The sequence below is a fragment of the Phocoena sinus genome, chromosome 6, assembly GCF_008692025.1.
Source record: "Phocoena sinus isolate mPhoSin1 chromosome 6, mPhoSin1.pri, whole genome shotgun sequence".
Classification (NCBI taxonomy): domain Eukaryota; kingdom Metazoa; phylum Chordata; class Mammalia; order Artiodactyla; family Phocoenidae; genus Phocoena; species Phocoena sinus.
In genome coordinates, this window is record NC_045768.1 from 88,626,360 (window position 1) to 88,770,538 (window position 144,179).

Below are 144,179 nucleotides of genomic sequence, written 5' to 3' on the forward strand. Positions count from 1 at the left end.
CCTTTGTGGAAAAGCAATTTCCAGGGGACTGGACACTCAGAAAACGCTTGGGTCTGAGGCACGTAAACAGTGCACAGGCCTGAGGCTTCCAAAATTTCAGGAATGGTGTCATCAGATAAAAAGTAATGCCTTGAGAGTGTAAGGAACTCCCACCTACCCATCACATCAAGGCTGAATCTCCTTTCAGCCTAATTTATTATTTTGCTTTATTATCAGCTATAATATTGCTTTAAGCTTTTTTAAGGAACACAGACTTTTATTTTGATTTTTAATAATAGTAGTAAAATAATGGTTGGTTATTACTTATTGCTCATTTACTCTGTGCCAGGCGTTGTTTTAAGCGTCTGACTTATTGATAGATTAACTCAGAAAATGCCTCCAAAAAGGATTATAGGTAATTACCATCATTATGCACTCCTCACAAATGAGGAAACTAAGAGACATAAAGGAGAACTGACTTGCCCAAGGTCGTACAGCCATACGGGAGGGACAAGGGAATAAATACACAAGTATTGATAGTAAAGCCAATGAGCTATGTGGCAAATTCAGAATCTGGGTCTCATAATATGCTGGGGATCCAAAATTCACTTTTATATATATATAAATTATATATAATTTAAAAAATCACCTATATTGATGTGTAATTTATATAAGTATATGCATTTCTGATACCTTTTGATGAGTTTTGAAAATTTATACACCTTTGTAAACACCACCACAATCTGTATAGAACTTTCCATCATACTAAAACATTCCCTTGTTCCCCTACCCACTTAATTTTCACCCCCACCCACTAAATTAGATGATTTTCCTAGAATTTTGTATAAATAGAATCATACAGCTCTACTTTCTTGTGCCTGGCTTCTTTTGCCCAGCCTAATTTTATTATTAATGTTGTTATATGCATTAGTAGTTCCTTTTCATTGCTGAGTGATATTCCATTGTCAGGCAACATCACTGTTTATACATTTATCTGCTGAAGGACATTTTGGTTCTTTCTAATTTGGGGCTATTATGAATAACGATTCTATGAACATTTTTATACAATTCTTTTTTAAAAATTTATTTTTTGATTTTGTTTTTGTATAATTATTTAAGTTTTCCTGGGGGTAAATACCTAGAATTGAAATTGTTGGTTTTAGGTAAGGTGTCATTACCTTTAAAAAGAACTATCAAATGGATTTTTAATGATATCACATTATAGTTTTAATTTGCACTTCCCTGATGACTAAAGCTTTGTATATCTTTTCTAGTACTTACTGGCTATCTATATATCTTCTATTATGAAATGCTTGTTTTAATCTTACCCTTTTTTTCCTCATTTAAACTAAGTTGTTTGTATTATTATTGCATTATGAACATTCTTTACATATTGTGGACGCAAGTCCTTTGACAGACATATCTATTAGAGACATTTTCTCCCAATGTGTGATTTTCTTTTTTGTTTTCATAATAAAATCTTGAAAAGCAGACACTTTAAATTTTAATAAACTCCAATTTATCTTTTTTGCTTTTATGTCTCACACAATTCTTTGCATTACATATTAAAAATCTCTGTGTGCTTCAAATTAGTTTCCATGTTTCCCAACAGAAATTTTGTACTATTAGCTATATTGTTTAGGTTTATAATTTATTTTGAATAAACTTTAATTATGGTATAAACATCAAGGTGCATTTAAAATATACGATTATCCAATTATTTTATCATCATTTTTGAAAAAAGTCACCTTTTTCACATCAAATTACCCTGGAACATATGTCAAAAATTAACTAACAACTTTCAGTTACATTTCAGATCATTAGAGAGCAGGAAAAAGCACTGCTCCTATTCCTAAACAAGAAGACATATGGGAAGAGTTTAAATTTAACAACTTTTCTTGAATACATCAGATATCTGAGATTGCAGGGCAAAAAACTAGCCCAAAGTCTGGAGAGCTAGGTGGCTGCAGAGAGAAACAAGAACCCAAGCAGTTGCTTAACTGAGAAAGAGAATGCCAAACACCATATAAAATGATTGTAAAAAAGCTAAACAACATGCAAGATCAGATAGGTTATTTCAGCAGAGAGAGATAAACTATAGTAAAATTTAAATGCTGGATATAAAAAACACATACAATAAATGAAGAATGCCTTCAAAGGGATTATCAGTATACTTGATACCACTGAGGAAGGACTCAGTGACATTGAAAAGAGAGATAGAATATATACACACACTTTTATATATATTTGTAGAATATATACACACTTTTATATATATTTGTATCTGTGTATGCTTCTATACAGTATTTGTATTAGTGACCCAGAGATGATACAGAAGTACACAGAAAACATGGTTTGACTTTGTTGAAAAAAGACAGCTTAGTAACAATGGCCTTTCCTATATGTGCATGTCAGGAGGTAGCAGGAGAAAAGGAATGAGGTATAGGATTCTGAATTTTCAGATACTTCCTGTAAAAGGTTTACTTGTTATGAATATACATGTGGCAAATCATAGCTGATATCAGAATAGTTACTAAGTAAGGGGTACATAATTCTATTACAGTGCAGTTGACTTCCAATATACATACAAAACAAACATCTAAGTGGCATGCACACTCACATGGACACACAGAGAACTCAGAAAATATTCACATACATTCAACACTGTGCAGTTTATGCAATTTCTTTCTTATTTTTAAAAATCTTATTCTAGTGAATATCTATGAACCAATATTGTTATATTTCATTAACTGTCTTAATATTACATATGAAATAGTTTTTATATAACATAAAGGCTATTATTTACCTTTCTCAAATTGATAAATTTTTCCCTTATTACAAACTCTGAGAGATATTAAACTTTGATGACTCACTGAAAGCTTTCACACATTCACAGCTCGATTATCAGATATTTAATGAGATATCATTTTTTGGGTAAAGGATTACCTATATATGTTGTAATGTTAAATATCTTCCCTTGATACTTACCTGACCAAGGAGGAAGAGTTGTGGGTAAAAACTATGGTCATTCAGGATGTTGTCAGGGGGTTTTCCTGCGTGATATTTCTGATACACTACACTGAGTTCACATGTCCACAGAAATCACATTCATAGGCTTTGTTAACTGAGGGTTGGTGAGTAAATATCAGTATTAAGTATACCCAAACTGTAGAAGCCCAGCAGAGAACAAGTTTATTTCATCACAGCAAAATGTCTGTGTACATGCAGAAGAAAATTTCATTCAACAGTCACTCTTTGGCCCTGTTTCTTTCTACTTTGTACTCTTTCATCTTCTGTGCATGAGCCCCTTTGGTTTTGCTGGTGATAATCTCCACTCCATTCTGACAAGGGACAGGAGAAAACATTAAGAATTTGAGAGGTGTATTTAGTAAGACCTGTCATTGACTTCTACATTTCACTATCCAGAGGTTAAAAATATGATCTCATTTGGATGACAGTGTAGTTAAGAAATTTAGACTAGGTGTGGCATGAGAAAAAAGGAAATGGTCATTGGTAAACAATTAATAGTCATTATATGTCATATAGTTATTACCCTGTGTTAGTCAAACTGAGGTGTGACTTACAGTAGGATTCCCCACATCCATTACCCTGATTTCTTGTCTGTTCTCATATACTGTGAGGTCTCTATGTATTTTCTGCTTTACTGAGAAAGCTGGCTTTTGGCTAAAGGTTATCTCACATTTATTACATTCTCAATTTTCTCACTGTTTGATTTCTCTGATGATGAATGAATTTTGCTTTCTCTGATGATGAATGAATTTTGATTGCTGGAACAAAGTTTTGAAATTTTCATTACATTCCCAGGGTTCTCCTGCAGTGTGAGTTTTCCAAGGATTGAATGCACAGAGTATTTCTTGTATTCATTATCTTTACAGAGTTTCTTTGCTGAATTGAATTCTCTGATCTACAATGAGGACTGCACTCAAGATGAGACTGCCTGTGTAAAATATATTCCAAGAATTTCTCTCTTGTGTAAGTTCTCTGATGTTTAGTGAAAGCTGGTATCTTGCAGAGGAACTTCCAAGTGTTCATTATATTCATAGGGGTTCTCTCCTACATGTTTTATTTTGTATTGCGAGACTTGATTTCCAGCTCAGAGCTTTTCCATATTCATTACATTTATATGTTTAGTTCTCTGTGTGGGCTTTCTGATGTTCTCTAAGGCTTGATTTCTGGCTGAAAGTTTTCCCACATTTATCACATTTATAGGGTTTCTCCCCAGTGTGAGTTCTCTGATGTACTCTGAGGTTTGACTTCTGGCTGAAAGCTTCTCCACAGTGATTACAATTATAGGGTTTCTCTCCTGTGTGAGTTCTCTGATGTTTTCTTAGGACTGACTTCTCACTGAAAGCTTTGGCACATTCACTACATTCATAGGGTTTCTCCCCTGTGTGAGTTCTCTGATGTCCTCTGAGATTTGATTTCTGCCTGAAAGTTTTTCCACACTCATCACATTTATAGGGTTTCTCCCCAGTGTGAGTTCTGTGATGTACTCTGAGGTTTGATTTCTGGCTAAAAGCTTCCCCACAATGATTACATGTATAGGGTTTCTCCCCTGTGTGAATTCTATGATGTCCTCTGAGTTGTGATTTCTGACCGAATGCTTTCCCACATTGATTACATTTATAGGGCTTCTCCCCTGTATGAGTTCTATGATGTTTTCTTAGACCTGACTTCAGTTTGAAAGCTTTCCCACATTCATCACATTTATATGGTCTTTCTCCTGTGTGAGTTCTCCGATGATTCCTTAGGCCTGACATATGGCTGAAAGATTTTCCACATTCATTACATTCAAAGGGTTTCTCCCCCGTGTGAGTTCTCTGATGTACTATGAGGATTGATTTATAGTTGAAAGATTTCCCACATTCATTACATTCAAAAGGTTTCTCTCCTGTGTGAATTCTCTGATGTATTCTTAGGCCTGACTTTGCACTGAAAGCTTTCTCACATCCATCACATTTATAGGGTTTTTCTCCTGTGTGAGTTCTCTGATGTTTTCTTAGGCGTGACTTCTCACTGAAAGCTTTCCCACATTCATGACATTCATAGGGTTTCTCCTCTGTGTGACTTTTCTGAGGCTGAATCAGGCATGAAGTCATAGTGCAGGATTTTCCACATTCATTACACTCATAGGGTTTCACTGTTATTTGAGTTCTCTTATGTACATTGAAAGTTGACTGGTAAGCCAATGATTCTGTACATGTGCTATAGTCAGAGGACTGGTCTATTGTGTGAATTCTCTGATGCACTTGGAGGGTTGAATTATGGCTGAAATTCTTTCCACATTCAAAGGGTTTCACCCCTATATGAATTTTTTGCTGTTCTCTAATGTGTAATTTTTGGCTGAAAGATTTCCCTTCTGTGTCAGTTCTTTGAGTGATCCTACTGAAATTATTTCTGTTTTTATCAATAGTATATTCATATTTATTAAACTCATAGTGACTCTTCTCCTCTGGATGATTGCTCTGAGAGATTATCAAGGTTGATTTATCATATTGGTTTTCCCCAAATTTACTGAATTTATAAGATTTCACTTTTGGGTGGGTATCCTTAGATGTAACAAGGGCAGTCTTTTCAAGAAAATCCTTTCCACATTCATTATATTCAAAAGTTTGCTGTAAAGTCTGAATTGTCTGATGCTGAATAACTTTTTCTTTATGTCCAAAGGCTTTCACACTTTTACTATAAACAAAAGATTTCTCTCCAGTATTAGTTCTGTGATCCTTAATACTGAGGAGCCAATTCTCACATACATTAAGCTCATAAGCCTTCTTTCTTGAATACTGACAGTGTGGGGTCAATGAGCTAAGAAGCAAGTAAGTAGACCCTGTAGTGTCAAATTTACAAGGCATTGTTTCTGCAGGGAAAATGTTTATGTCCAGAGTACACAGTTTTCTTGAAATTTCTTGCTCTGTAGTCAATGATTTGTTGACAAATAAAACTTGCCTCAAATGTTTGCCTTGGTTTTCTAGGCTCTCCTGTAAGAGTTCATCAGGTTGGGATTCTTCTAAAAGTGAGAAAATTAAAAATATTTAATGATATTTAACACACTTATTATGGAGTGAAATTTATATACATATCCCCCATTATGTATTTAACTCCTTGGTGTCTGGTTCAGTTTCCCAAAAATAAAGTAATTTCAAGTGTATATTCTCTCTTATTTTGTTGTTAAAAAAACTTTTTCTAGTGGAAAGACAGAGAGGAATCTAGAAATGAAATTACATCTATATTTGGTATCTTAAAGTATAATTTTCAAAACCAGGTAGAGAAGAGGATATAAAGGAAAGGAACAATTAAAAAAGAAGAATAGGGCTTCCCTGGTGGCGCAGTGGTTGAGAGTCTGCCTGCCGATGCAGGGGACACGGGTTCGTGCCCCGGTCCGGGAAGATCCCACATGCCGTGGAGTGGCTGGGCCCCTGAGCCATGGCCATTGAGCCTGCGCGTCCGGAGCCTGTGCTCCGCAACGGGAGAGGCCACAACAGTGAGAGGCCCGCGTACCACCAAAAAAAAAGAAAAAGAAGAATATATTTGAGAGAGTTGAATCCTGGGAACAGATGAAACAAAGACTGAAATGAATTCAACAAGGATTTTGCACTAATTAGATAACAAAAAGTATCAATGGAGAATTGCTTTCAGTGGCTTTATTGAGATAGAGTTTACATTAGGGAAGAACACCAGAGACTACATTCACAAACACAGATTACATTGATAACCATTAGTCTATATGATTCCAACTGGAGCTCCATTTTTCCATTCTACACATCAACACTAAAATAAATTTATCATGGGGAATTCCCTGGCAGTCCAGTGATTAGGACTCAGCGATTTCACTGCCATGGGCCCAGGTTCAATCCCTGGTCGGGGAACTAAGATCCTGCAAGCCACATAGTGTGGCCAAAAAAAAATTATAATGGCACAAATTTTCTCATGTTGAAAGAAATAATCAGAAACAGAAACATAAATTTATTGGTGGAAGTGAAAAAACTGATGAGAGTTAAAGTAATTTTTCCACCTATATTGGAGTCACCTCTCTTTCCTGGTTCTGGTGCCTTGGTATTATATTAGGGTTGTTCAATAGTGAGTCCCTCTTAATCATCAAATCTTTTAACTTTCCTCTTTTCAATTTGTTTACTCATTTCCCCCAAACCAGTCGTGCCCTGTCCAATTCTTAATTCTATTTTCCATCTATTTCTCCACATATCTAGTTTTTATTCATTGTAAGAATCTTAAGGATCGTGTTTCAAACTGGCCCTAGAAACCCTAAAAGTATCCTTTATATTTATTTACCATAAATTTCCTGTGCATATTTGATTGCTATTGTCCTCCTGATACCCACGCTTCATGCAAAAATGTCTGTGACTCACAATTTTTAAAGTAAATAACCATCACTGAAATCAGAAGGCATCATAAAACTGATGGCAAATCCATAGTTAAATGAGCAGCATCTTCTCTCTTGGCTGTACCTAAAATAATGGCTCACCATTTAATCAATAGCATCTTACATAATATAAAATATGTTTATGCAGCTTTGCTCACCTTTCCAAAATACAACCCTCACTGTGATATACTTTGCATCTCTCTGTAATATAAATTTAGTGGTCCATAAAAAGCTCCATGCATAGGAATTAGACAGTTCTTTTACTAATATAAGAGTTCAGATCCAGCAACACCTACATTAGATGATTCAAAAGTCCCAGAAATTTGACTTGGGCATTTACATTTGTGGATTGTGTTTTCTGAGTGAATCAGTATGAAATGCCTCTCTCCACTTGACTTTGGAATCAGCCTACAATGTTATTAAAAAATATTTATCATGTGACAAATACCCAGAAAGGAAGAGTGAAACAGAGACCATTCTTTTTGGGACATTATAATCCAGGTGAGGAAAGGAGCTCATTCAGTAATTATATGCTACCTGGCACAGAATCTCATTTTCTTTTGACACATCCATCAAATGGGCTGAGTTTACAAAAGTAAGAGAAAAAGTATAGGCTAAAGTATTCCAAGATTATATTATAGAAGTAGGAATCTGAGCCCAAACTTGAAATGAGTAATAGTGCTTTCTTCTCTTTTTCTAGCTGAGGTTAGCTATTTTATTTGCTTTTGTTCCAAGAACCACCTTTTGGCTTTATAACGTTTTATAACTATACTGTTTTATCTTTATTACATTTCTTGCTTTGCTTAGTTTTCTTTTAAAACTTTATTGCTTTTAAAAATAAGTATATGAGGCTAAAATTGTTTCCTCTAAGAACCATTTCATCTATAGTGCAAAGAGTCTAATAAACATGTTTTTCATTAAAAAGTAATTTCTGGATATTGTACAGTTTTAACTTACTCTTTTATAAAATAGGTTTTTAAAGATATATATTCATTATTAATTTTAAGATAGAGGGATTTAAAATTTTCTCATATTGTTTGCAATTTATAGTGTTATTTGACAATAATATCTTTACTTTGTAGAATTTGCCTAAAATACTTTTACATTTTGTCAATGTTCCAAGGTCATTTAAAAGGAGGTTTATTCTTTGTTTTCAGAATACTTATGTAGTGTGTTTGCATAGCTTTGTTTTCAGAACATAATAGATTCATTTTATAAAATATGCTATTTATAATGTCTAGACCAGAGGTTGGTAAACTTTTTCTGTAAGAGGCCAGAGAGTAAATATTTTAGGCTTTGCTGGTTATTCACTCTCTATTGCAATAATTCAACTCTGCCTTGTAGTTTGAATATGTAAACAAATGGATATTGCTGTGTTCCAATAAATGTTTCTTTACCAAAACAAGCAGTAGGCAGGATTTGACCTGTGGGCCATAGTTTGCCAAGCACTATTCTAGAGTCCACGGGCTATGGAATGAAATCAGAGACGCATATTAAGGTTGACTATATCTAATGTGTTCCTATTTCTCCTTATAACTCTTGCAGTTTTTTGTTTTATGAATCCTGATGAATAACTTAATTGGTGTACTAATATTTTAAACTTTTATGTATCCTTTAAAAATTATCTTCTTTAGCATTATCAAAATGTCCTTTTTCTCACCTGTTTTTGACCTGAATTGAATTTTGAGATAAATAAACACTGAGTTGTTTTTATGTTTATAGTCTTAACAACTCATGACTGTATTTTCAAATTTTCTAAATTATTTTCTAGGTGTATCTCTGATACAGTATGATAGCATTTTCTCTTAATAGGTATATTAAAATCCATTTACATTGGTAGTTTATACGTCAGATATGTTTGTCTTACTCTATGTGTGTTTGCATAGCTTTTGTGCAGAAAATGTTTAACACAGCAGGCCTGAGACTGCTACCCTTAGAAAGGCCTGTTTACAAGATTAGCCCTTAGCTGGCATCTGGGAACTTAGATTTTGAGATGGTTCCCAAGATTCCCAGAACTGCTAAGAGGGACTCAATGAGCCTAAACTGTTTGTACAAACAATATATTTATGCTGAACACCTAGTTTCCATCTGAAAGCCTACAATTTTGATACATGCTAGACAGAGGGTGCTTACATGAGCAGCCCCCAGTGAAAACTCTGGGCACCTCATCTCAAATGAACTTTCCAGGTACATATTTCACATGTGTTGTCACACCTAGTTTTCTCTCAACTTTGCCCCATGCACCTTTTCTCTTTGTTGATTTTGATTTGTATGATTTCACTGTATAAATCTTAGTTATGAGTATGCCTATATGCTGAGTCCTCCAAGGTGAGTTAATGAACCTGATGATGATCCTGGGGACCCTTGATTTACAGCTTTATAAGAAACTTTTCTAGTAACAGATCTGTTTTTGCTCTGTCAAATGTAAACAATAAGGAAGGTTGCAGTTTGCTCTAGTTTTTATGCTTTCTAATTATACTATGCAATCATCTACTTATTTTGATTGTATATAGTAATTTATTATTATATAATGATAAAATTTATTTCTCTCTTCTGATCTGTTTTCTCCCAATTTTAGTTGTTTTATTAACTTTTCTTTGTTTTTATCTTTTTATTGTTAAATATACAACCATTACTTAATTTTTCAGCTTCAAAGGGTACACTTAGCTCCCATTTTTTAAAGATGAGAATATCAACATACTTACATTACATTCCTTTCTTTAGTTGTCTCCCTTCTACTTTTTAATAGATCTATTATTTCTAATGTTTCAAATGTGAAGGCCTCTAATGGGAGAGTGCTGAAAAACATTTCAAACTGCTCACTTCTAATCTAGTTTTCTTGGATGCCTTCTGCCAGTATACAATAACTCACCTGGGGAACTTCTGTTTACAAATTCTTTCTCTAATAACCACGGATCTTCTCCTTGTTCCAACATGAAAATCAGTTCTGGTTTTGTAAAGCAGTACCCTGTAAAAGGGAAATACTTTAGCACTTGAGTTAGCTGCATAGGTTTTACTGTTTCTGAATGTGAAGAAAGGTATAGCTTCAGAAGTGGTACATTGAGGGTGCTTGCTAGAATTTTTTTGGGGGGGCAGAAATGACAGCAAAAAACATTTTCTTACACTCATAACGGATCCCACTTCTTAAACCCTTAAGTCACAAGCCTAAATAACATTAAGTTCTAAAATAGTCAATGTCTGTGCTTCAAATGAGATTTCGTAAGGACCAATTTCATACCTGACCATAATGGAGTAAAAGGAACTGATTTACCCTTCATATCAGACATCTTAAAAAAACCATACAAACTATATGGGATGGGTTTTAGACTTTGGAAAACAGGCAGTACAGACAGGGATACTTGAGAATAGAGAAACAAATGAGGTGAGCCCTGTGCTTATCACAGCTTATTGCTTGGAGAGTTTTCAACTCATAATGCAAAAAGAGATCACCAAAACAGAGCCTAGCTGATTCAGTAAGTTAAGGCAACAGAAGTGGATTTTAAGGAAGTCATGAAAACTAGGATTTGTAAAATAAAATACAAGAAAAGAAAGATACAGTGTATTTCTCTATCTGATATGCAGAAGGATCTCCTGAATACTTGGAAGTGTAAGGAAAACACCTGAGGTTGGGGGGAAGACCAGTGAAAAAAGAGTAGCCTGAAGTATTACCAAAGCACACAGAGAGGTAGGAACTTCTGTTTCTGTTAGCCAGGGTAGAAAAACTTCCTAATCCATGGCCAATTGGGTAGAATAACCAGAAGGGTATTTATTGACTTGGTAGAGGAGCCAAATTAGTCCAAGAGTAAAGTGAGCTCTGAATCCAATATAACAAAGCTTAAAGCAAACCTTGAAAGGATCAAATTAATTCCAAGTAATTTAACTACCTCCTAGAAAAGGCCCCAAAAGATTTAAAATAATACAACAAAACTAGCACCTAACAATATAAAATCCACAACATTTAGCCTTCAATAAAAAATTACTAGGTATGAATAAAAGGGATATATGACTGTACTCAAGGAGAAAAATCAATCAGTAAGCCACAGAGTAAGAAATGACACATATAAAATTAATAATCAAGGCCATTAAAACAGTAAATATACTCCATGATGAGAATAGAAAGGGAATTTATTAAAAAAAGAAGTTCCTAACTGAAATTCTAAATATGAAAAATATCTGAAATGAGAAAACAAACCAACCAAACAACAAACAAAAGAACACTGGATAGGATTAATAATAGTATATATACCACATAAGGAAGACTAAATGACCTAAGGTAGATAGATAACTTTAAAGTATAGAAATAAAAACTATGAAAGAAGAAACCCACAGTGAATAAAAGACTGGAAAATAATAAACAGAGTTATCTCTGTGACCTGTGGGATAAAGTTATGTAACATGTATAATTAGCATTTCAGAAGGAAAAATGGAGGATGGAAAAAATAAGGGGCAAAGGTTCAATTTTTGAAGAAGTGTATAAACCGATGGATCCAAGAAGCTAAATGAATGCCAAGGAGAATAAACATGAAGAAAACCACACCAAGATACATTAAAATTAAATTGCTAAAACCAGTGATAAAGAGAAAATGTTCACTAGATAGTGAAAGACATAATATGTACAGAGAAAAGAAAAGAATGAATGTCTACTTCTTGTCAGAAATTATACAAGCCAGGAGACTATGAAGTGACAATTTTAAAGTACTGAAAGCAAAAAAGTCAACCTAGAATTTTATGCTTGGCAAATATGTCATTTTCAAACAAACAAAAATTGAAAGAATTTATCACCAACTGACATGTGTTACAGGAAAGTTAATTCTCTAAAAGAAATTCTTCAGACAGAAGAAAAATGCTATCAGGTGGAAATTTGGATTAATACATAGAAAAAAGGGCACCATAATCTGGAAACAAGAGGATAAAAATAAACTTGTCTCATTTTCAGAACTCTCTTAAAAAATAATAAATTGTGTTTTAAAGCAATAATGTACTGTAGGAAATGGGAACTAGCGAGAGTTGGGAATGTTAGGGATTTTAAAACTTATGTAGATCAGGCCTGCAGAGCTGCTGAGGAATTTGTCAATATTTACTATGAGACAATGGACAAAAGAAGATGGGCACTAACCAGGCTCTATCTGGACAAGGCCACTTTAATATGTAATGGAAATGTTACAGGACTGGAAGCCCTAATTTTTTTGAGATACTGCCTTCTAGTGAGTTCCAGGTCAATATGTTAGATTGCCAGCCAGTTCATGAGCAAGCTACTCAGGCCCAGACTACAGTTCTTGTTGTGACCAGTGGAACTGTGAAGTTTGATGGAAACGAACACTACTTCAACCAGAACTTCCTGCTGACTGCTTAGTCTTCTAACAATACCGTGTGGAAGACTGCAAGTGACTGCTTCCATTTTCAAGACTGGGCTAGTAGTCAAAGGGGGCAAAAGTCCATTCACTTTTGGTCCATTAGTTCCAGCAACAGAAATTTATGTGAATTAATTAATTTCATTGTAGAAGCACTAAAAACTAGTATGTGCTGAAACTAAATTTCTTTAATATTTTTTTTATTCCTAGCAGCACCTTTTCTAGCAGCTGCCAGTTTGAATTGTTGCCCTTAAGAGCTTTAATGCTAGTTTTCTACATGCCTTATATAAGTTTCACTAATGACATTCTTACAGTAATATTAAAGCTATGATCTCTGTACTAACACACTCACTGTGAGCCCGGCATATCGCAAAAATGAAATCCTTTTATTGTACTGTCTATGGGATATCAGCACAATGTAGCCTCTCTGGGAGGATGTGGAAGTTTTTTTTTTATTTAGTTAATTTTGTAGGACAACATGTACCTATTTTTGGTAAACAGTGGTAATGCAGTTTTAATATAAGGCTTTTTCAATCAGTTCAATGAACACATTACTAATTTAGGTTTACATAACTACTCTGACGTACTAGAATCTCACATAGAGATGTTCAATAGTCTTTTTATGTTAAGAAATGCGGGTTCTTTAAATGTCGGCTTGTTTTCCTATGAAGTGAATTGATCTACTAGAGAGGTGTAAAATGTTCTGGATTGATACCTGAGTGCTGAATACACTCAGTGGCTTAAAAGCAAACTTCTTAAAAACATTTTTCTTGGCAGCTCCAGGTCTGTAACTTTAGGTAGTGAATGGTAGGTAGTAGGACTAATAGCTCTAATGGGAGAATGTGGAGTGAGAACTGTAGAGATCAGAGGTTGGCCAAAAGTAAGGCAGGGTATCAAATGGTATACTTTTGGTACTTGTTTTCTACCTCCTAAAAATGTAGCCTAATTTTAGGATTTAAGCCATTAAGGTAATAAGTATCCTTACCAAATGGTCATGAATGTCACTTTTGTTCTAAGAATTATTTTTAAAGGTTTTTCCAATTCACCTCATGCTTATCACCAATAAATGTCTCAATTTATTCAAGAACTTATGGGGGTAAAGTGTCAGCAATAAGCTTGATCCTGCAGCAGGGTCTGACGGGAAAGTTGGAAACAAAGCCATCACTCTCTCTTTGGGGCCCTTCTAAGTCTTCCACATGAACTTCAGACCAAAAGTCTCGTATGTACTACCCACCCCCAAAGTGAGTGATTTGTTCCCTGTGTTTACACTGTCAACTGCACAATCTTTTTACTAAAGTTAAAATCATCTCATCATTTCTTCTTCCATATGGCATTGAGCAAATAAATCTGTTATAAAACATGTTTCTGTTATGTGGCTAACACTTTGTCTTTTTAGAGAAAATAAAGAACAGCAGATCTTCATAAGCCCACATACTTCAAAAGAACCAACTGATTGATTTTACATCTCAACATCTAAAGAAAAATAAATCTAGCTTTGTTTTCGGTTAAACTTTAAGTGTCTTTCCATTTCTGAATTTACTGTTTTCATGTTTTTACACTAGATGTGCCAGCTTTGTTTCTACAATGCAGCTCAAAGTTAATGTTTCTTGCCACTTAATTTGAAAATCAGTGATTCATTTACCCTTGTCCCAAACTACACATTACATTTCTGATATATTACCAAAATAGAATTAAGTAGGAGAAGGGGATGGAACTGATTTTAGACCACACCTTCTTGTAGTACTGACTAAAATGTACACGTTATATTCTACACAAAGTGAGTTTATTCTAATTTTAGATTGGCTTTTTAAAACCACAGCTTTAGCAGCAACAATCAGATTGCCAAACACTGCCCTTTCCTTTAAGGAGAACAGTCTCAGGTAAAAGCTGCATATAACTAGCAATAACGGAATTGAGTGGTTGTATACTGTTCATGAATTGAATGTTTTACGACTTGTATATGAATTGCTTTTTCCAAATTTGGAAAAATTTCAGCCATGTTTTAGAAAATTTTTTTAGCCTTTCCTTTTCTGACTCTAAAGACACAAATGTTAAGAGATTTTGTTGTAGACCCATAGTTCCCTGATGTTCTGTTCATCTGTATTCTGTTTTTCCTCTGTAATGACTGAGCCATTTCTATTGTTCCCTTATAAAGTTCAGTGATGTTTTTCCCCTCTTTCCTCTCCATTCTGCTGTGCATATGCACTGAGGTGTTTTTTTTTGTTTTAAATAAATGTTTTATTTTAGAATAGCTTTAAATTCACAGAAAAGTTGAAAAGAGAGAAAGGAGAATTCCTGTATAACCTGCACCCAATTTACCCTACTGTTAACATCTTACATTACTAGCAGATTTGTCATACCTATTAATATTGATACATTATTAAATAGAATCTATACTTTATTCAGATTTCCTTGTTTTTTTTTAACCTAATCATTTTTTTTTCCTGTTCCACAATTCCATCCAGGATACCACATTATATTTAGTTATCATGCCTCTTTAGCCTCCTCTAGACTGTAAGTGATAATCTTTTTTGGTAATCTTGACAGTTTAGAAGACACTGTAAAAAGGTCCTTCAGTTTGGGTTTGTCTGATCTTTTTCTTACAGTTAAAAATGGGGTTGTATTTTTGGGAGAAAGACCACAGTGGTAAAATGACTGTCATTCTTACCCCACCTTATCAAGGGTACATGCTATCAATATGACTTATCCTTGATGAGAACCTGGTTGAGGTAGTGTGTGCCAGGATTCTCCAATGTAAAGTTACTCCCCACCCCCACCCATACCCCCATGCATACTGTACTCTTCATTTTTTTTAATTTTTTAATTTTTGGCCGTGCGGCATGCAGGATCTTAGTTCCCCGACCAGGGACTGAACTCATGTCCCCTGCGGTGGAATTGCGGAGTCTTAACGACTGGATCGCCAGGTAAGTCCCCATATTGTACTCTTTAGAAGGAAGTCACTAGACACAGCCCACTAAACGGGTGGGGAATTGCTCCACCTCCTTGAATGTGGAGCAATTACATAAATTATTAGTAATTCTGTGACAGAGATGTTTCTGTTCTCTCCCATTTATTTATTTATTTAATCACATATCAGTATGGACTCATAAGTAATTTATACTTTGTGTTATAAACCAACACTATATTATTTTACTGCTCAAATTGTTGCAGCTTTGGCTATTGGGAGCTCTTTCAGTTTGGCTCCTATGTTCTTTGACATACCCCCATCATTCTGTTTTTGAGTATTTTCTTAAGTTCCTACATACTTATCTTCTATGTTCCATGCCCCCAGAACCAGCCACTTCTCCATAGTTGCTTCCTTTTGTTGGAGAATTACACTAGAAATTACTTATAGATCTATTTCATTTTCTATTTCTTTATAATTTTGTTTTGGAAAACAATGGGTTTCTAGGAACCTGACCATTTCATCTATGTTGTCCAATCTGCTGGCATATAATTACTCATAGTATTTCCATAATTATTTTATTTCTGTGGAATTGGTAATACTGCCTTACTTTCATTTCTGATTTTAGTTAATTTGAGCCTTCTTTTTTTCTTATTCAATCTAGCTAAGGTTTGTGCATTTCATTACCTTGTCAAAGAATCAACTTTTGGTTTCATTGATTTTCTCTACTGTTTTTCTATTATTTATCTCTTTTCTAATCTATATTATCTTCTTCCTTCTGCTGGCTTTAGGTTTAATTTGCTCTTCTGTCTCTCAGTTCCTTAAGGTGTAAAGTTAGGTTATAGATTTGGGATCTCTTTTTCTTGTTCCGTATATGTGTTTACAGCTACAAATTCCCACCTTAAGTGTTACTTTCACCATATCCCATGAGTTTTGGTATACTGTGTTAACATTTTTACTCTCTCAAGGTATTTTCTAATTTCCCATATGATTTCTTCTTTGACTCATTGGTTTTTAAGAGCATCTTATTTTCTATATATTTATGACATTTCATTTTCTATTAATGATTTCTTGGTTTCATTAATTTTGATTGGAACAGATACTACATATGATTTCAATCTTTTTTTTTTTTTTTTTGCGGTATGTGGGCCTCTCACTGTTGTGGCCTCTCCCGTTGCAGAGCACAGGCTCTGGACGCGCAGGCTCAGCGGCCATGGCTCACGGGCCCAGCCGCTCCGCGGCATGTGGGATCTTCCCGGACCGGGGCACGAACCCGTGTCCCCTGCATCGGCAGGCGGACTCTCAACCACTGCGCCACCAGGGAAGTCCGATTTCCATCTTTTAAAATGTGTTAAAACTTGTTTTGCGGTCTATTCTAGAGAATGATTCATGTGCACATAAGAAAAAAATGTGTAGTCTACTGAACTTGGGTGGAGGCTTCTATATATCTGTTAGGTTCAGTTGGTTTATGACGTTGCTCAAGTCCTTTACTTAATTTTCATCTGGTTGTTTATTCCACCATTGAAAGTGGAATATTGAAGTGCTTACTACTGTAGAATTGTATGCTTTTCTCTTCGATTCTGTCAATGTTTGCTTCATATATTTTGAGACTCTGATGTTTGGTACATATATGCTTATACATTCTTTTTGGTGGATTGACCCTTTTACCAATATATAATGTCCTTTTCTGTCTCTTGTAACCATTTCTGACTTAAAGTCTACTTTGTCTGATAATAGTATAGCCTCCCTTACTGTCTTTTGGTTACTATTTGCATAGAATAACTTTTCCCATCTTTCATTTTCAACCTAAATGTGTTTTTAGATCTAAATTAAGTCTCTTATAAGACAGAATAGAGTTGGATCAATTTTTTAAAAATTCATTCTGGCAATCTCTATCTTTTGATAGAATTAATCCATTTACACTTAAAGTACTTATGACAAGGAATGACTTACTTCATCTACTTGGCTACTGGCTTCTGTTATGTATTATAGTTTTTTTGGCCTCATTTCCTCCATTACTGGCACCATTTGTGTTTAGTTGATTTTTTCGTCCTGATATATTTTGATTTCCATCTCATTTCTGTTTATATATATTCTGTAGATATTTTTATCATGGTGGTTATGTATATAGCTATAACAATTTAATTTAAATTGATGTCAATTTAATTTCAATCATAAAAAAACTCTAGCGCTCTATCCTCTACCTTTATGTTACTGATCTCTCAAATTAAACCTGTATACATTGTGAGCCCAATAACAGATTTATAATTATTTTTATGTATTTGTTAAATTTTGAAGAAAAAAATGTGTTGCTATATACCAAAGTTAAAATAATACTGGCTTATATATTAGTCCATGCCTTTGCCTTTACTGGAGATGCTAGATGCTAGTCACCATCTAGTATCCTTTCATTTCAAAGAAATGAAATGAACTCCCTTTAACATTTCTTATAGGGCAGCTCCGGTAGTAATGAACTATCTCTGACTTTGTTTATCTTAGAATTTCTTAATTTTCCCCTCAATTTTAAAGGACCATCTAATGGATATAGAATTCTCATTTGACATTTCATTTCTTTCAGCACTTTACATATATTATCCCACTGCCTTCTGGTCTCCAAAGTTTCTGGGGAGAAATAGGGTGATAATTGTATTCAGGGTCCCTTGTAAGTGATGAGTCACTTCTCTCATTGCTTTCAAGATTTTCTGTATGTACTGTGACAGAGTATGTGCCTCAGTTTTGGTCTTTTGGGGCTTACACTTGCAGTTCATTGAGCTTGTTGGATTTGTAGATTCATGTATTTCATCAAGTTTGGAGTTTTTAGCCATAAGTTTTTCAAATAACTTTCTGTTCCTTTTTCTCTCTTCTCTTTTGGGACTCATATTATGTATTCATTGTCCCTCTTGAAGGTATCCCACAAATCTTTTGGTCTGTTCACTTTTCCTCATTCTTTTTCCTTTGTGATTCTCAGATTAGGTAATTTTGACTATCCTATCTTCTAGTTCTTTTTTCTGTCTTTTTGTCTCTTGTTGAAGTCCTATAGTGAATTTTTCATTTCAGATATTATACTTCTCAACTGCAAAATTTGTTTGGTTCCTTTTAATTTTTCCATCTTTTTGTTGTTCTAGTTTTATATTGTTTTCTTGATGTCCTTTAGTTCTTTTCCATGTTTTCTCTTAGCTCTTTGGTCATATATATGTATTTTTTTGCGGTACGCAGGCCTCTCACTGTTGTGGCCTCTCCTGTCGTGGAGTACAGGCTCTGGACGTGCAGGCCCAGCAGCCACGGCCCACGGGCCCAGCTGCTCCGCGGCACGTGGGATCCTCCCGGACTGGGGCACGAACCTGCACCCCCTGCATCGGCAGGCGGACTCTCAACCACTGTGCCACCAGGGAAGCCCTCTTTGGTCATATTTAAGACAGTTATCTTAAACTGTTTGTCCAGCAAGTTTAATGTCTGGGTCCCTCAAGGGTGGTTTTGCCTGTCAAAGAATTTTGTTCCCTTCAGTGAGCCATGTTTTCCTGTTTCTTTGTATACCTTGTGATATTCTGTTGAAAATTGGGCATTAGATTATTATAATGTGGCAATTCTGGAAATCAGATTCTCCTCTTCCCCAGGGTTTGCTGATTTTATTTTTTTAACTGTTGGGCGCTGTAGTAGTTATCTGTCCTGAGACTTTTCCAACCTATTTTTTTGTAAAGTCAATTGCTTGTAGTGTGTGATCACTGAACTCTCCATTCCTTTAGTTCATGCTCAACTAATATTTTGACAGATTTCCTTGTTAGGAGCTAAAACAAAACTGCCAGAAACAAACAACCCAAAACTGAGAACCACCTCTCCCTGTCTTTGCAAACTGGATCTATTTTGTGGCACTCCTTAACCACTTACCTAGGTTTGCTTTATGCAAAATATATGCCTGAGGGGGAAGCTTAAGGTCTTCTCGAGTCTTTTCTGCCACTTTTCCTGCCTGTACTCTGTATTATGTGAAATAGATGAACACCTTGCATCAGTTCTTTAGGTATACCCCCCTGACAGGCCAGAACAGACATATACGATAATTTGCAAATAAGGTATGTTCTGCTCCCTCTGGTTTGAGGGAGGACCTGGGAACTGTGAAGCCACCTGCTCAAGACCAAGACCACCATTGCACTGGACAGTGTGAAGGGCAAGAATTAGTAAAAACACTAAAAAATTTTCTACCATTTTGTAGATGACTTTTTCTTGATTGTGTATTTGTTTAGTTGCTGTAAACCTTCATTTTTCAGAGTTCTGACAAAATTGTTTAAAAAATTGTTTCTATGGGGGAATGAAAGCTTGGAGTTTTCTAGTTCACCATTTTGCTGACATCATTCTCTCTTACTATTAAATTTTAAGGGCTCTTTGGATAATTCTGGGTACAAGTCCTGAGTACAAGTGTTTGATTAGCAAATTTTCTTCCAGTCTGTGGCTTGTGTTTTCATTCTCTTAACAGTGTCTTTTAGAGCACAATTTAAAAATTATAATGAAATCCAACATATCAATTTTTTTACTTTCATAAATCTTCTTTTGGTGTTGTATGTAAAAAGATATCAAGAACCCCAGCTCACAGATTTTCTCCTCTGTTTTTGGCTTCTAGATGCTTTTGTTCTGCATTTTACATTTATGTCTATGATCCATTTTAAGTTTATTTTTGGGTAAGATATGAGGCCTGAATTTGAGGTTGTTGTTTTTTTATAACATATGGACATTCAATTGTTCTGGTACTATTTGATGAAAGGCTATCCATTCTCCATTAAATTGCCTTTGCACTTTTTGTCAAAATTCACTTGATTTTATGTGTGTGTATCTATTTGAGCTCTTCATTCTGTTCCACTGAATAACAAGAGTATTCTTTCACCAATATCACATACCTTGAAACTGGGAAATGTCATTCTAACTTTGTTCTTTTTCAGATTTATTTTGGCTATTGTTGATCCCTTGATTTTCCATATAAATCTTAGAATCAGTTTATTGATAAAAACTTCCTGGAATCATGATTGAGACTGCCTTGAATCTATAGATCAAGTTTGAGAAAACTGGTATCTTAAGTTGTCCAATCCATAAATACAAAACAGCTCTCCATTATTTAGATGTTCTTTGATTTCTTTCATCAGTGTCTTGTAGTTTTCTGCAAACACATCCTATATTTTGTCAATTTATCCTTAAGTACTTCCTCTTGTTTTCAGTGCAATTTTATTGTTTTTGTTTTTAAACAAGTTTCAATTGTTCATTTCTAATATACAGGAGAGCAATAACTTTTGCAAAAAGGCCATGGATCCTGTAAAATTGCTACATTCGCTTATTATTTCCAGGAATGTTTTGGTATATCTTAGGGAGGTTTCTATATAGAAAATGTCAGGTGTCAATAAAGACAGTTTTATTTCTTCCTTTTCAATCTGTATACTTTCCTCCCCCTTTTCTTACCTTACTGTACTACAGTCAGGAGTTCTAGTAAGAGTGGTGAGAAATTAACCCCTGCCTTATTCCCTAACTCAGAGGGCAGGTGTTCTGACTCCCACAACAAGTATGTTGCTAGCGTCAGATCCTTCATACATACCCTTTCTTAGGTCATACTCTCATATTGCTCATGTTTTGAGAGTGGTTCTTTTTTTCCCCATTATTGGTGTCTTAGTATGTTCAGGTTGCTATATCAAGATTGCCATAGACTGGGTGGTCTATAAACAACAAACACGTATTTCTCATAGTTCTGGAGGCTGGGAACTCCAAGTTCAAGGTGTCAGTAGATTCACTATGTGATGTGGGCCCATTTCCTCGCTCACAGATGGCTGTCTTCCTGAGGTATCCATATGATAGAAACGGTGAGTGAGCTCTCTGGGGTTCTTTTTATAAAGGCACTAGTCCCATTCATGACGGCTCTGCCCTCATGACCAAATAACCTCCCAGAGGCCCCACCTCCAAATACCATCACTTTGGAGGTTAGGATTTCAACATGATTTTGGGGGGATACAAACATACAAATGCATTGTAAATTTAGTAAAATAAAAAAAAAATATCCCATTGATATGATCGTACAGTATTTCTTACTGTCTTTTACTGTAACTCTTATTTATTGGTTTATAAACATAGAACCAGTCTTGCATTTCTGGAATGAAACCCATTTAGATATATCACCCATTTATATATTGTTGGATTTGGTTTCCTAATATTTATGAAAGATTTTTAGATCTAAGTTCATGAGAAATATTAGTCTATAGTTTTCTTTTAGTTTTCTCATTGCATATTAGAATTCTAGGCTCATGAAATGGTGGGGAATTGTTCCCTGCTCTTTACCTTCCTTGAAGAGTTTGTATAGAATTGGTGTTATTTCTTAAAAGTTTGGTAGAATGCACTGGTGAAATCATCTAGGTCTGGTGTTTTCTTTTTTAGATGGTTTTAAACTCCAAGTTAAATTTCTTTTATAGATATAGAACTACTCAGGTTAGTTATTTTGTCACAAGTACATTTGGAAGTTTGTGTTTCAAGGAATTGGTCTATTTTGTCCAAATAGTCAACTTTATGGGCACAGAATTGTTTGTAGTATTATACTTTTAGTGACTAAGGGATCAGCAGTGCTGACTTCTCTTTCATAACTGGTATTGGTAACTTGTGTCTTTTCTCTGTTAGCCTAGGTAGAGATTAATCAATTTATTGATTTTTCAAAGAACTTATCTTGTTTTAATTTTCTCCATTCTTTTCCTATTTTCAATTTCACTAATTTATGCTCTAATTGTTATTGTTTCCTTTTTCTGCTTGCTTTAAGTTTAATTTCCTTTTTCTAGTTTCCTAAGGTGGATACTTTGGTTACTGATTTTACATCTTCTTTCCTATTATGTGCACTTAGTGCTATAAACTAACTTCTGAGTATTGCTTTAGTTGCAACTCATTTCATTTTAAATGAAAAATTATTTTTCATTTAAAAAAATTCTCAAAATTTCTCTTGTGATTTCTTATTTGATCCATGCATCATTTAGAAACGTGTTGGCTAATTTCCAAATATTTTGGAGTACTCCAGCTATCTTTCTGTACGTGATTTCTTATCTACTTCTGGTGTAGTCTGAGAACATATTTTTAATTTCTATACTTTTAACTTTGTTAAAGTGTGCTTTTTGATCTATTTTGGTTAACATTTCATGTATACTTGTGAATTAAGTGTATTCTCTTGTAGTTGGAATAGTCTGTGTGTGTGTGTGTGTGTGTGTGTTTATGTATCAGTAGATCCAAATTGGTTGATACTGCTGTTCAGGTCATCTATATCCTTACTAATTTTATGCCTTCTTGATCTACCAATACTGACAGAGCAGAGTTTAAGGCTCCAACTCTAATAGTGGATTTGCCTATTTCTCTTTCCAGTTCTATCAGTTTTTTCCCCCTGTATTTTGAATTTGTTGTCAGGTACATAAATGTTTAGGACTGTTATGTCTTCTTTAGAGAATTGACCTCAGTATGCAATGTTTCTCTATCTTTGGTAATCTTCCATGTTTTGAAGTATACTTTGTCTGAAATTAGTATACTTACTTCAATTTTCTTTTGGTTGGTGTTAGCATGGCATATTTTTCTATTTCTCTTTACTTTTAAGCTATCTGAGTCTTTGTGTTTAGATTACCCTCTTGTAGCCATTCATTTTATATGAATCCATTTTATTTCTCCTCTTAGTGTATCATTTACATTTCTTTTAAAATCTTTTTAGTGGTTGCCTAGTGTTTACAGTATACATTTTAAAGTAATCTACATCCACCTTACAATAACACTATAACAATGCCACTTCACATGTAGTGCATGCACCTTATAACAGTGTATTCCCTATGGTCTTTGCCATCCCTTGTGCTACTGCTGTCATTAACTTATCCATATGCTATAATCACCTAATACCTTGTTACTGTTGTTTTCAATTGCATCCTGAACATTCTAAGCATTGTTATGTGACTAGATCTTCTTTATCTTCTGTTATAGCAGGCTTCCTCTGACACTGTGGCAGCTGGAGAGGGAAATACTGTTTCTCACTGCCACGTGAGTTTTGAAGCCTAGGTTCTCCACTTGGCCTCTCTGGACACCATGGGGTAGGGACTGGACCCACTTTTTGCTGCTAGTCAGTGCTGAAAGTCTTGGTTCCCCATCAGGCCTTCTCTGCCATCACCCTATTAGGAAGGTGGAGTGGTACCTTGTTACAGCAGAATGGGGGACGTCAGTCTTTACTAATGGAGGTGGGCTTCACTTTTTTCCATGGTGTTTTAGCCGAGGTAGGGCAGTTTTTTAAAATTTTCTGTCTTTCTATGCTGCTCCTTTCCTTTTCCCTGTCTAGAGGAAACAGCCTTTACTTGGGCTTTTTTTGCCTGTGCCCATTGGTGTTTCTGGGTTGCTTGTTTTATACAGCACCCAAGCTCAAATATGTTAGACAAAAATAAAACTGAGGAAACTGTTTTTTCTTGGGTTCTGAGATTACTAGCCAGTCTGTGTCCTTCTCTCCACTGTCCAAAGTCTTATGTTTGTTTTATATATAATGTCTAGGGTTTTAGTTGTATTTAAGGGGAGGAACAGGGTATGTCTAATCAATCATATCTGAAACTATCAGTCCCCAGAATTTTAATACTTTAAAACTGCTTTTAAATTTTTGTGTGACTTTTAAATATGTAAAATATTTATGTAGTTCAAAAATCCACACTGTATAAAAAGATATATTCAGAGGCTCATATCCATTCCTGTCCCCTCCATTCATTCCCTTCCTTCCCATTTTTATTACTTTCTGATTTTCTTCCAGTATTTCATTTTTGCAAATATAAGCAATTACATATATTCCTGTTTTTCTTACTCAAAAGATAACTTTTAATACACACTGTTCTGCTTCTCTCTTTTTGACTTAATATATACTGAATATTACTCCTTACCTGTTTAAAAACTCTTCCTATACTATGGTTGCTTAACATTCATTTGTGGGTAGATGTAACCCAAGTTTAAGTCAACTAGTCAATGATGAACATTTGTGTTGTTGATGTTTTATCAACTATGCTATGATGAATCACCTTGTGTATGTTATCATATTATATCTGTGCAGGTATAGCTTTAAGATAGATTCCTGGGGATGAGATTGCTGGGTAAAATCTAATACCCCTGGAATTTTTTTAGTGCCAAAAATGTACACTTATTAAAGGCAGATCTGATTGTGTTACTATTTTATTTAAAACCTTTAATGGCTACCCATTGCTTAAAAACTTCAGAATATGGCATCATTATATTCTCTTGGTCCTCTTCCACATCTTATACCATATGTCTATATCTATTTTTATATAAAAATTTATTTATTTTTGGCTGTGTTGGGTCTTTGTTGCTGCTTGCGGGCTTTCTCTAGTTGTGGTGAGCAGGGGCTACTCTTTGTTGTGGTGTGCAGGCTTCTCATTTCAGTGGCTTCTCTTGTTGCAGAGCACAGGCCCTAGGCGTGCAGGCTTCAGGAGTTGTGGATCACGAGCTCTAGAGGGCAGTCTCAGTAGTTGTGGTGCATGGGCTTAGTTGCTCCATGGCATGTGGGATCTTCCCGGACCAGGGCTCAAACCCGTGTCCCCTGCATTGGCAGGTGGATTCTTAACCACTGCGCCACCAGGGAAGCCCCCATATGTCTTCTTGCTTTCTTCATTCCAGCCTCACTAATCTATTTTTAGGACCCTGTGCTCACTATCTTCTCTTCTACCAAGAATCTTGATGCCTGTTCTCTGCTTGGAATACTTACATTTTTTATTTCACTTCTTCCTACACTTTCCTTAGAGCTTTCCTCAAGCATCACTTTATCGTAACATTTCTTTTTGAGTTTGAAAAACTTTATAAAATAGTAAATAGTCCAGTGAACACCTCTCCTGATATATCCTTCATCCAGTATCAACAAATATCACACCTTTTTATTTATTTTTATTTTTTTAGTTTTAGGCTGTGCTGTGCAGCATGCAGGATCCTAGTTCCCCAACCAGATATCTAACCCATGCCCCCTGCATTGGAGGCATGGAGTCTTAACCACTGGACTGCCAGGGAAGTTTCATATCACACCTTTTTTATGGAAAGATTTCACTGCACTCCCTAAAGTCAAGCACCGCTATTAGAGAAACTGCATTGCATATTTTTGCTTCCTGATGCCTATCAAATTTACAAAGTTACATTTGGTTATATAATTTAAGTTTCCCTCTCAAAATGCTGAGCTCCCTGAAAGCAGAGATGGACTGCATTTTGTTCACAATTACTTTTCTAGTGCTGAAGGAGAAATCTATAGCACTAAATGATTACATTAGAAAACAGGAAACGTCCAAAACAGTCTCACATTAAGAAACTACAAAAGAGCACAACAAACCCAACTTAAGCAGAAGGAAAAAATAAAATGCAGAAATCAATGAAGTTAAAAACAGAAAAATGACAGAGAAAAATCAATGATAGAAGAAGTTGGTTGAAAAGAGCGATGAAACTGACAAATTTTATTTGAGAGAGAACAAATTATCAATATGATGAATAAAACAGGAATATAAATACAGATCTTACAGACATTAAAATGAAAACAAGAGAGTAGTATGAGCAACTCTGCACTTATAAATCTGACAAGTTAAATAAAATGGGCTAATTGCTAGAAAGAAAAGCAAAAATACCATAGTTCATCCAATAGAGACAATTTAAAGAGTCTTATAACTATTAAGGAAACTGAATTTGTAAGTTAAAGCATCCAGAAAGGATATCTCCAGGCCCAGGTGCTTTTGCTAGAGAATTCTACCAAACATTCAAAGAAGAATAAACAAAACTACACAATCTCTTCCAGAAAATACAACAGGAGGAAACATTTTCCAACTAATTTAATGAGGCCGGCATTATCCTGATATAAATCCTAGACAAAAACAGTATAGAACTGTAGACCAATGTTTCTCATGAATAAAAATGAAAAACTACTTTAAAAATATTAGCAGATATAATTGAGCAATAAATAAAAAGAATTATATGACATGACCAAGTAAGGTTTATTCCAAGTATGCAAGGCTGGTTTACTATTTGAAAATCAGCCAGTGTAGTCTACCATGTTAATGGCGTAAATGAGAAAAACCACATAATCACAGTAGATACAACAAAAGTATTTGACAAAATTCAATACCCATTCATGAAAAATACTCTCTTAAAACTAGGAAGAGAGGAAACCTTCCTCAAGTTGATAAAGAATATCTGTAGAAAATCTGCTAACATCACTTGGTGAAAGACAGAATGCTTTTCCTCTGAGGTTGGAAACAAGGCAAATGTGTCTGCTCTCATCACTCCTAAGAAAGTTCATCAAGGTCTCAGCATAAAAGAACAACATATAAAAATGTTTCTATAAACTAGCAAATGATAAGGAGACAGAAATTTAAAATACAGTAACATTTACAATTACTCAAAATAAAATATTGGGGTATAAATCTAACAAAACGTGTATAGGACTTTTATGCTGAACACTAAAAAACACAGATGAAAAAAATCAAAGATATAAATAAATATATTAGGAACTTTGAATGGCAACACAGCAAAGATGGTAGCTTACAAAATTGATAATTTATATATTTTTAATATAATTCGTATCAAAAACCAAGCAAGCATTTAAAAAACGTAATGACATTATTCCAAAATTTATATGTGAAGGCAAAGTAACTAGAATAGCCAAAACAATACTGAAAAATAAGTATAACATGGGAAGCAGTACTCTACCTGATTTAGAGAACCCAGAAAAAGATCCACCCAAGGACACCAAAATGATTTTTTGACAAAGTTGAAAAAGAAACTCAATGAAAGAAAGATAATGGTACATGAACAAATGGATAGGTTAATAAATGATTTCAACTTAGGGACTTCCCTGGTGGTCTAGTGGCTAAGACTCCATGCTCCCAATGCAGGGGGCCTGGGTTCGATCCCTGCTCAGGGAACTAGATCCCACATGCCGCAACTAAGAGTTCGCATGCCGCAACTAAAGATCCCATATGCTGCAACAAAGATCCCACACACGGCAATGAAGATACCCAGTACAGCCAAATAAATAAATAATATTTTAAAAAATGATCTCCACTTAAACTTCACTCCGTATAAAAAATTAACTCAAAATGTACCACAGATTTAAATATAATGTAAAATGATGTAATTTTTACAATTTGGAGAAAACCACTGGACCAAGGACTTGGTGAAGTGTTCTTAGGTACACACGCACATACAAAATCCAGATAAATTGGACTTTGTCAAAATTTAAAATTTAGGCTCTGCAGAAGACCTTATGAAGAGGATGAAAAAACAAGTTACCCCTTTGCAGCCTTTACCACCAAGTACCCCAAGAGATCTCACTGTTGCAACAGACACTTGCAAGTTTTTTCACTGAGAACACCTACGGTCTTTGCTTATGGTTATCTTAGCTGATGGGGCTGCCTGGAGCCCATGCTGCTACAATGCTCTAGAGCAGGAGATTCTATTGTGCTCCCTTTGGGGCTGGAGCCACTACAATCTCCCACCCCTCCCTGGCAACACCATGCACATGCTTGAGCTCTGGACTCTAGTGTTGCCACTGTGTGTGCCTGTACTCTGACACCAAAAGGGATCCCCTTTGCTGAGACATCCCTCTGCAAGAAAAAAGGAGAGCAAGAGGAATCAAGCAAACTTTGCCAGCAAGAACCCTAGCAGTCCTTGCCCTTGCTGCAGATAACTGCAGCATTTACTGTCAAAGACCCCCATAGTCTTTGCGAATGCTGACCTCAGTTGATAGAGCTGCCTGAAGTCCACAACTGGCACCCAACCCAGCTGCCCCCTTCATATCATCCACAGGTGAAGGTCTTTCCCTACTGAATCTAGTCTGTAAAGTCTGGAAGAGGTAACTATTCCTTCACCAGCAAAAACATCAATGCAAAGTTACAAGGAACGTGAGAAATAAAGGAAACATGACACCACCAAAGGAAAACAATGTATTTCCAGTAGCAAACTCCAAAGATATGGAAATCTACAAAATGTCTGACAAAGAATTAAAAATGTTTTAAAGAAGATCAGCAAGCTAGAAGAGAACACAGATAGACAACTCAATGAAATCAGGAAAACATTACATGAACAAAATGAGAAGTTAAACAAAGATATAGAAATCATAAAAAAATAAAAAAGTGTATTTAAAGAAATTATGGCTATTTCTAGAAACATACAACCTACCAAGACTGAATCAGGAAGAAATAAAATCTGAACAGAACAATAATGAGCAAAGAGATTGAATCAGTAATCAAAAACCTCCCAACACAGACAATCCCAGGACCAGGTGGCTTCACTTGACAAATTCTACCAAATATTAAAGAAGAATTAATACCAATTCTTTTCAAACTTTTCCAAAAAATTGAGGAAAAGGGAATACTTTCAAACTCATTCTATGAGGCCAGCATTACCCTGATACCAAAGCCAGAGATGGACACCAGAAGAAAACTATACACCAGTATCCCTGACAAATATAGATGCAAAAATTCTCAAGAAAATATTAGTAAACCAAATTCAAGAACACATAAGAAAGATAATACACCATTATCAAGTGGGATTTATACCTGAGATACAAGGATGGTTCAACATATGCAAATTAATAAATGTAATATATCACATTAATAAAATGAAAGATAAAAATCACAGGATCATCTCAATAGATGCTGAAAAAGAATCTGGCAAAATACCACATCTTGTCATAATAACAACCCTTGGCAGATTGGGTAAAGAAGGAACATACCTCAGCATAACAAAGGCCATATACAACAAACTGAAAAGCTTTTTGTCTAATATCAGGAGCAATATAAGGATGCCCACTCTCACCACTATTATTCAATATAGTATTGGAAGTTCTAGCTACAGCAATTAAGCAAGACAAAGAAAATAAAGGCATCCAAATCAGGAAGGAAGAAGCAAATCTTTCGCTATTTGCAGATGATATAATTCTACATTTAGAAAATCTCGAAGACTCAACCAAAAAACTGTTGGAACTAATCAACAATTTCAGTAAAGTTTCAGTGTACAAAATCAACATACATAAATCAGTTGTATTTCTCTACACTAAGAATGAATGAAACATCTGAAAAAAGAAATAAAACTATTCTATTCACCATAGCACCAAAAACAATAAAACACGTAGGAATAAATTTAACCAAAGGAAGTAAAAAATCTCTACAATGAAAACTACGAGATTTTTTTGACAGAAATCGAAGAAGACACAAACAAATGGATCTGAGTTCATGGATCATAAGAGAACAGACTTGTGGTTGCCAAGGGGGAGGAGAGGACAGGGAGGGACGGATTGGGAGTTTGGGATTAGTAGAAGCAAACTATTATATATAGAATGTATAAACAACAAGGTCCTACTGTATAGCACAGGGAATCAATATCCCTATGATAAATTATAATGGAAAAGAATATGAAAAAGACTGTATATATATGTATAACTGAACCACTTTGCTGTACAGCAGAAATTAACACAACATTGTAAATCGCCTATACTTCAATAAAATAAATTTTAAAAAAGAATATTGTTAAAATGTCCATACCACCCAAAGCCATCTACAGATTCAATGCAATCCCCATCATAATGCCAAAGGCATTCTTCCCAGAAATAGAAAAAACTCCTAAAATCTGTATTGACTGGCAAACGGCCCTGAATAGCCATAGCAATCTTGAGGAAAAAGAACAAAGCTGGAGGTATCACACTTCCTGATTTCAAACTATACTAAAAAGCTATGGTAGTAAAGACAGTATGGTACTGGCACAAAAACTGACAGGCCAATGGAACAGAATAGAGATTCCAGAATTAAACCCCTGCTTATATGGTCAACTAATATTTGACAAGGTAGCCAAGACCACCCAATGGGAAAAAGATAGTCTCTTCAATAAATGGTGCTAGGAAAACTGGAGAAACACATGCAAAGCAATAAAACTGAAGCCCTGACTTACACCGCTCACAAAAATTAACTTGAAATGGATCAAACATTTAAACATGAGACCTGATACTATAATACTCCTAAAAGAAAACACAAGGAAGGGCTTCCCTGGTAGTGCAGTGGTTAAGAATCTGCCTGCCAATGCAGGGGACACGGGTTCGAGCCCTGGTCTGGGAAGATCCCACATGTCGTGGAGCAACTAAGCCCATGTGCCACAACTCCTGAGCCTGCGCTTTAGAGCCCGCACTCCACAACTACTGAACCCTGTGCACCACAACTACTGAAGCCCGTGCGCCTAGAGCCCATGCTCTGCAACAAGAGAAGCCACTGCAATGAGAAGCCTGAGCACTGCAACAAAGAGTAGCCCCTGCTTGCTGCAACTAGAGAAAGCCTGCATGCGGCTACAAAGATGCAATGCAGCCAAAAATAAATAAAATAAAATTTTAAAAAGAAAAAGAAAACACAAGGAAGAAGATCCTTGACAATGGCCCTGGCAATACTTTTTTTAATAGGACACCAAAACCACAAACAACAAAATGTAAAAATCAACAAATGGGACTACATTAAACTTAAAAGCTTTTGAACAGCAAAAGAAACAATTAACAAAATGAAAAGACAACATACAGAATGGAAGAAAGATTTTGTAAAACATATATCTGATAATATCCAAAATATATGAAGAACTCATACAACTCAATAACAAAAGAACAACCCAATTAAAAAATGGGCAGAATATCTGAATAGATATTTTTCTAAATAAGACATATAGATGGCCAACAGATGCATGAAAAGATGCTCTATGTCATAAATCATGAAGGAAATGCAAATCAAAACCACAATGAGGTATCACATCACACCTGTTAGAACAGCTATTATCAAAAGACAAGAAATAACAATTGCTGGTGAGGATGTGGAGAAAAAGGAACACTTGGTGCACTGTTGGTGGGAATATAAATTGGTACAGCCATTGTGGAAAAGAGTATGGAAGCTCCTCAAAAAATTAAAAAATAGAACTACCATATGATACAGCAATTCCACTTCTGGGCATTTATATCAAGGAAACAAAAACACTAACTCAAAAAGATATGTGTACCCCCATGTTCATTGCTGCATTATTTACAGTAATCAAGATATGGAAGCAACCTAAATGCCCACTGATAGATGAATGGATAAAGAAAATGTGGTACACATATACAATAGAATATTCGGCCATGAGAAAGGAGGACATCCTGCCATTTGATTTAAGACAACATGGATGGACCTTTAGCACATTATGCATTATGCTAAGTAAGATAAGTCAAACAGAGAAAGGCAAATACTGTATGATGTTACCTATATGTGGAATTTTTAAATGCCGAACTTATAAAAACAGAAAATAATATCATAGCTTCCAGGCGATGGCGGGGTAGGGGACAGGACAGATGTTGTTTAAGGGTACAAACTTGCAACGAGTAGTAAATAAGCCCTAGAGATATAATGCACAGCACAGTAAAAAGAGGAAACAATGTTGTATTATAATGAACAAATTTGCTAAGAGACTATAACTTAATTACTCCAACTACAAAAAAGGATAATTATATAGTGTGATAGAGGTGTTAATTATCATTACAATGGCAAACATATTACCATATATAAATGTATCAAATTAACAAGTTAAATACCTTAAATTTATACAATGTTATATGTCAAATATATTTCAATAAAAAAGTAAAAAGAATAAAAAAGGAATTATGGCTAAAAAGTTCTCAAATCTTGGGAGGGAAATGGACATCCAGATTCATGAAACTCAAGGGCCCCAAATAAGATTAACATAAAGTACATTGAGACTCATCATCAAATTGTCAAAAGTCATGGACAATGAGAATTTTGAAAGCAGCAAGAGAAAAGTGACTCATCACATAGAAGGGAACTCCCATAAGACTGTTAGTAGATTTCTCAGCACAAACCTTGCAGGCTGGGACAGAGTGGGGTGTTACATTCAAAACACTAAAAGAAAAAACCTGCTAAACTAGAATACTACACTTGGCAAAAGTATCCTTTACAAATGAAGAAAAATAAAGTCTCCTCCAGACAAAGAAAAACCAATGGAGTTTGTAACCATTAGACCAGCCTTATAAGAAATGCTTAATTAAGGGAGTTCTTCAAAATGAAATGAAAATACATTAAAGAGCAACATTAAAGTCTTACTGATGAAGGCAAATGAATACAGAATAATGTAGCACTGTAATAGTTAAATTACTTTTAATGATAATATAAAAATTAAAAAATAAAAATTAGATAAAGATTATATAATAGGTCCATAATATGAAAAAGAAGCAAACTCTGACAAGAACATAAAGTGTGGAGTTTTTGTGTGCAGCTGACATTATCAACTTAACATAGACGGTTATAACTACAAAATATTTTTGCAAAAGTCAAGCTAACTAAAAACAAAGAAAAAAACCTACAATAGATACACAAAAGATACTGTGAAAAAGAATCAAAGCAAATCAACAAAAATTATTAAATAATAAAGGAAGACAGCAAGACAGGAAGAGAGGGACAAAACAATTACAAGAGACACAGAAAACAATGAACAATATGGCAACAGTAAGTCCTCACTTACTAATAATGACTATAAATATAAATATATTAAATGCTAAAATCAAAGACAAAGATTACCTGAATGGATAAAAAACAACTTTCAGAGATGTGCAATCTACAAGAGACTCATTTTAAATTTAAAGACAAATATAGGCTGAAAGTGAAGGATGGAAAAGGCTATTCCACAGAAATGGTAACGAAAAGAAAAGAAAGAACAAGTCCTTCCCACCAGGAAACTTGCACAAGCCTCTTAGATAGCCTCATCCACCAGAGGTCAGACAGCAGAAGCAAGAGGAACTACAATCCTGCAGCCTGTGGAACAAAAACCACATTCACAGAAAGACAGACAAGATGAAAAGGCAGAGGGCTATGTACCAGATGAAGGAACAAGATAAAAACCCAGAAAAACAACTAAATGAAGTGGAGATAGGCAACATTCCAGAAAAAGGATTCAGAATAATGATAGTGAAGATGAGCCAGGACCTTGGAAAAAGAATGGAGGCAAAGATCGAGAAGATGCAAGAAATGTTTAACAAAGACCTAGAAGAATTAAAGAACAAACAAACAGAGATGAGCAACACAGTAACTGAAATGAAAACTACACTAGAAGGAATCAATAGCAGAATAACTGAGGCAGAAGAATGAATAAGTGACCTGGAAGACAGAATGGTGGAATTCACTACTGAGGAACAGAATAAAGAAAAAAAAAATGAAGAGAAATGAAGACAGCCTAAGAGACCTCTGGGACAACATTAAATGCAACAACATTTGCATTATAGGGGTCCCAGAAGGAGAAGAGAGAGAGAAGGGACCCAAGAAAATATTTGAAGAGATTATAGTCAAAAAACTTCCCTAACATGGGAAAGGAAATAGCTACCCAAGTCCAGGAAGGGCAGAGAGTCCCATACAGGATAAACCCAAGGAGAAACGCGTCAAGACACATAGTAATCAAACTGGCAAAAATTAAAGACAAAGAAAAATTAATGAAAGCAGCAAGGGAAAAACGACAAATGACATACAAGGGAACTCCCATAAGGTTAACAGCTGATTTCTCAGCAGAAATTCTACAAGCCAGAAGGGAGTGGTATGATATACTTAAAGTGATGAAAGGGAAGAAACTACAACCAAGATTACTCTACCTGGCAAGGATCTCTTTCAGATTCGATGGAGAAATCAAAAGCTTTACAGAGAAGCAAAAGCTAAGAGAATTCAGCACCACCAAACCAGCTCTACAATAAATGCTAAAGCAACTTCTCTAAGTGGGAAAGACAAGAGAAGAAAAGGACCTACAAAAAGAAACCCAAAACAATTAAGAAAATGGTTATAGGAACATACATATCAATAATTACCTTAAACGTGAACGGATTAAATGCTCCAACCAAAAGACACAGGCTTGCTGAATGGACACAAAAACAAGAACTGGGCTTCCCTGGTGGTGCAGTGGTTGAGTCCTCCTGCCGATGCAGGGGACACGGGTCCATACTCCAGTCTGGGAGGATCCCACATGCTGCGGAGCGGCTAGGCCCATGAGCCATGGCCGCTGAGCCTGCGTGTCCGGAGCCTGTGCTCCGCAACTGGAGAGGCCACAACAGTGAGAGGCCCGCGTACCACAAAAACAAAAAACAAAAAAAAGACCCATTTATATGCTGTCTACAAGAGACCCATTTCAGACCTAGGGACACATACAGACTGAAAGAGAGGGGATGGAAAAAGATACTCCATGCAAATGGAAATCAAAAGAAAGCTGGAGTGAAAATACTCATAACAGATAAAATAGACTTTAAAATAAAGAATGTTATAAGAGACAAGGAAGGACACTACATAATGATCAAGGGATCAATCCAAGAAGAAGATATAACAATTATAAATATATATACACCCAACATGGGAGCACCTCAATACATAAGTCAACTGCTAACAGCTATAAAAGAGGAAATCGACAGTAACACAATAATAGTGGGGGACTTTAACACCTCACTTACACCAATGGACAGATCATCCAAAATGAGAATAAATAAGGAAACAGAAGCTTTAAATGACACAATAGACCAGACAGATTTAATTGATATTTATAGGACATTCCATCCAAAAACAGCAGATTACACTTTCTTCTCAAGTGCGCATGGAACATTCTCCAGGATAGATCACATCTTGGGTCACAAATCAAGCCACGGTAAATTTAAGAAAATTGAAATCACATAAAGTATCTTTTCTAACCACAACGCTGAGATTAGAAATGAATTACAGGGAAAAAAACATAAAAAACACAAACACATGGAGGCTAAACAATATGTTACTAAATAACCAAGAGATCACTGAAGAAATCAAAGAGAAATCAAAAAATACCTAGAGACAAATGACAATGAAAACACAACGATCCAAAACCTATGGGATGCAGCCAAAGTTCTAAGGGGGAAGTTTATAGCTATACAAGCCTACCTCAAGAAACAAGAAAAATCTCAAATAAACAATCTAACCTTACACCTAAAGGAACTAGAGAAAGAAGAACAAACAAAACCCAAAGTTAGCAGAAGGAAAGAAATCATAAAGATTAGAGCAGAAATAAATGAAATAGAAAGAAAGAAAACAATAGCAAAGATCAATAAAGCTAAAAGCTGGTTCTTTGAGAAGATAAACAAAACTGATAAACCATTAGCCAGACTTATCAAGAAAAAGAGGGAGAGGACTCAAATCAATAAAATTAGAAATGAAAAAGGATAAGTTACAACAGACACCACAGAAATACAAAGCATCCTAAGAGACTACTACAAGCAACTCTATGCCAATAAAATGGACAACCTGGAAGAAATGGACAAATTCTTAGAAAGGTATAACCTTCCAAGACTGAACCAGGAAGAAATAGAAAATATTAACAGACCAATCACAAGTAATGAAATTGAAACTGTGATGAAAAATCTTCCAACACACAAAAGACGGCTTCACAGGTGAATTCTATCAAACATTTAGAGAAGAGCTAATACCTATCCTCAAACTTTTCCCAAAAACTGCAGAGGAAGGAACACTCCCAAACTCATTCTATGAGGGCACCATCACTCTGATACCAAAACCAGACAAAGATACTACAAAAGAAGAAAATTACAGACCAATATCACTGATCAATATAGATGCAAAAATCCTCAACAAAATACTAGCAAACAGAATCCAACAACACATTAAAAAAAAAAAAAAGAAAGAAGTGGCTATACCTACAGCAGACAAAACAGACTGTCTCTAGAGACAAAGGAAATCATCACATGATAAAAAGGTAAATTCCACAGAAGGTATAACTATTATAAACATATGCACACCCACTCTAGAGTGTGCGTGTGTGTGTGTGTCTGTGTGTATATATATATATATATAGAACATCACCCAACAGAAAAATACACATTCTTTCAAGCACACGTGGGTCATTCTGCAAGATAGATGTTAGGTCGCAAAACAAGTCTTAACAAATTTAAGAAGACTGAAATCATTCTAAGTATCTTTTCTGAACTAGAAATCAACGACAGCAAGAAAATAAGAAAATTTACAAATATGTGGAAACTAAATAACATACTCTTGCACAAATATTGGGTCAAAAAGGAAATGAAGAGGGAATTTTAAAAGTATCTTAAGAAAAACAAAAACATGCTAAAACGTATGAGATGCAGCAAAAGCAGTATAAGAAGTTTATAGTGATAGACATCTACATTAAAAAAGCATATCAAAGAAACACTTAACTTTAAATCTCAAGGAAGTAGAAAAAAGAACTAAGCCCAAAGTTAGTGGGAAGAAGAAAATAATAAAGATTAGATTAGAAATAGAGAACAGAACAATATAAACTAAGAGTTGTTTTCCTGAAAAGCTAAACAGAATCAACAAACCCTTAGGCTAGACTAAGGGTAAAAAAGAGAAATTCAAATAAACAAAATAAAAAATGAAAAGAGGAGATATTACAACAGATGCCTCAGAAATAAAAAGGATCATATAGGACTATTATGAACAACTATGCCAACAGATTTTTTTAAACATCTTTATTGTAGTATAATTGCTTTACAATGGTGTGTTAGTTTCTGCTTTATAACAAAGTAAATCATTTATACATATACATATATCTCCATATCTCTTCCTTCTTGCGTTTCCCTCCCTCCCACCCTCCCTATCCCACCCCTCTACATGGTTCCCACCCCTCTACATGGTCACAAAGCACCAAGCTGATCTCCCTGTGCTATGCGGCTGCTTCCCACTAGCTAACTATTTTACACTTGGTAGTGTATATATGTTCATGCCACTCTCTCACTTTGTCCCAGCTTACCCTTACCCCTCCCCGTATCCTCAAGTCCATTCTCTAGTATGTCTGCATTTTTATTCCTGTCTTGCCCCTAGGCCAACAAATTAGATAACTGAGGTGAAATGGATAAATGCCTAGAAACATACAACCTGTCAAAACTGAATCATGAAGAAATAGAAAGCCTGAACAGACCTATAAAAATATAAGAAGACTTAATCAGTAATCAAAACGCTCCTGAGAAAGAAAAGTCCAGAGCCAGATGGCTTCATGGTAGAATTCTACCAAACACTCAAGGAATTAATACCAATCCTTCTTAAACTCTTTTAAAAAATGGAACAGCCCAAGGACCTACTGTATAGCACAGGGAACTCTACTCAATATTCTGTAATAACCTATCTGGGTAAAGAATCTTAAAAAGAATGAATATATGTATATGTATAACTGAATCACTTTGCTGTAAACCTGAAACTAACACAACATTGTAAATCAACTATAGTCCAATAATTTTTTTTAAAAAAAGGAACAGGGAACATTTCCAAACTCATTTTATGAGGTCAGCGTCACCCTGATTCTAAAACCAGAGAAAGACATGGCAAGAAAACTATACACCAATATCCCTAATGAATAGAGATTCAAAAATGCTCAACAAGAGACTAGCAAACTAAATTTAACAGCACATTTAAAAGAACTTAAACCACAAACAAGTGGGATTTATCCTTGGGACACAAGGATGGTTAACTATATGCAAATCAATCCATGTGTTTCATCACATTAAATAAATGAAAGAAAAAAGATCTCAAAAGCTGTAGAAAAAGCATTTGGCAAAGTTCAACACCCATTCACGATTAAAATTCTCAACAAAATAGGTATAGAAGACAATTTCCTCAACCTAGTAAAGGCTACATATGAAAAGCCCACAGCCAGTGGGGGAAAACTAAAAGTTTGCCTCTAAGATCCAGTACAAGGCAAGAATGCCCACTCTCACTTGTATTCAACATAGCATTAGAACTCCTACCTAGGGCAATTAGACAAGAAAAAGAAATAAAAGACATCTAAATAAAAAAATAAGAGGTAAAACTATCTCTGTTTACAGATGACAAAATTCTATATGTAGAAAACCCAAAAGACTCAACTGAAAAAAACATTAGACCTAATAAATAAATTTTGGAAAGTTAGAGGATACAAAAATCAACCTACAAAACTCAGTTGTGTTTCTATACCAACAATGAATTATCCAAAAAGGAAATTAAAAAATACTTGGGAATTATCTTAACCAAAGAGGTCAGAGACTTGTACACTGAATATTATAAAATGTTGAAGAAGGAAATTAAAAAAGATAAATGGAAAGACACCCCATGTTTATAAATTAAAGAAATAAATACTGTTAAAATGTCCATATGATGCAAAGTAGTCTATAGATTCAATGCAATCCCTATCAAAATTTCAGTGGCATTCTTTATAGAAATAGAGAAAACTATTCTAAAATTCATATGGAACACAAAAGACCCTGGATAGCCAAAGCATTGTTTTTTCTTTTTAATTTTTTTTTGAATTTTTATTTTTTTATACAGCAGGTTCTTATTAGTCATCAGTTTTATCCACATCAGTGTATACATGTCAATCCCAATTGCCCAATTCATCACACCACCACCCAACCCCCCGCCACTTTCCTCCCTTGGTGTCCATACATTTGTTCTACATCTACATCTGTGTCTCAATTTCTGCCCTGCAAACCGGTTCATCTGTACCATTTTTCTAGGTTCCACATATATGCGTTAATATATGATATTTGTTTTACTCTTTCTGACTTACTTCACTCTGTATGACAGTATCTAGATGCATCCATGTCTATATGTACCACCATGTATATATGTACCACATCTTCTTTATCCATTTGTCTGTCAATGGGCATTTAGGCTGCTTCCATGACCTGGCTATTGTAAATAGAGCTGCAATGAACATTGGGGTGCATGTGTCTTTTTGAATTACGGTTTTCTCTGGGTATATGCCCAGTAGTGGGATTGCTGGATCATATGGTAATTCTATTTTGAGTTTTTTAAGAAACCTCCATACTGTTCTCCATAGTGGCTGTATCAATTTATATTCCCACCAACAGTGCAAGAGGGTTCCCTTTTCTCCACACCCTCTCCAGAATTTGTTGTTTGTAGATTTTCTGATGATGCCCCTTTTAACTGGTGGGAGGTGATACCTCATTGTAGTTTTGATTTGCATTTCTCTAATAATTAGTGATGTTGAGCAGCTTTTCATGTGCTTCTTGGCCATCCGTATGTCTTCTTTGGAGAAATGCCTATTTAGGTCTTCTGCCCATTTTTGGGTTGGGTTGTTTGTTTTTTTAATATTGAGCTGCATGAGCTGTTTATATATTTTGGAGATTAATCCTTTGTCCGTTGATTCGTTTGCAAATATTTTCTCTCATTCTGAGGGTTGTCTTTTGGTCTTGTTTATGGTTTCCTTTGCTGTGCAAAAGCTTTGAAGTTTCATTAGGTTCCATTTGTTTATTTTTTTTTTTATTTCCATTACTCTAGGAGGTGGATCAAAAAAGATCTTGCTGTGATTTATGTCAAAGTGTGTTCTTCCTATGTTTTCCTCTAAGAGTTTTATAGTGTCCCGTCTTACATTTAGGTCTCTAATTCATTTTGAGTTTATTTTTGTGTATGGTGTTAGGGAGTGTTCTAATTTCATTCTTTTACATGTAGCTGTTCAGTTTTCCCAGCACCACTTATTGAAGAGACTGTCTTTTCTTCATTGTATATCCTTGCCTCCTTTGTCATAGATTAGTTGACCACAGGTGCATGGGTTTATCTCTGGGCTTTCTATCTTGTTCCATTGATCTATGTTTCTGTTGTTGTGCCAGTACCATGTTGTTTTGATTACTGTAGCTATGTAGTGTAGTCTGAAGTCAGGGAGTCTGATTCCTCCAGCTCTGTTTTTTTCCCTCAAGACTGCTTAGCCAAAGCAATCTTAAGAAAGAAGAACAATCCTGGAGGCACCACACTGCCTTACTTCAGTATATATACTATAAGGCTACAGTAATGACAACACTATGGCACTGGCATAAAGACAGACTTACAGACCAATGGAACAGTACAGAGAGCCCAGAAACATATCCAAACATCTACAGGCAACTGGTCTTCAACAACAGTGCTAGGAACACAAAATGGGGGAACAGTCTCTTCAATAAATTGTGCTGGGAAAACTGGACATCCACATGTAGAAGTCTAATCTGGACTCTTGTCTAACACTGTACATAAAAATCAACTCAAAATGGATTAAAGACATAAATGGAAGACCTAAAATCATAAAACTCCTAGAAGAAAACATAGGTAAAAAGCTCCTTGACGTCAGTCTTGGCAATGGTTTATATGACAACAAAAGCACAGACAATAAAGGCAAAAATAGACAAGTGAGACTGCATCAAACAAAAGCTTCTGGACAGAGAAGGAAATAATTAGCAGAATGAAAAAGGAAACTCAAAGAATGGGTGAAAATATTTGCAAATCATAATAATAATTATAATGAGTAAATATTCAAAATATATAAGGAAGTCATACAACTCAATAGCAAAAAAGCAAATAAAAATGGGCAAAGGACCTGAGTTGACATTTCTCAAAAGAAGCCATACAAATGGCTAACAGGAATATGAAAGTGTGTTCAACGTCACTAATCATCAGGAAAATGCAAATCAAAACCACAATGAGGTATCATCTCACAGCTGTTAGAGAATGGTGATTATCAAAAAGACAAAAGGTAAGTGTTGCTGTGGATGTGGAGAAAACAGAACCCTTGTACACTGTTGGTGGGAGTTTAAATTGGTACAGCCATTATGCAAAACAATAGAGTTTCTTCAAAAAACTAAAAACAGAACTACCTTATGAGCCAGCAATTCCACTTCTGGGTATATATCCAAAGTCAGTGAAATCAGGATCTTGAAGAGATATTTGCACTCTGTTTTTACGGCAGCATTATTCAAAATACCCAAGATTTGGAAACAATCTAAAAATGTCTATTGGCAGATGAATGATTAAAGAAGATGTGGTATATCGACACACAATAGAATATTATTCAGCCACATAAGGAAGGAAATCCTGACATTTGCCCCAACATGAATAAAACTAGAGGACGCTATGCTAAGTGAAATAAGCCAGAAACAGGAAGACAAATACTGCATGATCTCAGTGGAATTCAAAACAGTCAAACTCATAGAAACAGAGAGTAGAATGTTGGTTTAAACGGGTTGGCGAGCTAGGGAACGGGAAGATGTTGGTCAAGGGGTACAAAGGTCAATTAACCAGAGATGAATAAGCTATGGAGATCTCATATACAAATGTGACTGTAGTTAACAATACTATACTGTATACTTGAAATTTGCTGAGAGAGTTGATCCTAAGTGTACTCACAAGCCCCACCCCCCACCTCCAAAAAAAGGGAGCTATGTCAAATGATGGGTATGTTAATTAGTTTGACTGTGGTCATTATTTCACAATGTATACATATATTAAAAAAAGTCTTACACCTTAGATATATACAATCTTTATTTGTCATTATACCTCAATAAAGGTAGAAAAAAATATGCAAAAGCCACGAACGCTTACTATTTAAGAATATATAGATGGCATATGAACACATGAAAAAATATTTAACATCACTAGCCATTAAGGAAATGCAAGTTAAAACCAAGATGAGATATTACTATACCCCTATTACAACCATTAATACAAAAAATAGTAACAAGTACAAGGAAGGATAAAAAGTATCAATAACTGGATTTCTCACAAACTGTAGGTGGAAATGCAAAATGGTACAGCCATTCTGGGCAGTTTCTGTTTTTTTTATATTACGGTATAGCTGATTTACAGATTATGTAAGTTTCAGGTGTACAACACAGTGATTCACAATTTTTAAAGGTTACACTCCATTTATAGTTATTATAAAATATTGGCTATATTCCCTGTGTTGTACAATATATCCTTGTAGCTTATTTTATACATAGTAGTTTGTACCTCTTAATCCCCTACCCCTGTCTTACCCCTCTCCCCACTGGTAACCACTAGTTTGTTCCCTCTGTTGAGTCTGTTTCTTTTTTGTTATCTTCACTAGTTTGTCTTATTTTTTAGATTCCACATGTAAGTGATATCATACAGTATTTGTCTTTCTCTGTCTGACTTATTTCACTAAGCATAATACTCTCCAAGTCCATCTATGTTGTTGCAAATAGAAAAATTTCATTCTTTTTTTATGGCTGAGTAAATATTCCATTGTGTATCTATACCACATCTTTATCCATTCATTTGTTCATGGACACTTAGGTAGCTTCCATATCTTGGCTGTTGTAAATAATGCTGCTGTGAACATTGGGGTGCATGTATCTTTTTGAATTAAAGTGTTTTGATTTCCTTTGGATATATACCCAGGAGTGGAACTGCTGGATCATATAGTAGTTCTATCTTTAGCTTTTAGAGGAGCCTCCATACTGTTTTCTAGTATGCAGCTGCACCAATTTACATTCCCACCAATAGCATACAAAGGTCCCCTTTTCTCCATATGCTTGCCAACATTTGTTATTCGTGGTCTTTTTGATAACAGAGTTTGACAGTCTCTTAAAGAACAAAACACATACTTACCATACAGCTCCAATCACACTCCTGGGCATTTATCCCAGAGAAATAATAATTCATTTTACACAAAAATCTGAACATGAATGTTCATAGCATCTTTATTTATAATAGCCAAAAATTAACAACCAAAATGTCCTTTAATAGATGAATGACTAAACAAATTATAATACATTCATTTATAGACTGGAATACCATTGTAGTAAAACAAGAAATAAACTATCTACACACTACAACTTGGGCAGATCTCAGTCTCAATATATCAAATACTGTATGATTCCATTTATATAATATTCTGGAAATTACAAAATTATAGAGATGAAGAACAGATTAATATTTGGCAGAGATTAGGCATAGTGTGGGAGAGGGGATGGATATGAAAATAAAGAGGTAGCATGAGAGAAATCCTTGTGGTGATGGAGTAGTTAGTTCTGTATCTGGATTGTGGTGGTGGTTACATGAATCTCCACATATGATAAAATGGCACAGCACACCAAAATCACAACTAACTGCTGAATAACCATTGATAAAAAAGACTGGAATCTACAAGAAAAAGATATTCTACATCCAAAGACAAAGAAGAAACCTTGAAACGGTAGCAGGGGCACACTCACTATATAATTGAATGCCATGTCACCCAGGTGGGTGACCCACAAACGAGAATAATTATATAGCAGAAGTTCTCCCACAGGAGTGAGAGCTCTGAGCCCCATTCCAGGCTCCCCAGCCTAGGGGTCCGGCATCGGGAGGAGGAGCCCACAGAGCATTTGGCTATGAAGGCCAGTAGGGCTTGACTGCAAGAGCACAATAGGATTGGGGGAAACAGAGACTCCACTCTTGGAGGGCACACACAAGGTCCTGTGCACACCAGGTCCCAAGGCAAAAGTAGTGACTCCATAGGAGCCTGGGCCAGACATATCTGCTGGTCTTGGAGGGTCTCTTAGGGAGGCTGTGGCTCTCTCTGGGGTCATAAAAGCTGGTGGCAGACATAGCAGAGACGTACATGAACTCTGGCTGGAGGCAGACATTTTGGGTCCTTAGCATCAAGACCTGGCTCTTCCCAACAGCCTGTAAGCTCCAGTGCTGGGATGCCTCAGGCCAAACAACCAACAAGGGGGGAATAAGCCCCATCCATCAGCAGATAGGCTGCCTAAAAACTTCTTGAGCCCACAGCCCTTGACATGGTCCTGCCCACCAGAGGGCCAAGACCCAGCTCCACTCATCAGTGGGCAGGCACCAGATGCTCCTGCCAGGAAGCCCACACAATGTTCTAGACAAACCTCACCTTCCAGGGAGCAGATACCAGAAGCAAGGAAATTATGATCGTGCAGCCTACAGAACTGAGTCCAAAAACACAGGTCAGAACCTACCCTGGGATGAGCTGGTCCCAGCCTTTGGGTGATGGGAGGGGAGTATACTGCTGGGACACATAGGACATCCCCTACAGAGGCCCACTTAACCAAGGTCGAAAACGTAACTAAGCTACTACATTCATAAAGATACAAGTATTAATTTAAACAAAATGAGATGGCAAAGGAATATTTCCCAGATGAAGGAACAAGATAAAATCCCAGAAGAACAACTAAGTGAAGTGGAGATAGCCAATTTACCTGTGTAAGAGTTCAGAATACTGATCATAAAGATGATCCCAGAAGGTAGGAAAAGAATGGACACACAGAGTGAGACGTTATAAGAAATTTTTAGCAAACAGAAAATATAAAGAACCACCAAAGAGAGTCGAATAACATAATAACTGAAATAAAAAATACACAATTAGGAATTAATAGAATAAATGAGGTAGAAGAATGAATCAGTGAGCTAGAAGACAGAGTGGTGGAAATCACTGCTGCAGAACACAAAAAGGAAAAAAGGATGAAAAACAATGAGTTTAAGAGATCTCTGGGACAACGTCAAACACACTGGCATTCACATTATAGGGGTCCAAGATGGAGAAGAGGGAAAGGAAGGGACTAAGAAAATACTTGAAGAGATAATAGGTGAAAACTTCCCTAACATGGGAAAGGAAACAATCACCCATATCCAAGAAGCACAGAGTCCCATACAAGATAAACCCAAGGAGGAAAATGCCAAAACACACAGTAATTAAACTGACAGAAATTAAAGACAAAGAGAAAATATTAAAAACAACAAGGGAAAAGCAACAAATAACATACAAGGGAATCCCCATAAGACTAGCAGCTGATTTTTCAGCAGAAACTCTGCAGGCCAAAAGGGACTAGAATGATGTATTTAAAGTGCTGAAAGGGAAAAACCCATAACCAAGAATACTCTACCCAGCAAGTATCTCGTTCAGATTTGATGGAGAAATCAAAAGCTTTACAGACAAATGAAAGCTAAGAGAATTTAACAGCACCAAACCAGCTTTATAACAAATGCTAAGGAACTCCTCTAGGCAGAAAAGGCCACAACTGGAAACAAGAAAATTACAAAATGGGAAAGCAAACATACAGTAAGGTAGGAAATCATCCACGGCACAATTATGATATCAAAACCAGCAATCGTGAGAGAGAGTAGAAGTGCAGGATATTTGAAATGCACTTGAAATTAAGAGATCAGCAACTTAAATCAATCATGTATATAGATATATAGACTGCTGTATAAAAACATCACGGTAACTGCAAATGAAAAATCTATAATAGATGTACACATGAGAAAGAAAGAGGAATCCAAGACACAAGAGAGAAAAGAAAAGACGAAAGGAAGAAGAAAGACCTATAAAAACAAATCCAAAATAATTATCAAAATGGCAATAAGAATGTACATATCAATAATTACCTTAAATGTAAACAGATTAAGTGCTCTGACCAAAAGACATAGGCTGGCTTAATAGATACAAAAACAAGACCCATACGTATATTGTCTAAAAGAGACCAACTTCAGATCTTGAAACACATACAGACTGAAAGTGAGGGGATGGAAACAGGTATTCCATGCAAATGGAAATCAAAAGAAAACTGGAATAGCAATACTCATATCTGACAAAATAGACATCGGCTTCCCCGATGGCGCAGTGGTTGAGAGTCTGCCTGCCGATGCAGGGGACACAGGTTCGTGCCCTGGTCCAGGAAGATCCTACATGCCGCAGAGCAGCTGGGCCCGTGAGCCATGGCCGCTGAGCCTGCGCGTCCGGAGCCTGTGTTCCGCAATGGGAGAGACCACAACAGTGAGAGGCCCACGTACCGCAAAAAAAAAAAAAAAAAAATTAAATTAAATAAAGACTGTTACAGGAGACAAAGAAGGACACCACATAATGATCAAGGGATCAATCCAAGAAGATATAACAAGTGTAAATATACATGCACCCAACACAGAAGCACCTCAATATATAATGCAAACATTAACAGCCATAAAAGGAGAAATCGACTGTAACACAATAATAGTGGGGGACTTTAACACCCCACTTACATCAATGGACAGATCATCCAGACAAAAAATCAATAAGCAAACACAGGCCTTAAATGACACATTAGACCTGATGGACTTAATTGATATTTTTAGAGTATTCCATAAGAAAGTAGAAAAATACATACTTTTTTTAAGTGCACATGGAACATTCTCCAGGATAGATCACATGTTGGGCCACAAAGCAAGCCTCAGTAAAGTTAAGAAAACTGAAAACACATCAAGCATTTTTTCTGACCACAATGCTATGAGATTTGAAATCAACCACAAGAAAAAAAACTGCAAAAAACACAAAAACATGGAGGTTAAATAATATGCTACTAAACAACCAACGGATCACCAAAGAAATCAAAGAGGAAATCGAAAAATACCCAGAGACAAATGAAAATGCAAACATGACAATCCAAAACCCATGGCATGTAGCAAAAGCAGTTCCAAGAGGAAGTTTATAGCAATACAAGCTTACCTCAGGAAAGAAGAAAAATCTCAAATAAACAGCCTAACCTTATATCTAAAACAACTGGAAAAAGAAGAACAAACAAAACCCAAAGTTACTAGAAGGAAAGAAATCATAAAGATCAGAGCAGAAATAAATGAAAGAGAAACTAAGAAAACAATAGAAAAGATGAATGAAACTAAAAGCTGGTTCTTTGGAAAGATAAACAAAACTGAAAAACCTTCACCCAGACTTATCAAGAAAAAAGAGGAGGGCCAAAATCAATAAAATTAGAAATGAAAAAGGAGAATTTACAACTGACACCACAGAAATACAAAGGACCATAAGAGTCTACTACAGGCCAACAACATGGACAATAAAATATACCAATAAAATGGACAACCTAGAAGAAATGGATAAATTCTTTAAAGAGTACAATCTCCCAAGACTGAACCAGGGGGAAATAGAAAATATGAACAGACCAAAATATGAACAAACAACTACTGAAATTGAATCTGGATTTAAAAAGTCCAGGACCAGATGGCTTCACAGGTGAATTCTATCAAACATTTAGAGAAGAGTTAACACCTATCTTTCTGAAACTATTCCAAAGAATTGCAGAGGGAGGAACATTTCCGAACTCATTCTATGAGGCCACCACCACACTGATACCAAACACCAAACAAAGGCACCTCAACAAAAGAAAATTACAAGCCAATATCATTGATCAACATAGATGCAAAAATTCTCAACATAGTCTAGCAAACCAAATCCAACAATACATTAAAAGAATCATACATAATGATCAAGTGGGCTTTATCCCAGGGATGCAAGGACTTTCAATATCCATAAATCAATCAGTGTGATACACCACATCAACAAACTGAAGAATAAAAAACATATGATCATCACGATAGATGCATAAAGAGCTTCTGATAAAATTCAACATCCATTTATGATAAAAACTCTCCAGAAAGTAGGCATAGAGGGAACCTACCTCAACATAATAAAGGCCATATATGACAAGCCCAGAGCTAATGTCATACTCAATGGTGAAAATCTGAAAGCATTTCCTCTAAGGTCAGCAACAAGACAAGGATGTCCACTCTCACCACTTTTATTCAACATAGTTTTGGAAGTCCTAGCCACAGCAATCAGAGAAGAAAATGAAATAAAAGGAATCCAAATCAGATAAGAAGAAGTAAAATTGTCACTGTTTCCAGATGACATGATACTATCCATAGAAAATCCTAAAGATGCTACCAGAAAATTACTAGAGCTCATCAATGAATTCAGTATAGTTGCAGGATACAAAATTAATACACAGAAACCCATTGCCTTTCCATACACTAACAAGGAAAGATCAGAAGAAATTAAGGAAACTATTCCATTTATCACTGCATCAAAATGAATAAAGTACCTAGGAATAAACCTACCTCAGGAGGCAAAAGACATGTACTCTGATAACTCTAAGATGCTGAGGAAAGAAACTGAAGATGACATAAACAGATGGAAAGATATACCATGTTCTTGGACTGGAAGAATTAATATTTTCAAAATGATGATACTACTCAATGCATTTTCCACAGAACTAGAACAAAAAAACATTTTAATTTGTATGGAAACACAAAAGACCCCGAATCTTGAGAAAGCAATCTTGAGAAAGAAAAACAGAGCTGAGGAAATCAGGCTCCCTGACTTTAGACTATACTACAAAGCTACAGTCATCAAAACAGTATGGTACTGGCCCAAAACAGACATACAGATTAATGGAACAGGATAGAAAGCCCAGAAATAAACCCACACACTTATGGTCAACTAATCTATGACAAAGGAGGCAAGAATATACAATGGAGACAGTCCCTTTAACAAGTGGTGCTGGGAAAACTGGACAGCTACATGTAAAATAATGAAATTAGAACATTCTCTAACACCATATACAAAAACAAAATGAATTAAAGATCCAAATATAAGACAAGATACTATAAAAATACTAGAGGAAAACACAGGCAGAACACTCTTTGACATAAACCACAGCAATATTTTTCTGGATCTGTCTCCTACAGTAATGGAAATAAAAACAAAAATAAACAAGTGGGACCTAACTAAACTTAAGAGCTTTTGCACAGCATAGGAAACCATGAACAAAATGAAAAGGCAACCTACAGACTGGGAGAAAATATTTGCAAATGATGCTACTGACAAGGGATTGATTTCCAAAATATACATACAGCTCATACAATTCAATAAAAAAAACCCAAACAACCTAATCCAAAAATGGGCAGAAGACCTAAATAGACATTTCTCCAAAGAAGATATACAGACTGCCAACAAACACATGAAAGAATGCTCAACATCACTACTCATTAGAGAAATGCAAATCAAAGCTACAATGAGATATCATCTCACACCAGTCAGAATGGTCATCATCAAAAAATCTAGAAATAAATGCTGGAGAGGGTGTGGAGAAAAGGGAACACTCTTGCACTGCTGGTGGGAATGTGAACTGGTTCAGCCACTATAGAGAACAGTATGGAGGTTCCTTAAAAAACTACAAGTAGAACTACCATATGACCCAGCAATCCCACTACTGGGCATATACCCTGAGAAAACCATAATTCAAAAAGAGTCATGTACCAAAATGTTCATTTCAGCTCTATTAACAATAGCCCGGAGATGGAAACAACCTAAGTGCCCATCATCGGATGAATGGATAAAGATGTGGCACATATATACAATGGAATATTACTCAGCCATAAAAAGAAACAAAATTGAACTATTTGTAATGAGGTGGATAGACCTAGAGTCTGTCATACAGAGTGAAGTAAGTCAGAAAGAGAAAGACAAATACTGTATGCTAACACATATATATGGAATTTAAGAAAAAAAAATGTCATGAAGAACCTAGGGGTAAGACAGGAATAAAGACACAGACCTACTGGAGAATGGACTTGAGGATATGGGGAGGGGGAAGGGTGAGCTGTGACAGGGCAAGAGAGAGGCATGGACATATATACACTAACAAACGTAAGGTAGATAGCTAGTGGGAAGCAGCCGCATGGCACAGGGATATCAGCTCGGTGCTTTGTGACCACCTGGAGGGGTGGGATAGGGAGGGTGGGAGGGAGGGAGACTCAAGAGGGAAGAGATATGGGAACATATGTATATGTATAACTGATTCACTTTGTTATAAAGCAGAAACTAACACACCATTGTAAAGCAATTATACCCCAATAAAGATGTTAAAAAAAAAAAAAAGGCAAGCCAGAGCTAGAAAATACAACATTTGCAAAACATATATCTGATAAAGATCTAAACTCCTTCAACTCAACAATAAGACACAAACCAAAAAACTATACAAAAAAATGGGCAAAAGATTTCATGAGACACTTCATTAAAGGAGATTATGAATGGTTAGAAAGCACATGAAAAGAAGTTCAACATTGTTAATTACCAGAGAAATGCAAATTAAAATCCAATAAGATGCAACTAGAAATGTTGGTAATCAAAGAGCAATGATAACTCTCAGACATTGCTTATAGGCATGAAAAACAGTAGACCAAACTTGGGAACATTTGGCACTTTCTGAATAAGTTACATATAAACTTACAGAAGACCCAGTAAGCCCACTCGTAGGTATTTACACAAGAAATGAAAAGATATTGACACAAAGACTTATATGTGAATATTCATAGAAGCTTTTTCATAACAGCCCCAAACTGGAAAAACACCCATGTGTCTATGAACTGAAAGGATAACAAACTGCAGTATATGCACACAAAGGAATTCTACTAAGGATAAAAAGAATAAACCTGTGATACACACACACACACACACACACACACGAGTCTCAAAAGCATCATGCTAAATGAAAGAAGCCAGACAAAACACAGTATATACTTTACGAATTCATTTATATAAAATTCAAAAAAAGGAAAAGCTATTGAAATAGAAAACAGATCAGTGATTGCTTGGGGTCTGAGAAGTAGGAATGAAAGGAGGGGACTCACTGCAAAGGGGTACAAGGAATTTTGGGGGTATGATGAAAATATTCCAAATCATGATTTTGATGATGGTAATCTACTGTATAATCTTTTAAAACCTATTGACTTGTACATTGAAAAGTGCTAAATTTTCCATTTAATATTCGTCAACAAAAGTGATTAACATTTAAAAAGAGAAAAAACTGAATTTGCATTCCTGAGGAAGTCACATGGTAAGGTCTGCTCACCCACTGAGACGAGGTGGCTGTAGTTCTCCAACATCACATCTCTGTACAGGGTCCTCTGAGCAGAGTCCATCTGCCACCACTCCTCCTGGGTGAACTCCACAGTCACGTCCTTGAATGACACTGATGCCTGTTAACAACATATTTCTAATCAATCTGAGGGTTCAGAATTGGGACATGGAAAATACTTTTGAAAACTAACTCCTACTATGTTTACTGTTTATTTAATTTTTATTTTTTAGTGGACTATAGTTGATTTACAATGCTGTATTAGTTTCAGGTGTACAGCAAAGTGATTCAGTTATGCATATACATATATCTATTCTTTTTCAAATTCCTTTCCCATTTATGTTATTACAGAATATTGAGCAGAGTTCCCTGTGCTACACAGTAGGTTCTTGTTGGTTATCTATTTTAAATATACTAGTGTGTATATGTCAATCCTAAACTCCCAATTTATCCCTCCCCCCCACCTTTCCATCCATGTTGCTGCAAATGGCATTATTTCATTCTTTTTAATGGCTGAATAGTATTCCAGTGTGTGTGTGTGTGTGTGTGTGTATATATATATATATATATATATATATATATATATATATACCACATCTTCTTTATCAGTTCATTTGTTGATGGACATTTAGGTTGCTTCCTTGCCTTGGCTATTGTAAACAGTGCTGCAATGAACACTGGGGTGCATGTATACTTTCGAACCATGGTTTTCTCCAGATATATTTTTACTGTTTAGAGTTTAAAACAAAATGCTATAAAAGATGACTAACTCTGCCTTTGCTCTATAGCAGGGTATCTTCAATTTGGCACTACTGACACTCTGGACCAGATAATGCTATTTTTGTGGAAGACTGCCCTGTGTATTTTAGGATATTTACCAGTATCCCTGTTTTCTACTGATTAGATATCAATAGCATTCCCAATCATGACAATCAAAAATATCTCCAAATACTTCCAAATGTCTCCTGGGAAGCAAAATCACCCCTAGTTAGGAACCACCGTTCTATATGAATAGTGGACAATATCTTCAGCGACAAAACAAAATACCCAGTTTAAGAGATGACCTATACTAAGGCAAAGCAACAGCGATAAAGAATGGGAAATTAATACACAGAGATGCTGCACAAGCAAGTGGGTAGATGCTGATGCCATACAGAGACTGGAAAAATAAGTAAGAATCAGAGGCTGGGTCACAGGGAGCAGATGTTGTTCAACTGCACTCAAAACACCCGTGGAACATATGGAATTATTTATTTCATCGTTGGCTGCAAGATTCTGGAACGGAGAAGGGAAATCTAAAATGAAAATAAGGATCTAGAAGACAGTCATTAAGATGGTAACTTAAGTCATCAAGGAAAAAGGGCTGGTTCAGAAAGGACGCAGAAACTTTAGGAAAGAAAAGGAGCAAGTAGAAAATTCAAGGGAATAGCAAAATTTAAAAGGCAGGTAGAAAGATAGGCCAGGAAGGCTGAGAAAGAATTTCTAAGTGGTAGAAAGAGAAAACAGAAAGATTAGAGTACCAGAAATTAAGAGACGAGAGAATTACAAGCAAAAATTATTTCTCTAGTTCAAGGGAATAAACTGAACACACACATTTACATCCCCTGCCTCCAAAAACACATTCAGGTAAAATAAAAAGCTTTTATAGCTATAAAAGTATGACAAAAGAGGAATTCAGAGAAACGTCCCAGCACAAGGCCTGAATTTTGAACAAATTCTGGAAGATAGAGGGTAAGGTAGTATTGATAAAAAAAATAGAACAATATTGCCCACAATCTAATATAAATGTAGAAGTGGGTAAAAGGAACAGGGCACTGGTGAAAGCCCAGAAAGACGTCCAAGCTTAAACTGAAGAAACTGTGTAGTAGGAGAAATGATAAACAGAGTCAATTTCCTATTTGAATACAGGTGACATCATTTAAATGAGTGAGAAATGGCTAGATACAAATGTCATCGGAATAACTAGATGGCCATCTGGGAAAAGACTGATCTATATCTCACACCACAGAGCAGGATAAAATTAAAATGTATTCGAGATTTAACTGTAAAAAATAAAATCATACTCTAAAAGACTATACAGAGCAATTCTTTTATAAGGTCAGAGTGGGAAATGCCCAACTATGACTAAAAATCCAGGAAGCATAAAAGAAAAAACTGCTAAACTTGACAACATAAAAATCAAATGCCTTCGAAAGACCCTGAATAGCCAAAGCAATTTTGAGAAAGAAGAACTGAGCTGGAGGTATCATGCTCTCTGACTTCAAACTATACTACAAAACTACAGTCGTCAAAACACTATGATACTGGCACAAAAACAGACATACAGATTAATGGAACAGGATAGAAAGCCCAGAAATAAACCCACACACCTATGGTCAACTAATCTATGACAAAGGAGGCAAGAATATACAAGGGAGAAAAGACAGTCTCTTTAACAAGTGGTGCTGGGAAAATTCGACAGCTACATGTAAAATAATGAAATTAGAACATTCTCTAACACCATACACAAAAATAAAATGATTTAAGATCTAAATGTAAGACCAAATACTATAAAACTCCTAGAGGAAAACACAGGCAGAACACTCTTTGACATAAATCACAGCAATATTTTTCTGGATCTGTCTCCTACAGTAATGGAAATAAAAACAAAAATAAATAAATGGGACCTAACTAAACTTAAGAGCTTTCGCACAGCATAGGAAACCATGAACAAAATGAAAAGACAACCTACAGACTGGGAGAAAATATTTGCAAATGATGCTACTGACAAGGGATTAATTTCCAAAATATATAAACAGCTCAAACCAAACAACCTAATCAAAAAATGGGCAGAAGACCTAAACAGACATTTCTCCAAAGAAGACATACAGATGGCTAACAGGCATATGAAAAGGTGCTCAATATCACTAATTATTATAGAAATGCAAATCAAAACTACAATGAGGTATCACCTCACACCAGTCAGAATAGCTATCATCAAAATATCTACAAATCACAAATGCTGGAGAGGGTGTGGAGAAAAGGGAACCCTTCTACACTGTTGGTGGGAATGTAAATTGGTGCAGCCACTATGGAGAACAGTATGGAGGTTCCTTAAAAAACTAAAAATAGAGCTACCATATGATCTTGCAATCCCAATCCTGGGCATATATCTGGAGAAAACCATACTTCGAAAAGATACATGCACCCCAATGTTCATTGCAGCATTTTACAATAGCCAAGACATGGAAGCAACCTAAATTTCCATCAACCAATGAATGGACAAAGATGTGGTGTGTATATATCTACATATATCTATATATATGCAATGGAATATTACTCAGCCACAAAAAAGAATGAAATCATGCCATTTGCAGTGACATGGATGGACCTAGGGATAATCATAAGAAGAAGAAAGACAAATATTATATAATATCACTTATATGTGTAATCTAAAAAGATGATACAAATGAACTTACTTACAGAAGAGATATAAACTCAAAGACGTAAAAAACATCTTATGGTTATCAAATGGCAAAGGGGGGGAGGGATAAATTAGGAATTTGGGATTAACGTATACATACCACAATATATAAAACAGATAACCAACAAGGACCTACTGTATAGCACAGGGAGCTATACTCAATATCTTGTAATAACCTATAACGGAAAAGAATCTGATAAAGAATATATATACCATATATATATGTATATGTATATATATATATACACATTTGTATAACTGAATCACTTTGCTGTATACCTGAAACTAACACAACATTGTAAATCAACTATATTTCAATACATTTTTTTAAATGCCAAAAATGTTCACCACAGTTAAAAACAAAAAACAAATGCTTTTATGGCAAAAATTTAAAAAACATGAGCAAGGCAAAAATATGAAAAACTAGGAAAATTGTGCAATTTATATCACTGAAAAATGGCTATAAAGATATATTGGATATATTAATTAAAATCAGCACATCAACAGGAAAACAGTAAGAAATAAACAGTTCAATAAAAAATATAGATGAATTACAAACAAAAAAGATGTTCCACCTCACTCATGAGAAGAGGAAAGCTTGTAAAACTAAACTTGAGTTATCATTTTTAATCACATTAGTAAAAATTCAAAAAGTTTGATGGCACACTCTATTTGTAAGGTTGTGGAGAAGAAACACACACTCCTAGACTGTTGGCTCTACCTTAAATTACCTTCAGAATCTGACCACTTGAAAGCAACTAATACCCTTAAATGATCATCATTTATTGCTAGGATTATAGAAATAGCCTCCTATATTGTTCCTGCTTTCACTACTACCCCACTAAGGTTTATCTTCAAAATGTAGAGTTATTCTTTTAAACTGTAAGTGAAACTATCCTTTTGATTCAAAAGAATAAAAATGAAAACCCTCAAAACCCCACATTGCGAGAGATAATGTGTTAATGTATTGGAAGACATTTTGATCAAGATGTTAATTCTCCCCAAATTGATCGATATTACAGATTCTATAGTCAGTGCAGTCAAAATCAAAATCTCAGCAGGCTTTCCTGAGATAGACAAGCCAATTTTCAAAACTTTCTATAGAGAAGCAAAGTACCTAGAATCTCCAAAACACTCCTAAAAAAGAACCAAGTTGGAAGACACATATTATCTGATTTCAAGAGTTACTATAAAGAGACATTCATCAAGGTAACGTGGTATTAGCAAAAGGATTAAGGTCATCAGATGTTAACAGAGTCCACATAGGTATAGAGAATAGACTTGTGGTTGCCAAGGGGGAGGAGGGGTGAGGGGCGGAAGGATTGGGAGTTTGAGATTAGCAGATGCAAGCTTTATATATAGGATGGATAAATAACAAGGTCCTACTGTATAGCACAGGGTACTATATTCAATATCCTGTGATAAACCATAATGAAAATACAAAAAAGAATGTATATATATGTTTACCTGTGTCACTTTGCTGTACAGCAGAAATTAACACAACATTGTAAATCAACTATACTTCAATAAAATTTTTTAAAAAATAAAAAAAAGAAGTGAACAGAATCCAGAAACAGACCCAAACATAGGTTGCTAGTTGATTTCCCTCAGAGATGCCAATGCAATTCAATGGAGAAAGGATACTCTTGTCAACAAATGGTGCTGACAGGTGGGTATGCAAAGGTAGAAAGCGCAAACATGGCAAGTGCACGTTCCTCTACTCCCAATTCCTCTACTCTATTCTGCCAGCACAGAATACTAAGACCCTCAGACACAGAAATTCTTAGTTTTAGATTGGGCCAACGAGAACATACTTTGTCCTTTTCTGATTGGCAAGCTTTATACTGAAATAAAATTTTAAAGTTGATCAAAAAAGGAAATTATTGATATAACATAGATTTTGAAATCCTAAGAGAATACTATCAACAAGCTCATGAAAATACATTTAAAAACATAAATAGGGACTTCACTGGTGGTCTAGTGGGTAAGACTCTGTGCTCCCAATGCAGGGGGCCCAGGTTCAATCCCTGGTTGGGGAACTAGATCCGATCCCGTATGCATGCTGCAACTAAGACTCTGCGTGCCACAACTAAGAGTCCGCATACCACAACTAAAGATCCTGCATGCCACAACAAAGATCCAGTGTGTCACAACTAAGACCCTTCAGAGCCAAAATTTAAAAATAAAAATGAACAATTTTCTATGAAAACGTAATGAGGAAAGTTACACTAAAAAAAACCATACAAATCCATCATAGACTTATGACCAATAAATTAATCAAAATCTTCATGCAAAAAGTCTTCATAAGGCCCTAATTTATAGGTGAGTTTAACAAAATCTACATGTAACACAATTTTCTCATCTAAATTATTATTAAAGAAAAGGAGCAGGAAAATGTCCCATTTCCTTTTATGAGACTATGACCATGATACCATAATTGGACACAGAAACAAGAAAGCATAGTCTAATCCAAGTTGTGGATACAAAAATAAAAATCCTAAATACAGTATTAGCAAAAAGTCCTAGGAAGATATGTAAGAAGCAACTTACCACACTTATTAGCAATTAGGGTCTACACAGGGATTTAAGTTAACATTAGAAAATCCATTATACTGTTTACAGTATTTATAGATTAAAGGAAATAAGCTATAGCTTTGCTCCAATAGATACACAAAATGTAATCAATGTAATTTAATGCACATTCATGACTAATGTGAAATCTTAACAAACAGATACCTGGATGCAACCTTCTTACCCTGACAAAGGTAACCTATCAAAAGCTGACAGCAAACATCACAATTAATAGTAAAATAGTGTATATTATCCCTCAAGATTGACTTGATCTATTTTTATTTCTTTTTCCATTTAATGCATGGATGCTTCTTAACCTTATAAATCCACAAAAATGCAAAATGGGGAAAGAATAAAGAGCTCACCTGAGGTATGTTCATTTTCTGCTCTTGGGAGAGTAGAGAACTGTGGTTCAGCTGAGGGGACAGAAAGATGGGTGTCATGAGACATAACCTGTCTTATAGCTCCTAGATTCACTCCCCAAGATCTCAGCACCCCAGTTGGGGATCATCTTCCTTATAGGCATAGGGCCCTCTCAGCCTTGAAAAGGCACTACAGTGATCACATACAGGTGGCACCACCTGTCTTTGTGTGACTCTGAGATGACCATGAGGATTAAATCTGCAGTTTTTAACTGAGTGAATGTAAACTTTATTCAATCATTTTAAAAATAATGCATGTGTCCTAACACAAGTAAATAAAAACAACAGAAGATTAGCTGAATTAAATACACCAAAGGATAAGACACTATACTTTCATTAAAATTAACGTAGCAGAACAATACTCAGTATGCACCATTTATCTATTTTTCTTATTAATATTATTTACCCGCTGGTATATACAATCTACAGAAAGCCTAATAAAAGAAATGGGATGCCTTAAGGCAGGAAATTTTAATTGTTTCAGCCGTGATATATTTGTCAAAAGGCCCTTTTGGTGACCTACCTGTGAGAGGGCGAAGTGCACTGTTTTCCTGATTCTGTCACAAACTGGGTTTCCCTGGACAAGTCACTGAACTTTTCAGGCCCGATGTCTTTAAAGATTTCAAGAGAGTTAGAAATAGATGACCTTGGAAAACCCTTCACATATCATCATTCTGGGATCCTGTGAGGTCAGCATATCACTAGTGTCACATGTGGTGATAGACACACGTGACAGCAACACAGCATCTTTGGGGGGGGGCATTTAAGGGGAGTGGAGACAGCATTTCCTCCCTCTGCCTGGTTATCCCTTACCCCCAGACCTCACCCTCACAAGCTCTCCAGCAAAATGGCCTTTCCTGAATAGCCTGCCCCTGGACCAATTCAGCTCACCTTGCTCTCCTCAAGGCTGGCCCAAACCCCCCACTGTCACATAGTCTGGTGGCTTCTGGAGATGGATGGGGTCATCACCAAGACTGGCTCATTCTGAGCAGGGAGATTAAGAACAGCTTCTGATCTTGCAAATCTAGGATCTGCTCCTTTCTGGGCTCTTCTGTCTCTGCTCTGAGGCTCTGGAACAAGGTCTAAGGTCATAGGGGTGCTCTCTTCCAGGTAAGACTCCTGTTAACAGAGACTCCCTGTTAACAGAGACTCCCTGCTTCCTACTTTACAAGGGTCACTTTGTTTCCAGGTAACTGAGTCGTGGATCCAAGAAACAATTCATTTTAGGAGCAAAAACCTAATTCTTGGAATTCATTATAATACCAGACTTAAAAGACAGACAGCCTGACAATGCAGAAGGGGCCAGGGACCTCTGTCTGCCCCAAGTGACCTGAAGAGACACTAGAAATCCCAGAATACATTTTGACACATGGTAGGATTCCATCTACATTCACTTTCCCTTATACTTCTGGGAACCAGTGACAGGCCTCTTTGCTAAGTGCTGTGAAGGCTACAATGTCGGTATTAGGTAGGTGTGATATTTAGACAAAGCCTGAGGCTGTAAGTAAAGCACACCTGCCCTTGAATCTAAACTCCCTCACTACTAGCTTGTGACCTGACCACACCGTTCCACCAACCTGAGCCTCGGTTTTTGTTAAAGTGGTAGTGAGAAAACATAAAGCCGTCCAATGAAAAGAATAAAGTGTCTTCCAACTATAATAGCAGTTGTCACTTACTCAGTGCTCAGTATCTGGCACTAGTCTAAATGCTTTACAAGTGATGACTTAGATCTAAGTTTCAAAACAACGCCATGAAACAGTCATCATTAGTATCATTTTCATATGAAATACCTCTTACCCAGGTTCCTTCTGTAACCCTGCTTACAGGTGACAGACCTGTAATTTACCGGGCCCTTCTGCTCCAGAGCTGGGGCTCTCATCGCAGACCCCTGGCCACCGTCAGCACTATAAATTCACTTTGCCCCCTGCCGCCGACATGGGCTTTTTTTCCCCGAGCACACGGTCCCCACACACCCAGGCCTACACTGAGCACCTGCTCTTAACCGGACCAGCCCGACCTGTACCCCGGGAGCCCGAGGGCCGGGGTCACCCCCTACCGGCCTCCCCCAGGCTGAGGGCCCGCCCGGGCGCATACACCGGCGTTGGTGGGAGGGAGTCCCAAAGATTTTCCGCTTCCATCCCTAGGCACAAATGCACCCCTCTCAGCTGGTGCCCCCGCACTCTCACCCCAGGTGCGTACCCTTCACTTTCCGAGCCGACTCCCAGCTTCCCAAACCTCTTCCCTGGAGTCTAGAGAAGACGAAAGAGGAGGCGGGGATACAGCCGCACACGCGCAGAAGCAGCCCAGAATCCCCTTCCCAGAGTGCCGCGCGGTAAAACAGAAGGATTCAAGACTACATTTCCCATAGACCTCCGCGTCCACTGCTGCGGTCACTCTTTAGGCGTTTACGCATTTTAGAAAGCTGAAGGGAGATGTCTTACAAGTGTCCTGCCCAGCCTCTCAAGGATCCTGAAAAGAACGGGTTAAATATCAACTTAAATGCCAGATGCAAAGGGTGGTCCTCTATTGGCTCCCAATTGAACCAGCAGTTTTTTCATAAGTCATTTGGAGACAGTTGGGGAAACTTGAATATGGATTGGATATTGAAAATGTTAAAATTACCATTACGTAGGTAAAGTATGAAAAAATTTTGAGTTACGTAAGAAAATTGGTTTTGTAAAAAAAAAAAAGGCAGGACGACTGAGGTATTTAGTATTGAAATTAAATAGCTGTAAAATTATAATTTTGTAATTTTTCAACTTGGGACCTCTACACTGTTTCTATACAGCCAACAGACCCATTAACACCTAAGCCCCGTGCTGGCACCCCTGGAGCCCAGTGTGGAGGTTCTACTGGAGGTCAAGGCAGTGCTGCAGGTATAGATGTATTGATATATAAGGAAGCTGTTAGTTTTTATGACTCAACATTGTTTTCAGATGAATTCTATTATTGTTTCAACAAATTTTGTTAATTAAATTACGTTGATCTTGGATTTCTGTGCACATAACAAGTTTGCCTGCTTTTTGCTGACATACGTAATTCTTTGTCATTCTTTAATGAATTACAAATAACAGCACAAAAATGCTGGTCAAACTGTATTAAATCAATATTACATTAAATCAATCATAATAGACTTTAACATAAATTTCACTAACGGAAAGAAAGTGGTCACTACATATGTTCATGGAACAAATATTTATTGAAAACTTGCTGTGCGATAGACATCATTCTAGACGCTGGGATAACAACATCAGATAAAAGATATTAAATTCCCTATCCCCATGGAGTTTATGATCAGGGTTGTTGTCAGGGTCACCTCAAAAAACACGTGTCAATTGTCAAGAAACAAAAGGACACTTGAGTTTAATAAACGGGGGCTCCAAAAACATGGGTAGGGTTGGTGAAGCATCCTGTAACTGATGATGGTAGGGACCCATTATCACTGTCAGGCTTATAGTGAGGGTAAGTAATATTACCAGAGCCTGGCAGAAAAGGCTACACTTATGAGAGCTGTGGCCTTAGGAAGAGAAACATTGTAATGGCCATTACATGGCTCTGCACAGCAAGCCAAAATTATAAATACACAAACCTCACTTGTTTTCTTCACTCTAATGTCCTATCCTCTCTTAAGCATTTGTAAGCCCTATTCAGTACCTATTCCTAGAACTTCATCCACATCTGTCTCCTCCAGACATCTTATTCCAGTCTTATTCTTGTCTAGCCCCCCTCTACCCGTCAACTCATTGAGCTTTGGACATGAATCAGTATAAATCTAACCTCAGGACACAGCTCTTCTTCACAAAGTGAACTACTAAATATACCTCCTTAAAATTTGCCCCTGGGCAGATTTCTTATCACTACACATTTGAGAATCACTCCTAAGTGAGACTGTAATTGCAGTAGCCATAACTTCCAATGATGCTACCATACATTGTAGATCCAGTTTGAAGGAGATTCAACTGGTAGATGGCACAGGTCTCCCTTAGGGACTTTTGGGGAATGATTAATTGTATATACTTGTGTTATATACTTGTGTATATACTTGTGCTAACTTACGAGAAATTTTGTCAAAAGGACCCAGTCTCTCCTTTACTTGAAGCCTCCTGTCTATAAAGTAGGATATATCAAGGACTGAGAAAGAGGATCTGAATCCCTCTTATGATGACTTGTGTGTTCTGCCCACGAGACACAGAATTTCATATAGGTATATATGTCAAGAAGTATCTTTGTAGGGTGCCCATCTATTCTATTTCACAGACTTCATTATTGAAGAGCCACCACCACAGATGTATTCAGGTTACCACAAAAGATGGCTGCACGTCAAAAAAAACTTAGAGAGTTTTAAAAAGTATTTATCAGGATCTCGTTAGAGAAATACATATTTCATTGGTATGAAATGCAGCATGGGCTGCTCCTGAGTCCATCGTGGGTATACGCATATTGATAAATTTGCCCCTATCTAAACATAATTCATCTCTCCTGGTTTAATACCCTAAGGATCCACCCAAATATATGCGACCAAGTTTCTGCTTGTACTACTGAGCAAGATCATTTTTTAAAAATTGAAGTATAGTTGATTTACAATATTATATTAGTTTCAGGTATACAACATAGTGATTCGATATTTTTATAGATTACACTCCATTTAAAGTTATAAAATATTGGCTATATTCCCTGTGCTATACATTACAACTTTGTATCTTATTTATTTTATACCTAGTAGTTTGTACGTCTTAATCCCCTTCTCCTACATTGCCCCTCTGCTACACCTCTCCCATTAGTAACCACTAGTTAGTTCTCTGTAAGTCTGTTTTTGTTTTGTTATATTCATTCATTTACTTTTTTAGATTCCACGTATAAGTGAAAACACACAGTATTTGTTTTTCTCTGTATGACTTATTTCACTAAGCATAATACCCTCCAGGTCCATTCATGTTGTTGCAAATGGCAAAATTTCATTCTTTTTTATGGCTGAGTAGTATTCCATTGTATATATACCACATCTTCTTTATCCATTTATCTGTTGGTGGACACTTAGGTTGCTTCCATATCTTGGCTATTGTAAATAACGCTGCTATGAACATGGGGGTGCACATATCTTTTCAAATTAGTGTTTTTATTTTTTTTCAGACACATATCCAGGAGCAGAATTGTTGGATCATATAGTAGCTCTGTTTTTATTTTTTTGAGGAACAGCCATACTGTTTTCCATAGTTACTGTACCAATTTACATTCTCATCAACAGTGTATGAGGGTTCCCTTATCTCCATATCCTTGCCAACATTTATTATATGTTATCTTTTTGATGATAGTTATTTGGACAGGTGTGAGGTACTATGGTGATTGATTTGCATTTATTAGTGATGCTGAGCATCTTTTCATGTGCCTGTTGGCCATCTGTGTCTTCTTTGGAAAAATGTCTATTCAGGTCTTCTGCCCATTTTAAAATAGGGCTTTTCTTTTTATGTTGAGTTGTATGAACTCTATATTAACCCTTTATTAGAAATATAATTTGCAAATACCTTCTCTCATTCAGTAGGTTGCCTTTTTGTTTTGTTGATGGTTTCTTTGTTCAAAAGCCTTTAAGTTTGATTAGGTCCCATTTTTGCTTTTGTTTCCTTTGCTTTAGGAGACAGATCAAAATATATATATATATTGCTAAGACTTATCTTAAAGAGTATACTGCTGTTGTTTTCTTCTAGGATTGTTATGATTTCCAGTCCTATGTTTAGGTCTTTAATCAATTTTGGGTTTATTTTTGTATATGGTGTGAGAAAATGTTCTAATTTCAATATTTACATGTAGCTGTCCAGTTCTCCCAGCACCACTTATTGAAGAGACTGTCTTTTCCCCATTGTATATTTTTGCCTCCTTTGTCATAGAATAATTGACCATAGTGCATGCGTTTATTTCTGAACACTCCATTTTGTTGCATTGATCTATGTGTCTGTTTTGTGCCAGTACTGTACTGTTTTGATTACTGTAGCTTGGCAGTAAAGTCTGAAGTCAGGGAGCATTATTTTAGGATTATTTGTTCTACTTCTATGAAAAATTTCATGGATATTTTATCTGTAGATTGTTTTAGGTAGTATGGACATTTTAACAATATTAATTCTTCTAATCCACAAATATTGGATATCTTTCCATTTATTTGCTTCCTATTCAGTTTCCTTCATTAATGTCTTATAGTTTCCAGAGTTAGGTCTTTGACCTCCTTGGTTAAGTTTATGCCTAAGATATATTATTCATTTTGATGAAATTGTTAATAGGAATGCTTTTTTGCTTTCTCTTCCTGATAGTTCAATATTAGCGTACAGAAAGCAACAGATTTCTGTACATTGATCTTGTATCCTGCAACTTTTCTAAATTTATTTATTAGTTCTAGTAGTTTTTTTGGTAGAAACTTCAGGGCTTTCTAAATATAGTATCATGTCATCTGCAAATAGTGATAGTTTTCTTCCCTTCTAATTTGAATACCTTTTATTACCTTTTCTTGCCTGATTGCTGTGGCTAGGACTTCCAACACTATGTTAAATAGAAGTGTTGAGTGGGCATTCCTTCTTATTCCTGATTTTAGAAGAAAAGTTTTCAGTTTTTCACCACTGAGTATTATGCTAGCTGTGAGCTTGTCATAGATGGCCTTTATTATGTTGAGATATGTTCCCTCTATACCAATTTGTTTAGAGTTTATCATGAATGAGTGTTGAATTTCATCAAATGCTTTTTCTCCATCTATTGAGATGACCATGCGATTTAGATCCTTTTTTTTTAATATAGTGTATCACATTGGTTGATCTGCACATATTGAACCATCTTTGTATCCCTGGAATAAATTCCTCTTGATCATGGTGTATGATCCTTTTAATGTATTGTCGAATTTGGTTTGCTAATATTTCATTTTGCATCTATGTTCATCAATGATATTGACCTGTAATTTTCTTTTTTGTCTGGTTTTGGTGTCAGAGTAATTGTGGCCTCATAGAATGAGTTTGGGAATGTTCCTTCCTCTACAACTTTTTTTTTTGTGTGTGTGGTACGCAGGCCTCTCACTGTTGTGGCCTCTCCCATTGTGGAGCACAGGCTCCGGACGCACAGGCTCAGTGGCCATGGCTCATGGGTCCAGCCGCTCCTCGGCATGTGGGATCTTCCTGGACTGGGGCACGAACCCGTGTCCCCTGCATCGGCAGGTGGACTCTCAACCACTGCACCACCAGGGAAGCCCCCTCTTCAACTTTTTGGAATAGTTTGAGAAGGATAGGTATTCACTCTTATTTTTATGTTTGGTAGAAGTCCCCTGTGAAGCTGTTCTGTCCTGGAATTTTGTTTTTTTGGGGAGTTTTTCGATTACTGATTTAATTTCAATACTAGCAATCAGTCTGATCAGATTATCTATTTCTTCCTGATTCAGTCTTGGAAGATTGTATGTTTCTACGAATTTATCCATTTCTTCCAGGTTGTCCAATTTATTGGCATATAACTGTTTGTAGTATTCTTAGGATTTTTTTTTTGTATTTTTGTGATATTGGTTTCATTTCTTATTTTGTTTATTTGGGTCCTCTCATTTTCTTAATGAGATTGGATAAAGGCTTATCTATTTTTTTAGCTTTTTAAAAAACCAAAAAACAACACTTGGCTTCATTGATCTTTTCTGTTGTTGTTGTTATTTTTTTGTCTCTGTTTTATTTATTTCTGCTATGATCATTATTATTTCCTTCCTTCTCCTGACTTTGGGCTTTTTTCTTCTTTTTCTAATTTGTTTAGATGGTAGCTTAGGTTGTTTATTTGATATTTTTCTTATTTCTTGAGGTAAGCCTGTATTGCTATAAACTTCCCTCTTAGAACTGCTTCTGGAAAGTTGCATTTAATTTTCATTTGTCTCAAGATATTTTCTGACTTGCTCTTTGTTTGTTGACCCATTGGTTTTTTAATAGCATGTTGTCTAATCTCCATGTGTTTGTGTTTTTTCCACTTTTCATCCTGTAACTGATTTCTAGTTTCATACCGTTGTAGTCAGAAATGATGTTTGGTAAAATTTCTATCTTCTTTAATTTGTTGAGACTTGTTTTGTGGCCTATCATGGGATCTATCCTGGAGAATGTTCCACATGCATTTGAAAATATTGTGTATTATGTTTTTATTGGGGATTGAATGTCCTGTAGATATCTATTAATTCCAACTGGTCTAATATGTCATTTAAGGCCAATGTTTCTGTATTGAATTTCTGTCTGTATGATCTTTTCAGTGATGTAAGTTGGTGTTAAATTCCCCTACTATTATTGTATTATTGTAAATTTCTCCCTTTTATGTCTGTTAATATTTGCTTTATATATTTAGGTGTTCCTATATTAGGTGCACATATGTTTACAAATATTATAACTTCTTCTTGTATTGATCCCTGTATCATTAAATAATGCCTTTCTGGGCTTCCCTGGTGGTGCTGTGGTTGGGAATCTGCCTGCCAATGCAGAGGACACGGGTTTGATCCCTGGCCCGGGAAGATTCCACATGCCGCCGAGCAACTAAGCCCGGGTGCCACAACTACTAAGCCTGCGCTCTAGAGCCCGTGTGTCACAACAACTGAAGCCCAGATGCCTAGAGCCCATGCTCTGCAACAAGAGAAGCCACGACAATGAGAAGCCCGCGCACCACTCGCTGCAACTAGAGAAAGCCCGCATACAGCAAAGAAGACCCAACACAGCCAAAAATAAAAACAAATAAATAAATAAATTTATTTAAAATATAATGCTCTTCTTTGTCTTTTGTAATAGACTTTTTTTTAAAGTCTACTTTATCTTATATGTGTATTGCTACTCCTGCTTTCTTGTCATTTCTATTTGCATGAGATAGCTTTTCCCATCCCCTCACTTCCAATCTTTGTGTATCTTTAGCTCTGAAGTGAGTCTCTTAGATGGATTTTGGTTTTTTCATCCAATCAGCTACCATATGTATTTTGATTGCAGCATTTAGTATTGAGAAAGATCTTGAGTTCCTTTTGTGTGTGTTTTTTTTTTCTGGATTAGACCTTGCAATTTTCCCTCCAAGCATAGTTGGTTTTTAAATTCCCACTATGCGCCTGGAGTCAGTAAGGGAGGTTGTACAGGCAGACCCTGAGGAGAGTGTGCACTCCCCTAGAAGAGGGATGAGTTATATTAGGATCACTCCTTAGTATTAGGTGAGAAAGAAATGAGAGCGCCACTGTTAGAAGTCAGTTAATCACTTCTTTTTCATATTTGCTAATAAACAGTAACTTTTAGTCAACCTTAGAGGCCTTAAAACTTCAGAGAGCATTTCAGGTACAACAATCCTGAACTGCCTCACAAGCTTCAAGTGTCTAATTTGCCAGGTAAGGTGTACAGAGCAGAGAATATCTGCTCTGACCAACTAGTAGCAGATGCTTGGCCATATCCTTCTCCTCTGATAATAACATTAGGCTTCCTGGATGCTTGGTAAATCTGCCTAAGTGAATATCTTCACCTTGATCTTGACCTCACATTGAGTCCATCCTAGTAGGGTTTGGGGGAGAAGGTGTATTTATTTGGCATCCATCCTCCTATGCGTAGAATTTTATAAAAGATTCAGAAGTATAATGTCCCTCTTGAAGATATTCTTGTATTCAAGCCTTATCAGAATGAATACTTAAAATAATTTCCATCTATTGAGAGCCCAAATATATTGGATCACTTTTGAAACTGTTCAGTCACTTCCATCTAGGAATTGTCCCCCTCCATTTTGGTCACTATAGGTTAGCTTTGTATTTTCTAGTGTTTCATGCAGAAGGAATCATATGGTGCATATTCTTCTGTATGTCTTTTTTTTTCCACTCAGGATAATGATTTTGAGATTTATCTAATAGTTGTGTACCAGCAATGTAGAAACTGTCTCACATGGGGAGAAACAACTGCTTATGAGATCAAGGTGTACTCATCATGCTCAATGTATTCAGGCTATATCTGAATCCAAAGACATGTACTCATTCCAATTTCAAGGTCCCTAGACTTTTGCACTAAATGTATCAAGTTTCATCTAATATGCTTCCTCAAATTGTGACTCCAATTGTTATTGTTATTTTTTGAAGAATAATGGCCCAAACTTCCTAACTGATGAAAAATGTTAATTTACTCATCCAAGAAGCTTAATGAATCCTAAGTAGGATAAATACACAGAGTTGTGTACCCAAACACACTGTAGTCAAAATGTTGAAAGCCACACACAAAGAGAAAAATCTTAAAAGTAGAAAGAGAAAAACAACTTAATACATACTGGAGAGCATCACTATAAATAAAAGCCTAGCTTATCACCAGAGAAAATGGACTCAAGAAGGCAGTGGAATAACATATTCAAAATACTGAAAGAAAAACTGCTAATGAAGAATTTTTTATCCAGCAAAACTATCCACCAGTTATAAAGGTGAAATAAGGACATTTCTGAATTTTAAAAGGCTAGGAGAATTCCTTGCTATCAGAACTGATTTATGAGAAATACTAAAGTAAATTCTTTGGGCTAGAAGAAAATGACATTAGACACTAGCACAAATCAACTGGAAGAAATGAAAAGTACCAGGAGTAATAAATATCTAGATTAAGAATAAAAGAATTTATAAATATATTTTCTCATTTCTTCTATTAAATTCTTTAAAATGCATAAGATTGTATAAATAAATAATTATAACACTGTATTGTTGGTTTGTAAGGCATATAGATGTAATATATATTAAAACAATTACTCAAGAAAAGAAAAGAATAGAGTTACATTGTAGAAAACATTCTATGTTTCATGGGAATTCAGTTAATATTAATTTCAAATAGACTGCAATAAGTTAAGATGTATATTGGAATACGAAGTTCAGACACTAGGAAAATAATTCAAAAATGTAGTAAAAATCAATAAAAGAATTAAAATAATTTACTAAAATATTTTACACAAGTCATTAAAGGGAGAACAGAAGAACAAAGAAGACTGAAAACAGAAAACAAATAGCAAAATGGCAAATGTAACTCTGACCCTATCAATAACTGCACTAAATGTAAATAGTCTAAACAACTCAATTAGAAAACAGAGATTGACAAAATGGATAATACAGCAAGATCCAACTATAAACAAGCTACAAAAGACATATCTTAGATTTAAAGACACATATTCATTGAAAGTAGAAGGATGGGAAAGATATGTTATGCAAGTAGTAACCTGCTGACGTGGTTGTATTAATACTAGACAAGGTAGATTTTAAAACAAGAAATATTACTAGAGATAAAGAGGGACAAATCCAAATGATAAAATGTCAATAATATTATAAATGCATACAAATATAATAACAGAACTTCAAAGTACATGAAGCAATATCTGATAGAAATGAAAGGAGAAATAGACAATACAACAATAATAGTTGGGAATTTCAATTTCCTAATGTCCAAAAATAATAGAAAAAAAATGAAACAAAATCAGCAAGGTTACAGAAGAAAGATCTGAAAAACACTATCAACCAAAGTAATTTAAGTGACATATATAAAATGCTCCATTCAATAAATACAGAATACACATTCTTTTCAACAGCACATGGAACATTCTCTAGGATAGACCGTGTATTCAGCCATAAACAAATATCAATAAATTAAACAGGAATGAAATAATATAAATATGTTCTCCAACCACAGTGGAATGTGAAATATCAAGAACAGAGTATATCTGGGATATCCACAAATATTTGGAAATTAAATGACACATGTCTGAATAACACATAAGTCAAAAAATAAATTGGAAGGAAAATTAGAAAGTATTTTGAAGTAAATGAAAAATTTAAATAGTATATCAAACTGTATAGGATGTGCCTAAAGCAGTTCTTAGAAAGAAATTTATACTGTTAAACACCTGTAGTGGAAGAGAAGTCTCACATCAATAACTTAGGTTTCAACCTCAAGACACTAAAAAAGAAGAAACCATGCAAAAGAAAGGAAATAATAAAGGTTAGAACACATACCAACAAAATACAAAACACAAAAATTAATAAAACCAGAATTTTGTCAATCTGGCTCTTTAAAAGATCAACAAAATTGACAATCCTTTAGCTAGCATTCCAAGCAAGAATTTACCAAAACAAGAAATGTAGATACAGAAATTAAAGGAGTATGAGAGAATATTATGAACAACTTTATGTCACAAATTAGACGTTTTATAAGGTACAAATTCTTAGATCCAAATTTCCAAAACTGACTCAAAAAGAAATAGAAAATCTCAATACATCTATAACAAATAATAAAATTAAATTAGTAATTAAAATCCTTTCAGGAAATAAAAGCCCAGATTCAGATGACTCAACTGGTGAATTCCACTGAATATTAAAGGAAGAAATAATCTAAATCCCTCACCATCTATTCCAGAAAATGTAGAAAAGAGAGAGCATGTCTCACATCATTCTATTAGGCCAGTTTCATCTTGATATCAAAGGCAAATGAAGACATCACATGCAAAGAAAAGACTGATATCCCTCACGAATATAGATGAAAAAATCCTTAACAATATATTATTAAGCCAGAGTAATGTCACCAAGATGTTGGAGTAGGAGACTTCAGCCTCCATCCCCCAACAAAGATCAACAATTAGACATCTCTCCATGAACAAAAAGAGTGCTGGAGTCCACTTAAGAAACTTCAGCAACACAGTGGAACAAAGCAATTGAAAATAACTGCATAAAAAGGGAAAGAAGAACAGCTTCATTTTGCCTACATCACCCTGTCTTCCAAGCTGGCACTGCTCAGTGCCAAGAGAAAACTCCCCAGCTAGAAACCATTCTCCTTGAAGGAAAAGGGAGAGTGGAGTGAGTGACCAGCTTCCCAGCCTTTCAGGACACACAAAAAGCACTTGATTCAGTTTTACCTTCCCAGAGACTGGCAAAGCTGAGATGTACAGAGATGGCTAGGAGCAAGGAAGAAAAGTAGAGTTTACTAATATCAACATATATTGAAAGCAACCTCAGTTCTTTGACCTCAGCAGCTTCTATCACAGAAGAAACAGCCACTTCAAACCCCCCAGATTTTACTGATTTTTGCCTCATGGGTATTCACTTTAGTAGATGCCAGCCACCTGAGTCCCTCCCTGATCCCCATCCCCATTTCCACTGGAACCTGGGACCCATGCTGGCAACCAGTCCAGGCCTCTGCAGCTGCGTGAGTATGAAGTGTCAGTATAGACCCTGGTGGCTGACCCCTACCACTTCAGTCTTTGTACTTGCACACCACTGGTCTCCATTGCTGTGTGTGTACCCATAGGAAGATCTTACAGCCAAGGAAGTATGCTCCAATAGCCAAGGGCCCCACAGCTACTTGTGGGCCTGGACCCAGCCCTGTCTCCTGTCACTGGCCTACACCATTGGGCTCTTCTGCAGCTAGCCACTTCAGCTGTGCATCTGCATGCCCCTAGTCTGACCCCTGACCCTGGCCTCCACTGTCATGTGTATGCCTGTGAGGAGACTGCGCAGCCACAGGAGTACATGCCAGAGCCCCTGTAGCTTCTTGTGGGCCTGCATCTGTCCCTCTCTTCTATAATTGACCTGCGCCACTTGGCTCACCTGAAGTTAACCTCTTGAACTGTATATTTGTATGCCCTTGGCCTGACTCCCAACACCGGCCTCCACTGCCATGCACCTGTAGTGAGAACCAGCAGCCATGGTGGTGTATGCCAACAGACACGGCCTCCAGAGCTTCCAGGGTGCCTGCAGTTGGCCTTGACCCTTACCCTGGCCCCCACTACTATAAGTGTGTTTGTAACTGGCTCTCACACTATGCAGGCACCCACAGCTACCCCTGCAGCTGAGCATGTATACACCACTGGCTCTGGCTACCACCACTGCCTGCCCTGGTCCCTAGATGCTGGAACTGGAGGTGCCTCTGAGGACCCTGATAGCCTTTGAAGCCTCTGTGGACTCCCTGCAGTGCTCACCAAGGATCACACAGTTGTTGATCATGCCAAGGACTCAGTGGCCTGAAAAATAGGTCAGCACGCCCTGCCAAAACTGGAACCACCACATGCCCTTGCACTTGGCACTCTGCACCACTAGATCCAGGATCACTACAAGTTCCAGCATATCCCCACCCCTAGGTAAAGGTCTTTTCTTACCAAAGTCAGTCCATAAAGTCAGGAAGAAGTGACTGTTTATTCAAATGCACAGATACATACACAAGCCTAGACGGATCATGAAGAATGAGGGAAACACAACTCCACCAAAAGAACACAGTAAACTTCCATTAACTGACCCCAAAGAAATGGAGATACAGGAATTGCTTGACAAAGGATTCAAAATAATTCTTTTAAAGATACTCAGAGCTACAAGAGAACATAGAAAGGAGATTTTTAAAAATCATGGAAACATTACTAGAACAAAAAGATGTTCAACAAAGAGAGAGAAACATAAAAAAGAACAAAACAGAAATTTTGGAACTGAGGAATACAATGTCTGAACTGAAGAAATCAATAGAAAGCTTCAACAGCAGACTGGAGTAAGTAGAAGAAGAAATTAGTCAGCTTGAAGACAGATCAATTGAAATTATCCAATCAGAGGAGCAAAACAAAAAAAGAATAAAAAGGAATGAAGAAAGCCTACAAGATTTATGAGACACAGAGAAGCAATCTACACATCATTGGAGTCCCAGAAAGAAAAGAGAGGGAGAAAAGGGTAAAAACCTTTTCTAAAGAAAAATGGCTATAAAATAAAATAAAATAAACAAGCAAAAGGAATAATAGCTGAGAACTTCCCAAACCTTGGGGAGAGAGTTGGACATCTTAGTTCATGGAGTTAATAAGTCATCTCAAATTTTCTATCAAAAATGAACTTCTCTAAAATATATTATAATTAAACAGTCTAGAATCAAAGACAAGGAGAGAATTTTGAAAGCAGCAAAGAAAAAAAAATCTCTGTCATACAAGATAACCCCCATAAGGCTATCAGCGAATTTCTCAGCAGATACCTGGTAGGCAAGGAGAGAGTGAGATGATATACTCAAAGAGCTGAAAGAAAAAAAAAAAACGCCAACCAAGAATACTTTACCCAGAAAAGTTGTCCTTCAGGAATAAAGAAATAAAGAGAAACGGAGGGAGTTCATCACAACTAGAACTGCCTTACAAGAAATGGTGGAAGCAGTTCTCCAAGCTGAAACAAAAGGTTAACTACTAACATAAAAACATATGAAAAATACATAATACACTAGTAAATGTGAGTATACAGTCATATTCAGAATACACTAATACTGTAATATGGCAGTGTTAACTACTTAACACTAATATAAAGAGTAAAGGAATAAAAATATTAAAAATAGCTAAAGCTACAAAAATTTGTTAATGTATACACAATATAAAAAGATATAAATTGTGACATTAAAAACATAAAATGTAAAAGGGGAGGGGAATAAAAGGGTAGACTTTTTGTATGTGATCAAAATTAAGTTGCTAACAGCTAAAAATAAGCTGTTTATCTAGAAGATGTATCAAGTAAGCAACAGAATATCCACAAAACCAAAATCTATAGTAGGTACACACAAGATAAAGAGAAAGGAATCAAGTGTACCTCTATGAAATATCAATTCACAAATGAAGAGAACAAGAGAGGAAGAAAGGAACTTTAAAACAGCCAGAAAACAATAAACAGATGGCAAGAATAAGTCCTTACCTATAAATAATTGCTTTAAATGTAAATGGGTTAAATTCTAAATATAAAGGCATAGAGTAGATGAAAGATAAAAAAATTAGATCCAATTATATACTTCCTACAAGAGACTCACTTTGACTTCATGACACACACAGGCTCAAGTGAAGACATAGGAAAAGATTCCATGCAAATGCAAACTTAAAAGAGCTGTACTTTTGTCAGACAAAATAGACTTTTGTCAAAAACTGTCACAAGATATAAAGAAGGTCATTTTATAATTTTAAAGAGGTCACTTTATCAAGAGGATATAATAATTATAAATATGATGCATGCATAATTGGAGCACCTATTTTAAGCAAATACTAACAGATATAAAGGGAGTAATAGACAGCAATACAATAATAGTAGGAGACTACATTACCCCACTTTCCATAATGGATAGATCACACAGAAAGAAAATAAATAAGCACACATTTGACTTGGACTACATCTTAGACCAAATGAACCTAACAGACATATAGAGAACAGTCCATCTAACAGCAATGGAATGAATACATATCCTTTTCAAGCACACATAAAACATTCTCCAAAAGAGATTATATATTAGGTCACAAAACAAATCTCAGCAAATTTATAAAGATTGAAATCATACCAAGTATTTTTTTCTGACCACAATTGTATGAAACTAGAAATCAATAACATGAAGAAAACTGGAAATTTCAAAAATATATGGAAATCAAATGACACACTCTTGAAAAACCAGTGGGTCAAAGATGAAATCAAGGCAAATCAAAAAACATCTTGAGACAAATGAAAATGGAAACAGGTATATCAAAACTTATGGGATGCAGCAAAAGCAGCTTAAGAGGAAAGTTTATAGTGATAAATGACTACACTAAAAACCAAAATGTCTCAAATAAGTCAACTAACTTTACACCTCAAGGAACTATAAAAATACTAACTATATCCCAAATTAGCAGATGGAAGAAGATAACAAAGATCAGAGCAGATATAAATAAAATAGAGAATAAAAAAATCAATAGAAAAGATCAATAAAACTGAGTTCGGTTTTTTAAAAGATGAACAGTATTGCCAACAAACTGGACAACCTACAAGAAATGAAAAAATTCCTCAAAACATAAAACCTACCATATCCACATCACGAAGAAATAGAAAATCTGAACAGACCAGTAATGAGTAAGGAGATTGATTCAGCAACCTAAAACCACCAAACAAAGAAAAGCCCAGGACCACATGGCTTCCCCATTGAATTCTACCAAACATTTAAATAATTAATGCCAATACTTCTCAAACTCTTCCAGAAAAATTGAAAAAGAGGGAACAGTCCCAAACTTGTTTTATGAGGCCAGTGTTACCCTGATACCAAAGCCACATAAGGATAATGCAAGAAAAGAAAACTGTAGCCCAATATTCCTGATGAATATTGATGCAAAAATTCTCAACAAAATACTGGCAGACTGAATTCAACAGCACATTAAAAGGATCCTACACCATGATCAAGTGTCATTTACTTCTGGAATGCAAAGATGGTTCAATATATGCAAATTGATAAATTAATAGAATAAAAGACAAAAATCATATAGTGATCTCAATAAATGCAGAAAACACATTTGATAAAATTCAATATCCTTTCATGACAAAAACTTTCAACAAATTGGGTAAAGAAGAATCAAACCTCAACATAATAAAGGCCAAGCCCACAGCTAACATTATACTCAATAGTAAAAGGTTGAAAGCTTTCTCTCTAATATCAGGAACAAAACAAGGGTGCCCACTATCACCACTCCTATTCAACATAGTAATAGAAGTCCTAACAAGAGCAATTAAGCAAGACAAAGAAATAAAAGTCATCCAAATCAGAAACGTAGAAGTAAAATCGGCTCTGTTTGCTGATGACATGGTCTTGTATATAGAAAATCCTAAAGACTCCACCAAAAAATTGTTAGAATAAATGAATTAAATAAAGATACAGTATACAAATCAGCATACAAAATGAGTTGCATTTCTATATGCTAATAATGAACTATCTGAAAAAGAAATTTTAAAAATTCTGTTTACAATAGTATCGAAAATAACAAAACACTTAGGAATCAATTAATCCAAGGAAATAAATGATCTAGTATGAAAACTATAAGAAATGAAAAATTGAAGACACAAATAAATGTAGTGACATCCTGTGTTCATGGATAAGCAGAGTTAATATTGTTAAAATTGTCCATATAACCCAAAGCCACCTATAGATGGCCTTACCAAATTCCAGTGGTATTTTCCACAGAAATAGAAAAAAACAATCCTACAATTTGTATAGAACCACAAAATTCCTCAAGTAGCCAAGAAATCTTGAGAAAGAACAAAGCTGGAGGTATCACATTCCCTGATTTCAAACTCTATGACAAAGCTATAGTAATTGGTACAGTATGGTACTGGCATAAAAGCAGACACATAGATCAATGGAGAACTGAGAACCCAGAAATAAACCCACGTGTATGTGGTTAACTAATCTTTGACAAGGGATCCATGAATAAGTGGGGGAAAGGATAGTCTCTTTGATAAATGGTGCTGGGAAAACTGGATATTCACATGCAAGTGAGTGAAACTGGGTCCCTCTTTTATACCACTCACAAATATTAACACAAAATGGATTAAGCATTTAAATGTAGGGCCTAGAACCATGAAAATCCTACAGGAAAACATTGGGGAAAGCACCTTGTCATCAGTGTTGGTTGCGATTTTTTGTGTATGACACCAAAAGCATAAGCGACAAAAGCAAAAATCAAGTGGGACTACCTCAAACTAGAAAACTTCCGCTCAAAGAAAGAAACTACCAACAGAGTAAAAAGGCAACGTATGGAGTGGGGAAAAATAGTTGCAAACCATGTATCTGGTTACTATTCAAAATATATAAGGAACTCATACAACCCAATAGCAAAAAACCAATCTGATTGAAAAATGGGCAAAGGACTGGAACAGATATTTTTCCAAAGAAGACATACAACTAGACAACAAGTACATGAAAAGGTGCTCAATATCATTTATTATCAGGGAAATGAAAATCAAAACTACAGTTAAATATCACCTCACACCTGTTAGACCAGCCATTATCAAAAAGGAATAGATAACAAATGCTGGCAAGGATGTGGAGAAAAGGGAATGCTGGTGCACTGTTGGGAATATAAATTGGTGCAGCCACTATGGAAAACAGTACAGAAATTCCTCAAAAAATTAAAAATAGAAATAACATATAATCCAATAACCCTATTACTGTGTATATATCCAAAGGAGATGAAATCACTATCTCAAAGAGATATCTTCCCTCCCATGCTCATTGAAGCATCATTCAAAAAAGTCAACACATGGAAACAACCTAAGTGTCTATCAACAGATGAATGGATTAAAGTGAGAGAGTGGCATGGACATATATACACTACCAAATGTAAAATAGATAGCTAGTGGGAAGCAGCCGCATAGCACAGGGAGATCAGCTTGGTGCTTTGTGACCACCTAGAGGGGTGGGGTAGGGAGAGTGGGAGGGAGGTGCAAAAGGGAGATATGGGGATATATGTATATGTATAGCTGATTCACTTTGTTATAAAGCAGAAACTAACACACCATTGTAAAGCAATTACACTCCAATAAAGATGTTAAAAAAATTGTATAAAATTCTATACAAATTCTGTATAAAATAGAATATTATTCAGTCATAAAAAGAAGGAAATCCTGCCATTTGTGACAACGTGGGTTGTCCTTGTGGGCATTATGCCAAGTATAATGTCATACATGAAAGATAAATGCTGTATGATCCACTTATATGTGGAAGTTAAAAACACTGAACTCACAGAAACAGAAAGTAGAACGATGTTTGCCAGGTACAGAGAGTTGGGGGAAATGGGAAGGTGCTGGTCAAAGGGTACAAACTTTCAGTTATGAGACGAATAAGTTCCAGAGATCTAACGTGCACATGGTGACTATAGTTAACAATACTGTATCGTGTATTTGAAAGCTGCTATGAGAGAAGAGCATTAATATTCTCACCACCACCACTACAACAACAATAACAACAATGACAACATGGTAATCATTTGAGGTGAAATGTATTAACTCACCTTATTATGGTGAACATTTGTAATACATACATTTATCAAGTCACCACACTGTACACGCTAAACTTACACATTGTCGTATGTCAATTAGATCTCAATAAAGCTGAAAAAATTAAATCTTCCAATTTTTGTTAAATATCTTGAATGTAAAATTTGAAAATAAATAAAAATGTGTAAAATGTTCACAACTTTTCTGTAGTTTGAAATTAATCAAAATAAAACATTAGCCCCAAAAAGTAAGTAAATAGATAATATTAGCAAACCAATTCCAGCAACCTATGGAAATTATTATATAATATAAACAAATGAGAATTAGCCCCCAAATGCAACTTTTGTTAATCATCGGAAAATCAACTTGTATAATGTTTTATATTCATAGAAGAAAGTATAAATATCATAACATCATCTCAGTAGATGCAGGGAAAAGCATTTGATAAAATGCAACACCAAATCATGATAAAAACTCTTAAAAAACTAAAGGACATCTATGGAAAATCCACAGCTAACATCATACTTAATGATAAAAGACTTGATGCTTTCCCCTAAGAGAGGAGGCAAGGCAAGAATGTTTGCTCTCACCACTTCTATTCATCTTTGTACTGAAGTTTCTAGGCAGTACATAAGTCAGTAAAAAGAAACTGAAGGCATCCTTATTGGTAAGGAAGCAGTGCTACTATCTGTCACAGATGGACATAATCTTATATGTAGTAAATCTCAAGGAACACACACACACACACACACACACACACACTAGACCTAATAAACAAGTTTACAGAGGTCACAGGATGTAGGATCAATATCCAAAATCAACTACATTTCAACACACTGGCAAAGAAAAATCAGAAAATGGACTAAGAAAATAATTCCATTAATAATAGTATCTAAAAAATATTTAGGAATAAATTTAACCAATAGTGTAAGACTTGTACACTTAAAAATACAAAAAACTGCTAAGAGAAGTTAAAGCAAAACTAAATAAATATAGAGACATTTCATGTGCATGAATTGGAATCTCAATATTGTCAAGATAGAAATTTTGCCAAGTTGATCTATAAATGCAAAGCAATCTCTATCAAAATAACAGTAGGATTTTTTTTTTGGTAAAAATTGACAAGCTAATCTTAAACTATAGATGAAACACAAAGAACTTTGAATAGACAGGATAATTTTATAAAAGAACAAAGTTGAGTAACTTACCTCTCCAATTTCCAAACTTACTATGAAGCCATAGTCATCACTATCATGCTGTATTGGCACAAGGATAGGCATGTAGATCAATGGAATACAAATAAACTTTTCATTTATGGTCAAATAATTGTTGACTAAGGTGCCAAGACTGTTCAATGGGATAAATATAGTATTTTCAGAAATTGGTGCAGGGACAATGGACTATCCACATGCAACCTTCTTGCATCTCCCCTGCACCCCAAAAAACTCCAAACCAACCAAAACCCTTATATCATAACCAAAAAGCAATACAAAATGGATCATAGACCTAAATATAGAAGCTAAACCTACAAGCTTTTTTAGAAGAAAACATAGGAGAAAATTTTCATGACCTTGGGCTAGGCCAAGAATTCATTGATATCATACCAAATACATAATTTATAAAACAAAAATTGATAAATTGAACTTTATCAAACTTAAAAGTGTGTGCCCTTCAAAAACATCAGTAAGAAAACAATTAACAAGCCACAGACTAGGAGAAAATATTTGCAAATCCCATATCTGATAAAGAATTTGAATCCAGGATATAAAAAGAACTCCCACAATGCAATAAGAAGGAAAGCAACTCAAATTGTAAAGGACAAAAGGATTTTCAGCTCTGGCCAAGATGGAGAAGCCCCATTCCTCCCAGTCATCCCTCTTAGAACTACGTGCCCTGGACATAATACAACAAATAAATAAAAGAAGATTCTGAATGGTAGAAAGGAGGAGGACAGGCTAGGGACTTGAGACATGATGCTGTGGTGAGTACCCTGGGTTTTCTTTTTGCCTCTCATATATACTAGATGGGGAGCCGAAGAAGTCTGCAATAGAAGCCTTTTTCGAAAAAAGCCTTCTTCCTCTAGCTAAAGACCTGTGAAAAGGGTGATCTAACAGAACAGAATACTTACCCTACTCCAATCAAATATGAACAGAAAAACTCCCCCATGTGGTGTCAGTGAGGCCAAATGGGAGTTGCACTTCCACCCCTGCCCAGCAGCAACTATGGTTATCTACTTTCTTGCAGCTGGTGTGAATGAGGCCAAGCAGGGAGCTTAAGTTCCAACCCTCCCCCCTACCCCACATAGCAGCAAGGTAAAACTAGGTTGTCCTTGTTGGCCCTCAAATATCTCTATTGAAGTATAGTCACTGGGGCCAGTGGGGAGCTAAACATCCTCTCCCATGTAGGTGGCAAGGAGGAGGTATGAGTTAGCCCTCTGCTTTCCTACCTCCCTTGAGACCAGCTGGGTCCAGCAGGAAGTTGAACCTCTATTCCACTCCACATCAGCAAAGTGGAATGAGGCAGTATGAGGAGGTGCTAGTTGGCACTCCACTTCCCTTCCCCCAGTGAGGGCTTAATGGGTTCAGAAGGGCTCAAAGGGGAATTGCCACTCACATCTGGTAGCAACAAGGCAAAACACCAATTTCCCAAATTTGGCAAAGAGCATAAACCTGACATTACCGAAGCTAGTGATCCTCAAAGAGGATCAAAGGAAAAAAAAATATGGCAAAGCACAGCATAACCAAAGTTCTGAGAACTAAATAACTTATGTCTGGACTTCCCTGGTGGCAAGTGGTTAAGAATCCGCCTGCCAATGCAAGGGACACAGGTTCGAGCCCTGGTCTGGGAAGATCCCACATGCCGCGGAGCAAATAAGCCCGTGCGCCACAACTACTGAGCCCGCGCTATAGAGCCTGTGAGACACAACTACTGAGCCCACGTGCCCAATTACTGAAGCCCGCACTCCTAGAGCCCATGCGCCGCAACAAGAGAAGCCACTGTAACGAGAAGTCTGCGCACAGCAACGAAGAGTTGTCCCCGCTCGCCACAACTAGAGAAAGCCTGTGCACAGCAATGCAGACCAAAGGCAGCCAAAAATAAATAAAATAAATAAATTTATTTAAAAAAATAATAACTATTTTCATACAGACACACATGCACACACACACATTTTACACACATATCTTTGCATCAAAATACTGCACAAATCCCCAGCGTCCCTCAATGGGTGAATGGTTAAACAAACTGGCACATTCATACAATGGAAATACTACTAGCCCACAGAAATAACAAACTATTGATACACTTGTATCTTAAGTGCATTATGCTGAGAAACAAAGCAAGCCAATCTCAAAGAGTTACTGTATGACTACTTTATACAATATTCTCCAAATGACAAAATTACACAGATAAAGAAGAGATAGATAGTTGCAAGGGGGTTACCAGTGGCCAGCAAAGGAGAGACTATAGTAGGAAGCAAGAGTTCTTTAGTGATAACAGCTCTGCATCTTGATTGTGGTGGTGGTCATATCAATCATATGAATTTATACTTGTGATAAAAACATCACAGGACTATACACAAAACATTTAAAAATTAGTGTATGAAAAGAACTTGTGAGGTCTGTAGTCTAGTTAATTGTGTTGGCCAATGTCAGTTTCAAGGTTTGATAATATAATGTTACATAAGATGTTACCATTGAGGGAAGCTGGGTGATGGGTTCACAAGGCCTTCTGTACAATTTTTGTAACTTCTTTTGAGTCTGTAATTACAGGAAGTTCTTGCTTTGCAAAGAAGTGCAGAATCATAAAAATTATTGTGCAGGTTGAATCTGTGAAAAGCAATCTTAATAATCAATGGGAAAAATTACAATTGTTCTGTGATCTTTAAAATTTCTTGACAAAACACTGAAACTCTTCCTATCAGTTATACATGCATAGGGAAAGTGAAAACAGTAAAATCAATATTTACATAGCTCATGGTAATTTAAAACATTAGAAACATGGAGACTTAAAGTGTTCCATTAACTTGTAAAAATCTTATCAAGAGTAGTTCCAACAGTGCTTGCTTTCCTTTTGTTATATAACTTAGGACTCAAAGTGAATACCTTTTCTATCCTTGGCAAATTGTCATATGGATCAACTTCCAACATATTGCCCTTTGCACTTTCAATGTCCTGAAATATCTCCCAGATTACCTTTAACAAGAAGTTTTTGCTGACATCACTACCTGTAGGATATCTTCACATCCTTTTTGTCGAAGTCATTTCCCTCTTTTATGTTGATAAGTTCTCCTTCACTAAGTTCCTCCGGCTGCATGTCTAGAACAATGGCAGTGCCAATATTCCCACTGGCAGCTAGTTCTTCTATAATTTCACTTACACTGGATTCAGATTTCAGTTCCAGCATACTTACTTTTCATTTCTGTTGCTACACTTTCATATTTGTTGGTCATTTCTCTATTTTTATAAACTGTCCTGTGGGATCATCACTGGGAAAGTAGGTAACAGAACCATACACTTCACTGTCTGTGAGTGAATGATAAATCTGTTGTGACAAATCACTATCAGACTTTAAAAAAAGTGGCAATAGGTCACAGATCAAGATATCTATCTGTTACTTATGTGGTGATTTGTGGACTGATGATCCAGCAGCTAAGTTGGTACCTCATGCAACCATTCCCAGTCAAAATACCATGATAGGTGAAATTCAGACTGTGTTGTTGGGGGACTGGTATTATTTACCTAAATCTTGGTGAATGAAACACATGCATATTGGAATCATGTAAAATGAGGACTGCTTGTATTTCAAAATTAAACAGAAAAAAGCATTAAAAAATAAAAGTTAAATATAGACTTTTCCAAACAGAGAAACCCCAATTGCTAACAGACCTGCTCTACAAGAAATAATAAAGGAAGCTCTTTAGGCAAAAGGAAAGGAATAATTAGAAATTTGAATACATACAAAGAAATGAAGAGTAATGTAATGGTCAATAGCTTCAATTTATCATATTTGCTACCCATTCTTAAGTCATAGCTTTGACTGGTCTTTGCTTTCAAATCTTCCATGACTCCATTCTTTACAACTCTGGACCCAGAATCAAGCAAACCACCTATATAAAGAGATCTTTAAACAATCAGAGAAATTTGAGTATGGATTGGCTATAGATGACATTAAGAAATTATGATTAACTTCATTAAGTGTGAAAATGACATGGTTATTATGTAAAAAATTCCTTTTTTAAGTTTACAGCAGTGTTTATGGGTGAAATAACATAATGACTGGTATTTGCTTCAAAATATTACCATAAAAATAAAAATGAAAATGAATAGTTGAAGATATAAATGAAATAGCATTGAAAGAATTGATTATTATTGAAACTAGGTTATGGGTATATCAAAGTTCTTTGTACTATTCTTTCTACATTTGTGGGTTTTGAAATTTTTCATAATAGATTATTTATTAAACAATAGTCAAACTGACTAGGTTCATATCTAGACTCCATCATTCATACACTGTGTGACTTTAAGGGTTAATCTTTTTTTTTTTTTTTTTTTTTTTTGCGGTATCTCACGTTGTGGCCTCTCCCGTTGCGGAGCACAGGCTCCGGACACGCAGGCTCAGCGGCCATGGCTCAAGGGCCCAGCCACTCCGCGGCATGTGGGATCTTCTCGGACCGGGGCACGAACCCGCGTCCCCTGCATCGGCAGGCGGACTCTCAACCACTGCGCCACCAGGGAAGCCCCCAAGGGTTAATCTTAATCATTTAATTGTTTTTTATCTTGAAAGGGGGATTATAATTATACCTATGAGAATTGATATACTAGTATAGATAAAGTGCTTAAAACTGTCGCTGGCTCTGAACAAGATGTTAGCTAATATATCATCATCATCATCAACAATAACAACAAAATAACAGCACTATATATACCATTATAATTCATTAGAACATGTCCTTATTTCATGTGTTTTCTATTATTTTTGTCAAAATTAGTGTTATAGTAAAAATATTTAAAGTAATTATTTGTGCTCATGATCACTTCTTGGAATGTTTTTCTAGAAATCAACTTTTGGGATCAATGAGTATAAAGCACTTTAAGAATATTACAGTGGGAGACTAGAAGACTTTTAACAACTCCAGGTTTGGCAGAAAAGGCTGCACAAACTTTACTTAATATTTCTAAGTTTCAATTAGAAACTCCATCTGTAAATGTTGTGTTGGGAAAAAATAATCTCCCAGGTCCCATTTGGAGCCAATAGAGCTTAATGGTTAAGACACTGATCCCACAAGACACTGAATAGATGGTAGCATTTTGTCTTTAAGGTTACTCCAGATAATTCAGAAAAAGAACTTGAGAGTTATTGAAATGGCTGTAATTGTTGTGAACCTGTCAGGCGGGTACACCCTTTGAGACTGCAACTGAGGTGATAATCACAGCTGTCTTGGAGATGTTTTTTTTCCAGAGTTCCTTCCCCATAACTGGCACACACCCTTATCACTCCCCTCCAGCCTCCTGCTCTCAAATGCTCCTGTGTTTGTGACTGATAGCAGAAGAATGACATTTGGTAAGTGCCTCATATTTTCACATCTCTGTGAATGAGAAGAGTGAAACAAGTGCCCTTGACAATTTAGGTGGAGCTCTTACAACTAGATGGATGTTGGGGAAAGGATTAGGATTAGCTAGTGCACTAAATTGTGTTGATATCCCTCAGGCTAAAGCATTCAGGTTTGGGTGTCCATGGCTGTCATTACTGGACTCTGGACTCTGGCTGCATTTGTGATGCTCACTTTACTTCTCTTTTCTACAAAGATATAAATCACAAATGTGTTCACATGCCATCCTTGGAGATTCTCTCTGTCCAGTATACAGCAAAAATACAGCATGGAGATTCTTATTTCCATGATAAGAGGTAAAATGTTGCCTAAAGTTACAGGTTTCACCCAATTTAATTTTCTTTTTTTTTTTACCAAGAGTATAATACACTTTTATTTAAACCTTATGATATTCTCTTAAAGAATATATATATATATATATATATATATATATATATATATATATATATATATATCCCATCAACCTTAAGGCAATAAAATAATAGGTACAGATTTAAGGTAACAATTTGAGGCAGTGAAGGCAGGGGATTGGAATGAAGAAGGCATCACCAGTATTTTAAGTTATTATCAAGGTTATATTTTTTGTGTGTTGGGTGACAGGTGGAAGAAATAAGAGGGGTAAGGAAAGGATGGGCAAAGAATGGGAGAGAGAAGGAAGGGGGATGGAAAAAAGGAAGGGAGGGAGGGAAGGAGAGAGGAAGGGAAAAAAAGAGGAAGTAATTCATGAGCCAATAATGAGAGTATGTCATAAATCAACAGTTATTAACTCAGGTCCATGAAATAAGTTCAGATTAAAAGAGAGGATCTACATGGATTAAAACCATTAAGTGATGGAAACTCTGATACAAAGAAGGTCCTGATTTTGTGTAATTCTCTAGGAGATTTGAAATTTGAGAAGAATAGCTCTGTAATTCTAACACTATGTGTTATAGTGAAAAAAAGTCCAAATAAAGAGCAATTTTGGATAAAATGTTGTAACCTCTAGCTTGTGTGTGTGTGTGCATAGATTCAATTCTTATGTCCTTTTTTTCCTGGTACTGTATATTATCACATTGATATACACATTTGTAGAATCAATGGATGGTATACTTACTATTTTAGTCTGACTTGAAAAATTAGTTAAAATTCTCCAAATTCAATTCATTGCAACTATGTGTGTGTTTCATATTTTTTAAACTTTCCCATCTTACACTTTGTTTATGCATATAGAAATGATTTAATTCATGTCATAATTTATCTGTGTATAAGTTTTCCAATTAAACACAGAACTGCTTTAAAGTTTTATTAGGTGCCTCTGTTGCACATTTTGACTGAACATATTTTAAACATAAAGCAGGTACTTAATTTTCGTTTGTATTTTATGATACCTCAATTTGAAAATATACATGCACCCCAATGTTCATAGCAGCATTATTTACAATAGCCAAGATATGGAAGCAAATACTAAAAGTACATTTTTTTAAGTTAATGCCACCATGGAATTCTTGAGGAGATATTAAAATAAATTTCTCTTTGGATGCATGTTGTCAATGTTGGGAATCACAATTAATGCCAGTATAAATAGTTTAACTAGCCCCATGCAGGGCTCCATGTTCTATTTTGGGAGATCTGATGGACAAGTTGGTAATTGCATTGGACATGGGCTTTCAATCAACTGGCCTGCAAGCGGTGCTTCAATGATTCACTGAGACCATGATAACTAATCACCGACTTTCCTATAAAATAATACTTTGACAGCCCCAGGAGACACCTAAGTACATATCCACTCCTTCCAGGGAACGGTTAGTTACTCCGAGAGCGTAAACCCGTGATTGTATCTTCCTGAATGTTACAAGTGTGCCCTGTCAAAGGCCTCCCCCAAGGTAACTTTTCTTTTCCCCTAGGAGGAGTCAGATTAATTACTTCTCATCACCTCCCTGCTGGGTCCCATCCTTACCATGTAGGGAGAATCCATCAGTGGAATCCTAGTCACACATTTTAAGCCAGACTCAATTTGCCCAGAATCGTTTTTAGCATTCACCTTATTACAAATTCTCCAGAACAAATTAAAAATATTACTTAAGCCTACTCTTAGCATGGAGATGATAGAGAAAAATATTTTAAAAACATTTTTAATGATAACTGCTCCAGATTCCACACTGTCATGGACCAGGATGATCTGGGGATTAGAGCTCTTGACCAGCTAAACCTGGAAGATGAATAAGAAGCAGGATAAGGAAAGACATCAAAATTACAGTATTTCCCAGTAAAAGGTACTATCAATTGAGGCAGAGGGAAACCGGGATGCAAATCTCACCACGAAACACATACTTCTGAAGAAATCCTTAAGCTGGAGAAGGCTGTTTGCAAATGCATACCAAAGACAGGATATGGGTTGAATCCGTTCCTCTTTGGTGAGCATTAATCTAATCTGCAGGTTTATGCATCATGCATCCTCTTGAAGGGAGGTCTTTTGATTTTGTGGATGCAGCCTCTCCCTGCAGGCTTTGATGTCGTCTGTGTATATCAGGTTCATTGAAGGATGATGCTCCCTGTTAAAGCATTTACTGTTTGTCAGGGTTTGTGGTGAGCACTTTGTATTTACCAACCATTGGGAAAGTTTGAAATTATTTATGGCATCTTGCAAGTTTAACTTCCACAGAACCCAATGAGGTGGGGATATACTACACTCACTCTATAGGTGAGGGAGATAAATGCAGTTACTTTTTAAATTTAAATTTTATATTGGAGTATAGTTGATTTACAACGTTGTGTTAGTTTCAGGTGTACAGCAAAGTGATTCAGTTATATATATACATATAGCCATTTTTTTCAATTCTTTTCCCATAAAGGATATTACCAAATATTGAGTAGAGTTCCCTGTTCCATACAGTGGGTCCTTGTTGATTATCTATTTTATAGTAGTAGTGCGTATATGGTGGTATGTATATGTAAATCCCAAACTCCTAATTTACCCCTCCACCTCCATCTTTCCTATTTGGTAACCATAAGTTTTTTATTGAAGTCTGTGAGTCTGTTTCTATTTTGTAAATAAGTTCATTTGTATCACCTTTTTAGAATCCACCAATAAGTGATATCATATAATATTTGTCTGACTTACTTCACTTAGTATGATAATCCCTAGGTCCATCCATGTTGCTGCAAATGGCATGATTTCATTTTATTTTATGGCTGAGTAATATTCCATTGTATATATGTACCACATCTTCCTTATCCAATCGTCTGTCAATGGACATTTAGGTTGCTTCCATGTCTTGGCTACTGTAAACAGTGCTGCAATAAACCTTGGGGTGCATGTATCTTTTTTTTTTTTTTTTTTGCGGTACGCGGGCCTCTCACCACTGCGGTCTCTCCCATTGCGGAGCACAGGCTCCGGAAGCACAGGCCCAGCTGCCACGGCTCACGGGCCCAGCCACTCTGCAGCAAGCAGGACCCTCCCAGACCGGGGCACGAACCCGCGTCCCCTGCATCGGCAGGTAGACTCCCAACCACTGCGCCACCAGGGAAGCCCGCATGTAACTTTTTGAATTATGTTTTTTTCTGGATATATGACCAGGAGTGGGATTGCTGGATCATATAGCAGTTCTATTTCTAGTTTTCAAAGGAACTTCCATACTGTTCTCCATAGTGGTTGTACATATTTACATTCCCACCAAAAGTGTTGGAGGGTTCCCTTTTCTCCACACCCTCACCAGCACTTGTTGTTTATAGATTTTTGGTGGTCATTTTGACCGGTATGAAGTGGTACCTCACTGTAGTTTAGATTTGCATTTCTCTAATAATTAGCATAGTTGAGCATATTTTCATGTGCTTTTTGGCCATCTGTATGTCTTCTTTGGAGAAATGTCTATTTAGATCTTCTGCCCATTTTTTGATTGGATTGTTTATTTGATATTGAGATGCATGAGCTGTTTGTATATTTTGGAGATAAATCCATGTCAGTTGTTTCATTTGCACATAATTTCTCCCATTCTGTGGGTGGTCTTTTCATTTTGTGTATGGTTTCCTTTGCTGTGCAAAAGCTTATAAATTTGGTCAGGTCCCATTTGTTTATTGTTGTTTTTATTTCCATTACTCAAGGAGACATATCCAAAAATATATTGCTGCAGTTTATATCAAAGTGGATTCTGCCTATGTTTTCCTCTAACAGTTTTATACTATTTGATCTTACATGTAGATCTTTAATTCATTTTGAGTTTATTTTTGTCATGGTGTTCATTCTTTTACATGTAGCTGTCCAGGTTTCCCAGCACCACTTATTGAAGAGATTGTCTTTTCTCCATTGTATATTCTTACCTTCTTTATCATAGATTAATTGACCACAGGTGCGTGGGTTTATATCTGGGCTTTCTATCCTGTTCAATTAATCTATATGTCTGTTTTTGTGCCAGTACCACACTGTCCTGATGACTGTAGCTTTGTGGTATAGTCTGAAGCCAGGGAGCCTGATTCCTCCAGCTCTGTTTTTCTTTCTTAGGATTGCTTTAGCTATTCAGTATCTTTTGTGTTTTTATACAATTTTTTATTTGTTTTTAAATTTTTTTTTTATTTTTTTTAACATTTTTATTGGAGTATAATTGCTTTACAATGGTGTGTTAGTTTCTGCTTTACAACAAAATAAATCAGTTATATATATACATATGTTCCCATATCTCTTCCCGCTTGCATCTCCCTCCCTCCCACCCTCCCTATCCCACCCCTCCAGGCGGTCACAGAGCACCGAGCTGATATCCCTGTGCTATGCGGCTGCTTCCCACTAGCTATCTACCTTACATTTGTTAGTGTATATATGTCCATGCCTCTCTCTCACTTTGTCACAGCTCACCCTTCCCCCTCCCCATATCCTCAAGTCCATTCTCTAGTAGGTCCGTGTCTTTATTCCTGTTTTACCCCTAGGTTCTTCATGACATTTTTTTTTCTTAAATTCCATATATATGTGTTAGCATACAGTATTTGTCTCTTTCTTTCTGACTTACTTCACTCTGTATGACAGACTCTAGGTCCATCCACCTCACTACAAATAACTCAATTTCATTTCTTTCTATGGTTGAGTAATATTCCATTGTATATATGTGCCACATCTTCTTTATCCATTCATCCGATGATGGACACTTAAGTTGTTTCCATCTCCAGGCTATCGTAAATAGAGCTGCAATGAACATTTTGATACATGACTCATTTTGAATTATGGTTTTCTCAGGGTATATGCCCAGTAGTGGGATTGTGGGGTCATATGGTAGTTCTATTTGTAGTTTTTTAAGGAATCTCCATACTGTTCTCCACAGTGGCTATATCAATTTACATTCCCACCAACAGTGCAAGAGTGTTCCCTTGTCTCCAAACCCTCTCCAGCATTTATTGTTTCTAGATTTTTTGATGATGGCCATTTTGACTGGTGTGAGATGATATCTCATTGTAGTTTTGATTTGCATTTCTCTAATGATTAGTGATGTTGAGCATTCTTTCATGTGTTTGTTGGCAGTCTGTATATCTTCTTTGGAGAAATGTCTATTTAGGTCTTCTGCCCATTTTTGGATTGGGTTGTTTGTTTTTTTGTTATTGAGCTGCATGAGCTGCTTATGAATTTTGGTGATTAATCCTTTGTCAGTTGCTTCATTTGCAAACATTTTCTCCCATTCTGAGGGTTGTCTTTTGGTCTTGTTTATGGTTTCCTTTGCTGTGCAAAAGCTTTGAAGTTTCATTAGGTCCCATTTGTTTATTTTTGTTTTATTTCCATTTCTCTAGGAGGTGGGTCAAAAAGGATCTTGCTGTGATTTATGTCATAGAGTGTTCTGCCTATGTTTTCCTCTAAGAGTTTGATAGTTTCTGGCCTTACATTTAGGTCTTTAATCCATTTTGAGCTTATTTTCGTGTATGGTGTTAGGGAGTTTGATTGGAGAACTTGGTCCATTTACATTTAAAGTAATTATTGATATGTATATTCTTATTGCCATTTTGTGAATTGTTTTTGTAGTTTTTTTTTCATTCCTTTCTTCTTTTGTTCTCTCCTCTTGTGATTTGGTGACTCTCTTTAATGTTATGTTTGGATTGCTTTTTCTTTTTTATTTATTTATTTTTTGTGGTATGCAGGCCTCTCACTGTTGTGGTCTCTCCCGTTGCGGAGCACAGGCTCCGGACGCGCAGGCTCAGCGGCCGTGGCTCACGGGCCCAGCCGCTCCGCGGCAGGTGGGATCTTCCCGGACCGGGGCACAAACCCACGTCCCCTGCATCGGCAGGCGGACTCTCAACCACTGCGCCACCAGGGAAGCCCGCTCTTTCTTTTTGTGTGTGTGTATCTATTATAGATTTTTGGTTTGTTGTTATCAAGAGGTTTTTATATAGCAACGTATATACATATGATTGTTTTTAGTTGCTGATTTCTTAACTTCAAATGCAGTTTTACAACCCTGCATTTTACTCTCCTCCCCTCATGATTAGTTTTTGATATCATATTTCATATCTAATTGGTGTGTGTGTTCCTTAACTGCTATTTATGGATATAGATGATTTTACTACTTTTGTCTTTTAACCTTCCTATTAGCTTTGTGTGTGGATGATTTCCTACCTTTACTGTATGTTTGCCTTTAACTATGAGCTTTTTCCTTTCATAATTTTCATGTTTCTGATTGTGGCTTTTTCTTTTTTGCTAACAGAATTTCCTTTCACATTTCTTGTAAAGCTGGTTTGCTGGTGTTGAACTCTTTCAGCTTTTGCTTATTTATAAAGCTTTTGATCTCTCCATAAAATCTGAATGAGAACCTTGCTGGGTAGAGTATTCTTGCTTGTAGGTTTTTCCTTTTCATCACTTTAAAAATATCATGCCACTCCCTTCTGGCCTGCAGAGTTTCTGCTAAGAAGTCAGCTGATAGCCTTATGGGAGTTCCCTTTTATATTATCTGTTGCTTTTCCCTTGTTGCTTTTAACATTCTCTATCTTTAACTTTTGCCATTTTAATTACAATGTGTCATGGTGTGTTCCTCTCTGGGTTAATACTGTATGGGACTGCTTCCTGACCTTGGATGTCTGTTTTTTTCCACAGGTTAGGGAAGTTTTCAGCTATTTTGTCTTCAAATATGTTCTCAGCCCCTTTCTCTCTTGCTTATCTTTCTGGGACCCTTATAATGGAAATATTAGTGCCTTTGATGTTTCCCAGAGGTCCCTTAAACCGTCCTCATTTCTTTTCAATTTTTTCCCCTCTGTTCAGCATCAGTGATTTCCACTTCTTTATCTATCAGATCACTGATCCACTCCTCTGTATCATTTAGTGTACTGTCGATTCCTTCTAGTGTATTTTTCTTTTCAGTTATTTTATTCTTCATCTCTGTTTCGTTGTTCTTCATATTTTCTAATTTTTTGTTAAAAATTTCTAACTTCATTTTCTCTCAAGTTATTTGATCATCTTTACAATCACGACTCTGCATTCTTTCTTGGGTAGATTGCCTATCTTCACTTCACTTAGTTCTTCTAGGGTTTTATCTTGTTCCTTCGTCTAGAATATATTCCTATGTTGACTCATTTTGCCTAAGTTACTGTTTATATTTTAATCTATCTGGTAGATTGGTTATGTTTTCTGACATTGGAGAAGTGGCCTTTTGTAGGAGATGTCTTATGGGTCCCAACAGCAGACTCCTCTATTGTCACCCAAGTTATATCCTCTAGGGGTTCCCCTTATGAGGGCTGCGTGGGTCTTTCTATCATGGTGGGCATCTGGGTGGTCTGCTAGGCTTGGTTTGCACCCAGTCTGGTTGGTTGCCAGGCCCTGCCTTGTGAAAAGCCTGCCAGCTGCAGGTTGAAGGACTGGGTCATGAAGTGGCTGACTGCAGAACCCCAGGGGACCTCAGGGCTAGTGTGGCTCACTGGTGGGTGGCGTCAGGGTCCAGAAGGCTCTGGGGCTGTTGCTCATCCACTGTTTGGTGAAGCCAGGGGTTAGTGCCAGCCTACTGGTGGGCAAAGCCAGGTCCTGGAGTCTGGTTGCATGGCCCAGGAGTCCCAGAGCTGATGCCAGATCACTGGTGGTGGAGGGGGCAGTGGTTCCTGACACAGTTGGGTAAGGGTTCTGGGTGTCCCAAAGCTTGTGTTGGCTTGCTCGTTGGCAGGACAGGGCCCAGCTGGGTCAGGGCAGGGTCTGGCCTGCTGACGGGCAGGCTGGGTTCACAGGCTGCAGGATTCTGGTTTTCTTGCATCTGGTATCTGCCCTGTGGTAGGCGAGGCTGGTCCAGAGGCTAAAGCAGGCCCTGGAAGGCAGAGCTGGGGCCCAGGGGATTTTAGGGCTGGTACCTGGCCACTGGTCGGTGGCGTTGGGTTCTGGGCCACTTGATCGGCAGGGTCATGTCCAGAGGGGGCCATGGCTTCAGTGGTTCTTAAGGCAGCCTGTCTGCTAATGTGTGAGTCCATGTCCTTGCCCAGTCAAGTTGCCTCAAACCATTGAGGTTTCCCAGCAATGGCATCTACAGGCTGTTGGGCCAGGGTAAGGCTGGGTTCTAGAGCTAATAAGCTAGAGGGAGGATTCCACAACGGTGCTTGCCAGCTTATGTGCTTATTTTCTATTTGTTCATCTTCTTTGGAAAATAACTATTCAAGTCCTTTTTTCATATTATAATCAGCTTACGTTGTTGTTGTTGACCTTTAGAAGTTCTCTATATAATCTGGATATGAATCCCTTATTAGATACGTGATTTGCAAATATTTTCTCCATTCTGTGAGTTGCCTTTTCACTCTGTTGATAGTGTCCTATTATGCACAAAAGTTTTAAATTTTGATTAAGTCCAATTTACCTAATATTTTTCCTTTTACCATCTGTGTTTTTGCTGTCATATCCAGTTGCCAAACCCAATGTCATGAAGATTTTTCCCTGTGTTGTCTTGCAAGAGTTTTATGGTTTTAGATCTTACATGTAGGTCTTCAATCTATTTTGAGTTTATTTTTGTGTGTGGCATAAGGGTCCAGCTTCATTCTTTTGCATGTAGATATACAGTTTCCCAGTACCATTTGTTGACTTGCCTTTCTGCCACTGAATGATTTTTGCTCCCTTGTCAAAAACAGATTGGCCACATAAATGAGGACTTATTTCTAGGCTCTCAATCCTGTTCTCTATGTGTCCTTATGTCAGTACCACAGTGTTTAGATTACTATTATCTTTGTAGTAAGTTTTGAAATCAGGTGTGAGTCCTCCAATTTTTTTTTTTAAGATTGTTTTGGCTATTTGGAGTCCTATGAGATTCCAAACTAACTTTAGGATTAGTCTTTCCATTTCTGCAAAAAATGTTGCTGGGATTTTGATAGAGTTTGTATTGAACCTGTATTTCACTTTGAGTAGTACTGTCATCTTAATAATATTGGGTCTTCCAGTCCGTTAACATAAGATGTCTTTCCATTTATTTTTGTCTTCTTTAATTCCTTTCAGCAATGCTTTGTAGTTTTCAGTGCACAAATCTTTCCCTTCTTGGTTAAATTTATTCCTAAGTGTTTTATCTACTTATTTTCTGATGCTATGTAAATGGAATTGTTTTCTTAATTTCCTTTTGGATCATTCATTGTTCTAGTGTACAGAAAAGCAACTGATTTTTGTGTCTTAATTTGGATCCTGCAACTGTCTTGGTTTATTAGCAACTTCCCTGAATTAGCTGTGTGTGCATGTGTGTGTGTCTGTGTGCATGTGCAGACATGCACATGTCAGTAATCTCTGGGGTTTTCTACCAGAGATTAGGGTCAATGTTTGCTTCATATATTGATATTTTGAGGTCTGACGTTATTTGTTTACAAAATTGTTATATCTTTTTGGTGAATTGACCCTTTGATAAATAATATAATGTCCTTCTTGCCTTCTCTTGGTAAGACTAGATACATTCCTTCTTGTGGAATAAACTTTATCACACAAAGGACCTGATACAGGGTAAACCACACTTTTCCTTGTTATAAGGAGAATTTCACAAGATGGATACATTACTATGTAATCTCTCCTTCTTCTGCTAAAGAGGATACAACAATATAATGGCAAACAATCCATCACCTCAATTGGATCTGTCCTATCCATATCAATAAACTCGTTAATGTGTCTTTTAATTATTCCCAGACAATGACTTAGTTGTTTCCTATAAGCAAGTGCCTCCCAGAAACCCAGCATGTTTGTTCCAAATGTTCACAATACAAGCAAATGCTACTTAATTCTACTTTGTGTCATATTCTACTTTTTTACTTTAAAAAATAATTTTATTTAAGTATAGTTAATTCACAATGTTGTTAATTTCTGATGTACAGCAAAGTGATTCAGTTATACAAATATATAATCTTTTTCATTTTCTTCTCCATTATGCTTTTAACCTTTATTTTTTAATATCTTTATTGGATTATAATTGCTTTACAATGTTGAATTCGTTTCTGCTGTACAACAAAGTGAATCAGCTATATGTATACCTATAACCCCTCCCTCACGAGCCTCCCTCCCACCCTCCCCATCCCACCCCTCTAGGTCATCACAGAGTACCAAGCTGATCTCCCTGTTCTATACCGCAGCTTCCCACAAGCTATCTATTTTACACATGGTAGTGTACATATGTTAATACTACTCTCTCAATTCGTCCCACCCTCCCCTTCCCCTCATGTCCACAATTCTGTTCTCTACATCTGTGTCTCTGTTCCTACCCTGCTCTAGGTTCATCAGTACTGTTTTTCTAGATTCCATATATATGTGTTAACATACAGTATTTGTTTTACTCTTTCTGACTTACCTCACTCTGTATGACAGACTCTAGCTCCACCCACATCACTACAGATGACTCAATTTCATTCCTTTTTATGGCTGAGTAATATTCCATTGCATATATGTACTACATCTTGTTTATCCATTCATCTGTGGATGGTCATTTTGGTTGCTTCCATGTCCTGGCTATTGTAAACAGTGCTGCGATGAACAATGGGGTGCATGTATCTTTTTGAATTATGGTTTTCTCAGGGTATATACCCAGTAGTGGGATTGCTGGGTCATATGGTAGTTCTATTTTTAGTTTTTAAAGTAACCTCCACACTGTTCTCCATACTGACTATATCAATTTACATTCCCACCAACAGTGCAGGAGGGTTCCCTTTTTTACACACGCTCTCCAGCATTCATTGATGGTAGATTTTTTGATGATAGCCATTCTGACCAGTGTAAGGTGATACTTCATTGTGGTTGTGATTTGCATTTCTCTAATGATTAGTGATGTTGAGCATTTTTCATGTGTTTGTTGGCCATCTGCATGTCTTCTTTGGAGAAATGTCTATTTAGGTCTCAAGTGGGTCTCTTGTAGACAGCATATATATGGGTTTTGTTTTTGTATCCATTCAGCCAGTCTATGTCTTTTGGTTGGAGTATTTAATTCATTTACATTTAAGGTGATTATTGATGTGCATGTTCCTATTACCATTTTCTTAATTGTTTTGGGTTTGTTTTTGTAGGTTTTTTCCTTCTCTTGTGTTTCCTGCCTAGAGAAGCTCCTTTAGCATTTGTTGTAAAGCTGGTTTCGTGGTGCTGAATTCTATTAACTTTTGCTTGTCTGTAGAGCTTTTGATTTCTCTGTCAAATCTGAATGCGATCCTTGCTGGGTAGTGTAATCTTGGTTGCAGGTTTTGCCCTTTCATCACTTTAAGTATATCCTGCCACTACATTCTGGCCTACAGAGTTTCAGCTGAAAGATCAGCTGTTAACCTTATGGGGATTCCTTTGTATTTTATTTATTGCTTTTCCTTTGTTGCTTTTAATATTTTTCTTTGTGTTTAATTTTGGTTAGTTTGATTAATATGTGTCTTGGCGTTAATATGTTAATAGGTGTCTCAGTGTCTTGAGTTTATCCCGTATGGGATTCTCTGTGTTTCCTGGACTTAATTGACTATTTCCTTTCCCACGTTAGGGAAGTTTTCAACTACAATCTCTTCAAATATTTTCTCAGACCCCCTCTTTTCCTCTTATTCTTCTGGGACCCTTGTAATTCGAATGTTGGTGCACTTAATGTTGTCCCAGAGCTCTCTGAGAATGTCCTCATTTCTTTTCATTCTTTTTTCTTTATTTTGCTCTGCTGCAGTTATTTCCACCACTCTATTTTCCAGCTCACTTATCTGTTCTTCTGCCTCAGTTATTCTGCTATTGATTCCTTTTAGTGTATTTTCCATTTCAGTTATTGTGTTGTTCATCACTGATTGTCTGTTCTTTAGTTCTTCTAGATCCCTGTTAAACATTTCTTGTATCTTCTCCATCTGTGCCTCCATTCTATTTCTGAGATTTTGGATCACCTTTACTATCATTACTCTGAATTCTTTCTCAGGTAGTTTGCCTCTTTCCTCTTCATTTATTTGGTCTTATGGGTTTTTATCTTGCTCCTTTGTCTGCAAGATATTTCTCTGTCTTCTCACTTTTTCTTATTTACTGTGTTTGTGGTCTCCTTTCCCCAAGCTGCAGGTTTGTAGTTCCTCTTGCTTCTGTTCACTGCCCCTGGTAATGAGGTTGGTCCAGTAACTTGTGTAGCCTTCCTGATGAGAGGGACTGGTGCCTGTGCTCTGATGGGTGGAGCTGAGTCTTTTCCCTCTGATGGGCAGGACCTTGTCAGTGGTGTTTTGGGTTGTCTGTGGCCTTAGTATGACTTTAGGTAGCCTGTCTGCTGTTAGGTGGGTTTGTGTTCCTGTTTTGTTTGTTGTTTGTTGTGAGGTGTCCAGCGCTGGGAGCTGCAGGCAGTTTGGTGGAGCCAGGCCTTGTATTCAGATAGAGGTCTCCTTGAGAGCTCTTGCTGATTAATATTTCCTTGGGCCAGGAATTCTCTGGTGGTCCAGCATCCTGGACTCAGAGCTCCCTTCCCAGAGGCTCAGGCCTGACTTCCAGTCGGAGAACCAAGACCCCTCAAGTCACTCATTATGGCAATAAAGAGGATTAAGAAAAAAAAAAAAGACAAACAAAACTCCAAATAGTAAAAGAAAAATCAAACAAACAGAAACTGAAACAAGGAAACATGCACAAACAGAAAAGAAACAAAAACAGAACAAAATAAAACAAAAGGCAAGAGGACAACCAGACAAACAAAAGAATCCAAAAACAAAATCAAACAATTAGAAACAAAACTAAGACAGAAAGCCAAAAAACAAAACCAGAGCAGAGTGCCAGCTGAAGAATAAAGCAAAGAAACAAAACTAACCAACAAAAATGATTTTTTTAAAAGAGGGGGCTTCCCTGGTGGCGCAGTGGTTGAGAGTCCGCCTGCCAATGCAGGGGACACGGGTTCGTGCCCCGGTCTGGGAAGATCCCACGTGCCGCGGAGCGGCTGGGCCTGTGAGCCATGGACACTGAGCCTGCACGTCTGGAGCCTGTGCTCCACAACAGGAGAGGACACAACAGTGAGAGGCCCATGTACCAAAAAAAAAAAAAAAAAAAAAAAGAGGAAAAAACACAGACCAACAGCAAAGCAAAGTAGAAATAGAAATATAAAAAATATATTGAAGAAAAAGAAGAAAAAAAACAAAAAAGGGAAAAGAACACAGAACAACCAAAAAGCAAAGTAAAAGTAGAAATATATAAAAAATAAATATAAGAAATATATTAAAAAACAAGAAAATCCCAAAAGAGTAAATTAAAAAAAAAAAAATAATGTTTTCCTGGGGTCTCAGCTGTCAGTGTCCTTGCCCCCGCTGTGCGCCACAGCCCACCTCCACCTCCCCAAGGGGCCCTCCATTGCCTCTGGGCTGGTCTCTGGACCTGGCATGGGCCCTATGGGGACCACTCAGACTCTGATCTGGTCGAACTCCCATGTCTGCTTGCTCCCAAAGTCCACAGCTGCCAGAGCTTGACCATTTCTTTTGTGGGAGTTCTCATTGTCTACTCAAATATTCCATAGATGCAGGTCTACCTAGCTGATCGTGGGGATTTAATCTTCAGCTTGTGCAGCTGATGGGAAGATTTTCAATCCTCTTCCTTGGTCACCCTGCCCAAGGGGTTCAGCTTTGGTTTTATTCCCACCTCTGCATGTGGGCCATGAAGGGTCTGCTCCTAGGGCTGCCCTGGAGCACTGGTATCTGCCCTGGTGAGGACAGGGCATGGAGGTAGTATGGCTGCTTGGATTGTGTGAGGCCCAGCAGTGCCAAATGTGCAGGGAAGCTGGCGGCCATGGGTGTAAGCAATATGGCCCTAGTGAAGGCCTTTTTTTTTTTTGTACCTGGTGGCAGGTGTGTGAGGAGCAGCCCTAGGAGGGCTTTTACTATTGTCCATCAGCAGATCCTGGCATATGGGGAGAGAGAGGCTACAATAATGGCTCCACCCCCTGTGTGTGACTCAGCAGTAGCGCCCTGCTTCCATGGCAGTCTGGTCTTCCTCCATAGGCATTTCCTGTTGCAGATTCTCTCCCTCCCGTCCCCTCAGTTCGTCTCCCTGCAGCAAACAGCAGTCCTCGCCCCAGGCCTGCTCTCCAATCCCTACGCTCCATCTCCCAGCCACCTTGCATACCAGTGAACACACACCTCAGTCTGTGGCACAGTAGGGCTGTGGCCCAGGCCATCTGTGTAGTTCTCACTCTGTCCTGTCTGTGACAGACTGGCCACTTCACCCTCCTCCAACAGCCTTAAACGCTTCCCTTCTGTCCCAACCGATTTCTCCATTGGAGGGGGGCTTCCCCAGATGCAGGAATCTCTCCTCTGCTTCAACTCCCCCACTCTGGGGTGCCTGTCCCGTCCTGCATCCTCTTCTCCTTCTCCCTTCTTTCTTTCGTCCTGCCCAGTTATGCAGGATCTTTATAATCCTTTTCAGTGTCCCAGGTCTTCTGCTGGTGCTCGGCTGGTGTTCTGAGAGAATTATTGCATCTGTGGATGTATTCCTGATGCATCTGTGGAGAGAGATGAACTCCACGTCCTCCTACTCCTCCACCATCTTGGATCCCCCAATCTCTACTTTGTTTTAATGCAACAAGAGATTTTATAATCTGAGAATGGATTATGTCTTGGGGAAAATTTGGCCAATACTGTGTATATAACATGCTTTTAATATCTGTTACTGGTGATGGTAGAGATGATGATGGTGTGTGTGTTTGGGAGGAGGTGGAATGGTGAACACACTAACTAGTAAAACTTTTAAGGGAAAATAATGATGACATATTGTTTTTGTATCCCAAAATATCATTGTTAGCAATATCTTTGAGGTTTAAAATTTACTCTGAAATATCTAGAAATTTTCATGGAAATTCTAGAAAGCTGGGTTGTTTGGATTCAGTTATTACTTTAATAAGGGAAAATAATTTATGCTGTGCAATTGAAAGAAAATTATCAACTAAAAAAAATAATATAATGCCCTTCTTTGTCTCTTGTTACAGTTTCTGACCTAAAGTCTATTTTGTCTGATATTAGTATAGCCACCCCAATTCTCTTTTGGCTACTATTTTCAGGGAATATCTTTTTCCATCCCTTCCCTCTCAACAAATTTGTGTCTTTACATCTAAATAAGTCTTTTATAAACAGCATACAGTTGGATCATTTAAAAATTCATTCTGCTAATCTCTACCCTTTGATTAAAGAGTTTAATCCATTTTTGAAAGTAATTACTGATAAGCAAGGACTTACCTCTGCTATTTTGCTATCTGCTTTCTGCATGTTTTACAGCTTTTTTGTTCCTCATTTCTTCCATTACTTCCTTCATTTGTGTTTTTGTCGTGACCCATTTTGATTCCCTTTCATTTTATTTTGTGTATACTTATTTTATAGGTATTTTTATTATGGTTACCATGAGTATATTACATATAATATCCTAAAGTTCTAACAATTTAATTTGAATTGATACCAATTTAACTTTAATCACATACAAAAATGCTACTCCCAAACAGCTCCAACTCTCTGTTACTGGTGTCACAAATTACATCTTTATAGATTGTATGTACAATAACAAAGACTTATAATTTTTTTTATCCATTCATCTTTCAGAATCTGTTGAAAAAGAAAAGGTTAGAAACCAAAGTTACAGTACTGGCTCGTATATTTGTCCACATACTTACTTTTTTTTTTTTGCGGTACACGGGCCTCTCACCGTTGTGGCCTCTCCCGTTGTGGAGCACAGGCTCCAGACGCGCAGGCTCAGCGTCCATGGCTCATAGACCCAGCCGGTCTGTGGCATGTGAGATCTTCCCTGACCGGGGCACAAACCCGCATCCCCTGCATTGGCAGGCGGACTCTCAACCACTGCGCCACCAGGGAAGCCCACACATACTTAATTTTAATGGAGTTCTTAATATGGATTCCAGTTACTATCTGTCATTTTTTCATTTCAGTCTGAAGGAGTTCATTTATCACTTCTTGTAGGGCATGTGTGGTGGTAATGAACTCCCTCCATTTTTGTTTATCTGGGAATATCTTAACTTCTCCCTCTTTATTAAATGAACATTTTGCTGGGTATAGAATTCTAGGTTGACCATTTTTTTCTTTTAGCACTTTAAATATATAATTAAAATTCCAGTGGCTTCTTGCCTCCAAGATTTCTGATTAGAAATCACCTGATAATTTCATTGAGAATCACTTATATGTAGTAAGTTCCTGACATTAAGCCTTTTTTATTGTAATGTTATTGCCTAACATTAAGATTTGATTGCCAAGGCATCAATTTCAAACAAGCATATTGTCAGCTATATGACCCAGGTTTTATCTAAAAAACTAGATGAGGAATCAGACCTCATTCATCCATGAAGTTCCCCTTTTAGAAACCCCTGAGTAACCTAGATAACTGACCACTCGAGTGACCTTGTTTTTCCCTTCCTGTGCCTAAATTCCCAGTCTTAAGTTCCAAATTTGCCAATAAACAGTGAATCTTGAAACCCCAGGCAACCCACACTTGACCCCAATAAATTCAGAACCCCAGGTCCATTCTCTCAATCTGTAACCATGTTGTGTGGCTCTCAGGTGTGTTGTGTACCCTCCAGGATGTTTGAGTAATAAAGCTTGCTTTTTCAAATTTCTCTGATAGTTGTTGCTGAGGTACATCTTGCAATCATAATAAGAATCACAAGGGTTAGTCCTGCTGCAACACTGCATTTGGTCAGGGAAATATCTGTGGGAGCTTGACACAAGTAGTATGGGCCCAGGTGAGTGCCTCAGGCATTCTGAACCAATAACATCACTACTGATAGGCTGAGAGTGACATGAAATGAACTGCTTCTCTCCAGCTGATTTGAAGATTCTCTTTGTCTTTTGCTAGTTTCATTATAATGTGTCTCAGGGTGAGTTCCTTTGAGTTTACCCAACACGGAGTTTGTTCACCTTCTTGAATTTGTAGATTCATGTATTTCAATAAATTTTGGAAAATTTAAGCTGTTATTTCTTAAAATAATATTTCGGTACATTTCTCTCTCTTCTTCTGGGACTACCATATTGTTCCCTTGATGGTGTTCCACAAGTCCCTTATACTCTATTCACTTTTCTTCATTTTTCTCTTATCTACTCCTCAGAGTTGATGATTTCAATTATCCTATCTTCAGAATAATGGATTCTTTCTTCTGCCTGCTCAAATTTGCTGTTGAGTATCTCTAGTGAATTTTTCATTTCAGTTATAGTACTTTACATCTCCATAATTTGTTTGGTTTCTTTTGATAATTTGTTATTATTAATTCACATTTGTTCTTAAATAATTTTCCTGATTTCCTCAAGTTGTTTGTCCATGCTTTCCTTTAGATCTTTGAGCATATTTAAGACAGTTGTTTTAAATTCTTTGTTCCTGGGCTTCCTTGAGGATCGTTTCTAGAAATTTATTTAGTTCCTTTGAAGGGGTCATGCTTCCTTATTTCTCTGTATCACTGTAATTTTTTTATTGTTGAAAACTGTTCATTTGACTATTATAAACTCTTTCATCAGGGTTTGCTGTTTATTTTTTTACTGTTGAAGACTGTAGTACTCCATTTGTTTTGCGACTTTTCCACCTATTTTTGCAGAAACTATTCTTTGCTGTGTTTCATCACTGAAATCTGTTCCCTTAGCTCATGTTTAGCTAATGTTTTACCAAAGATTTCTTGAATGCCAAGAGCTCTCATAGGCTTTGCAAATTGGCTTTGTGCTGGAGCAGTCATTCAACACTTAGTCAAGCTTGCTCTGAGCCTAGAGATCTACTCAAGTGAAAGCTTAAAGTCTTCTTAGAGCTTTCTGAGCATGCATCCTGCCTGGGTATGCAGGTGGCTTTCTAAAGTCCCTTGTATACATGGGCTGCTTTTGAATGTATTAATTTCTCATGTAGTCTCACTCTAGCTTCTCCTCCAGACCTTAAATGGCATATTATATGTTTCCACCTGTAATCTCTTGCTCCAGGCATCTGTGAATCTTGTGACTATTAATAGCAGCGCCTACCACTTTTCTGCCTGAGTTTCAAGTTATATGAAATATACAAGTATCTTGTATTCCCCCAGGTTAAAACAGATGTACACAATAACTTGTAAATAAGGTCTGCTCTGCTCCCTGGCTCAAGGGAAGGAACTGGGAACCAGACTGCCACCATTTCAACACCAAAACTTCCATCATGCCCTGGAGGGGTTAGGGAAGGAATGAGTAAAAATGCTACAAAACTTTTCTACTAATTTTAAGATGGCTTTTTCTTTTTTTTTTTTTTTTTGCATTACGCGGGCCTCTCCCGCTGCGGAGCCCAGGCTCCGGACGCGCAGGCTCAGCGGCCATGGCTCACGGGCCCAGCCACTCCGCAGCACGTGGGATCCTCCAGGACCAGGTCACGAACCCGTGTCCCCTGCATCGGCAGGCGGACTCTCAACCACTGCGCCACCAGGGAAGCCCCATGATGGCTTTTTCTTAATCAGATATTGGCTTGGTTGCTATAAAACTTTGTTTTCCACAGCTATGATAAAGTTGGTTCAGAAAGCTTCCTGCATGTTTTTTGTTTTTTGGTTTTTTTTTTTCAATATTTCTGTGGGGAAATGAGCTTGGGGCTTCCTGCTCCACAATTTTCCTCATTTAGCTGAACAAACAGATTTTTAAAGGTTTTTTTAATTACTGAATTTTAGCTTTGCTCATATTATTTGCAATTTCTAGTTTTACTGCATTGTGAAATTTCTACTCCAAGGAATTTATTGAAGTTTTTTGTTGCTGTAATGTACTTTTATATTTTCGACACATACCATCAGCACTGGTTTATTCTTTATTTCCAGAAGACACAGTTTGAAAGATATATCTAGATATGTATTACATTCACTTTATAAAATATGCTATGTATGCATTCTAGGCCAGAATTTCTCAAATTTGTCACTATTAACATTTTGGACAAGGTAATTCTTGGTTGTGCCCGTGTGTGGTGGGGGTGGTGATGGTTGTCCTGTGCATTACAGGATGTTTAGCAGCATCCCCAGCCTCTCCATGAGATAAAAGTAGTATCTTCCCCTTAGTTGTGACAACTAAAAATGTCTCTACACATTGCTAAATGTCCTATGGTGGGTAAAATCATCCTCTGTTGAATACCATTGTTCTAGAGTATGGACTGGCAAACGCTTTTTGGTAAAAGGCAAGATAATAAATATTTTAGGCTTTGCAAGCCATATGGTCCTTGTCACTAGTCAACTACACCTCTGTAGTATAAAGCCAGTGCTGACAATATGTAAAAGAACTAGCGTGGCTGAGTTCCAAAAAATTTAATTTAGAAAAAGAAGTGTCAGGTTGCATTTGGCTCAAGGACTATAGCTTGCCAACCCTTGTTCTAGAACTTCATTTGTTCTCCACTGTATCTGGTATAAAACCAGAAAGGTATATTAAGATCTACTATACCTAATATGTTTATCTTTTATGTTATACCTCTTACAATTGTCCTTTTATGGATCCTGATAACTTATTTCATGCACAGATAATCAAAACATTTATTGCCCTTTTAAAATGGTCTTTATAAAACATCACTCAAGTGCTCTTTTTCTGATTTCATATTATTTTGCCTAAGTTCGAACTTTAGCAGCCAGGTAAATGAACCTTGATTTATTTGTACATTTATTGGCTTATTAAATTTACTGTTTTATATTTCAAACTTTCTACATTATTTTTTAGGTATAACTGGTAAAATCTGAGAGCAGTTACTTAATAGGTAACTTAACTCCTTTAAGTAAGTTGAGTGGCAGATATATTTGTTTTAGTTCATGTTCAGTTATGTTATAAAAAAGTCTTTTTAGGGCTTCCCTGGTGGCACAGTGGTTGACAGTCCGCTTGCCGATGCAGGGGACACGGGTTCGTGCCCCGGTCCGGGAAGATCCCACATGCCGCGGAGTGGCTGAGCCCATGAGCCATGGCCGCTGAGCCTGCACGTCCGGAGCCTGTGCTCTGCAACAGGAGAGGCCACAACAGTGAGAGGCCCACGTACCGCAAAAAAAAAAAAAAAAAGTCTTTTTAGTTAATAGTTCTGTTTTCATGGCTCTGTTAATTTTTCTTCTAAAAATTAGGAAGATTGTGTTTTTGCCCTAGTAGGTACTTTTATAATTATAAACTTGTGTAGTTTTTAATCTTCTACTTACTTAGACAGTAACTAGTAATTCCATATTATAGAACCAATGATGAAATCAGTGTTTCTTCTCTCTCCTTAACCATCATTTAATGCCCAATTTTAGTGCCTTTTCTATTATTTCTTAGTGTTTATCATTTTACAATTAAATAAAAATCCTATAACTTGGTTTGTCAGTTGTAAATGATACACTTAGACTCCCAGCCTTTAAAGATCAGAAAATCAGTATGCTAGTACTGCATTCGTTATGTTATACCTTCATTTTCCACATTGTACTGGATCTATTCTTTGTAAACTACCAAAGACACAGGCCTCTAAAACTTCCCACCTAGGGAATTCCCTGGTGGTCCAGGGTTAGGACTCCATGCTTTCACTGCCAAGGGTGCAGGTTTGATCCCTGGTTGGGGAACTAAGATCTCACAAGCCATGCGGCATGGCCAATAAATAAATAAAATTAAAATTAAAATTCCTACCTATTACTGATCACTTTGGATTTACTTTTCCCTGGATACCTTCTTCTAGTACTCAGTAACTCACCTGAGTAGCTCCTATTTAGACATTCTTCCTCTAATAACCATGGATCTTCTCCTTCTTCCAAATTGAAGGTCACATCTGGTTTTCCAAAGCAATACTCTATAAGTGGAAAAGAATTTATAATTTGGATCAGCTACATGGGCTTCAATACTTCTGGATATAAAGGAAGGTACAGCTTCAGAAACTATACAATGAAGGTGCTCATTTGACCTTTCTGAGGAGGTGACAGAAGGAATGAATCTTCTTAAATCCCTGAACCTTAGGACTAAATAATTAAATTCTAAAAATAATCCATGTGTGGGGTTTTATACAAGGGATTTCATGGGGACTGTCACTTTACCGCCTCATGTCAAACAAGTAGAAAATCATACAAAATGGAACAATAGGCAGTGCAGGACAGGAATTCTTAAGAAAAAGGAAACAAATTAGGTGAGTCCCATTATTGCCACAGTATAGAAAATTTCTATGCCACAACGGAAACCAAAGAGAGCCTGACACTCTCAGTAAGTTGAGGAGACAGAGTTAGTAATTTAGGAATGCCAAGGCAGCTAGAATCTTCAAGACAAAATACTGGAGGGGAAAGAGCTGTAGTAAGGAAGAGCTGTAGAAATCTGCAGAAAGATCTCCTTGAGTCTTTGGCTGAGTAGAGACTTGTGCATGCATGTAAGGAAACTACCTGAGACTGGGGAAAGAATCACTGGCAAGGAGTAGGATGATGAATCACCAAAGCACAGACAGAGATGGGAAGCTTGTTATCCTACCAGCCAGAGTAGAAAGATCTCTTAATTCATGGATGACTCAGTAGAATAACCTGAAAGATCTGCCTTAGTACAGAAGCAAAGCCAGCCCTAGACTGCTCTGAATCCAAGAGAACAAAGCTTTAGATCTTGAAAGGATAAAACTAATTCCAAATAACTTTATTCCAGAGAAAGCCCCCAGATATTTTAAAATACAGCACCCGACAAATTAAAATCCATAACTAGCAACCAATAAAAAATTATGAAGTATGAAAAGAAGGCACATATGACCCTTAACCAGGAGAAGAGTCAGTCAAAAGAAACAACAGGATATGACACATATGATAAAAGTAGCAGTTAAGAACCAGAGAATAAACAGGATTGCATTCTTGAGGCATTCACATGGTAAGGTCTGCTCACCCACTGAGAGGAGGTGGCTGTAGTTCTCCAGTATCACATCTCTGTACAGGATACTCTGAGCAGGGCCCAGGTGTTTCCACTCCTGGGTTAAATCCACAGTCACGTCCTTGAATGACATTCATGCCTGTAATAGCACATTTCTGATTAATCTGAAGGGTTTAGAAACAGGTAACATAGAAAATACCTTTGAAAACTCTTGTGATGTTTACTGTTGAGAGTTTAAAGCAAAATATTGTTAAATAAAATTATAAATTATTACAGCCCTAATTTTGTCTTATACTTTGGGGGCATCACACAATTAGTACAAATATTATTTTCATGCCCTAATTCATTTGTATATATTTCTAAAATATGTACTTATAATCTCAGTTAATATACTACCAAGAAAGCTTAGTGCCTTTTTTAAAAAACATTTTTTAAATTTATTTAATTTTACTTTTTGGCTGCGCCGTGTGTTAGTTGCAGCACGCGGGATCTTCCTTGAGGCATGTAGGATCTTTCATCGTGGCTTGCAGGCTTCTCTCTAGTTGTGGTGTGTGGGCTTCTCTCTAGTTGTGGCCTGTGGGTTTTCTCTCTCTAGTTGTGGTGTGCAAGCTCCAGGGCACGTGGGCTCTGTAGTTTGCGGCACGTGGGCTCTCTAGTTGAGGTGCGTGAGCTCAGTAGTTGTGATGCACAGGCTTAGTTGCCCCGCGGCATGTGGGATCTTAGTTCCTCAACCAGGGATTGAATCCGTGTCCCTTGCATTGGAAGACGGATTCTTTACCACTGGACCACCAGGGAAATCCCAAAGCTTAGTGTCTTTTTAAAGATAAAGTCATTATAAATAGGGTTCCTATAATCATTTCTTATACACCAATGGTTTATACACTGAGCACTGTCTAGGTTACACAAATCCTCAGCCAGAGTCCTCTGCTGGGGTAATGGGGGAATCAATGAATAGAAGCGTGTAAGCCCTGGAGGGAATACTCAGAACCAGACCTGTATTTCAGGAGCTCATATTTATACTCAACAGATTTCCAGCAGAGGTACCATGGCAATCCAATGAACAAAGTTCATACTTCTCAACAAATGGTGCTATAATTTTCAAACATATATAAGGGGAATAAAAAGGTAAAATGCTTTTGGCCATATTAAGCAAATATTTCTTAGGACAAAAAAGCATATATCATTGTTACTTACTGAATTGTGTCCCCCAAAGTTCATATGTTGAAGCCCTAACCCCCAATGTGACTGTATTTGGAGACAGGGTCTTTAAGGAGGTAATTAAGGTTAAATGAAGTTAAAATAGGTGGGGCCCTAATCTGATAGGACCAATGTCCTTATAAGAAGAGGAAGAGACACCAGAGATCTCTCTCTTTCTGTGTGTGTACAGAGGAAAGGCCATGTGAGAACACAGCAATAAGGTGGCCCTCTGTGAGCCTGGAAGAGTTGGTTCACCAGAAACCAACACTGATGACATATTGATCTTGGACTTCCAACCTCCAGAGTTATAAGATATTTCTGCTGTTTAAGCCACCCAGTGTGTGATATTCTGTTATAGCAACCAGCATAGACTAATACATTCATAAAAGAAACTGAAAAAGTTATGAAAAATTGATAAATTTAAAACCTCTGCTCTTTGAAAAATGCTGTTAAGAATATGAAAAAACCTAAAACTGAGAGAGAATATCTACAAATCATGTATCTGTGGAAATATTTTTATAGAACATATGTAAGTCTCCAATCAAATAGGCACCTTCACCAAAGAGTAATGGATAACGAACAAAAACATGCTTATTATTAGGCATTAGAAAAATTCAAATTAAAACTACAATGAAATACCATTACAGACCTAAAATAAGGGCTCAAATAAAAAACCTGATATTGTTAAATGCTGGTCAACATACAGAGTAATCAGGACCCTGACACATTGCTGATGGGAATGCAAACTAGGACAGCCACTTTGGAAAACAATTTGACATTTTCTTACAACATTAGACATATAATTATTATCAAATCCACTCACTCCTTCACATTAACCCAAGAGACTGAAGACATATGTTCACACAAAGAAACCTGTATATGAATATTTATGGCTGGAAATAACCCAAATATGCATCAACTGGTGAATGGATAAATAAACTGTGGACTAGCCACACAACAGATGACTACTCATCAATAGAAAGGAACAAACTACTGAAACATGGACCGGAGACAGAGTGAATGGCACTGTTTGACTCCTGGATCTGTCACAATAATTGGCCCTGGACAATTCACTGACACTCTCAGGTCTAATGTCTTGAAAGTTTTCAATGAGTCAGAGGTAGATGACCATAGAAACCTTTCAGGAACCATCACTGTGGGACTCTGTGAAGTCAGGATAGTGCCACATGTGTGAGAGCAGCATCTGTAAAAGGGCAATTTAGGGAGAGTGGAGACAGCGTTTCCGCCCTCTGCCTGGTTATCCTTTACTCCCAGACCTCAACCTCACTAGCTCTCCAACAAAGTGGCCTTCCCTGAGCAGCCTGCCCCTGGGCCACCCCAGCTCACCTTGCTCTTTTCAAGACTGGCCCAAACTCCCAACTGTCACACCATGTGGTGGCTTCTGAATGTGGTGGCATTACCAAGTCTGGCTCATTCCTGGCAGAAGGATCAAGAACTACTTCTTGATCTTGTGCAGACCTGCTCCTGGGCTCTTCTGCCTCCACTCTGTAGTGCTGGGGAGAGGTCTAAGGTCAGGGGGTGCTCTCTTCCAGGTAAGACTCCTTTACCAGAGTCCCCCTGCTTCGTACTTCACAAGAGCTGCTGTGCTCTAAAATGAATTTCCCAGGAGCTGGAATCTAGTCCTAGGCCACAATTTTAAGGCCAGAAAGCTGACCTTCTTGGAATTCATTATAATCTTAGACTGCAAACACAGCCTGAAGTGCATGAAGGGATAGGAAGCTCTGTCTGACTCAAAGGATCTGAGGAGACAACAGAAATCCCAGAATACATTTGACATATGGTAGGATTCCATCTACATTCACTTACTATTATATCCCTGGAGATTTGGGGACAAGTTACTCTGTTAGGTGCTGTGAAGGCTGCAATGTTGATTTCTGGCAGATGTGATATTTAGACAAAGCCTGAGATTGGAAGTAAAGCACACCTGCCCTTGAATCCAGACTCCCTCATTGCTAGCTTGTGACCTGAGCCATCAGTCCACTAACCTGAGCTTCGGTTATTTTTAATGCAGATGGTTATACAGACCTCACAGAATGGTTGAGGTTTATACATACTCCAACCAATAAAAAGAACGAAGTGTCTTCTAAATATAATAGCAGTTGTCAAGTACCCAGGGCTTAGTACCCTGCACTAGCCTACCTGATTTACAGGTGATGACTTATCTGAGTTTTAAAACAATGCCATGAAGCAGTCATTATTAATGTCTTTACTGACAGATGAGAAACTTGCTTCTTATCCAGGTTCCTTCTGTCGCCCCTGCTTAAAGGTGACAGAGCTGGAATTTACCTGGGTCTTTCTGGCTCCAGAGCTCGGGCTCCACCACAGACCCACCGCCTGCGCTTTCTGGCACGCTCACCATCCGCATTATGAACAAACAAGCACCACGCTCCCTACCACGGCCGCCGCGGGGGCTTTCCTCCGGTCCGGCTGCAGGTGGGGCCAGACAAACGATCCAGAAGTTCCCGTGAGGCGCGGAGTCTCCATCCCCCCAAATCCACTCTACAGGAGGACAATCAAGGACCCAGCACCAACTATCAACCAGGGACGAAAGTGCGGAAACAGGAACGCACAGCTGGGCCTGCACACGCGCAAATGTAGCCTAGACACTACCCAGAGGGGGGCACGGTGACCCAACCAGATTGAAGACTACATTTCCCATAAATCTCTGTGACTTGCCGTTTCTTTGCAGCGTTTCTTCTTTATTATTAGACTGTTGCAAGGTGTGCTATATGTTCCTTTCTGCCCAGGTTCTCTCAGAGACCCCAGGCGTTATGGGTTAATTTGAACTTTGCTGCCAAATACTACATCGCATGGTCTTGCATCGCACTCCGAAGGGGAAAACAACAGTTGCCAAAGACGCTGGGAACAATTTGAGAAATTTGAATGTGGAGTGGTGATTAGGAATTGAGCATAATAATGTCAGCGAATATTAGTTACTCAGTTGTTACATGGAATTATACTGATTGACTGGAAAATGTACTGATTTTGTAAAGGCATGCATAAGGACACGGTTTGCACTGAAGTCATCTTGTTAATTCATTTTACAAAATTTGAGCAAAAACTAATTAAAGCAAATACAGCAAAAGGTTAGGTTTCTTAAGTTGATGGAGGGCATAGCTATTTATGGATACTCATTTTACCATTTTCTATTTTTTTCGTTGTCTAGGAAAAATTAATAGCTGATCTAAAGGTGAAATAATTTTATTCAAGCCAACCTGTGGATCACAGACCTGGAAACAGTCTTTCAGAAAACTGAGGACTATTCCACCTGTTAGAAGTCAAAGTCATAGTCATATACATTTTCAAGACGAAGGATGGTACGTCAAAATGACACACTGATATTTTACATAAAGTTCCCTAAAGATACATAGTCCAGACCTGCACGTACAAGGGGAGAAGTAGGTCACTATGACCCCTTACAGGATTAGGAAAGGAAAAATTAATCTTCTAAGAAGTTATGTTACTGGTATCAGAAGGAGAAAAAGAAAACACTGATCTTTGTGGTGGAGCAGGCATTCCTGCCTTTGAGGAGGTCTGGTTAATGTATAACGCAGATGCACACAGCACTTTAGGGCTGGCCTAATAGGGGCAAGGAATATGTTATGATTAAAATTTCGTGTCCTGCCTTAAGACATAGCTTTTATTCCATCACTGTTCTTCAAATGTTTGTACTACAAAGAAAAGGATAGGCATTCTCTTTCCATCAATGCCCTGTTAAAACTCTAAGTTGCCAAAAGTAGTCAAGATACAAATAACTTTGGGGAATAAGGCAAATAAGAAACTTGAACATTAAGCACAACAGTACCATAAAAGAAAGTATCTGTGACCAACAGAATTTATCTCAGGAAAGGGAAAAGAGCAAATTTCAAAAATGCATAATGCACGAAAATACACACAGTTCAAAATAAGAAAATGATTATCAAGAAAAGCACTCAGGGGGTCTCCCTGGTGGCGCAGTGGTTGAGAGTCCGCCTGCCGATGCAGGGGACACGGGTTCGTGTCCCGGTCCGGGAAGATCCCATGTGCCGCAGAGTGGCTGGGCCCGTGAGCCATGGCCGCTGAGCCTGCACGTCCGGAGCTTGTGCTCCGCAACGGGAGAGGCCACAACAGTGAGAGGCCCACGTACCGCAAAAAAAAAAAAAGAAAGAAAAGCACTCATTTTTCAGAGGTGACCCTATTGCAGCCTTAGTGAGCATCCTGTTGGTTTTTTCTTTTAACCAAATTAGGCACATATGAGCATAATATTATAGGAACATCTTTTAACTAAATTACATATATTGAGCATGTATCTGGTCAATATTATTTCACATCAATCATTTTTTCTATGACAATGATTGTTAAAGTTTGGTCCTATTCATACAGTGAAAAAAGGATTACAGCCATCAAGAAGTTAGTGCAATTTAAGTGAACACAGGCATAAAGGTTCAGCAGCTTTCCTAGGAAGCTTTCGTTCCCGCCCAAGCCTGGGAACCCGCTTCACCGGGCCGTTCAGCCTCCTCAGAGTGCGTGCTGTTGGTGTGGACTGGGCTCGGGGCCACCGGAGGGGGCGGCGGGCACAGTTCAGCGGGCGCTAAAGAGCTCTCCTCGCTGCTCCCCAGGCCCCGCCGCCACCGACGCGTTTCCCTTGGCTCGTCCTCTGGCCTAGCTCCACCTCGCTTGGGGAATCCTCCGCAGTCCTGCGTCTGGGCGCGTCCTCCTGCCTTGCTTGGCTGGATCTGGAGGCGTCTTCCGGCGCAGCTTTGCCAGAGCGGCTATGGCGGCGCGGGTCTGGGCGCGTCCTCAGCCGCTCAGGACGGGTCTGCTGGCGTGCTCCGATGCCTGAGTCTTGGGGGACAGACGCAGCCGGGATGTAGGCACGTCTCCCGTGAGGTAAGCTCCTGCCACCGCACCCACACCCTCCAAGCCCCCGGCCAGGAGTCTGGGTTTACCTCAACTGGGAAAGGAGTCTTGTACGTTGGTCTGTTCCCGATGGTCATGAGTATGACCTCAGGTGGCCTCGGCCTGCAGCGGCTTTAAGCAGGATTTCGGTTTCGGCCAGAGACTGAGGTCGGGCAGTGGCAGTGAGAGCACTGAATCCTAGTCACCTGACCACCAGGGACGAGCGGCCAGTGACAAGGCCCTGGCCTGTCAGCTGTGCAGAAATGAATTTCTACATAGAGACGGAAAGTAGTGAAACAAGGAAAGTGTTTATTAGGAGGAAAAGCAGTACATATGTGTGGAGAGACACACGGGCGACCTCAGATAGAGTCACGCCCTCCCCGTAGTTTGAATCACTTTTATGGGGCATTTCTTCCGGGTTTCCTTTGGCCAATCATCTTGCTTTGCCTGGTTCTGAGTCTGTATATGGTATATCTCAGGGTCCTCCCATGCGCGCATCTCTTAGCCAAGATGGGTTCTAGCGAAAAGGCCTATGGTTATGTTGGCATCACTTACTGTGGGGTGGTGCCCCCTCCCTTTTTGACCTCCAAGGAGCCTTTCTGCACTGTGTGTAGTCAGGGAGGTCTCCTTGACTTCGAGAATGAGGAATATGTGGTCTTTTATCTCTTATCTGTGCAGATCCCAGCCTCCCATCCATCATCCCAGCTTCCTCCATCATCCTCCATTGTAGAGTTTCTGTCCACAGGGGAGAAACTGTTCAGCCTGGGGCCCATCTGTCTCCTGCTTCAGGTATGTCCCCTTAATTAGACTGAATTTTCCATCTTTGCAAAAATGAACCCTACTCTGTCATGTGGACTCTTTGGGAAGGACAAAAAAACCATATTATCCATAAAAAATGCAATTGGTTTATTAATAATCAAATACGCTTTTTTGTTAAGTGCGGCTTTCTAGATAAATATCCTTGAACTCATACTGTGAAAGCTAAGTGTGACAGTATAGTAGGCAGTCAACCCACCTACATTTACTAGTGTTGTAATAAGCTTTGCAACTTGATATTTTATCACCCTTACGTTATATGCTGAGCAAGGCTATTAAATAAGCCTTTTTATTTTTTAAACACTTGAGTTGTTCCTGTTTATTTTTTAATGTAAGTATATTTAAACGTTTCTTTTTAAATTATAAATACAGGCTGGATAATGGAATTTACCTCTACTCTCCATCCCATCTTCCATATAAAACCAGTATTAACTGATGCTGAATTCTAGACTTTATGTTACAGCTAACTGCATTTTTCAAAAAGCATGGTTACTACTTATTTACAACTTGTTTTTATACAAGTTGTCTCCTGATCCAATTGTCTGGTCAGGCTAAATCATTCTTTTCCTTAGCTGCATTGTAGGGGTATATCATGTTTATTTAATCAATGTTTTTGTTATTGATGTTCAGTTTGTTTCCAATTTTCACTTTTATAAATAATATATAGCAAACATCATTGCCCATACATCTTTTGCATATATGTGTGATTATTCCTTTGGCACAAAAGCCAAAATGATAGACTTGCTCAGTTAAAATGTGTGCAAGTGGGAATTCCCTGGCGGACCAGTGGTTAGGACTCTGTGCTTTCACTGCCAAGTGCCGGTTTCCATCCCTGGTCCAGGAACCAACATCCTGAAAGCCACGTGGCAAAAAAGGAAAAAAAAAAAAAAGAAAAGAAAAAAAGTGTACATGTTAAACATTTTATATATGCTAACAAATAGTCCTGAGAAAGACTGTATCAACTTATGTTGTTTCCTCACATCCATTCCAACACCAGATAGCATGCATTTTTGATAAGTAATTATTAGTGATGCTTAAGGAATTGCTATTCACGTTCTAATGGAGAGAAAGTGGACCATACATATATTCGTTCAACAAACATTTATTGAAAGCCTGCTGTGTGACACATCATTCTAGACGTTGGGATTTTAACAAACAATATAAGAGATAAAAGTCCCTACTCTTGTGGAGTTTGTGATCAGGGTTGCTGTGGTCAATTGTTAAGAAACAATGGGACACTTAAGGAGATCTAATGAAATAAGGGCAGGGTTGGTGAGACACACCCTGTGACTAGTGATTGTAGGGAGACATTATCACCAAAAGGCATGCAGGGAGTATAACTACAACTTGACAGGAAAGACTGCCCCAAGAGGAGCTATGGTCTTAAGAGGAACATTAGAATGGCTTAGTATAGAAGGCCAAAGGAATAAATACCCAAACTTCACTTGTTTTTCACCCTCTCATGTCCTGTCCGGTAGTGACTATTTACATCCTCCCACTCTGTTTGGTTCCTAGAAGTGCATCCACATAGTCTCCTCCAGGTCTCCTTGTTAATTTTCCAGTTATATTCTTTACCAGCCCCGGATTACCAGTGAGTTCATTGAGCCATTCATATTGAATTATTATGATTCTAAACACATCTCCTTCCACACAAAGTGGACAATCAGATATACCTCCCCAAACTCTGCCCACTAAGGAGGATTTCTCTTCACTACAGCCTTTCACGGCCAGCATTCTGCCACCATCCCTTGCAGACACATCTGTCACCCAAGGAGAGTACTCTTTCCTCCTCTGTTAAACATTTATAGTGGACCCCCCATGGGACTCTAAGGAGCGTTGAAGGTCATGTGGTGAGTCAATAGGAGTAAGTGTTGCAGGAAAGGGGACCCCTTCCAGAGCCCGAGAGTGGGCTCTTGTCTAACACTCAGAAATGAATTGTCCGAGGAAACACGTGTACTGACAAAGCAGAAGACTTTATTGGGAAGGGGTGCCCGGACAGAGAGCAGCAGGGTAAGGGAACCCAGAAGAACTGCTCTGCCACGTGGCTCACAGTCTCGGATTTTATGGTAATGTGATTAGTTTCCGGGTTGTCTCTGGCCAATCATCTTTCTTGGCCCATATTCGGTCTGAGTCAATGGTCCTTCCTGGTGGCCCGTGCATCTCTCAGCCAAGATGGATTCCAGTGAGAAGGATTCTGGGAGGTTGGTAGGACATGGACTGGTGTCTCCCCCCTCTTTTAGGCCCCTCCTGAATTCTCCCAGTTAGTTTTTGTGACAGCACTGTGTTCCTTATTGGGATCTCTTATTGTGAGATACCTCATGCAAGTGGTTATCATTATACCTGGCCAAATGTGCAGGTGGTTTTGGTCAACAGTTCCCTAATGTAAGTACCATGTGACTGTGAACCACTTGATTATACAGTTTGCTTATACCTTCTGGTCCTGTTTTGGTCTGGTCTTTTTTTTTTTTTTTTTTTTTTTTTTTTAGTGATTGGTCTGGTCTTATATTTACCATCCCATTTAACAAAGGAATAGCTTTACATATATCCAATATTTTGGTTCAGTGAAGTAGATTATACAAGTTGATGATAGATATTTTGGTTCACATAGTCACTTGGTATCCCATGTTCAGTCTCCGTCAGGACCCAATGGCAAATCAGAAGCTGCTTTTCAAATGGAGGATGACTATCATGAGGTAAAGGCATAACTTACTCCAAAACCCCAGGAAGCTGAGCTGTATTGAGGCTTCTAATCTATGAACATGGCATGTGTCTCCATTTTTCTTCTTTGATTTTTTAGCCAACATTTTGTATTTTTTGCATACAGATCCTGCACATGTTTTGTCAAATTCTTTTTAATTTTTTGGAACAGTTGTAAATAATAATATGTTTTTTATTTCAGTTTCCAATGTTCATTGCTAATGTATAGAAATATAACTGATATTTGTGTGTTGATCTTGTATTCCATGATCTTGCTAAACTCTATAGTTTTAGGAATGTTTTGGTAAATTCCTTGGATTTTCTATGTAGACAATCATGCAATCAGCAAGTAAGGGTAGATTTAGTTTTTCCTTTCCAATTTGTATGACTTGCCTTGCTTTTTCTTTTCTCAAATTATTGAAATAGCCAGGGTTTCCAGTACAATGTAAGTTATTTTGGGGAAAGTGAGCACCCTTGCTGTGGTAATAATTTTAAGGGAAAAGCATTAGGACTTTAATCATTAAGTGTGATGTTAGCTTTAGTAATTTTGTAGTTCTTTATCAGATTGAGGAAATTCCCTTTTATTTCTAGTTTGCTGAGAGTTGTTGTTGAATAAATGTTGCCTTTGGTCCAGTGCTTTTTCTGTACCAACTGATCGGATCATGTGGTTTTTCTTTTTTACCCTGTCAAAATTGCAGATTACACTGGTTAATTTTCATATATTGAACCAGCCTTGCATTTGTGGACTAAACTGTACCTGGTTATATTGTATCTTTCTTTTTATATACTTATGGATATGATTGACTTACATTTTGTTGAGAACTTATATGTCTATGTTCATAAGGGAAATTGATATAGTTTTCTTTTTCCATACTGTCTTTGACTTTGATATTGGCCTTATAAAATGAGGTGGGAAGTGTTCCCTCCACTTTTGTTTTCTGGAAGAGTTTGTGTAGAATTGGTGTTATATCACCCCCAGCTTCATTGAGGTATAATTGACAAATAAAAATCATTTATATTCAAGGTGTATAACTTGGTACTTTGATATACATATATATTGTGATCACCACAAAGAAGCTAATTTACGTATCCACTACCTCACATAGTTACCATTTTCTTTTTCTTCTTTTTTTTCTATGGTGATAAGACTTACAATTTAATCTCATAGTAAATTTCAAATATTGTTAATTTTAGTCACATTGCCCACCATAGATTAGATTTCCAGAACTTATCTTGCATACCTGAAACTTTGTACCCTGTCACCAGCATCTCCCCATTTCCTCCTCCTCCCAGCCCTGGGCAATCACAATTCTACTGTCTGCTTCTATGAGTGTGACTAGATTCCACACATTATTTCATCTTTAAATGTTTGGTAGACTCACCAGTGAAGAAAACTGATCTGGAAATTTCTTTTTTTGCAGGTGTGTGTGTGTGTTTGTGTGTGTGTGTTTTTTTCTGCACGTTCAATCTATTTAATATAAGACTACTTAAATGATCGATTTCATCTTGGGTGAGTTTTGTGTTTGTAGTTTTCAAGGAATTGGACCATTTTGTCTAATTTGTTGAATCTCTATGTATAGACTTGTTCATATTATTCTCTTATTATCCTTTTTAATATCTGTGGGTTCTGTAGGAATTCTTTCATCCCTGATGTTGGTAATTTGTATCTTCCTTTTGTCATTGTCAGTCTTGCTAGAAGTTTATCAATTTCACTTATATTTTCAAAAAACCCAAAGTTTTGCCTTTGATTTTCTCTTTTGTTTTCATGTTTTAATTGTACTAATTCTTGTTCTTATCTTTATCATTCCCTTTCTTCTAGCTTTCTGTTTATTTTCCCTTCTTTTTCTATTTTCTTGTGGTAGAAACTTAGATTGTTGGTTTGAGATTTTTTTTCTAATATAAAACTTTAGTGCTCTAAATTTCCTGATAAACACTGCTTTACTTACATCCAATAGATGTTATGCTATATTTTTACTTTCACTTATGTATTTTTTTCATGAAGCTTCCTTTCGACCACTGGAATGTTGAGAATAGTGTTGTTTAATTTCCAAGGTCAGGAGATTTTCCTATTACTTTTCTGTTATTGCTTTCAAGTTTGATTCCCCCATGGTCAGAGAATATATTTTGTATGACTTTAATTCTTTTAATATTTTTCATATTTCTTTTATTTCCCAGGACATAGCCTATCTTTGTGTTCCAGGTGCACTTGAAATGATGTATTCTGCTGTTATTCAATAAATTTCAATTAGATCCTGTTTTGGGTTTTTTTTTGCCATGCTACATGGCTTGTGGGATCTTAGTTCCCCGACCAGGGATTGAACCTGTGCCCATGGCAGTGAAAGCACCGAGTGCTAACCACTGGACCACCAGGGAATTCCCTAGATCCTGTTGATTGATGGTGTTCTTCAATTCTTTTATATCTTTGCTGACTTTCTGTTCATTGCTTCTATCAATCACTGAGGTGTTAAAATCCCAACCTATAATTATAGTCTATCGTCTATTTCTCCTTTCAGTTCTGTCAGATTTTGCTTCATGTACTGTATTTTGAATCTCTGTTGTTCGATGCATATATAATTAGAATTGTTATCTCTTCTTCATGAAGTGACTATTTTATTTTATAATTACGTAATGTTCTTTTTGTCCCTGGTAATTTTTTTTGTTGTTCTGAAATCTACTTTGTCTGATATTAATATGGTTATTCCAGTTTTCTTGGCTTAGTGTTTGCATGTTATATCTTTTTGGTACTTTTACTTTGAGCATACCTATATCATTACATTTCAAGTGAGTTTTCTGTATGTAGCATATAGTTTGGTCTTTTTTTGTTTTGTCTTTGTTTCTCGTAATCCATTCTTCCAATCTGTAACATATCACTCTCTACTGGTATCAATGTCTTACTACTTCAAAGATTATGTAGAAGCTTTATGAGCTTTCTGGTCCCTTAAATTACCCTCTTTATAATACAGTTGTCTTAAATATTACTTCTACTTACATTGAGAATCACATTAGACAATGTTATCATTTTTACTTTGACCCACTGAAAACTGAAAAACTTAGAAGACAGAAAGAATAGTATATTGTATTAACTATATATTTACTCTTCCTATTGGTTTTCCTCCATTTTGGATGTTCTAAGCTTTCTTTTGCTATTATTTCCTTTCTGTCTGAAGAACTTACTTTAGCCATTCTTTTAGAGAAGATCTGCTGATGACATATTCTCTTACTTTTGATTCATTTGAGAATGTCTTTATTTCATCTTCGTCTTAGAGAATATTTTTTCTGGATATAAAACTTTGGGTTGACAGTTCTTTCTTTCAGCACTTTAAAAAGGTTGTGCCATTCATTCTGGCTTCCATCGTTTCTGATGATAAATCCTCTGTCATTCAAATCATTACTCTCCTATAAGTTAAGCCTCATTTATCTCTGGCTGCTTTCAAGGATGTTTCTTTGTGCTTATTTTTCACAAATTTTATTCTGATATGTCTCAATATGGAATTATTTGGATTTTTCTTGTCAGGGCTTTGCTCAGCTTCTTCAGACATTAGTTTTTTGCGTTTTTCTAAGTATTGGAAGTTCACGGTTACTATTTCTTCAAATATTTATTCAGTTCCATACTCTTTCTCTTCTGTTTCTGGGACTTTGAGGACATCAATGTCAGACCTTTGGTTTTTGTTCCACAGGTCCCTAAGGTTGTTTTCTGTCTGTCATTTAGATTGGATAATTTCTATTGATATTTCCTTGAATTCACTAATTCTTTCTTCTTTCATCTTCATTCAGGTAATGAGCCCATCCAGTGACTTTTTATTTCAGTTAATGCATTTTTCACTTTGACAGATTTCCACTTCCTTATGTGTTCTTTTTCTTTGCTAAGAATTTCTATTTTCTCATTTGTTTCATTTCAAGATAATTCACAATTGCTTATTGTGGCATTTTTATGACAACTACTTTAAAACCCTTGTCAGTAATTCCAACATCTGTGTCATATCAGTGTTGCTAGTCTATGATTTACAGTTCTCATTTAAGTTGAGATTTTTTAGCCTCTTAACGTGATGTGCAATTTTGGGTTGAGATTCTGGTTCCTATTTAAATCTTCCATTTTAGCAGGCAAATGTTTTGGTTTAAAATGCACTTCCTGTCCCAATTTTGTGGGCTGTGGTTCAAAAATTAATTTAGTTTTCAAAGGCTTTGCAGGGCTATCCAGATTTGTTCCACTGTGTGCTGTCCAGAGACCCATTTGAAACCTGGGCAGAATTCCACACCAGTGTTCAGTTCTCAAACCTTTTCTTGTTTCTTGTTGGGTTTATGCATGGGCTGTCCAGAGTTCTGTCCAGGACTTCATGCACAGATTAAGAAAATTTCTTTCTCTAGTTCACTTCTGTCTATAGTGCCTCCCTTCCCATTATCTAGTTGGGAGGGGCATCCCATTTTCTGAAGGGTGGTAAGCACAGACAGAACTTTGTTGATATTCTCTGCAGCTGCAGCATTCAATGTGGAGGGGAAGGGATACCACCTTGCTATTTCAGGTCAGGCATGGAAGACAAGTCTGTTCCCACAGTCTCTGGCTATCTAGAGAGGGTTGGATTTTACCTAGTTATTGAAGGGAAGAGATAGAAAATCAGTCTTTTCCCACAGTCTCCATGGTTGTAAATGGAAAGTGCTGCTTCATTATTACTTGTCAGGAATGAATGTCAGGACTTCATACACAGGGGGACATGGCTGACAAGAGGGTGCCTCCCTGTTATTGCAGGGTAGGGATTGAAGACAAGACTCTGTCTACAGTCTCTGCAGCTGCAGTGCCCAGTGACAATTAAGGGGAGTGTGTGTGTGTGTGTGTGTGCTTTTTTCTGTTTTCCTAAATTGGGAAGGAATGGTAAAAAGTTTCTGTCCTTTTTCCTGGTCCTTTTGCTAGAGAGAGTGGGATTTTTCTGGAAGTTTTTCTGTTTGTCTGTGCCCATTGTTTTTTCCCGGCTACAGGTCTCTTCAGTGCCCAGGCTATGATATATGAGGCAAAAAACAAAAACAAACAAACAAAAAACCTACAGGAAATCACCATTGGCTTTTCTCTAGTCTCAAGATCTTTATACAATCTGTCTTCTTCCCTCTACCTTCAGAGTATTTTGTTGGTTGCTTTATAAATTTTGTCTAGGGTTATTTTGGTTTTTTGTTTGTTTGTTTTGTAAATAGTAGGGGGAACATAGGAGCATGTGCTTATATCTAGTCTGGAACCAGAAAAGTATCAGTCATTTAATTTTAGCCATTCTATTGGTTAGGGGTTTCACTTGCATCTCTTGAATAGAAAATTATATTGAATGTATTTTCCTGTCATTATTTGTATGCAACATTTTATGAAGGGTCTGTTCAAATTTTTGTCTTTTATTGAGATTTCATCTTCTTAATTTTTAGCTCTAAAATTTTAAAATATATTTTGTATACAGGCTCTTTGTCAGATATATATTTTGAGAATGTTTTCTCTCAGTCTGTGGTGTGCTCTTTTTAGATTAAATATTTTATTTTGAGGTAATTGTAGATAAATATTCAGTTGTAAGAAATGTACAGAGATATCCCATGTATCCATTTTCCTCCAATGGTAATATCTTGCAAAGCAATAGTGAAGCATCATAACCGGATTTGACATTGATAATCAAGATATAAAACATTTCATCACATGATTAGCTTTTTATTTTCTTAAGAGATTTTCTCAAAGAGCAGAAGTTTTCATTATGATGAAGTCTAATTTATAGATTTTTTTTTCTTTTTGCTTAATGTTATCTGTAAAGAAATCCTTGCCTACCTCACAGTCATAAAAACAATTTCACCCTTTAGAAACTTTACATTTTTAACTTTTAAAGTAAGGACTATTATCCACTTTGTGTTAATTTTTATGCATAATATGGAGTATGCGGTAAGGATTAAGCTTTTCCCCTCTACAAATATTCAGTTATTTCATCACTATTTATGGAAAAGACTATCCTTCTTCATTGAAGTACCTTGGAACCTGTATAGAAAATTAATTGACCAGACCATAATGTTTCAGTTTATTTCTGGATTTGCTATTCTACTCTATTGCTCTGTATGCCCATCCTTATGCCAATATCACACTATTTTGATTACTATAGATTTATAGTAATTCTTCAAATCAGATAATATAAACCCTCCAACTTTATTTTTATTTTATAAAATTGTTTTGGTTATTTAGATCTTTTGCATCTCCACATGAATGTTAAACTTTTCTTGTTAATTTAATAAAAAATGCTTGGATTGCATAAAATGAAATAGTTTGGAAATGTGTGTGTACTTATTCTAACAACATATTATCAGATATCTAAACAAATAATATGGAAAATCATATTCATATTAAAAATGTTCAGAATTTAGTCATTTACTTGAAATTTATGTAGATTGATGTGATTGAAAAATAGGTTCCCCAAAAAGGACCTAAATTCATGAAGATAAGTTAATTTGTGTTTTAAAATTCTACAGGTTTCTGTGAAGAGAGGGATTTTAAAGGCCATGAGAAAAGTGACTATATCTGAGTTTTTAAAAATAAAAACTATTTGCTGAGTTATTGGAGGGAAGCAGCCTTAGTTATTGAGAATTTGAGCATATTCATCTATTAGTAATCATAATGAGGCCATATTAGTAGCCTTTTCCCAGTAAGTTTTTCATTATTTCCTTATGCAGATTTAGCATGATAAATTCTTTTAAAGCTTGAGCACCAATGGAAAATTGGGCATTTCTAGAAGGATAGGCTTCCTTTAATAAGGTATTTTGAATTATCCTTTGATTCTCAATTACAGAGATTATATTAATTTCTTGATAAACATTTTCTATTTCATTTTAAAAGATGATTTTTTAGACTCATTTTAATCTCTATTCCTTGGAAACTGTGGAACCAGCAAGGCTCTGATTTAAAAAATTCACAAAAACATTAGAAGAATCAATCTCTTGGTCTCAGTCATGTGGCAAGAGTTACATATTCGTTTTAACTGCATGCATATTTATATTATGTCTAATTAGGAAATGTCAATGCCATTACAGAAATTTTAAATTTGAAGAACACATCTCATCCTTCCACACTGTTGGCTATAAAAGACAAGCTGAAGTTTCCTTTGCAGCAGTTATCATCATTGAACCTGTAGGAGGGGTGGCTTAAATCAGTCATTGACTCAAAATGAGAATTCTCTTCTGTTTGAATAACATGTGAACACATGTGATACCACTTTATCCATGAAGAAACAATGCAGAGAGAACATCACACTGACTGTTCTGAGAAGAATGGACAATAGAAAATGAAGAATGGAAAGAAAGAGAGGATTCTGGGAAGACAACAACAGTGGTAGAAAAGTTGTTTAATCACTCTAAACTGCTACATAAAAAAAGACAGAGGGGCTTCCCTGGTGGTGCAGTGGTTGAGAGTCTGCCTGCCGATGCGGGGGACACGGGTTTGAGCCTTGGTCCAGGAAGATCCCACATGCCGCCAAGCAACGAAGCCCATGTGCCACAACTGTTGAGCCTGTGATCCACAACTACTGAGCCCACATGCCACAACCACTGAGGCCCACACGCCTAGAGCCCATGCTCCGCAACAAGAGAAGCCACTGCAGTGAGAAACCGCACCACAACGAAGAGTAGCCCCCACTCGCTGCAACTAGAGAAAGCCCGCGTGCAGCAACGAAGACCCAACGTGGCCAAAAATAAATAAATAAAAATTAAAAAATCATATTAGGGCTTCCCTGGTGGCTCAGTGGTTGGGGGTCCGCCTGCCGATGCAGGGGACGCGGTTTCATGCCCCAGTCCGTGAGGATCCCACGTGCCACAGAGCGGCTGGGCCCATGAGCTATGGCCGCTGGGCCTGTGTGTCCGGAGCCTGTGCTCCACAATGGGAGAGGCCGTGGCAGTGAGAGGCCTGTGTACTGCAAAAACAAACAAACAAACAAACAAAAATCATATTAAAAAAAAAAGAGCATTTAGGTATCAAAACAAAACTAAACATCAAACATCAGGGACTAATTTACCAAAGAAAGGAAAACAGATGACAAGATATCCCCACAAATTCCAAAATATGGATGTGGAGACAAATGACCTGCATACTAGTAGCATCTGTGCAAGAGAAAGAAAGGAAAACAATGAGATGGGACAGTTTGAGAACAGCAGCTCTAAAAGGAAGTTAATTGTCTCCACTTGGGTGCAAGGAGCCTATGTTAAGATGGACTAAAAGGGAAAGAGCAGTATAGCTCCTATGAACTCTGAATTGACCTGCTGGGGTTCCCTTTTAGGACAAGGCCCCACAATGAGGAGAAATTGCTTACAGTGGAATCAAAATCAAGCATGATAGGGAAAACAGAGATAATGAAAAGAGGAGATTTAAACTGAAATTAGGAAGGAGAATAAAAGCAGGACATCTCAGAAAGCAAAGCCACCATATTTTTGAAACCCAGACACAAACAACGAGAGAGAGACAGTAGTGTCAAAGGGGCTGGGATTCCATACTTTCCTGGAAGCAAGCAGTGGTCTGATTTCCCCCCACTCCTCCAGGAGAGCATCAGTGGGGCCAAGCATTGAACTGAGCCTCCACCCCAACGTAGCAGCAATGAAACTTCACAAGAATATACAAGGTAGAGCTAGTTACAACTAGGCTTCACCTTTCCCACCCCTGTCATCAAGGCCTATTGGGTAGCTAACCCTCCACCTTACCTGGCATCAATGAGGCAGAAGGGAGTAGTGCAAGGAGGGGTAGCTGACACTCTGCTTCTCCCCTCCCCTGATGTCAGTGGGGCCCTGTGGGGAGCTGATGCTTCACCCCTACCCACAGTAACAAAATGGTGTCAGTCAGCCTTCTGCTCACCCTCTTTCCCTACCTGGGAGGCAGTGGAGCCAAGCAGTGAGCTGGTCATACACCACCACTCAGAGGCAACAAGGTGTTGTGGGTCAGTGCCCTACCTTTGCCAGGAAGGTGACAATGAGGTGATGAGGGACCTGAACTTTCACCCTGCCCATCTGCAAGAAAGCAGTGTGAGTCAGTGTCCCATTTTGGCCAGGATGGTTTGTAAGAGCCTGGCAGGAAGCTGAACAAATATACCCACCTGGCTCTTGCACATTGACTGCTAAAAAGAATATTAAATGGAGTCCATAATCTTATAATACACAAAATATCTAGGATATAACAAAAAAACACTCATCTTACCAAGACCCAGGAAAATCACAACAGAAATGAGAAAAGACAATGAACAGACACCAATCCCAAGATATATCAGACGTAATTATCTGACAAGGATTTTAAAGCAGCCATCTTAAAAATGATTCAGGGGCTTCCCTGGTGGCACAGTGGTTGGGAGTCCACCTGCAGATGCAGGGGACACGGGTTCGTGTCCCGGTCTGGGAAGATCCCACATGCTGTGGAGCCGCTGGGCCCGTGAGCCATGGCCGCTGAGCCTGCGCATCTGGAGCCTGTGCTCCACAACGGGAGAGGCCACAACAGTGAGAGGCCCGTGTACCACAAAAAAAAAAAAAAAGATTCGACAAGCAGTTACGTATTTCTTGGAAACAAATGAAAAATAGAAAATTTAACCAAAGAAATAAAAATTCTAAAAAGAAAGCAAATGGAAATTAGAGAACTGAAAAAATGCAATAATCAAAATGAAGAACTTGCTGTATAAGCTCAATAGTTGGGTGGACATAACAGGATAAATTCAAAGAATCTGAAGACAAATCAGTAGAATTTACCCAATGTGAGAAACAGCAGCAACAACAACAAAAAAATAGACATTAAAAAAGACAGCATCTCAAGGACTTGTAGGACAATAACAAAAGGGTTAACATATATGTCATCAGAAACCCAGAGATGAGAGGGAGAGTAGCACTGAAAAAGCATTTGGAAAAAATAGTGTCTGAAACGCCTCAAATTTGGGAAAAGATATAAATCTACAGATTCAAGAAACTGGATGATTCCCAGAGAAGAAAAAGCCAAAGAAATCCATGCCAAAGACACATCATAATTAAATTTCTGAAAACTAAAGATAAAGTCTTGAAAACATCCAGAGAAGCAACACATTACTTATAGGGGGACACCAATTTTATTAACAACATACTTCTTATCTGAAACCCTGGGGCCAGAAGAAAGTAGAAAACATTTTTCAAGTGTTGAAAGAAAAAAAAAACTGTCAACCCAGAATTCTTTATCCAGTGAAAATATCCTTCAAGAATGAAGGCGAAATCACATTATCAGCTGAAATAAAACTAAGAGAATTTTATACTAGCAAACATACTCTTAAAAAATGGTTAAAGGAAGTTCCCTAACAGAAAACCCTGGAACTTCAGAAAGGAAAGAACATGAGAATGGGTAAAAATAGGGGTAAATGTAAAAGATTATCCAGTCTTTCATGAGTTTCTTAGATCATATTTGATTGGTGAAGCAAAAATTAAAACATCATCCCACATGGTGTTCAAAATATAAGGAGGAAGTACAACAATTATATTTAAAAAGTGGGAGGGTAAAGGGACTCAAATGGAAATAAGTTTTCTGTACTTCACTAGAAATGGTTAAACATCAATATTGGTAGTCTGTGATAAGTTACATATATATATTGGAATACCTAAAGCAATCACTAAGAAAATATACAAAGCTATATTAAAAAAAACCCTAGGTAAATCATGGCAGAATCCTAGTAAATATTCAAATATCCCACAGGAAGGTAAGAAAAGAGATATAAGAACAAGAAACATAGGAAACAAACAGAAAGCAAACAATAAAATGGCAGACTTCAGCCCTAAAATATCAGAATTACCTTAAATGTAAATAGTCTAAATGCACTAATTAAAAGACAGAGATTGGCACAGTGGATTAAAAAACATGACCCAACAATATGCTGTTTACAAGAAACTCACTTCAAATACAAGGACAGAGGTAAGTTGGAAGTAAAAGGATGAAAAGACATACCACGCAAACATTAATTTAAATGGTTGCACAGGGGCCAAATTAACATCAGTTGAAGTAGACTTGAGAGCAAAGATAATTACCGGAGGCAAAGAGGAACATTACATAATGACAAAAGGATCAATTCACCAGGAAGACATAATGATCCTAAACGTGTACACATCAAAATACATGAAGCAAAAACTGACAAGGCTGAAAGGAGAAATAGACAAATCCACAATTATAGTTGGGGACTTCGATACCCACTCTCGGTAATTGATAGAACTAGTAGACATAATTTTTTAAAAATTGTATTCACTTTTTACCAAGAAAAATAGACTGAATAACATGAAAACAAATAACCAGTGTGTTTCTTAGAAATACCAGTAGCACACTCCTTCCTTCGCAAGCTTGGGTGTGGTCCAGAGCTAAAGTCATACTCTGTGTCCACAGCTGCAGCTGCCTTGCCCTTCTGCAGGTGCCCAGGCCACTCCTGTTCTCAGAGACCATGCAGAAGAGAAGATTCATGTGCGGGAAGCGCTGCTCTGCAGCCTGGGCAGTGTACCTAGCTGACCAGGAAAAACACCTGCCATGATCCCCAGATCCCCCAAAGTCCCTGGAGGCTGTAGATGCCTCAGTTTTACCTGCCAGAGACTGTTGCTCTCTGCAAAATCAGGCAGTACCAGAGTTCCAGAAACTTCTGATCTTTGAGAGCCCTTTCTAACACTGGTCTAGAAAGTCACCTGAGGTCTGCAGCATGACCTGCAGTTCCTGAGTGGGGCCATGGGGCTTTGCAGGAAGCCTATTAGGCCTACCTGGTCGACCTATTTGAAGACACCATCCTTCTTATGCAAAGCAGAAATTCTCTCCATAATGTCATCTTCTTGTCTTCTTTCTGGATTACACCTCCTGCCTCATAGCAATAAGCATTTCCCTTCACCAAAGACACAGTTCTTAGCTAGATACTGATCCTTCTCTGGATGCTCACCAGCACCCTTCTTAAAATGTGGCTCCCAGGCCTGAAGACAATATACCAGACATAATGCCATGAAGTAAAAATTAAAGTCACTGTCTTCTTTATCCAGACCTTTAATTCCATTATTGCAAACTTTTGGGTGCCCAAATCATGTTGTTAATCATATCAAAATTATTGGTAACCAAAAACTAAGATTTTAAAAAGGGTATTATTAAACATTTCTCTTTTATTCTATACTTGCTTTATGTATATGTACATATAATTTTTAATAAAATTTAACGTGTACATATTTAATCTCAGTATCAAGCTTTACATTTATGACAGTAAGTTTCATTCTATTAGTTTTAGTCTTTCTAGGGTTTGGAAATCCTTTTCTCTATCTTCTTTTTCTTTTCTTTTTCTGTATTTTTATTATTACTATTTTTTATTTAAAAATATACTTTATCTTTCTCTCTCTTTTTAAATACTGATTTTTTAAATTCAGAGTATACACTGTCTATCATGGGCATATGTTATCCTTGCCTACCTGGTGAAGACACCCTGGTTTTTCTGTGGAACCACCACTCTTCCAATGCCAATTCATGTGATTTTGGTGTGTAGACCACCCCCCACATTCTGAGGAAGGCATGTAACCCATGCAGAGCCTAGCAACACCAGCCCTGGAAAAAACTGGGAAAAACACTTTCCTCCACAGAGGGTAAAAGGGAAAGCCTGACTCGGAGCATGACCAACATGGAGGAAGTGGATCCTGGAGGCAGGAGCAACAAGGTGCTGGAGACATTCTCTGAGTCCTAGATCCAGCCATGTCTGCAGCCAAGAAGTCCTCTTGCATAAGCCAGTTTAAAGTTGATTTCTGTCACTTGCAGTCAAAAGTTTTGTTTAATAGACCCTCCCTGAAAATTTTGTTACTGCAGCTTTGTCAATCATTTCCTCATAGGAGGGGTTGGTGGTGACCTGGGGCCCAGGGGATTCGTTTCAGAGCTGCATTTCCATAGCAAACGTTTTTTTTTTTTCTTTTAAAATATTCTTACTTTATCTAGATACTTTTTTAAAAAAATTTATTTATTTTGTTGTGCCGGGTCTTAGTTGCAGTAGGCGGGCTCGTTAGTTGTGGCTCGCAGGCTCCCCAGCTGCGGTTCACCTGCTCCTTAGTTGTGGCACGTGTGCTCCTTAGTTGTGGCTGACAGGCTTCGTTAGTTGCAGCTCTCGGGGTCCTTAGTTGCAGCTCACTGGATCCTTAGTTGTGTCTTGCAAACTCTTAGTTGCAGCATGCATGTGGGATCTAGTTCCCTGGCCAGGGATCAAACCCAGCCACCTGCATTGGGAGCTCGTAGTCTTAACCACTGCACCACCAGGGAAATCCCGGCAAACATTGTTTTTATTTGTATTTCATGTGTGTTTGGGGTGGTTTAGTGGGGTGGGATGGATTTGTGTGTATGCTTATGTTAGAAGAAAGTTCCCATAAGCTTCCTTATGTGTCATTGCTGTCACTGTGTTGATTTAAATGGCTGATAAAAATCACTGAGGGAGGGCTTCCTTGGTGGCGCAGTGGTTGAGAGTCCCCCTGCCGATGCAGGGGACACGGGTTCGTGCCCCGGTCCGGGAAGATCCCACATGCCGCGGAGCGGCTGGGCACGTGAGCCATGGCCGCTGAGCCTGCGCGTCCGGAGCCTGTGCTGCGCGACGGGAGAGGCCACAACAGTGAGAAGCCCGCATACCGCAAAAAAAAAAAAAAAATCACTGAGGAAGATCTAGTCAGAGACACACCCTGGTTATTTGCCACTGGGAACCAAGTGCAAATTTATAGTAACTAACAGTATTTGGGTACCATGGTTTAGCTTTCTTTTATCCAGGTCATATTGTTGGTATGAATATAAAATGTTACAGCTGCTGTGGAAAACAGTTGGCGGTTCCTTAAAAGGTCAAATATAGAATTTGGCGGTTCCTTAAAAAAGTTCTTAAAAAGAATTACCATATTCTTTATAATAGTCCGCAGGTGGAAACAACCCAAATATCCATCAACACACGAGTGGATAAACAAGATGCGGTATATGCATACAACAGAACAGTATGCAGCTTTAAAGAATAATAAAATTCTGATACATGCAAAACATGGATGAACCTTGAAAGCATCATGCTAAGTGAAATAAATCAGACACAGAAGAACAAATATTGTATGATTCCACTTAGAGAGGTACCTAGAATAGACAAATTCATAGAGACAGAAAGTAGAATAGAGATTACTAGGGGCTGGTAGGAGGGGAGAACGGAGAGTTATTGTTAATGGGTACAGAGCTTCTGTTTGGGATGACGAAAAAAATCTAGAAGTGGATAGTAATGATGTTTGTACAACATTATGAATATATTTAATGCCACTGAATTTATGTGGTTAAAATGGTAAGTTTTATATTATGTATATTTTGCCACATAAAATGAAAAAATAGTATTTTGCAGAAAAATATCAGTACTTCCTCTTAAATAATTTAGCATGAATATCCTTAACTAGAGTTCAATAGAGATCATGGTGTCCCTAGAAGAGAAATAAATGGGCAGTCTACTAAATTTTTATTTGATCTGTGTAAGTGGAAGAGTTCTAGGTCAAGTAAGTGAACTTGAATAATAATAAACCAGAGTCACAGCCCCTCAATCGATTCCCAGACTTGAGAACTTTTACAGATCCCCAAACCCTTAAATGAAGGGAATACTGGGACCCTACTACACTGCCAAAAATTTATACTGTTAATCTTTCTCCCAGCCTTCCCCAAAGGGATCAATAGCTGTTTACCAAGGTGACTGTACATTGGAGAAAAGGAGATAATCAGATATTTTGGGGACTACTGGATACTGGATCTGAACTGACACTAATTCCAGGAGACCCAAAAATGTCACTGTGGTCTGCAAGTTAGAGTAGGGGCTTGCAGAGGTCAAATGATCAGTGGAGTTTTTGCTCTGGTCCATCTCACAGTGGTTCCAGTGTAGTTATTTCCCCAGTTCCAGAACAGATAATTGGAATAGACATACTCAGCAACTGGCAGAATCTCCACAGTGGTTCGTTACATGTGGAGTGAGGGCTATTATGGTAGGGAAGGCCAAGTGGAAGCCACTAGAACTGCCTCTGTCAAGCAAAATAATAAACCAAAAGTAATGACTCGTTCCTTGAAGATTGCAGCAATTAGTACCACTATCAAGAACCTGAAGGATGCAGGGACTGTGATTTTCACCATGTTCCCATTCCACTTGCCTATGTGACCTGTGAAGAAAACAGATGGATCTTGGGGAATGACAATAAATTATCATAAACATGACCAGGTGGTAACTCCAATTGTAGATGCTGTTCCAGATGTGGTGAAATAGTTTGAGCAAATTAACACATCCCCTAGTTCCTGGTATGCAGTATATTGATCTGGCAAATGCTTTTTCTCCATACCTATTAGTAAAGATCACTAGAGGCAGTTTGTTTTCAGCTGGCAAGGTCAAGAATACATTCTCATTGTTTTGCCTTGGGTGTATAGCAACTCTCTAGCCCTATGTCATAATTTAGACTGCATGGATCATGATTGTCTTTTCCTTCCACAAGACATCACACTGATCCATTACATCGGTGACATGATGCTAAATGGAACTAGTGAGCAAGAAGTAGCAACTATCCTAGACTTATTGGTCTTATTAGTAAGACACTTGCATGTCAGAGGGTGGAAAATAAACTCTACAAAAATTCAGGGGCTTCCCATCTCAGTAAAATTTCTAGGTGTTCAGTTGAGCTTGTCAAGATATCCCTTCTAAGATGAAGGGTGAGTTGTTGCATCCGGCCCCTCCTATAACCAAAAAAGAGGCACAATGCCTAGTGGGACTCTTTAGATTTTAGAGGCAACATATTTCTCATTTGGGCATGCTACTTTGGTCCATTGATTGAGCAACCCAAAAAGCTTAGTTTTGAGTGGGGCTCAGAACAAGAGAAGGCTCTCTAACAAGTCTAGGTTGCCATGCACGCTGTTCTTCCACTTGGGCCAGATGATCCAATGTATCTAATGGCGTTTTAAGTGTCAGTGGCAAAGAGAGATGCTGTTTGGAGCCATTGACAGACTCCAGTAGGCAAATCATAATGCAGACCCTTAGGCTTTTGGAGCGAAGTTACGGTATCCTCTGTGTATAACTACTGTTCTTTTGAGAAACAGTTTTTAGCTTGCTACTGGGTCTTAGTAGAGAATGAATGCTTAACCATGGGCTACCAAGTTCACGAGCTGCTCATCATGAACTGGGTATTACCCAACCCATCAAGCCAAAAATCAGCACTCCATCATCAAGTAGAAGTGGTATATATGAGATGGCCTGAGCAGGCCCTAAAGGCAAAAGCAAGTTACATTAAGGAGTTGCCCAAATGCCTGTAGCCCCTACTTCTGCCTTCTCTCTCCCAGCCTGCACCTACGGCCTCACATGGAGTTCTCTACAATGAGTTGCCCGAGGAAGAAAATACTTGGGCCTGATTCACAGATGGTTTTGCATGATATACAGGCACCAAGTGAAGTGGACAGCTGCAGCACTATAGCCCCTTTCTGGGACACCCCTGAAGGGCAGGGGTGAAGGATAATTCTCCCTGTGAGCAGAACGTTGAGCATATGGTTGTTCATTTTGCTTGGAAGGAAAACTGGCCAGATGTGTGATTGTATACTGATTCATGGGCTGTGGCCATGGTTTGGCTGGATGGTCTGAGACTTGGAAGGAACATAATTGGAAAATTGCTGACAAAGAGGTCTGGAGAAGAGGTATGTGGATAGAGCTCTCTGAATGGGCAAAAAGCATGAGTATATTTGTGTCCCATGTGAATGCTCACCTAAGCGTAACCTCAGTAAATCAAGTGAATAGGACAACCTGTTCTGTGAATACCAGTCAGATTCTTTTCCCAGCCACTCCTGTCATTGCCAATGGGCTCATGAACAAAGTGGCCATTGTGGCAGGGATGGAGGTTATGCATAGGCTCAGCAACATGAGAATGTGAGCTCCATAAGGGAGGTACTGTGACTATTTGCTTTACTCGTGTCCCTAGAGCCCATACAGTGCTGTCACATAAAAGTGACGAATACTTGAACGAGTAAATATATGAACTAGAAAAGTTTTAAAAAGTAGTACTAAGGAACGAGACCATGGAGCAGCTCTTGGTAATAGTTTCTTACTAACTTATTTAAAAATAGAGATGATCATGGACATTTGTGAAATTCCATGCTTAAAGTGAAGTGATGGGATACCACTAATATTTGCTTTTTTAAATCCCAGAAGTTTTTTTTTGCTTTTCAGACTTCTCCCGTTACGGAGCACAGGCTCTGGACGCACAGGCTCACGGGCCCAGCCGCTCTACGGCATGTGAGATCTTCCCGGACCAGGGCACGAACCCGTGTCCCCTGCATTGGCAGGTGGACTCTCAACCACTGCGCCACCAGGGAAGCCCTGCTTTTCAGACTTTTATATCAGTCAAAAGTTAACTGAGATTAGGAAACATGGCCAAATTAAAGTTTTACAGGCAAAACACCTAATGTGGTCTTATTACTCTAACTTTCATCAATCACCAGCCATTAACAGAAATAGGCAGGCTATAATTGCTTTTAAGATTTTGTAAACATACCTTGGAGATACTGATTGAAATACGTGCTATGAATGGAGATTTCCTTATTACAGAGCCCTTTCCCTCCCCTAAGAAGGTGCCCAAGTTTTAGAGCTACATACCCATGTAAGCCAGTTCCTTCCTCACATTTGCTGAATTCTCTCTCACCTTTCCCTATTTCCTTTGCAATTTAACTATAATAAGGAACTGTTTAGATATCTGGACTATAAGTAATACTGGTAGTTAAGTTTGTACTTCAGATTTTTGTGATGATCAAAATTTGTTTCCAGTTCTATTTATTTCAAGTCTATTGGCTCCTTTGAAAAATCCTGTTAGATGATAGATGCGGTTTGGAACTTTTTGCAAGCTTAATATATTTGAAAGTTATAGAAACACCAAATATACTAAAATATAATTTAGACATCTGCAAGGGGGTCTTCTGATTTGACAGACTTGAAACTTTTATTAAATAAAAAGCCACCATACTTTCATTCAATTTAGCACCTAGATGTTTCCCTTAGTCTTTAGTTGTTCCAGGATGCTGTACACAGCACTCTGAGTTAGCCTGCTGCTGTAATGTAAGATGAAGGAATCCCTGACTGCATGTGGTAGACTGTGTTTTCCAAAAATGGCTGTGGACAAAGGCTAGTGAAGGTTTTGTGGGATATAAAGTTCCAGTTGTGTTCCATCACTCATTCCCTTCACAATGGATTATGGCTGGATTAAATATTTCTGCAGTTTATTCCTTGTATTTCCTTGATTGGGAACATGAGATTTTTAAAAACGTATACACGTGCTTCTTCAGCTTGCAGAACGTAGGTATATTTGTACTATTTTTTTTCTAATAAAAATACATGGTTTCTGCAGAACAGGTTAAAGAAAATAATCGTCCCTAATTCACCCAGAAGTTTGGCATATTTCCTTCCCATCTTTTAAATATACAAAAATACTGTTATTTGTATTTACTATCTGTGTAACCATATGCTTGGGCTGTTTTGTTCCTTTCTGAGTTTTTTAATTCAGAGATTAGGTAGCTAAGCCCAAGTTTGACCTAGTGATCTCTCATCAATCTTCTGAGGCCAGAGGACTGTTTTTCTAGGCCAGCCTCATTTCTTATGGATCTTGAACAGATTTCTCCAGTTACTAACAAGCACCTGAAATTTGTTAATCACAACCATTAAATTTACTTTTGGGAACACTAGGTTAACATGGTTGACATAAAATCTGCATATTTATAACTAGAATATCTGCAGAGCCACCCAGTGTCTTTCTCCTAATGAACCATTTGCACATTCAGTTATGTCTTTATAGCCCAATTATATACCCCAACTACTACAAGTTAATGCATTAAAAAGAGAAAGTTCCACCTTTACGTGTTGAATTAAAATTTATTGTAAAAGGTAAAGTTTTATGTATCCTTTTAAAAAATGAAAATTCAAAAGTCTTAGAGTTAAGCAATGAGTCTTCAACATTATAAAGCTATTTATAACAGTAATTAAAGTAGTGGTTGGGGCTTCCCTGGTGGCGCAGTGGTTGAGAGTCCCCCTGCCGATGCAGGGGACACGGGTTCATGCCCCGGTCTGGGAAGATCCCACATGCCGCGGAGCGGCTGGGCCCGTGAGCCATGGCTGCTGAGCCTGCGCGTCTGGAGCCTGTAATCCGCAACAGGAGAGGCCACAACAGTGAGAGGCCCGTGTACCCCCCCCACACACACACACACACAAAAGTAGTGGTAACATCTAACCCTTATAAAAATGTCACAGAATTCAAATCACTACTTGGATCCTCAATGGTTCAGTATCTTATCTTATACAATAAGGGTTTGGCCAGTTTTAAGATAAAACTCCTCCAGGTATGCTGTCCTCAAGTCCTCTATTATCACCATCCATCAGCTCACACAATGGGATAGCTGGCTGCTGTGGCAATTCCACAATGGTTGTTCTTGTCTTTGGCCATTTTTATGTAGCCATTCCAGCCCCATTCTGGACCCCAACTGAAAGAAGAACATGTTTTCCATTTTATACAAAGCATCAAGAACACATTACCTTCATTAATAATAATAACAACTAATAATTAAAATAGTGCATAGCATGTATCAGGTACTATTCTAAGTTCTGTTACATATATTTATAAGTATATTGACTCCTGTGGGTCCTTATCTTAACTTTTTAAGATAGGAAACTGAGGCAGAACTGACATTCCAATGTAACAGTCTGTCTCCTCAGGCTCACCTCAGTTAAAGAACTTTAGCTGTGAAAATTGATCCTCACAACCCTCAAAGACCTCTGAGAGCTGGGAGTAGAATGCAATGACAGGATATCAAATGATTATCAGAAAGGATGCACAGAGGCCACTGCACTCTTGGACAATCTTTCAGACTTAAAGAATGAGCAGAGGCAGATGTTTCTGCCCACTACTCCTTGTTCAAAAATTAGAGACAGAAAAAGGAAACCAGCCCTCAACTCTACAGGTGCAAAATCCTTTATATGAAACCCCTGGGGCTGGATGTGTTTCTGAATTAAGAATATTTTCAGAATTTAGAAATGCAATGTTACAAATACATAATAATAACCCCAACAAACTTGCTACAGAATCTTATAATCACATATCAGTATTTCTGTGTTTAAGTGGGAGAAAGACTTCTGGGATTTCAAAATTGAGCTTTTTTGGACCTGGAATCAAATACTGCTTCCAAATAAGGATTTCCTTTTTCAATCTAAAATATAAATATAACATTTGGAGTTTTATACCTGTTCTTGACAATCCAAAATTTATTGTTATTTGAATCTGTTCCTTCAAAGCCATAGCCAACCACCAAAACACCATGATCCAGGTCTTTGCTGCTGCAGTCTGAATCATAATAAATACCTGGGAGAGTAAAATTCAATGTTAGGGTGAGGAGTTCCAAGTGACACATGACAGTAACCCAAGCTACCAACCAATTAAGAGAAGTATCTCAAAATTCAGTGAAATGTCATAAACAAATTCCAAATAAGACTTAAATATCTGACCAAAAATAGTAACAGCTGATGAAAAGGAAAAAGAAAAATTTAACTCACTAGAAATCAACAAAATTCAACAAAATCTTAGATATATTTTCTACCTAAAAAATATTTCCAATAATAAGACCTAGTTATCAAGGTTAAGGTGATTTAGGCATTCAACTACTAACTACTAATATTAATTAGCATAATCCTTTCTACTCCTTGAATGCCAACTAAGAAAACAGCACAAAACAAAAAAATACTTGGGCTTCCCTAGTGGCGCAGTGGTTGAGAGTCCGCCTGCCGATGCAGGGGATGCAGGTTCCTGGCCCGGTCTGCGAGGATTCCACATGCCGCGGAGCGGCTGGGCCCGTGAGCCATGGCCGCTGAGCCTGTGCGTCCGGAGCCTGTGCTCCGCAACGGGAGAGGCCACAACAGTGAGAGGCCCGCGTACCGCAAAAAAAAAAAGAAAAAAAAAACTTGAACCACAGGGTTCTTTGCAGATCTAACTACAATAGTAAAAGACTTTTGGAAAAAGGGACCAACAATTGAAGAACAGTTACATAGCCATTTAAAAATATTTATGAAGTTTGTCATCATGAGAAAATGCTTAAAGTATAATGTCAAATGGAAACATCATTGTTATTAAATGCATACACTCAAAAGTCTACAGTCCCAGAAAACAGGACTCCATACCAGAGTCAATCATGGTCATATTTTCCACTTTTCCCTGCCTGAATTTCTATAATAAAAGAAAAACACCTACCTGATTTATAGAACTGGAAGGATGTATGGCCTGCATCAATAGCAACAGAGATGGGCCCCACAGTTGCCACTGCCTTCATAAGGGCCTTCTCCCGCTGAGGGATGTCCACGAAGCCAGTGTCATTGACAGCAGAACACTCGGGCTTATACTTACAGCTATTTGTTTCCTTTTAAAGATAAAGGGGAAAGAGACTTGATTATTACCATCCACCTTATGAGGAACATGAATTATAGGACCATAAGATGCAGCAGTTTGCAGCTTAATAATTTCTAAGTCAATTTTGTTATAAAGCAGCCCAACAAAATGCTATTGATTGGTTTGAAATGGAAAAATTAGTAGATATTTCTTCAGTAAGACCACTTAGGTCTACCTGGCCATAAGAAATTTTTCACTATGGAGAAATATGCATTATATGCAGAATGGTGTACATATTCTTCACGTTACATAGAAGTAAGACAAGCTATGTTAACCATCTAATCAGAGACCTGTGCAACAGCTGATAATTTATAATGACAGTTCTGACAGTTTACATCTAAAATGTGAATGCTGAATAAGATGTCTGTCATCTCTGAAAGTGTTCAAAAGCAGAGCTGTAATGACAAGATAAAGAGTTCCTTTTACCTTTCCAAGATATGGATAGGATTCCTCTGTGTCCAGGCCTCCATTGTCCTTAACATACTGGAAGGCATTATCCATTAAGCCACCACTGCAACCCTCATTGCCTTGAGGCCGAGAGCAGTCCACCAGGTTCTGCTCACTCAGTGAGACAAGTTTGCCAGTTTTCCAGAACATCTGTCCTTCAAGGGCGCCAGTGGCACTAAAAGCCCAACAAGAACCACACTGACCCTGAAAATAAAAAAGCCATCAGTTTACAAGACAAAGACCAACAACAGCCCATATACCTAAACATTCTTAAGAAAATCTGAATCTGAATACTGTCATACCTGATTCTTCACAGGAGTTACATAGCCTTTCTTAGTCCAATCCACAGATTTGGGGACTTCAAGAAAGAGAGGTTCATGGAACACTTTCCCCTTTTTGTGCTTCTGGTTTTGAAAGCCATTCATCACCTGCTTAAATTCTTCACTGGTCTTCAAGGAAAAGTAAATAAAATGTTGAAGAAGTTATTTTGCTAAAGTACTGAGAAGAGGAGGCACAAAAAGTTCAGCAACTCATGCCACACTCACCATGTCACCAAAGGCATTCATTGCCATGGTGAAGCCATGTTTCCCTTGGCTGTATTCCTGATTGTGCAAGTCAATCATTTTCATATTCTTCTCCCACACTGCTCTCCTCCATCCTTCTTCATTCTAGATGCAAACATATAACTGGTCATTTTTACTTCTATTTAAAACCCAACCCATGTTCACCAAATGGATTTGCAGACAGAGAAAAAGAAAAACTGTTGTCAGGGATGGCTTTATACTTCTGAGAGCTGTTCTCCAAACTCTGACACAGGAAAATATGCCCATGCTGTGCTCAGAAATAGGTGCCATTAAGTTACTGCCTCGATAAAAGCTAAAACAACTACTCCAGAAACTACTCTCCGGCTATAAACTCCAACAGCATGGACCATTGTCTGTGAGGTCCCTCTGGAAATTTTCAGATGTTACCAACCATGCCATACAGTCTCCCATGTGTTGCCTTCCACTGGTACCAGTGTGCATCTAACATTTGATCAAGTTTTGGAGCAGCTGAGGCTATTCCCAAGCAAAGGGCAGTCAGGAAGAGTGAAGGATTCATGTTTTAAAAACCTAGGAAAGAAAAAGAATTAGTATTTGATGAGGCCAATGCTTTAAAAAAGCCATCCTACTTTCTCCTGGATGTTATAGCCACTATGGTGGACTAAGATCATTTAAATGATCTTCTCAAATATTTACGGAAAGTCTGTGAAAGAAGGCTAAAGATATGGGTGGAAAAAAACAGGTCAAAGACTTAACACAGTGGAGGTATTTGATTCAGCCATCAAAATGAAAAACAGGCTGACAAGTGCTATAGGAATTGAAACAGACTTCACTATGCGTGCAATGATAATTTAGGTTTTGATAAGAATTTCTGCCACAACTTATGTGTCGGCATCTTAAGGCAACAACTAGGAAAACGTTGGTCCAGGTTATTTACTGAACGTATGGAGGTGACCCAAGACTTTTATTTATCAGGACGCCTGATCCTAAGTAGGGACAGACATGTATCTCAAAGAGTTAGATGGCTACCTCACACCTTTCTTCTTGGCTAATAAACAGCAGGGGGTGAGATATGACTTCGAATCTCTGCTACCTAAATTGAAACCTTTCTAAAAAGCCTTCCCAGGAGAAGGTGGGCAAGAGTGCACACTGCGCTCCCTACCCTTGTCCTGTGTAGCCCACACCCCCTCCCTCGCCCTCCAGACCGGGTACGCGATCACGTGGCACGACGGCGCCCAGAGCCCCCAGTTCTCGTCCCGGGTCAGGGCCAGACTCTTGGGGCTCAGAGAACCCGTCTGGTTTGAGCCCGCACCCGCGCTGTAGGCGGGGCCAGGCCGGGGACTTGCTGCCCAGCTCCCAGCCCTTCGCACACTCCCTTCGCTTCCAGAGGCTGTTTACGGCGGCGCAGGGAGCGACGGGCCCCTTAGCCCGGAGTTCGAGGGTCACACTGCCGCGACCGACCCGAACTTGTGCCTGCCACCTCCCAGAGGCTGACCGGCCTAGGACCTCCACCGCCCCCCGCGTGGCGTCAGCTCTGCCCTGGGTTTCCTAAATAGCCCTGCCCCCTTCCCCACCTCAGGCTGCCAAAGCTTGAGGGAGCGCCGACCCAGCCTCATCAACTCCCAGCGGGCAGACGCTGTCGTTCCTGCGGGTCGCGCCTGCCCCCTCACCCGAGTCCCTGGATATCCCTCCCTCCAGTCCCCGTCCCTGACCCGCCTCGGCCCCAGACTAGGTCGCTGACCTGCGGCTGCCGCAGCTGCGCAGGCGCACTCCACGGACGCACGTAGCTCTCCCCAGGTCTCCGAGGCTGGAGGTTCTGGCCGGGTCGTGCCTGACTCTGCCTTTAAGGCCCTGGTTTGCGGCCCGGCCGCCCCTGCCCCCATCGCCTGCCCGCGCCGCGATTGGCTGAGCTGGCCAGTGGGCAGGGCCTCCGGGCGTGAGTACTCTGCGCTCGTGATGCGACTCTGTCCCAACTTGTCCCTGGGAAGGCAGTGCTAACCTCAGTGGAACCGAAGACGAAGAGCTGGAGGCCCCTGGGCAGCGCTGAGGAGGAGTCCGGCGTCTCTGGGGACCTGGATCAACTAATCACCTCGATTGCGCTCGGCCGGTGGTTCACGAAAAAGAAGCAACAAGGAGGCCCAAGCGGATTTTCAGCGTAACCCTGTGCCTCCTTTAGTCCTGGACTTTTTGGTGAAAGTCTGCGGGAGGGCTGAGAACTGTCTAGTTTAGGGGTTCCCGCTTATTCCACAGCAAAGGTGGGGCGGGCTGGAGGAATGCGGAGCCCTCAGGCAGAGGCGTTACCTCCCGGGCTGAGGGTGGTACCAGCTGAGTTTGAGGAGAATCGGAGCGGAATGGCAGTTCCTCAAAGCCCGTGACGCGCTGGTCGCTACCCAAAGCCCAGGAGGGAAAGGGGACGGGCTGGGTGGGTCTCCAGAGAAGGCATAGCATTTTGTAATGCCTCTTTCCCGTCTTCCCGGTCAGGGGTTCTTCTCGCCTCGCAAGCTTTCCTCAAAACCAACAGAAACGAGTTATTTACAGAAAAATTTGTCTTAATTAAAAGAAGAGCGGGTGGGAAAGAGCAGAAACCGCTTTTGCTTCCCCACTCTGCATTATGGATCATTAAGTCTTCCTCAATATCCAAAGTGCTTTTCTTCAGATATAAGAAATGTACTTCTAAAAAGAGTAGTTTAATCACATTTAATATCAGGGTTCAGGTTTACATGGTTCGAAGAACTGTTTTAGTGGAGGAAAAAGTACAGAACTAAAGATTTAAGGAAATTAATTCAGAAACTTTTTAAAAAGTGACTTTAAAAAAATTATATAAGAAACACATTCGTTATAGAAAACATATTTTAGAAAGTAAACACCCCCGTCCCCTCACCTATAACTCCTTTATAGGCATCTCTCTCTCTCTCTCTCTCTCTCTATATATATATATGTATATAAAACAAAAATGGAGTCATAGTGCATGTCGATTTGTAAATTCTTAGTTAAAATTAAATTGGTAACCTTCATAGAAGCACAGACAAATATTTTTAAAAATCAATTTATTAAAAATTTCTATTTTGTGTCCTTTCAAGTAGAATCTCTTTCCTCTCAAACACAACGAGGGGCCAGAATTTCTCAGGTGGTTACAGAAGTACATTGTATTGCATATGGCTGGAGGATTTTTTTCTTTTCTTTTTTTAGAAGTAGTCTTTTTTTAAAAGTAGTCATCCAGTCAACGCAAGTATCATTCACACATGGAAATAAATGAAGACCGCCTACATGGGAGCAATTTGCTATGAGGAAGGAGGCAATTCTTGTCTGGGTAAGGACAAGCTTTATAATGAGGACAAGCTTTGGTTCGGGGAGAATAGTTGGATTTCTCTGGTTTGTCCTGGAAGTAGAAGCAAAAATAAGTTGTTAGTTATTCAGGAAGTCCTGACTGTTCTGAGGTGGTTGCTGCAGAATTTTCTTTTGGGGGTCAGCGTTCTATTGTCACATAAAGTCTAGCCATTGTCCGTTTGTTTACTCAGTCTATCACAAGAAATCTAAGTTATTCTAATATGTGGGTTTTACAGTTGCCCTTGGGTCACAGCTCTTTAAGACTGCAGAGGGTGGAAAAACCTGCTACTTCATGACCATCTGTGACTGGAGGCTGTGTGGCTGGTGCTGCTCCAAAGAGTGGCGTCTCCTTTGTTTCTTGGAATGTTATACAAACACAGTGGAAGGAAAAATTGACTCCTTTTTTAGCAAATATGCTCAAACCCTAAAATTAAATCAAGGAATATCTAAATTCAGGAGAAAGCCATTTAAACAAGAGAGTGGATTATTGCTCCAACTCATGAAATCTACTTATACATTATCTGTTAAATAATAGCATTACAGAGATGTTATTACTAACCATTGTGTTCCTTTTCTTCTATTCCCATTTCTTTGCAAAGTAACTTAGATGAGTGTTAATTATTAAAATGGTCACATTTTAGCCAAGTAACCAAGCCTTAGCTCTGCCTTTGATAAAATGCGTTGGTAGAACTTAACTCTTCCTATTTAAAATGCAGTATCTGCAAAAGTATATTTTTGTGTGCATTTGTCTAGATTTCTTTTGCTCAATAATGAAATAGGATGTAAATTCTTTACCCCATCTCTGTAAGTTTTAAACCAAGGGGGAATGAACAAATCTTGTGTTGTGGTATTCAAGACCCTGAGGCCACTTAACACCTTTCCCCAATGTAACAACCCCCTCCAATTTGTTTAACTTCAGTGAGCCACGAATTACTCTTAGAAACATTGTCCAGTCCATTTGTAAAGTGGTTTATTACCATTTATAATTTTATAGAAAAGAGTATGTTTATGATTCCACTTAAGAAATAATTTATTTTTCTAAGCTACTGTAACCTTGCTTTTCCTATAGGGTTAAACAGTCAGCCAATTTTTTAAGTTAGTAAATCAATCTACAAGAATTAATTAAACTCTTACTTTGTGCTCATTGACCGCTCCTTGTGAGTTTGTGCATTTACTTAGACACATTCTACATGTAACTTTCCTGGCAGCTTTTCTGAAACTCAGCCTTTCCATTTTAAAATCTGAAATTAACTACGGTAATCTTGATTTTACAGCATATGAGCACAGCCATGATCAATATATTTAAATGAGATTATGGCAAAGCATATTCGTGCAGTAGGTAACATAGGAGCTGAACTTGAGGGATTTTTTTTCCCCACCCCTAAGACTATAAGAGAATCTCTTCCTAAAATCTGAAAAAGTCTTTTCATGAAACAAGGCATATTAGTTTCTTATGGCTGCTGTAACAAATTCTCACAAACTTGGTGGCTTAGAACAACAAGAATTTATTCTCTCACGGTTAGGGAGATCAGAAGTCCAAAATCAGCATCACTTGGGCCGAAAACCAGGGGTTGGTAGGGCTGTACTCCCTCCAGAGGCTCTAGGAGAGAACCTGTTCCTCTCCTCTTCCAGCTTCTGGGGCCTCCAGGCACTCCTTGACTTGTGGCTGCATCACTCTCACCTCTGCCTCTGTGGTCACACTGCCTTCTCCTCTTCAGTCTGTGTCAAATTTCCCCGCACCTCACTCTTACAAGAACACTTGGGCATTTAGGCCTACCCAGATAATGCAGGATAATCTCTCCATCTCACAATTCTTAATCATACTTACAAAATCTTTACAATATAGGGTAACATTTACAGGTTCTAAGAATTAAGACCTGATATGTTTGGGGACCATTATTTAGCCTACTGCACATGGTATAAGTAAGAGCCAGCTTCTTGACTGTGTTTCAAACTTGTGTTTAACATATCTTTAGGCTGGCTTCACTAGTACAGCTAGGCCCTCTATATGACCTTCCCGCTCTGTAACTTCTTTGCTCATGTGCCTGATTGTAGACAACAGCTCCTGCCCTGACTCTCCTGCTAGTGCAATGTTCGACACAGTTTTTTAGGTTCCAGGACTCCCACGCAGCAGCTGTTATTACCTCCCCTTCCCTCCTTACTCTGTCCACAACCACCTATTCCATGGTCTCTGCATATAAAAGCATTGCTCACCCACTCCTGCCCTGAGATATTTCTGGTTTAGGCTTTGAGCATCTCCCTATTGCAATCATCGCCGTTAATAAAGTCTTTCTTTGCATAAAGTCTTTCCCCTGACACCTGTATCATTATGCGAAGTGGTCAAGACATTTGTGCTGTTAATAGAACTTGCATACATATTCATGAGAGGGGAGGGTATGGGGAGAGCAGTGTTCCACAGGAAAGGATCTCCGCCTGTGAGTACCTGGTACTCCTGGTAATGAAAGCATGATTAGAAAAGGTTCCTGCCATGATAATGATGATTCTCATATCTAAATAACACAGGTGCCAGGCAATGTTCTGAGCTTTTTATATGTGCTCCTTCATTTACTGTTCCCAACAACCCTATGACAGTGGTCCTCCAACTTGAGGGTGCATCAGAATCACCTGGGGTTCAGATTGCTGACCTCTATCCCCCGAGTGTCGGAGTCAGTGGGTCTGGGAGGGGGTTCCAGGGTTTGCTTTTCTAACAAATTCCCAAGTGATAC

The 144,179-nt window shown here is 37.6% G+C and overlaps 4 protein-coding genes, 1 long non-coding RNA gene and 1 pseudogene across 12 annotated transcripts; 2 read left to right on the forward strand and 4 right to left on the reverse strand.

Annotated features, from left to right (window-relative positions):
• Positions 1–1,492: 1,492 nt before the first annotated feature.
• LOC116755929 (zinc finger protein 782-like) lies at positions 1,493–59,902 on the reverse strand. Of its 4 annotated transcripts, none has more exons than XM_032636017.1 (7): positions 59,795–59,902; positions 58,132–58,219; positions 57,552–57,602; positions 51,147–51,273; positions 10,251–10,346; positions 5,947–6,007; positions 1,493–3,320 (listed from the first exon to the last, which is right to left on the reverse strand). In XM_032636017.1, the coding sequence occupies exons 3-7, from the start codon at positions 57,564–57,566 to the stop codon at positions 3,266–3,268; spliced, it is 354 nt and encodes a 117-aa protein (XP_032491908.1). In that variant the 5' UTR covers positions 57,567–57,602; positions 58,132–58,219; positions 59,795–59,902; the 3' UTR covers positions 1,493–3,265. The 4 variants fall into 4 exon arrangements, with proteins under 4 accessions (XP_032491908.1, XP_032491909.1, XP_032491911.1 ...); XM_032636018.1 differs by having other exon boundaries at positions 59,808–59,901; XM_032636020.1 differs by having other exon boundaries at positions 58,132–58,290; positions 59,808–59,875.
• ZNF782 (zinc finger protein 782) lies at positions 3,319–5,923 on the reverse strand. Its single transcript, XM_032636016.1, has one exon. The coding sequence runs from the start codon at positions 5,850–5,852 to the stop codon at positions 4,128–4,130; it is 1,725 nt and encodes a 574-aa protein (XP_032491907.1). The 5' UTR covers positions 5,853–5,923; the 3' UTR covers positions 3,319–4,127.
• LOC116755514 lies at positions 12,355–12,905 on the forward strand (annotated as a pseudogene).
• On the forward strand, positions 58,309–66,122 carry LOC116755930. Its single transcript, XR_004350498.1, has 3 exons — positions 58,309–58,718; positions 60,397–60,484; positions 66,076–66,122. It is a non-coding gene; the product is annotated as an uncharacterized LOC116755930 (long non-coding RNA).
• A 19,201-nt stretch (positions 66,123–85,323) lies between these two features.
• On the reverse strand, positions 85,324–109,868 carry LOC116756149 (zinc finger protein 782-like). 4 transcript variants are annotated; one of them, XR_004350542.1, is made up of 4 exons: positions 109,607–109,868; positions 106,118–106,241; positions 104,964–105,059; positions 85,324–86,493 (listed from the first exon to the last, which is right to left on the reverse strand). XR_004350542.1 is itself a non-coding variant. In XM_032636434.1 (4 exons), exons 2-4 carry the CDS (start codon positions 106,233–106,235, stop codon positions 86,128–86,130), a joined length of 237 nt encoding a protein of 78 aa, XP_032492325.1. In that variant the 5' UTR covers positions 106,236–106,241; positions 109,607–109,868; the 3' UTR covers positions 85,324–86,127. The 4 variants fall into 4 exon arrangements, 2 of the variants coding, with proteins under 2 accessions (XP_032492325.1, XP_032492326.1); XM_032636434.1 differs by having other exon boundaries at positions 85,324–86,150; XM_032636435.1 differs by lacking the exon at positions 85,324–86,493 and adding an exon at positions 99,317–99,889.
• A 24,697-nt stretch (positions 109,869–134,565) lies between these two features.
• LOC116755825 (cathepsin L1) lies at positions 134,566–140,016 on the reverse strand. 2 transcript variants are annotated; one of them, XM_032635787.1, is made up of 8 exons: positions 139,868–140,016; positions 138,560–138,696; positions 138,130–138,252; positions 137,887–138,033; positions 137,564–137,788; positions 136,943–137,108; positions 135,943–136,060; positions 134,566–135,185 (listed from the first exon to the last, which is right to left on the reverse strand). In XM_032635787.1, exons 2-8 carry the CDS (start codon positions 138,683–138,685, stop codon positions 135,086–135,088), a joined length of 1,005 nt encoding a protein of 334 aa, XP_032491678.1. In that variant the 5' UTR covers positions 138,686–138,696; positions 139,868–140,016; the 3' UTR covers positions 134,566–135,085. The 2 variants fall into 2 exon arrangements, with proteins under 2 accessions (XP_032491678.1, XP_032491679.1); XM_032635788.1 differs by having other exon boundaries at positions 139,701–139,869.
• Positions 140,017–144,179: the final 4,163 nt, after the last annotated feature.

Coding starts and splice junctions, on each gene's coding strand:
- LOC116756149 (XM_032636434.1), bottom strand. CDS start 106,235: ATGTCATTCAAGGACGTGACTGTGGATTTAACCCAGGAGTGGAAACAC. Junction 105,060..106,117: donor CAGCCACCTCCTCTCAGTGG/GTGAGCAGACCT, acceptor TTCCACTTATAG/AGTATTGCTTTGGAAAACCA. Junction 86,151..104,963: donor TCTAAATAGGAGCTACTCAG/GTGAGTTACTGA, acceptor TTCATCTTCCAG/GTTTAGCTGGTCAAGAGCTC.
- LOC116755929 (XM_032636017.1), bottom strand. Junction 6,008..10,250: donor TGTAAACAGAAGTTCCCCAG/GTGAGTTATTGT, acceptor TCTCACTTTTAG/AAGAATCCCAACCTGATGAA. Junction 3,321..5,946: donor AACCAAGGCAAACATTTGAG/GCAAGTTTTATT, acceptor GTCCCTTGTCAG/AATGGAGTGGAGATTATCAC.
- ZNF782 (XM_032636016.1), bottom strand. CDS start 5,852: ATGCCTTGTAAATTTGACACTACAGGGTCTACTTACTTGCTTCTTAGC.
- LOC116755825 (XM_032635787.1), bottom strand. CDS start 138,685: ATGAATCCTTCACTCTTCCTGACTGCCCTTTGCTTGGGAATAGCCTCA. Junction 138,253..138,559: donor ATGGGAGACTGTATGGCATG/GTTGGTAACATC, acceptor GTTTGCATCTAG/AATGAAGAAGGATGGAGGAG. Junction 136,061..136,942: donor CTTCCAGTTCTATAAATCAG/GTAGGTGTTTTT, acceptor TTACTCTCCCAG/GTATTTATTATGATTCAGAC.